The sequence below is a fragment of the Sturnira hondurensis genome, unplaced genomic scaffold (assembly GCF_014824575.4).
Source record: "Sturnira hondurensis isolate 20B ecotype Veracruz unplaced genomic scaffold, ASM1482457v3 Scaffold0020237, whole genome shotgun sequence".
NCBI lineage: Eukaryota > Metazoa > Chordata > Mammalia > Chiroptera > Phyllostomidae > Sturnira > Sturnira hondurensis.
In genome coordinates this window covers 2,916,544-3,029,772 of record NW_028092868.1, presented here as the reverse complement: position 1 = coordinate 3,029,772, position 113,229 = coordinate 2,916,544, and the positions used below count along the sequence as shown (strand labels likewise).

The following is a 113,229-nucleotide window of genomic DNA, read 5'->3' as shown; positions in this document are numbered from 1 at the left end:
GATTTTCTGTCAGTTCTGGCTGTTTTCATGTTTAAGTTTGTTGTTGCCCTTCTTTTGGTTGTGCAAGGAAGCAAAGTGTGTCTACCTATGCCTCCATCTTGGCTGGAAGTAAGATTCTTTATCTTCAACCTTTGGCATTTTAAGTATGATGGGTCTTGGTGTGGTTTGGGACTCTCTGTGCTTCCTGGACTTAGGAAATAGACTTCCATGTCTATTTCCTTCACCAAATTAGGAATGTTTTCTTTCATGATTTTTTCAAATAGATTTCCAATTTTTTGCTCTTTCTCTTCTCCTTCTAGCACCCATATGATGTGAATGTTGGAATGCTTGGAGTTGTCCTAGAGGTTGCTAACACTATTCTCATTTTTTTGGATCCTATTTTCATCTTGTTGTTCTGATAGGGTTTTTTTTTTTTTTTGCTTCCTTATTTTCCAACTCATTTATTTGGTTCTCAGCTTTACCTACTGTATAGTTTTTTCTCTGCAAATTGTTCTTTATTTCAATTAGTGTATCCTTCATTTCTGACTGGATCTTTTTTATGCTTTTGAGGTCTTCACTAAGTTCCTTGAGCATCCTTATAACCAGTGTTTTGAATTTTTCATCAGATAGATTGCTTATCTCTGTTTTGTTCGGTTCTTTTTCTGGAGTTTTGATCTGTTCTTTCATTTGAACCATGTTTCTTCGTCTCCTCATTTTGGCAGCCTCCCTGTGTTTGTTTCTATGTATTAAGTAGAGCTACTTTGACCCCGTGTCTTGGTAGTGTGGCCCACTATAGCAGGTGTCCTGTAGGGTCTAGTGGCACAGCCTCCCCTCTCACCCAAGCCGGGTTCTCAAGGTGGGCCCTTCGCATGGACTGAATATACCTTCCTCTTGTAGTTGAGCTTTGTTTGCTGTTGGCAGGTCAATGGGACAGATTTACCGAGGCCTGTCAGCTGCAAGGACTGGCTGTGACCACTTACCACCAACTTCCACCCGTCATGGAGGATCAGCTGTGTGTGGGCAGGGTGGTGGTGCTCTGACATGGTCTGTGGCTGTCCCCTGGGTATGCATGTTCTGGGGTTTCCCTGGTGGTGCTGGCCAAGGTCATCCCACACCTGCGTTCTGCCCAGGGCCACCCTGCATTAACTATAAATCGATCTGAGATAGCTGCTATTTGTATTGGAGTTGGAGATTCCTAGTTGAAGCCAAGCTGTGAATCTAGGCTGGCTGCTACTAGTGTGGAGCCTGGGGCCACTTAGCAAGAGGCCCAGGGGCTGGAGGCTGGCTGTTGCTTATGTGAGAGGCTTTAGGAAGTTGTGAAGCTGGAGCTGAGACTATTCATTCATATGGAAAAGCAGTTTGGGTGGGAGTTGGGTGGGACAGAGCCTCGGGGATCTCCAGGGCAGGGCAAACAGTGTGAGCCAGGTTTTTGGAGTCTCTGATATTATACCAGCCTGCTGGTTCTGTGGCTCTGTAGAGGGAGGGTTGGGAAAAGGGACAATGGTCTCTACCCTCCTTTCTGTCTGGGAGAAAGCTGTCCCTCAGCTCTCACCCTGATGCCAGACACCTCAGCTTCTCCCTGTGTGCCACTGGTGCCTTTCAAGCTGCTGCCCCAAAGCTGGAGCTTAAAGGGAGTGAGTCTGAGTAAGTTCATGTGTGGGTCCTTTAAGAGGAACTGCTTGGGACCCTGCATGGAGGGTTCCCCTGGAACCCTGGGCTCGGGGGCCTGTTTTGGAGCTGGAACTCCTCACTCCCAAGATATCTGTCCCAAGATATCCCTCCTGAATTTTTATCCACCACTGTGGATGTGGGAGAAGACAGTTTCGTGTCTCTATTCCTCCTACCAGTCTGGTTGGATGTGTTTTTTTTAATTCCATGGTGTCATACTTCCTTTCCACTCTATTTCTCGTGGTTCTGAGGGATGGTTGTTCCATATTTTTGTTGTAATTCTGATGTGGTTGTGCGAAGAGGCAAGCCATGTTTACCTATACTGCCATCTCGACTGGAAGTCTGGTCTGTTTTTAAATCTTGAATAGTTCCTCAGTTTTTCATGATCTTTTGTGAAATTGATATTTTTGGAGTCAACTCACATTTTATACTTAAACTGAAGAAAACCCCAGACTTCTTTTAACCTTATTCAGTTTCTTCAGAGTCACATTTTTTTTCCAAGCAAGCACTAATACATGTAATTGAATTTTTGATCAAAATATTTAAATATTTAGCTGAGTCTAAATAGTTTGGTCAAAATTGTTTTTGAAATAATAAAGTTTAATGCAAGCACAGAAGATAAAGCTGGGTGATCTTACCTTAACTTCAAAAAGGCCTTTTGCTTCAAAAATATCAAATACAAACTTGCAGATATAGACCATTCTGATTGCCTTAACCTGGTCCGGGAGCAAAGAACTCACAGTTTTGTCTATGCATTATTTTAATTTAGCTGCAATCCACTCTAGAACAGTAACAAACAGAGGCAAAATATTTATTGTCAACCAATAGGTACCAACCATCCAAATCTATTTACATTAGCTGCTTCAATAGTTAGAACTCCAATACACCAGTTCAATTTATTGAACATCTGCTATGTACCAGGCACTGTGTTAAGTTCTGGGAATATTCAGATCATTGAGATAACCCCTGCCCTTAAGAGTAAGTAGTACAGTGGAAGCTGTACACATACACATGCACATATATACCCCATATACCATACTTACTCAGAGATAATGAAGATTTTATGTGACATGTGGGAAAAAAGGAAGTATATGAGGGAGCATGAGGAGAGCAGGTCTCATATGATGGGCAGTTGACATGGGGCATCAGGGAAGGCTTTGTGGATGAGGTATGGCCCAACATACATCTTAAAAGGTAAGTGAAACATTTCCCAAGCAGAGGTTTCGGCTGTGTGTGTAGAGCAGGGTGGCAGAGGGCGGCGCAGCTGGACAGAGGACAAGCCGTTCATGACTGAATGCTGTAAAGAACAGGAAGGGCAGAAGATCTCAGGCATCTAAACCGTATCAGAGAGCTCGGTTGATGTCTTGTAGGAGGAGAGCCTTTGATTCATAGGAAATAGCAGAAAAGTCATCAAATTAGTGTTTTAAAATGATGTAGCTGTTTTGTTGGGCATGAATTTTGGTGGGGGACAAGAGTGCCGGCAGGGAAATTATCATAATAGGCCAGGTGAGAGATGAAGAGGGTGTGAGTCAGGGCTGTCATGGAGGTGACAGAATTAAGAATTAACTTGGACATCAAATCAGCAACAACTGGTGATTAACTAGGCAGGGAATGAGGAAGACGTTGATCTTCGTAGTTGGTGGTGCTGGCAAGCAAGATGGCAAATACAGCCTATCTATTAAGGGGAGGTGGGGGTGGGGTGAAATACTCAGTATATGTATTACTGAGGAAAGAGTATGTGTCCAGTTTCGTGTGTGTTGAGTAGAAGCTACCCAGGAAACATTCAAGTGGAGATGCCTAACTGGAAGTTCTGGGAAAGGAGCTGAGCTAAGATTTAGAAGTCATGAGCATATGAGTGGAAAAGAAATAGGCGAACCTGCGAAATTGCCCAGGCAGAGTGCAAAGAAAAGTGAGGTGGTGACGGACCAATGAAAAAAAAACCAATATTTAAGGGAGTAGGTGGAGCAAGTCCAAGGAGACTTTAGTTGGACACTTAGTTCCATGAAATTAACAAGTCTTAGAATCTGTACTTGATGTTTTGTACTTATACAGATCATTTAAGCAATATCCCTTGACCAGAAAAACATATTCTGCCCAGCACTATTAATCTCAAAGATTTATTTTCTGCTCTCTGAAGTCCTATAGATAACCCTTCAAAGTCTGAAGGCAACTAATGTGACTCAAGTCAGGTTTTTCTTCTTGGCTTAAAAATTCTTGGTTCCTTCAACAGTTAGGTCCCCATATGATTTTCAGCCTTCGCCTCTGGAGACCCCCTCTTGGGAACTGCAGTTTGTCGGCTTGTCCACAAGTGGAGCAAGCGGTCTCTGACAGTATTCTAATTTGTGCCCAGTACACCATGGATAGTATCTTTATTGTTTTGGAGACTATACTTCCAGTGATGTAGCCTAAAATTAAACTGTTTATGAGCAGCCATATTACACTGTTGGCTGTTTGAATGTATAGTTAACTTAAGTGCACTGCCTTGCCCACAACATAAACATATAACCAACTCTTCTTCCCCCAGCGTGTTCTACAACTAATTTTTGTTTAGCCTGATTGTAGGTTTCACATTTTTGCTCATTTTTCTTTCACTCATATAAAAAGGTTTCTTCTTGTCCCTTTCATCTTGGGGCAGGAAATGGCCTGGGCACCTCATTTTTAAAAATTGTAGACAAACATGTAGCATGAGACCAGAGTGAAGGAAGGTCAAGAATGGACCCTCATGACCTCCAAAACTATGGTCCATGTTTTGATTCAATTACAGGCTTCTGGATCTCTCTCCAGATTTCAAGTTCAACAAGAAAATGGTCTAAGGGGGGTGGGTGGTTACGTGGGAGCCAGTGTCTTTCTTATTGTTTCTTTTTTTTTCTAGATTTTATTTATTTATCTAGAGGGGATGGGAAGGAGGGAGAGAAATATCAATGCATGGTTGCCTCTTGTGTGTCCCCTGCTGGCAACTTGTCCACAACCCAGGCATGTGCCCTGACTGGGAATAGAACTGCGATTGGTTGGTATGCAGGCCCGTGCTCAATCTACTGAGCTACACCAGCCTGGGCGGTTAATTCTATTTCTTAAAATTTCCTGTTTGTTTAGAACTGTTTTTCCATTTTCTTCTGAAATCTCTAGATGAAAAGTTTATGTTCCTTCAGTGGGAGTAGATAGGGCCTCAATCAGCCCTGATTTTGTCAGGCAAATGTGGAACAAATGGAAAGAAAAAAAATTCTCCAAGCTTAAGGGAGATGTGGCAGAGAAGTCAACTTCAGAAAATCAGGTAGCATTGCTACATAGTACCTCCAGCTGAAGACTGAGGGTGTGGCTCAGAAGGGCCATCTGCTTAGTTCTGGGCTTTCTCGCTAATGTTGTTCTTAACCAGAGCAGAGTGCTCATCCATTCTTTGTCTAAGTTGAGATACTAGGTTGGTTCTCTATAGTTTTCATGTTCTTGAGCATCTTTCCACGTGTGTCCCATTATGCACAGGGACTTCCTGCTTCAGTGAGATTGCTGGAGCCAGACTGCTTGAATTTGGATCCTGGCTCCGCTACTCACTACCAAGATGGAGTGAGTAACAGTACGTATCGAGTTGTGAGGGAAAGATGAGTTACTAAGTAGCAGCCATTTTTGGAGGCATGCCAAGCACATATTATATGTTGTTAGTGTTGGATACTGTTTCTGTAGTGTTCCTTGGCCTACAATCAGTTTTGATACAGGCATGGGTCCTGCTTGCTTAGCTCCCCAGTACAGATTACCCAGAGCTGAGTCAGATAGTTATTAGCATGTAGATGGGTGGTAACTTTAAGTGTTAAGGTTGTAGGAAACCCAGGAGAAGACTTAACTGTTACTGTCCGAAATTTCTATCAATTGGGAAGACGAAGCAATCTCCTCCTGTATATATTTTATTCATACATGCTAAATCTCACCAAACATGACATTGCCAGGAAGATGGCTAGGGCTGTTGGGGTAATCCTTGCTTCTGGCATCATTTTGCACCAAGTAAATAAACAGCCAGGAGCAAGACTGGGTGCGGAGGGGACAAGGAGGTAAGGGGTGAGAATGGGGCAGTGTGTGATAGGCAGCTCACAGTGAGGCAGTTAGGCAGGTAGGCAGTTCTCACCAATCGACACTTTATTTTTGCAGTCAATATCTGCAGAGATGTTACCACCCACTTCCTGACCCTAGCAGGGCCCCACCCATGCCCCCCGAGGAGCAGGTCTCCATATCCCTCCCTGGGATGTAGCAAAGCCCCTCCTCACAAGACAGAGCTCCTGCTCGCTAACACAGTGCCGGTGCATGTGCCGTGGAATCCCTGCTCTGCTCCTGCATGAAAGGCTGGGACGAAGCAGGACAAGGGTGCAGTAGAGGTTCCACGGGCTACAGTGACCTAAGTGCTCAACTACTGGCCTGACCCGCCACCCCAGGTTTAGTCTGTACCTTCCAGACAAGAGCCTCCCAGGGTGGAGGTGCTGGCAGAGAAGGGACTGAGCTGCTGGGGGCGGGACACAGCAAGGAAATGAAGCAGAGGAACACAGGACAGGAAAATGATAAAGTGTCCATACTAAACAACCAAGTGGGACACAGGACAGAGCAGCACAGGTCCCTGAGGAGAAAGAAGGGACAGACCACCAGGGTTTGGGGCAGAGTGGAATGAGAATAGAGAAGGCAGGGAGGCCAGTGCAGGCTGTGGGAAGGACTTCCCTAGCCCTGTTCACATCCACTAACCCAGATGTAAAATTATTTACAAACTTAAAACCAACCCCAGGCACAGCAGCAGGCCTGGGACAGTAGGCAGGCAGAGGGTGGACTAGCTACCATGTGACAGTCAGCTTCCCCACGTCAGTGACACCCCTAGCCAGGTAGCCCTACAGTGCCTGCAATTCCTTCCATGGCTCATGGCTCTGCCACGGCCTGAGCCTCCTGGCCTGACTGTAGCAGAGAAAGGGTGGCGGGCCCTGGGGGTGGAGGGGGTGGAGGGGGCGGAGCATCAGGGGGCTCTGGGGATTTCTCTGGCCTCAATCCCAGCTCTGCATTCATCTGTTCCAGCTCCCCCTGATCCAGCAACTCGAAGTCCTCAGTGGTGAGTGCCTCTTCTTCCTCAGGGACAGGTGGGGGCTGGGGTGAGTCCTGGGGAAGAGGCAGGGGCACTGAGAGGGAAGGGACTGGGTCACTTTGAGCAAGGCAAAGTAGGGGTGGCAGGGTGCTTGAGGGAGTGGTGGGGTCACCACTCACTGCCTCTGGGCTCAGGGTCTCCACTGGTCCTCCAGGGGAGAGCTTCACTTCATCTGTGGGAGAGCCTGCCCCATTGAAGTGCGTGTTCACAAAGTGAAGGGGGGATGAGAGCCGAAGCAAGGTTTCCTTGGCTGCCGCTTCCTCCTCCTCCAAGTCCAGGTCTTGCCTTGAGAGGGCCTGAGGGGGGCCCAGCAGGTCTTCAGGAGGGGCCAGCTCTGTCTCCTCTCCCTCCCCCAGCTCCCGGCTCCCAGCTTCCTCTGGCTCACTTGGCAGGCTTTGCTGGTCCAAATCTGTGCAGGAAACAAAGGGCTGGGAATGGGCCTGCTGTTCTGATGGCCACGATAGGTTAGTATGTTTAAGAATGAACTAAGGACATGAAGGCCAGGCCCTCGGTGTTAAAGTCTTTCAGGAACTTCGAGTAGAATTAGAGGATCAATTCCTCAAAGAAAACATTTATGGGGCAACAATCAGAGAGCGGCAGCCAGTATCTCACAGTAGGGACCAGGAAGATGAGGAGAGGCAAGGGGCTTCCCATACCCTCCGAGACATCAGTTAGTTGTGGAGTTGTGGCCCGGGATACTGAGAAGCCGCCACTTTCCAAGATAGACGCCTCCTCATCTGACAGCTCTGAGTCGGTAATGGCCAAAGCCAGTGCTGTTTTCTTCACATCCACCTGCAGGAGAAGCGGGATGAACAGGACAAGTGGGGGAATACGAGAACTAATTATCCAAGAGCACCCCCTCACCAACTCCCACCTCCTTGAAAGGTGTCTGCCCTAATGCAGAGATTCCTCCCCACCTTCTGCTTGACATCCCAGCTCCCTTGAATCTCACCACTGGGGAGAAGCCAGCCAGTTCTGCCTCGCTTTCACTCTCTGTCTCTGCCAGTGGTTCGTCACTTCCAGAGGGTGTGTTCTTCCCTTGCCGCTCTAGAGAAGCAAGAGGAGCAGGGTACTCACCAAGCAGGGACAGCAGTGGGGGACAACCATGGCCAAGGGACTGGAGAGCATCTAAATTCCAGGGTGTCCCCCGCCCCCAGGTTACAGGAGCCCCTTACTCCTCTTGTCGTGTTTGTGATGCAGGGTGTCAGCTTCTGCTTTCATGCTGTAGTCCAGCTGCATTAGCAGGGGCTCGAGACGAGTGTACATCCTCTGGATCAGCTCATGATAAACCACCAGGGGCCACAGCAGGATACTCAGCACTAGGGAATAGAACATCCACTCAGAGCTCCCTATGCTTATTTCCTAAGGGCCCTTATTCAACTGGTCCTTAAACAGGGCTGAAAAAAAGGGGGGTCCTTTTCTGAGATCATACCAACATCTTCCCTCCATATCTACTGCCCTCCTCCCTTGGGGACCTCTGTAAATGGGGAACCAAACAGAGAGAGAGCAGTCCTCCCTGTAGATCTCCGGGGAAAGAAGACAAGAAGAGGGCTTTGGAAAAGGGAGGGTTAGCCCCTACTCACAGACAATGTAGGAAATCATAATCCCTGGAACATAGTGTCCCAGCACAGCCAACACAGCACAGCCGGAGCAGACTCGAGCACAGAACTGCAAAGACCACAGGGTTTAAGTACTTGGGCTGAAGTATGCACCCACTCATTTGAGTTAGACATTACTGCTCGGCTGGTGAAGGCAGGGGTATGCCCTCTAGGACTGCAGCGATCTGATCTAGTCAAGACGATGCCCAAGACCACCAATACAGGAGTTTGCAACAGACCCCCAAACACCTATAATTCAAACTGTTCTGCCTTAGCAGGGAACAGTGTCAGAACACCAGCTCATTCCAAGGTGAGACTGCCTCCTGAACCAGGCTGTGAAATGGTGCCTCAAGTAGGCGCCAGGTCTCTCTCTTCGGTGTCCAAACACTCCTCCCCACCCCCACCTCTTTTTCCCCACAGTACAGGGAACAGTTTTATGTCATGGAGGTTACCTGAGCTGGATTCTGCCTCTTGTACTGCAGCAGCTCCTGCAGGTGAATCTGGAAGGTGAGCCAGCTCTCAGCCAGGTATCTGCACAACTCGGGCACACTCAGCAGGTGCGGCCGGGCGCCTGACCCCGCACCCTCACTGGAGAGACATGACATGACCCCTGGAGGCCTCAGACACCAGCTTCCTAAGCACTCAAATCCCTCTGAGAATGCCAATGAGCTCTTCAGTCTAAGAAAATGGATAACCCTACTTCCCAAAAGGAGGCTGTCCTGGTCCAAGGAAGCAAAACCCAACCCTGTGCCCCAAAAGGAGCAAGCAAATAACCACCTACGTGGGAACCTAGAACCAAACTACTCATTAGTCCACTCACTATGCTGGGGCCTGTGCTTACAGAAGCTGCACTGCTGCCCTGCACCATGGTGACACAGGCACCAAAGCAAGACAGGATTTGGGCATTTGTCTTCAAGAGGTGGCCTCCACTCACCTGTCAGAGTGTGGCTCCTCTGGGGATGATGCTATAGAAAGAGGAGGGGGAGAAGTTACTGAGTGGTAGGGGCTTTGGGAGACACTCCCCAAGGCAAACATGGTCGCTCCTCTTCTGTAGTCCCAAAGGACTCCCTCCGATGCCAGCTGCAGGGAGCACTATGTTGTGTTGTTTGCACGTGTCTCCTTTTTTAGACTTTGCCCTTTTCAAACAGAGGAACTACATCTTATTCATGCTTACATCCCAAGCAACTTGGACATAGCCTGGTACCTAGTTATTTCAAAATCCTATTAAGTAAATACATAAACAACAACAAAACGATAAGAGCTAATATTTACCTAATTCCTATCACATGTGAAGCCCTACCGTAAACATAAAACATGATCCCCCATGGGATTTCCAGGTGGACTGAGGAAACTGACGCAAACAGATTGAGTGGCTTTTACTACAAGATCACACACATGGTAAATGGCTGAGCAGACAATGGAACCAGGCAATCTGGCTTCAGAGTCCACAATCTTAACTACCACCTTTGCAGAAATGCCAATTTTGAGAAAGGAGCAATTCTCGATTTCCTACCTGGGGCAGTGGTGGTGACTGAGAGGCAGGTGGCCATTGCCCTCCCCTTTCAACCAATCGATCGGAGCCAGCCACAAAGCAAGTGCACAATGGAGACAGCTAAATGAAAGAAGTTAACGCTCACCTGCGATGTCAGGGAGGAGGCGAGGCTGCCAGAGATCCAGCAGAAAATAGGCCAAAAGTGAGATGCTGAGGAGGAAGATGGGCCGGAGAGACGACGAAGACAGCAACCTTCGAGAGAGACAGGCACCTCGGCGGTGAATGGGGGAAGAGTGGCTCCCGCAGCCACCGCAAAGGGTGGAAAAGTGCCCACTGATGCGGGAATGGGCCTAACTAGAGACCCGAAGTCAGAGTAGTGGGGTAACTCAGGCGGAAAACCGTCTTTAAAGACCGGGGGATGGATCATTCCCCACGGCCAGCGTCAACCCAGGAAAGGGGAAGGGTACCCCGACCCCTCCCGCCCCTGCTCCCACCGCGCACCCGGCCCCGCCCCCTTCCTCCGCGGCCGTTACCAGAAGAGGCCGTTGAGCGCGGCCGCAGTGATCAGGCTGTGCAGCGGCTTCTCCCACACCAGCAGCCGCTGCGCGGCTGCCAACATCGCCTCCCAGCCGCGGAGCCGCAGCCACAGCGTCTTCGCCAGGCGTCCCACCGCCTCCGCCGTGGCTGCCTCCTCCTCCGCCTCGCTGGTGGCCTCGCCCGTGGCCTCGCCCATGCCTAGGCTCAGACCCAGGCTGGGGCTCAGGCCCAGCGCCGGGCCCCCACCCGCGCCGGTGTTACCCCCACCACCACCGCTCGCCATAGCCCCGCCGCAGCCGCCGCCCGAGCCCTCGAGGAGCCAGGGCTGCGCGGCCGCCGCTGGGGGCGCGTCAGGCGGAAGGGGGCGCAAGCCAGGGAGAGCGCCGCCGAGGCAACCGCGGGCAACACGTGATGGCGGAGCGACGGGTCGGTCACGTGACGCGCCCTAACCGCCCGGATGGGGAGGTCCAGGCCTGCGCACAAGTACTACTGGAGATTCTGGTTTCTACGCAGGTGTGCTGCGGCCGCTGGAGTCGTGACCGTGACCGCGGCTCGAGGGCCAGGTGGTGTCTGTCTCTTCCGGAGGCGGGGACTGTGTCTCGGTGTTTCCCAGCCCCAGCCCTTTTTCTTCTCCCTGTGTAGGCAGGGCGGTTAGGGCGGTTAGGGAGTCTGGTGCTGGCCTGGTATCCCCGGTATGATACGGAGCTAAGGGCAGGAAGGGGGTTTCTAGATTCCCAGTGTCCTCTGTGGGTTCTGCTTCTGCTCTTGCAGGGCGGTGGCTGTCCCATTTACTCGACTCTCGGCGTACTGGTCATCCCAGTTTCCTCCTTTAGTCGGATAAACAAACCCCAGCGCGTGACCCGACAGACTCAAAAACAGCTTCACCTACTCAGAAAAGTTGTGTCCTGTCTCTTTTTGTAAACTTTCCCGCCCCCACGTATCCGAGGTCTTTATAATCCCTTGCTCAAAGCAGGAAATTGTGGTCAGGGGGTGAATTTAAAAATAAAACCCAGTTCAAGTGCTGTTTACTCTTTGGGGTCATTCTAGCACCATTTATTGAGGTTTAAAACGTACCAGGCGTTTTATAGCCCTTTGAACCACTTAACCTCTGCAATAACCCTACAAAATGCATACTTACTTAGGTTTAAAATTACAAACTACACCGAAAGGTATACAGCAAGTTTCCCTGTTTCCTTGCGCACAGTCCATGCACTGTTAAGTTTCTTGTGTATCCTTTTCGACGCCTTATAAGCATATTGCTCTGTATGTGTATCTCCCCTTTTTAAAACAATCGGGAGCGATTCGCGGTCCTGCGTCTTTGGTTTATTCACATTAAAACCCACATTGGTACGAAAAGTCAGCTGGGCTTGTTCACCTTCAGTGCGGCATGATTCCCTACGAATTGTCCCCACTTCTCAGATGAGGAGAGGGAACGCTGGGGCTCAGCTCTGACTTGCCCGGACCCAGTGTTACCAGGATTTGTAGCCCAGCTCCTTCCCGGCCTTAGGAAGCTGGCGGTTCGGACCAGCGGGCGGCAGGAAATGCCGATCGCTGACTCGCCCGCGACACTCCAGCGGCTCGTAAACGCGAGGCTGACGCGGGACAGCACTGCGTGACACTAGCACTGTACGCGCTCCCTCGCAGCCAGTTCTCTGTACTCCGTGAGGTGAGCACCCCCCACCTGCGCACACGGCGCCGCCAGCCCAGATCCGGGAGTCGGAGCCCCGCCCGGGGCGGAACAGGAAGAGGCGCCCTCCAGCCCGGCCCCGCCTGCTGCGGCTGGCGCGAGGGGAGGGGCGGCGCTGGCAAGGGCGGTGGCTCGCACAGAGGAGGCCTGAGGGCAGGTGGACCTGCGGGCTGGGGCCGCTCGGCAGCCCCTTTACAACTCGTTTTTTTCGCATCCACCTTCGCAGGGCAGCGGCTGGCCTGGCGGCGCGATGAACCTGGCCGGGCTCCTGCTGGACGAAGAAGGCACCTTCTCCCTCACCGGCTTCCAGGACTTTTCGGTGAGCGCGCCGCCCACCCCTGCCCCGGGCTCCCGGCACTCGGAGCCGGGACCCCGGGCTCACCTCTGGGGACCAGCAGGGCCGTGAGCTCTCCTGACTGTCTGCCCCTGAGCTAGGAGGTAGAGGCTCGAACTGTGCCGACCTGAGGCCCCGGCTGTTTGGGCCCCTGGGGAGAGTCGCGGGTACAGGATTGGGGATAGAGGTGGCCAGCCGAGGACCTTTCTAGGAGAACCTCACTTGGGGAGCCCTCCGCGGGGGAGGATTCCTTCCCCTTTGGACAGACTGCCATTGGTAAACAATGCAGAGAACACGGGGCTAGGTGGGGCACCCAACCCACGAGCAGTGAGGCAGGCCTGCTGCCCCGCACCCTCTTCTAGCCCCGAGGCAAGATCTCCATCATACCTTCCCTGCCCTTCATCCTCCTGCCCTGTTTCAGTTCCTCCCAGGACACCAGAAGTTGAGTGCCAGGATCCGGAGAAGACTTTACTATGGCTGGGACTGGGAAACTGACTGTAGCCTGGAGGAGCTCTCCAGCCCCATGGCAGGTCAGACAATGTTGTGCGACTGAGAGAGTGAGAAACGTGAAAATGGGGTTGTCGGCGGGCACCAAAATGACTCTAGGTGTAACCCATGAGCTGCTGTCTCTTCACAGCTGGCTATTTGGTAAGGTGGTGTAAGGACTGGGTTTGTATTTCACTTTTTTTTTTTTTAGCACAAACGAGTAAAAAACGTTGCCATTTTACAAACCCGTGTCACTTCTGATTTGTATACCAGAAACTCTTTAAGATTCCAAGAACACCCAGCATGTTTCCCAAATGAACAATGCATGTTTATTTCTGAAATGAACAAGAGTAGAAGACAAATTTAACTCCAGGAGAATGGAAAATAAGGCTCTTGTTGGAAAGAACTGAAGTTCGGATTTGGGATGGGCTTTTTGTATCATTATGGGAGAATTTGATCTCTATCTTGTTACTGTAGTCCTGCCTCCAAGGCCTCAGATAATAGGATAGGGATCTATCTGGATCTTCTGCTGGTAGCAGTGGGATGAGTGGGGAGGGGCAGAATTGTTTGCTTACTCTGTCTCCTGCCCCTGCAGACATTGCTGTGGAATTGCTCCAGAAGGCAGCCCCCAGCCCTATTCGCCGTCTCCAGAAGAAATATGTAGCCCATGTGTCCCGGTGAGCCTGGAATTGAGGGGGACAGGATGCAAGTGTTTGGATCCTAGAAAAAAGGGAAGGGTTATCCCTAAAGAGAAGATATAGAGACACAGCCTGGGCATTAGAAGAGTTAACAAGAGCTGAAAGGCCCTTGGATTTCATTACCCGTTCTTTCTGCCACGCAGGGAGGCGTGCATCTCCCCGTGTGCTATGATGCTAGCTCTGGTGTATATTGAGCGGCTCCGGCACCGAAACCCGGACTACCTACAGCATGTGTCCTCCTCTGACTTGTTCCTGATCTCTATGGTAAGGCGCCCCCTCCCCTTTGTTTCCCTGGTGACCTAGGAGCCCAGGATGAGTTCTGTTGGCACCATCTTTGGTTCCTCTGCAGATGGTGGCTAGTAAGTACCTCTACGATGAAGGGGAGGAGGAGGAGGTCTTCAACGATGAATGGGGAGCTGCAGGGGGTGTGGCTGTGCCTGCTCTCAATGCCCTGGAGAGGGGCTTCCTGAGCGCCATGGTGAGTAGCTGTGCCTTCTCTTGCTCTGTTCCCCTGGCCCAGCTTTATGTTTCTCTCACCCCTTGCCTTTTCCCTCTCAGCTTTCTGTTTCTTCATTTCTTTCTGCCTGTCCTCCTTGTGTGTTTCCTTTGTGTGTGTGTGTGTGTTTCCTTATTAGTATCTTTCCTCTTTAGTCTGAACTAACTACAGCCCTTAGATGTTCCCAACGTGGTGAGCCCAGAAATGGGGCATTCTGGCTTCCCCATTTCTCCAGGCCCAGCAGGGTGCACTCTGAGTCAGAACTTATCTAACCGGGTTCTGATTATTTGCTTCCAGACTTTCTCTACTCTTAGACTCTGAGCTCCCTCTAAGCCCCGTATGGGCATGAACTGTTGCAGGATTATTCTCTCCCTATGCTGTTAATGGGGGGGAGGGGGTGATGCGAATCCAGATACATGATGATTAAATGAGTTAATATATAAAAGTTCTTGGAAGAGTACTTGGCACATAGTGCCAACTAAGTGGTACCCATAGTGGTGCTTGAAGTGCTGTTGCGGCTCTGGTTATTGAATAACTGTGGCTCACGTCTGAGCCTGGTTTGGTGCCCTTCTCTTCATACCTACAGGATTGGCGTCTCTACACTGACCCTCGGGAGATCTTTGAGGTGCTGAGCTGGTTAGAGAGCTGGTAGGTTCTAGGAGTTGGGGGGAGGGGCTTAAGGGCTGAGACCTAAGCTGGAAGAGCTAGATTGAGATGAGGGTCTGTGTGACTTGGGGGAGGGAGGAGACAGGAAAGAGAATCCCTCAGGGCAGTGCTCCTCACATCTGCCCGCCCTCTTTGTAATCAGTCACTTTTGGGAAGCTCATCAGAAATTCCCTTGGTCTCATCCTCAGTTTCTGGATCAACCTGAAGCCTAGCAATCTGTACTTTTGACATGTTCCCCAGTGTTCCGTAGTGGGTCCTGGGGAGAATGAGGGTGCACTGGGGCCGGCTTCGGGAGAGTTGTGGATGCTCTATTTTTTCTCCCCTCCCAACAGTGTGGCTGAGCATCAGGGACGGCGACGGGGCTGGTACACCTATACGGACCTGTGTGTGCTGCTGGAGCAGCCGGCCTGGCAGCTGGCCCTGGGCTCCCTCTGCCATCAGCTGGCAAAGGTGAAGAGGGGTCAGGAAGCATAGGAGGCTTGAGTGGGCTGGTGTGTGGGTGGTATGATGTAAAGCAAATGCTGAAAGGCTCAGGAGAAGGGTTTGGGAGTAGATGGTAACAGTGAACTCTAACTTGAACTTCTAGAGATAAGGGATGGGTGTGTTTAAAATGGTCAGAAGCACATTTTAAGGGAAGGGTATTTGGCACTGACCTTTCTTATCTTCTCTCCTGCAGCTGTCCTGCCTATTAGCGATAGCATATGTGAGCAGTGTGGCCCTGGCTGTGGCATCAGTGGCTGTAATATACCAGTCCTTGGGACTGTCCTGCAGCCCTCCACCTGGCCCCCCGGACCTTGGACTGGGTTCCAGGTGCCTCTTGGAACCTTGCATACCTTCTCCTGTGCCACGGTGCCTGCCATCTCCTGCCAATGTCTCCAGCTGCCTGGAAAGCGACATAAGGCTACATTCACTCTGGGACAGTCTTCTGGCCTCGTTGACCCCCCCACCATTGCCTCCCCCAGACCCTCCTGCCCCTCCCACTCTTCTCCATAACTGTCCGCTTTGCCAGAAGCTCCAGAAAGACTTGCCAACCTGTCGTGCCTGCCACCATCCCAACCATACGGCGCCCACAGGGCCCCCAAGTCCCTGGTACCATTCCTATGGCCCAGCTCCACCCTGGGCCTGGAGCCCCATGCCCTCCTTGCTCCCACAGCCCCAGGAGTGTTCCCTTCTTGGCATCATGGAGCTGGCCCGCCTTAAGTCTTTCATTTTCCCAGGCTAGGTAGGGTTCTGAGGAATGCCTGGTGAGGACTTGGGAGTCCCCGAGAGCCTGGAGGAAGAATGCCTGAGTTAGAGCCTCTACCTCTCTGGGTCCTTGGCTGGTCCCCTGTTATTCTGGGTGAGGGAGCTTAAGGGCTGATGGGGCAGAAGGCCTAAAGATCACTTGCTCTTTTAGACTTCAGCGGCTGGCTGCTTGGGCAAGCAGTGGTGGTGCCACGGAAAGCCTCAGTTCAGTGACCAGGGGCATGCCGCAGATGGACAGAGAAGCCCTTGTCTCCTTACCGCTAGACTCTTTTGACTGGTTTTTTAGTTCCCTGGGATGGAAGGGTAAAGGTGGGAGATGAGAAGTGGGGGAGGGAGGGAATGCTGACCAGGCTCTGTGTGATGTCTCTGAAGCAAGAGAGCCAGGGACTGATAGGGCCAAGGGGGGAGCTGCTGAGCGAAGGCCCGTGAGGTGGGAACCTGATCCACACCCGCCCCTTGGATATAGTCCAAAGGACTGTCAGGACTGCAAGGACCTTCGACCTTGCCCTTTGGTCTATCCACCTTTTCTTTTTAGTACTCTGCTCCTGGGCTTCCATTTCTCCAGTTCCTCTCCTGCGTGTTCTCACAGGCCTCTCTGGCCACCGCTTTGTATCTGGGTTTTTCCACGCTTTTGTAGAACTGAGGTTTCAATAAACAGTTTTGGTTGCATGGCCTGGACTCCTTCTCTGGCAGCCCTTGGGAGAATTTCCTTCCCCACATCTGCCTTCTGAGCCTTCCTGCTCCCTGACTCTGTCATCCTGCAACTCTCTGCCCCATTTGAGAAGAACCCCCTGCCTCCCTGTTCCCAGCACCCTGGGGTCACTAGCACAGCTCAGCTTGGTTGCTGTGGGGTGTGGGTGGTGACCACTGTGCCTGAGATTGGCCCTATCCATCATAAGTTCTGGGTGAGCGCCGTTCTTACAGATTCTGAAGCACATTTGGGGAGAGGGGCCAAGTACACAGCAGAGCCCTGCCAGTTTGAGGGCGAGCCCCAAGAACACCTTTGAACCCTGAATCCAGCCCTGTCCGGCCCGTGGTGGTAGTCGTGAAGAGCAGTCCAAGGCTGGGTTATTGGAAGAAGGAAAACCTCTCTGAGCTGAACGGGGAGTATTTGAGACTACTTAAGGTTATCCATAGCTGGAGTGTACTGCCTGCCTCCCGGGGGGCGCATTTTTGAGGCAAATATTTGGAGGTATGCTACTTCGGAATGACCAGCTGCACGTCATGCAGAGGGAAACCCTCTATATTTGAGCCTAGAACTGTCTGATTTCACATGTAAACACAAAGTCCTTTCTGTACATTTTGAAAAAGACTCAGTTTTCCAGGAATGCACATCCATGTAAATTAAAACTAACTTTGCTTCAGCACTTGACCATGAACTTGTTCATTATTTTGAAGCATCAGGTCCCTGATGGCAGCGCTGCCTGTGGGAAAGCACCAGTTGGCGTCGGAGCTACTACATCCATGAAAATTCTACACATGGGGGTGGGAACTGGATCACTTTGTTGTCTTCTGGTTTAGCTGGGCCCAAGCTTTCACATAATGAAGCACCTTTTATCATCAATTGCTTGTATTTCGCCTTTATATCATGAGGGCATCATGTACAGTTGTGGTCACTGTGGTCTGCATGCCATCCATTACTTGCGCATTGCCTTTGGAGGTAGTCCGGAGGTTTGACCCTGAAAGGGTAGAGGACCGCAGTGCAGTGATGGTTCCAAATTGCGGTGGTGAGTAGTGGGGGACACAACCTAAAATCTTTCCACCCCTCCTATCCCGCTTTCCAGAGCCTGGAACAGGGGGTTTGGATGGGGAGTTTTGGGGGAGGGCCCCAGAACATGACTCCCGGTTAATGGGTGATGGAATTTGCACAAGAACTGGGCAAAGGTGAATAGGCTGTGTCCTGCCCTGGGTCTCTCATTCCTTCACTCTGCTTCACCCACACCCCCGCTGTCTCCCCACTCTAGGGAGCTAACTTCAGCCAAACTACTTAACTCTGGCCCAGGGCAGTCAGCACAAGATGAAAGACAGGACAGAATGAGCCGATCACAGTCCCGTCCCATCCAACTCCTATCTGTGGGCTCCCAGGAAGCCTTGGCTCCCCTGCGGCCGCAGCCTGCTATCCAAAATCCCTCTTCCCACTCTTGGGCTTCTCTATGTGGGCCTCCTCCCTGGGGCCTCAGCTGTCTTCTGGCTCTGCAGGTAGGAGGCAGCTGTGCAGGAGCTGGTGCTGGCGGATGGGGGTGTTTGAGGGAGTAGACGTGGCATGGGAAACCCTCTAGAAACAGGCATTCCCTCCACTGTCTGAAGACCACCCCTTCCCATACCTCCACTTGCAGCATTTCTTGGTTGTGGCTTCTGTGCTCTGTGCCTCCCATCTGCTCCTGCTTCGGAGTCTCCCCCCAGGAATCCTCTCTTACTCCCCTGCCCACCTGCTGGCCTCCAGCTTCTTTTCATGTGGTGTGTCTACCACCCTGCAAACTTGGATGGGCAGCAGGTAAGGGGGACCCCCTAGAGGGAGAGCAGGGTCCCAGGTGGGATAGGGGCTCGGAGAGTCCTTTTGGCTGCCCCCTGTTTCCAGATCTGCCAGGGCTGCTGTTCCTACAGGCTGCCTCTTGTCCAGGCTCCATCCTTTGAGTTCCTTGCCCCTGCTCTTGCGCTGATTAACCAGAAGCTGCCTCTGGCCATCCAGACACCTGGAAACTGTGAGTACAGAACGCGAACATGGTGTGAGGGTGGGTTGGGTGCTAATCTGAGAATGCAGGTGTAGGTAGGTGCAGGGTCGAGAATGGACAAGGGTAGGAGTGGTAGGCACTCTGGGGTCTTGGAGCTCTGCCAGGCACCAGCTAGGACTGCACAGCAATGGGTCTCCATTCCCTTTACCTCTCTCCTCTCTGTGCCCCCAATTTTCTAGCTTCTGGCGCACTGCACCTGTGTGAGAGGCCTGGCTGCCACAGCCTGGAGCTCTGGAACAATTACCTCCAAGAGGTAAGTGCTTGGGGATTGGGAAGGCTCTGGTTTCTATTATGCAGAGACTGAGCTTCTCTGGGGGGGGGGAGGTGGGGATGGGTCTGGGAGAGGCACCCACTTGACCACCCCTGTGTTAGTTAGGAAGTACAGGCTGAGGTCCACTCGGTCGAGCCAAATGTTTTCTCTCTGCCTTCTCCTCTACTCCATTAGGTGTCTGGGGCAGTGGTGGTGTCTGGGCTGCTGCAGGGCACTCTGGGACTACTGGGGGCTCCTGGCTACTTGTTCCGCCACTGTGGACCTCTGGTGTTGGCCCCCAGCCTGGTTGTGGCAGGGCTGTCTGCTCACAGGGAGGTGGCCTTGTTCTGCTCCAGTCACTGGGGGCTGGCCTTTCTGTACGTAAGTCCTGAGAGACATGGGGTGGTGACCAGTGGGGTGTGCAGGGCTGGGGAGGGCAGAGCTGCTGACTCTACCAGACTGTCTGAGCAGGCACAGCTGGCGGGGTTTGGAATCCAGGGCTTTTGTCGGATTCAGCTGGTCTCTTTGGCTTTCACATTGTCTCCTGCTGACCCCCAAGGTGTTCTCTTTCTCTGTCCACAGGGGCTTTCTTCTCAGGGACCCCCTTTATAGTATTCTGCCTCTTCTACCTCCAGTGCCTGCCTCAGGATGTCTACTTCCTCTTGCTTCTCAATCTCCTTCTCTCTCCTAGGCTTATTTTGCTCATGGTGGTCTGTTCTCAGCACCTGGGCTCCTGCCAGTTACCCCCATTCCCCTGGAGGCCAGCTTCAACCTCTTCAACTTGTACTTGCATGCCTGTCTTCCGGCTCCTCTCGGTATGTGGGGGTCTGGGAGGGGCAGTCAAGATGAGAAGGTCTGGGATGGAACACTTGCTCTTTTCCCTATCCTATCTGTTACTCCACTAAGGCTGGCCTGAAAGAATCTGGGGGAGGGGTTCTTTTCCATCTCCTTCTTGTCCCTCAGGTGCTGGTCCCAGTGGCCTGTGTGTGGGTCATCTCTGCCCTGCTGGGTCTCAGGGCAGACCCAGAGCTGTCTGCCCCCAGTGAGGCACTGTGGTTTTGGCTGCCTCACCCAGGTACGTTTGCTCCTAGTCTTCCATCTCCATACTGAAATAAAGGTGTCTGTTTCATTCAACTCAAGATTTAATGAATTTTATTTCTGAGTTAAACCTGTGTTTTCTCAAAACACACAGGGGAGGGAACTTGTTATTCTCAGATGCAATGCCATCCCCTCACCACAGATGTTTTATTTAGTGTTAGAGAGATCTGCAGACCCTACCATTCCCTGCTGATAGTCCTTACCCAATTTACACCTTACATTTATGCTACCTACCCCACAGGCATTTGAGTTAGTGAGCTCTGTATTAAAAAAAATTGCTTTTGAGCCCTAGCTGGTGTAGCTTAGTGGTTGAGTGCCGGCCTGCAAATCAAAGGGGTCACCGGTTTGATCTCCTGTCAGGCCACATGCCTGGGTTGCAGGCCAGGTCCCCAGTAAGGGGTGCAAGAGAGGCAACCATACACTGATGTTTCTCTCCCTCTCTTTCCCCCTCCCTTCCCCTCTCTCTAAAAATAAATAAATAAATACTTAAAAATTGCTTTTCAAGCATTATACCTGAAATTTGCTCATTCATCAATTTAATAAAGGTCTGTTGAAGGCTGATTAAGTGCTAGGTACTTGATAGGGGACAGTGACAAACATGAAAAGCGAAGCACCTGTGTTCTTGAAACTTATAATCTGTTGGGCAATACAGGTACTAATTAAATAGGCACCCCAAGTAAATGCAAAATTACATGTGGTAAGTGTGACAAAGGATAGGTACATTGTGTGATGAGAGTTTATGAGGAGTCTGACTTTATCAGAGAGGTCAGGAAAGCTTTTTTTATTTTTTGAAGACTTTATTTATTTATTTTTAGAATAAATAAAGGGAAGGGAAGGGAGGGAGAAAAACAGCAATATGCAAGAGGAACATTGATTGTTGTTTCTTGCATGCCCCTAACCAGGGACCTGGCCTACAGTCCAAGCATGTGCCCTGACCAGAATTGAACCAGCAATTTCAGTCTGCTGGATGACACCCAACCAACTGAGCCACACCAGTCAGGGCAGGAATGGTATTCTTGAGGGAGTGATCTTTGAGCTGAGATCTGAGAAATGAGTAGGAATTAACTGGTAAAGGACAAGAGCATTCTAGGTGGAGAGAGCAGCATATGTCCGAGCCCTGTGGTGGCCAGCAGCACAGCAAACGCAAGGGCCTAAACAAGTGTATCTTGGAGTGAAGGAAGTAAGGCAGAGTGTGGGGGGAGATGTGGTTAGAGGGACAGAAGTAAGGATCAGACCAAGGGGGACCTTGTAGACGATGGTAAAGGAATAGTCTTTATCCTAAGAGTTGGATGGTTTTGTCCCAAGACATCTTCAAGGGCAATGCGGCCTCTAGGATTCTTGTAGCATGGGTCTCTGGAGGCAGGGGGATGCTCCGGACGTGAGTCTCACCCCAAAGTGATTCTTCCTCTCTCTTCAGTGGAGTGGGTCTGGCCCTTGCTGACGCCCCGGGCTTGGGCTGCAGGCATCTCCATGGCCTTGGCAGCCTCCATCAGCTCCCTGGGCTGCTATGCCTTGTGTGGCCGGCTGCTGCATTTGCCTTCTCCACCTCCACATGCCTGCAGTCGGGGGCTGAGCCTGGAGGGCCTGGGAAGTGTGCTGGCCGGGCTGTTGGGGAGCCCCATGGGTACTGCATCCAGCTTCCCCAATGTGGGCACAGTGAGTCTTTTCCAGGTATGTGGACAGGACTGGGGATGGGGGTGCTGGGGGTGCAGGAGAGGGGAGGGAACTTGCATTGACTGATGGAGAACTGCGGGATACACCCTGTTAGGCAGGTCACATTCATGATCTCCTTTAGGGAGGTGTCTAGAAGTACGGGGTTAGGGGTTTAAGGAAGACACCCAATCAATATTGAACTCCTTCTGTGCCTCAGGCCCTGTACCAGGGCTGGGGTTCCTGTGAAGAATGAATCAGATAAAGTCCTGCTTTCTGGGGGACTTCAGAGAGGGAAGGGCAGACAATTAAAAAGAAAACATAAATAAGGTAATATCCCAGAGTAATAAAAGCACTATTAAGAAAACAAAGCAGGGTAGTTAGTAGGATAGTGGTTGAGTAAAGGAGGCCCCTGCAGGTAGAGAGTTTGGCGGTGCCTCTTGGAAGGGTAACGTTTGAGTTGGGATCCAGATGGTGAGAAGGGGCCACCAGGCAAACACCTCGAATAGTCAAAGAGATGGCTGTTTTCTAGTGTCTCTTCTTCATGTAGGCTGGATCTCAGCGAGTGGCCTATTTGGTGGGGCTGTTCTGCGTGGGGTTTGGGCTCTCCCCAAAGCTGACCCAGCTCCTCGCCACCATCCCGCTGCCTGTTCTTGGTGAGTGGATGTTCCAGCAGCATTGGCATTGACCCAGTAACCCCAGCATGGCCCACCTTCGGTTGTGGCTGGCACCCTTTCTTTCTGAATAGCACCCCCTTGATACATGGATATGTATGTCAGCAGCCTTTATTTTCTCAGCCCAACCGAAGCCCTTGATGGGGCTTCTGGGCTTCTGGCAGAATTAGAAATGAGCCTTTTGGTCACCTCTCTCCATCCCAACCTGCCCCACTCTGCAACACTCCCTGCTGTGCCAGCTCTCTTAACCCCCTTGATTACTTTCCCATGAGACAGGTGGGGTGCTGGGTGTGACCCAGGCCGTGGTTCTGGCTACTGGATTCTCCAGCTTCTACCTGGCTGACATTGATTCTGGGCGGAACGTTTTCATTGTTGGCTTCTCCATCTTCATGGCCCTGCTGCTGCCAAGGTGGTTTCGGGGAGCTCCTGCCATGCTGAGCACAGGTGGGAGGAGGAGGAGGGAAGAAGGGTTATTCCGGGTCAGAAAACCAAGGGCTTGAGGCTTGAGGCTGTCTGCACTACAGGACCCATACCCTTCTCCGGGGTTTGGTATCAGCAGTTCACCAATTTGTTTAGCCAGTATTTACTGAGCACCATGCAAGTTCCTTGGGATATGAAGGTAAAGGTATTTCCAGGTGTTAGTCCCGTAAAAAAGTAGAAGTGTAGGCACATAGCAAGAGAGGCTCAGATAAAGAGTCGTGGTGCTCAGTGATGAGAGAGACAACCGGCTTACCCAGGTAAGTTTTATGAGGAAAGTAACCTTGAGCTGGTCTTGAAGGATGGTAAGATTTAAATGCATTTGGTGAAAAGGTCATTCAAATAGCTTCGTTTGCTATTTCAGCTTAGCAAGTGACAGTGGTTCTCAATGGAGGATGATTTTGGCAATGTTTGGGAGCATCTTTGGCTGTTACAAACAGGGGAGAAAGGATTGTTACTGGCATGTAGTTGGTAGAGGGATGCTGCTAAATATACTCAATACACGGGACAGCGCACCCCCCCACCCCTGCCTCAAGAATTATCTGGTGTAAATTATTAGTAGTACTGGAATTGAGAAACCCAGGCTGGAGCACAGAAGGTAAGTGGGAAATAAGGTTGGGGATTTTTAATACAAAACTTTCCAGAGACAGGAAGCCTGAAACTATCAGAGTGTATGTGGAGAGCATTTGGGTGCTTAGAAGACAGGGTGTTGAGCAGAGACCCTGTGGGAAGGGCCTAGGTGTGGGAAATGGAGCAGAGAGCCAAAGGACAAAGGGGATAGAATGACGACTCAGAAAGATCTGCTTAGTCCAAGACTTAGATTTAGGTCTGGAAATATAAGACTCCTTGGCCTTGCAATAAGTAAGATCAGGGTTCCCCTCCTGACTGGTCCCAACATCCCATAGGCTGGAGTCCTTTGGATGTGCTACTTCTCTCGCTGCTCACAGAGCCCATCTTCCTGGGGGGATTCTTGGGCTTCCTTCTGGAGAACACCATTCCTGGTAAGTTATGGACAGGCCCTAGCAGACTGGGGAGTGGCCAGGAAGTCATCACTCCCTGGGTTGGGCAATGTCCTGACCAACGTCTGTTTTGCAGGCACACGGCTTGAGCGAGGCCTAGGTCAAGGGCTGCCATCCTCTTTTGCTGCCCATGAGGCTCAGATGCCTCAGAAGTCCAAGCAGAAGGCCACTCAAAAGTATGAGCTTCCTGCCCCGCTCCAAAACTTGTGTTCCTGCATCCCCCAGCCCATCCGTTGCCTCTGCCCACTGCCTGAAGAACCTGGGAATGAAGAAGGAGGGCCTGCTGAGCCAGGAGAGACAGCTGACTTGTTGCCTGGTTTTGGGGAGCAGTGCCCCAGGTCTAGCAGAGAACTTAGGTCTCACTAACTCCATGACTCATAATTCTGCTATGGTTAGACTAGCTCTATCTTTCAGCTTGCTGAAGAGTTGGCTCCCAGGCTCTACTTTTGAGACAGAGAGCAACAAAGGAGAGAGAGAGAGAGAATGGGCTGACATAAGGTTTTGTTTCCCAGTAAGTGTTCCTTCCCGTAATCAGACCTAACTGTTCCAGAACAGGGGCCCTGAATGATTAAATGAGATTTTGCTTCTACACTACCTATACTCGAACTCCAGCATTCACTTAAACATTTATTAAGTGTTGGCTGGTGTGGCTCAGTGGATTGAGCACTGGCCTGTGAACCAAAGGGTTGATGGTTCAATTCCCAGTCAGGGCACATGCCTGGGTTGCAAGCCAGGTTCTTGGTCAGAGGTGTGGGAGAGGCAACCAACTGATGTTTCTCTCAAACATTGGTGTTTCTCTTCCTCTCTTTCTCCCTCCCTCCCCCTTTCTCTGAAAATAAATAAAATATTTAAAAAAATAAATATTTATTGAGCCCTTCCCATGCGCAAGGTCCTGAAACTACAGGTACAGATAAGACAGGGTCCCTGCCCTCTCGAGACACTTGTGGTTTAAACAGACTTACGTAATTACGTAATTACTAACTAAAACCCAAAGCAGAAGGCAGTCTGTAATAAAGACCAGAACAATGCTTTGGGAGCAAAGCGAAAGAAACAATTAGTTCTGACTGGGGACAGTGGGAAAGGCTTTCTGAGAGAAGCAGCACTGAGGCTGGCTTTAGCAAGAGGAAGATTTTTGGATACGGAAACTGCACGGGGAGAATTTTCCAGGCTCAGGTATCCAGCTCAAGAGCACAAAGTCCAAGATGAGGGATTTCAAGCTTCTCAGGGGCGATGAAGCATAATTATGGGAATAGATGCAGACAAGCGAGGAGGTAAAGGATGAGAGAGGGTGGGATTTATGCTTCGGAGACACGACGCTGAAAGAGTTGGAGTGGACTGGAGAGATAATCTAGTGAAGCTCAGCCCTCTCTCTACGTATATCAAAGAGATTGGACAGGTGCGGGAGGGGGGGGAAGTGGCATTTATTGACAAGTCCAAATACTGAGATGCCCTCTCCTGCACCTCACCCTGCATTCTTCCCACTCGGCCAGTCCCGCTACCCCTCCACCTCTCTACCAGTGGGTCACCCTGCCTCTAGCAGTTAAGACCACTGTGGGCCTGCAGCTAAGAGTGCTCATTTAATCCGCTCAGTGGGCCCAGACTTCCCGCCCAAGTCAGACCCTGGCTCCGCCCCTGTGTCCCAAGGCCCCGCCTCCCCGTTGTGGGGAACGGAACGTGCCTACTCAAGGCTTTTCAGTTTGCAAGGGCCCGCAGGCCTGCTGCGGGGAGGGTGGGAGCCTTCGCACCGCTCACGGTAGGTGGGGGTCGGGCTCCAATCAGGCTGGGAGCCGGGCCGGGTGGCGAGGGGCTGCTCGGGCGCTGTGTGCTGGGGAGGCCGCAGGCGCTTTGTCCAGAAGAGACCCACGCGCGCGGCCCACGTTCGGGTCTGAACTTGGGGGAGTAGGCGGGGCCTTGGGAGCTGCGCACGCACAGCCCGCCCCGGAGCAAGGCGGGGTCTGTGAGGCTGCTCCTCTGCGGGCTGTTTGGTTGGGTCGGGCAGCGGTCGGCTTTGTTACCCTCTGAGGGGTCTTGAACCCAGCCTCTGCAGCCGGTGCTGTAGAAATGGCAAGGCTGGCGGCGAAGGTTCTAATAGCGAGGGCGACTGGAAACGGGACGCCAGGCGGGGCTCTTGGGTGGGGTTGTGGTAAAGGTAGTGAGGGCTCGTCCCCTCTCAGAAGGACGAGGCGTGGTCCAGCCGGGAGGGTGGCTGGGGCCTTGCTGCCGCTCTACTGGATGGCGGAGGAACTGCGCGGAGAGAGCGTCTGGCAGCAGGGCAGCGAGGCTTGGTGCACAGCCGGGTTCTCTGGTGACCCCACCTCGCTGTTGGCCCTCGGCGCACCCCAGCTTCATTCAAGAATAATAAACGGCCCTGGCTGGTGTGGCCCAGTGGTTGAGTGCAGGCCTGCGAATCAAAGGATCGCGGGTTGCATATGCCTGGGTTGTGGGCCAGGTCCCCGGTAGGGGGCGCGTGAAAGGCAACCACTCATTGACGTTTCTCTCCCTCTTTCTCCCTTCCCTTCTCTAAAAAATATATAAATAAAATCTTAAAACAAATGTATTTAAAAAAAAGAATAATAAATGTGGAGATTAAAGGCAGTCTTGAAGGAAAAAAGAAAAAGGTGAGATGGAAAAGCCTCAGAACAAGATGTGGGTGGTCGGGGCAGCTGACCTCAGGCCTGGATATCAGACCTTTTTATGTGACCTGTTAACCCTGCCTGCACTTTAAACTCCTACCCCGCCCCCAGTACCACTGACCCCCCCCCACACACACACATGCACATTCATACAGTTTGATGGTCTCGAGTTAACGGGCTTTCTGATGTGATGGGTTAGGATGATCAACCCAGTTTTGGTGACTCGAAGTGCACGCCAAGTAGTGTCTGTAGGGAGAGAGGGTCTTGGCAACTTCACTTGCGTTTGTGACCTTTGACGATGTGAGGAGTAGCCCAACCATTCCAGGATCTCTTCCTGATAGAAAGAGCGTGGTAGGAAACACGACTGGTGTACCATTCTTCAAACATAATGTTTTGAGTCCGCTGCAAATAAGAGTCACAATGTGTATTTATAGTTCACCTGTCTACTGACTATACAAATTAAGTTCTGTTACAAGGCCATGCTTCAAAAACGAGGTGGTGGTTGGAAGACTAATGGCTTAGACTGAGATAGAAGTGACTGGAGGAACAAACCATATTAACTTTGTTAATGAAGTCCAAGGAATTTTCTTTATATTCTGAGATGACCCTCCACTTCACTTTGTTTTTATGTACTGAAATAACGAAAGAAATTGTAACACTTCCCCTCTTTTCTTAAACCCACAGGAAAAATAAAATTTCTTGTCAAGGAGCCGTAGTTACTGAATGTCTACTACGTTAAGACCACACACTGAGTCGTTGAAGTAGAAAAGTTAGTTTCCAGTAGTTTTAGGATGCGCAGCAGGGCAGGTATCATTGATGGCAGCAGTGCCTTGGGGTGGGGATGTGCAGGATGAGTGCAGTGGCCGTTAATTCATCATCTCTACCTCTGTGATGTACTCTGCCTTGTATGCATGAGTTCTTCTTAGTCTTGCAGGTTCTTCTCGAAATGGGCTTTCCTGTTTGCTCAGCACACAGAGTTTATGAGCCCTTTATCTGTGTGTCATTGATCCCTTTGAGAACTGTCAATAGCTGTAGACTTCTCCCCAAACAAGGATAGGTATGTGCATGCAGATTTTGCATGTAATTCCAGAGGATTCACATGCCTACACTCTAGATTAAGAGAATCTGTGTTAGGGCTCTGACTGGTGTGGCTCAGTTGGTTAGGTATCATTCCTCAAAGCAAAGGGTTGCCAGTTCAACTCCTGGTCAGGGCACATTCCTGGGTTGTGGGCGTGCACAAGAGGCAGTTTCTCTCTCACATCAGTGTGAATCTCCCTCCCTTCTTCTTTCTCTTAAAAAAATCTGTTTTAGGAAATATATTTTACATTGTTTTATATTTATTATTATATTTATTATTTTTATATTATATTTGTCATTATATTATATATACTATGGAATATATATGTGTTTAGGGAATATGCATATATATTTGAAATTCTGAGACCTTCCAGAGTTTTGTTTTTAGATAATGATCAAATAACCTGAATTTCCTCTGATGAAACTTATGATTTATGATGTTTTATGAAACAAGAACCACTTCTCTTCTAGAAGTTCTGGGAAAGGATAACATTGACATATTTCTTAGGAATGTGATAAATATGCAACAAGAATGGTTTCCATATTGTTATACTAGAAAGCAGAAATACTAACACCAATATGCTGAGGCTTAAATGCTATAGAAGAAAGAGATATTTTATGCCCCCTAGGAACTTAATATGGAAAAAAATCCCTCAAAATTCTAAACAGATTTTTAGTGGCCAAGAGGTACTAAAATGGGTGCTCAGTTGGGTGTATACTTGGGGTGGGGAGGTGGGGATGACTGAATGGGGTAGAGTGTAAATCCATGCTTCCATGTCCTGGCTGGTGTAGCTCAGTGGATTGAGTGCGGTCTGCGAACCAAAGGGTTGCCAGTTCGATTCCCAGTCAGGGAACATGCCTGGGTTGTGGGCCAGGCCCCAAGTATGGGGTGTGCCAGAGGCAACCACACATTGATGTTTCTCTTCCTTCCTTTCTCCCCTTTCCCCACTCTCTAAAAGTAAATAAATAAAATCTTAAACAAAAAATCCATGCTTCCTGTTTTAGTAGGGAGAAATTTCATTAGATGTATTCAACTGTCTGATGGTCTCTCCCCCACCCCCCAGGCCTCTAGTACCCTTGGACACTTTGCTAAATTAAGACTCTCTTGCGGATGGATGAACTGGAGCAAGGCCTGTTGATGCAGCCATGGGCGTGGCTACAGCTTGCTGAGAACTCCCTCTTGGCTAAAGCTTATATTACTAAGCAGGGCTATGCCTTGCTGATTTCAGATCTTCAAGGGGTGTGGCACGAACAGGTGAATGCCAGTGTCATCAGCCAGCGAGCCAAGGTATGTGCAAAGAGAAGTGATGCTGTGTTGTGGTAATGGATATTATTTCTTTCCTAGTGAAGGTCAGGGGACATTAACATCAAGTAGCTTGCTGGCCTGTCAATTCCAAGGAAAGTTGAATCAGGTTGAGACAATTCCAGTTAGTGTCCTGTACTTCTACCTATAGCCCTGGGATCTTTCCACAAGTGTGTGTGTGTGTGTGTGTGTGTGTGTGTGTGTGTGTGTTAGTTTGTGCACTGCATATGGTACAATGCAGAATTGTGAAGTAGGCCAGTTGATCTCTTTTCTCATGCCCGGTGTCTTCCTGTTAACCCGAGTTTTCCTCTGCTGTTATTTATGGAGGAGTCAGTTTCCTTTTAGCGCCCTCACTCTGTACAACCCCTGCTGTCTTTTCAGGAGCTGAACAAGCGCCTGACTGCCCCCCCTGAAGCTTTTCTCAGTCATTTGGATGATCTGCTCCGCCCACTGTTGAAGAACATTGATTGCCCTGGAAACGCTACCTTCTCCTGTGATCATGTGGCGGAGGCACTGATACTACGGGTGCGGAGTGAGCTCTCTGGGCTCCCCTTCTACTGGAATTTCCACTGCAACCTAGCTGGCCCTTCCCTGGTAAGTAAAATTCAAATTTAGGGTAGGGAAGGGGGCAGTTAGCAGCTTTGAAATGAAGCTTTAGGTGCTCTTATTTTCTGAAACTGCACTTGAAATGCTCTAATTAGAAAGCTCTCCTTGTCCAGACAAAAGGCAAAAAGGATTCTTGAGTGGTACACCCTTTCCTTGCAAAGGGAACAGAGTTGGAGTCTGTGTACTTTACCGGGTGTCTTTATTCATTGCTCTAGTCAACATTTGTTAAGCAGCTACTGTGGGCCAGTTGTTGGGTGTTGAGATCTAAGACAATGTGGCCTGTTCCTGGAGTTTATAATCCAGTGAGGAGACAGACAGGCAACAAGATAGAGGATGGTTAGTTCTTTGACTGAGGTGAGCCCAGGGTGATTTAGGATCCAACAAATCTTGAAGAGAGAGTTTCTGAGCTGAGTTTTGAAGATGAGCAGGAACTAATTGGGAGAAAATAAAGAGGTCATTCTAGGCAGAGTGCACTTTGAGAGGCATGGAGGTGTTTTAGTGTGGGACAAGGCAGGAACTTTGTGGCTGCAGGGGATTGAGAGAAATACAGTAGGCAGTGGCCAGATCGTGAAGGGTCCAGTGAGTCTGAATTTTATCCCAAGGGCAACAGAGGTTCATTGAAAAACTTTAAGCTGGAGCTTAAAACGATGCAATTTGTACTTTATCAGTATCACTCTGGCAACAGGGTAGAGTTTGTACCAGTGTTAGGTTTCTTTCTGAATAGTATTTCATCATTTAAGTCTCACAGTTGTCCTGCAAGATAAGTATTACTTTCCTTGCTTTTCAGCGTAGAAAACTGATATCGAATGTAATTTGTCCCAAGTCATCCAGGTTATAAATGAACGAGCTGGAATTTCACTTGCAGGGAGGTCTGATTTGAGAGCCCGTTTTCAGGGACTAGGGGAGTACTGCCCTTTGCTCACTTGTAGCTTTCTAGGCCCCAAGAGTTTTTTTTAGAAATTTGTTAGTTGAGCCCTGACTGGTGTGGCTCAGTAGGTTGGGTGTTGTCCCAAGCATCAGAAGGTCAGTGGTTGGATTCCTGGTCAGGGCACGTTCCTGGGTTGCGGGCCATGTCCCTGGGTGGGGGTGTGCGAGAGGCAGCCAATCAGTGTTTCCTTCACACATCGATATTTCTGTCCCTCTCTTTCTTCCTCTCTTCCCTTCTCTGTAAAATAAATAAATAAATAAATAAATAAATAAATAAATAAATAAATAAATAAAAACTTTAAAAAAAGAAATTGGTAGCCCTGGTTGGCATAGCTCAGTGGATTGAGCACGGGCCTGCGAACCAACCAACCACAGTTCGATTCCCAGTCAGGGCACATGCCTGGGTTGCAGGCCAGTTCCCAGCAGGGGATGCACGAGAGGCAACCATACATTGATATTTCTCTCCCTCCTTCCCTTCCCCTCTGAAAAGATAAATAAATAAAATCTTAAAAAAAAAAAAGAAATTGGTTAGTTGGGAATGGACATTAGGAATTAGTTTGTAGGCATTACTGCTGCTGGTCTCTTTTACACTTCCATAATAACAGAGCGTATTTCAGTTGCATTAGAGGAGGGACTCTTCTGTGTAAGGGGTTAGGTTTATCAGCAGAGGGATCTGACAAATGGGCATCCTTTCCTATCTCCCTTCTTTAGTCTCCCAGAGGCGATGTGGCACTCTGGCATCAGTAGAGTGGATGGGACAAAGTGCCTTTTGAGAAACTGTTCTCTGGTGTTTATTCTTTTTTTTTTCAAGATTTTTTTATTTTTCTTTAGAGAGGAAGGGAAGGAGAGAAGGAGAGAAATATCAATGTATGGTTGCCTCTTGTGTGTTCCCTGCTGGGAACTGGCCTGCAACCCAGGCATGTGCCCTGACTGGGAATCGAACCGTGATCATGTGGTCCACAGACCGAAGCTCAATCCACTGAGCTACAGGGCCTGGTGTCTATTCTTGATCTGGAACCCAGTGGAGCTAGACTTGAGTGCTTGTAGGACTCCATTTCATTGAACTCTGAATTCCTAAGGCCCATAAACAGTGTTTAGCAGGTAATAGTCACTTGTATTTGTTGATTTTAACTGAATTTCTTGTGAAAATTTCCATCCTGCTTTAGATACAGAACTTACCTATTTTGTTCAAAACCCCTGTAACTTTTTCCAAGTAACACCAGGGGGCACTGTTCCCTCAATAATGCTTGTTCTGAGACCAAAACATTTGGGTCACCTTTGGGAAGCGCAGATAAATGCTGGCTAGTCTCATTTTGCCTCACGCAGCCCTAGAAACTTAGGGAAAAAAACAAAAGAAACTTAGAAGTGACATTGGGGAGGCAGTTCCCCGTGGAGGCTGATGAGCTCTAATAGTTTTTTCTTTTCTTTCAAAAGAATAATGTTATATTAAGCGCTGGCTGGCGTAGCTCAGTGGATTGAGCACAGGCCTGCGAACCAGAGGATCGTGGTTCGATTCCCAGTCAGGGCACATGCCTGGGTTGCAGGCCAGTTCCCTACAGGCCAACTCCCAGCAGGGGATGCACAAAAGGCAACCATACATTGATGTTTCTCTCCCTCTCTCCTTCCCCTCTAAAGATAAATTAGGAAAAAAGAGAATAATATTATATTATAGTTGAAAATCATAGATAAAAAACTGGGGGGGCAGGGCAGGGGAGAGCAATGGGGTAAAGTGTGGGACAACTGTAACTGAACAGCAATAAAAAAGAAAATAAAAAAAGAAAAAATGGAAAACACTCTTCTAGACACGTTTCTGTAACTGGGGAGCCGCAGCCCAAAAAGAGGCAGCAGCGCCCAGAGTGGAGTGAGTCCTGGTCAGCTGTGGGAGGGAGGGAGTGCTGAACAATGGATAATGATTATACTTTCGTGTAAAGTAAAATGATCATTTTTACAAGAAGAATGCCATCCCAGGAAAATCCCTGGACCTGAGGAAGCTTTATAGGGAAAAAGTTCAATCCCGTGGACACCGGCAAGGGTGTAGGCGGTCACTATTTCAAGCTTATGTGTGTGTCTGGGAGGTCACACGATCGTAATTTGTGTGTGTTACTCATTCTCGTGATAGTTTGCATTTAATTGTTTTGAATGAGTAATTCATGCGAAATACAAACAGTTCCAATATTTAAGCGTATACAGTGAAAAAATCTTTCTACCCCCTTTGCCAGTCCTTCATTTTCCTTCTCTAAAGCAACTACTGACATCAACTTCTTGTGAGTTCTTAAAGAAAGCTGTATATAGGTACACATATGTGTATGTTTGTATGTACTCACACAGTCAAATACTATCTGGGTGTATGTATGTGTTTTCACAAATGGCAGCACATGAGTCACACTTCATTACCTTGCTTTTTTTCACTTACTTCCAGAACTTAGAAACCATTCATCCCAATACATTTAGAAGACCCGCCTTAATATTTTTAATGACACCATAGTATTTTGTTTAGTGAAGATATCAACATGTATTTAATCCATATGCTCCTAGTGGACACCTACATTGTTCCCCTTCTTTTGCTGTTGTATGTAGTGAATATCCTTGTATTTACTTTTCAGTGTGCACCTGTGTGGTTAGATCACTAGAAGAGAAATAGCTGCGTCTTTAATATTGCTAACATAGTGCCAGATAATCTCGCAGAGAGACTATGCAGTTTAACTCCTGCTAGTCATACAGGAGAGTGGGAGAGTAGCTGTTTCCCTACACCCCCTGCAGCGTAAGGTGTTCACATTCATAACTTAATAGCTCTTGAGTCTCTGTGAAGTGTTATGGGATATATATTTTAAAGCTTCGGGTCTGTGCTTTCCAACACCCAGCCCATTTCCAGTCTGGCCAGCTTCTCTTTTCTTCTTCTTTCCACTGTGTATTCTGTCCAGTACATAATGGAATCCTTTTTGTTGTTGTTTACACATTTTTTCTAATGTAATTCTTTTTATTTTTTTGATTTCCAAAGTTTATTAAAAATCGAAGGATAGGAAGACTTTACATAAAAATACGTCAGTTTTAGCTTCTACACTGTTGTCCACACACACGACAAATTGGAACATGGTGTCTTTTCATTAGACCTGTGGGGAGTGACCTCGGTGGTAGCCAGGCCAGTTCATCAGGTTCCCACGATGAGGGTGGGGCACCGTGCCTGCGCCTTTGAATCGAGCTTTAAAATGGGCACCCACAGGACACTGGCCACTGTGCCGGTCTAATGTAATTCTTGATATTCCATATTTTGACTTTCAAATTTCTTGCCTCTTTGGCCATTTCATAATTCCTAGGACTCACATGCAAAGGTTTTTTTGTTTGTTTGTTTTTGAGAAAGAGCAGAGATCACAGGCTTTGGAACCAGCAGGCCTGAATTTATAGCTCAGCTTCACCACTTGGACTATTTGTATTACCAGGGATAAGTGACTGAATTTTTATGAGTCTCGATTTCTTTATCTGTAAAGCAGAAATACCAATCACAACCTTACTGTGGAGTTACGAGGATTAAATGAAAGGGCATATGTAATATTTTTTACCCTTAGCATTGTAGTGGACCTGTGAGAGCAAATGTTCCGACTTCATGATTTTTCTTTTTAGAAAAGATTGGGACCATGAGAACACTAGGGATTAAGTCAGTCTTACGTCTGGGCCCTCTCAGAGCCAGAACTAGAATCTAGGTCTCTGAGTTCCCAGTCTGTTACCCTTTTCGCTATATCTAGACCTGATACGATTCATCTTGGGATTGATAACTGCCATTCTGCTCTCCTGCCTGTGACCTGCGAACATTCCTATGAGCAATCTGGAGACATCGTGGGAAACTACAAATAGCTTTTCCCTTAGAGATTGCCAACTCCTGCTTCTGTGTCCACCACACTTCCTGCCCTCCTTAACTCTTGAGTTCTTTGAGGGCATAGGCCTCAGAGGGTCTAAGCGTGTGTTAAGCACACAGTAGGTACTTGTTGAACTGACTTGTTGAACTGCATCTCTTCATGTATTGCCGTCTGTAAGGGAAGGGGGCGGGTGGGTGTGTCTGTACCCTCCAAAAGCATTTCAAGATTTTCCCTTGTAGTGTCTGTGGATTTGCTTTGAAATGTGTTCCTTCAGCCGCAATGCCTTGTTCTAATTAACTGATCTAAGTTAGCGTTCATCTAACTTTGAAGTGAGTCAGTGATTCAGAGTGATGTAACCCAATCCTATGAAATATTTTAGACGTTAAAATATTTACCGATAATTTTTTTTTGCTATGGGGACCCCGGCATTCAATAGATAATTTCAGGTGCCTGGTGTAGCATCAGCGTGTTTAATGAGACATGGCATTGATTAAAGACTGTTTCCCATCATGTCTCATGTTGTTATGTTTACCACCACTCAAAGAAATTGCTGTTAAGGTGGCCTCTTAGAGAGACGCTGGTTCCTTGGCTCGAGGAATTTCTGTTGTTTGAGGGCTGTCCCCATATGGATGGTGACACTGCTTGGTCAGCCGTACGACTACTTCCATTCAACCCACCAGATGTCCACTTGCTTTCATACAAGTTCTCACTTGTGTTTCTTCCTGACTTACCTCGAACAGGGCCAATGTTACCACAAATGGTTCCTAGGACACAGGGCTGGATCTGGAGCAGATAAATTTTCCCAAAGCAGAACTTCTGCCACATACTGAATATCACACATCACTGGATGTTTGAGTTTATACTAAGGACTGAGCTGGCAGACAGCACAGGTTGGGATGCGCTGTGTGACGAAAAGGGGCCGGAGTCTCGAGCTGGACCCGCTTTCTGGTCTTCCACTTTGTGCAGTCACCCTGCGTCTCATGGGCCCCGGTGCTGGGACAAAAGGTCCTGCCACGAACCTCTCACCTCCCCCCTGCCATTAGAGAGAGAAATGTGGGAAAAAAGTCTTTCCTCTCAGTTGGGGCCACAATACAATGGAAGTTTTTAATAGTGAGTTTTACTAGAAAGTTAATGGAAAACAATAACACAAAAGTCTGAAGAGTTCAGACTGCTGATCCTGTTTGAGGGGAGTCTGGCTTGCCCATCTTATAGGGCACTCCGCTACTCTTTCCTCACTTCAAGCCTATGGGGGCTGATCTTGTTTAAAAATTCTCCATGTAGATCAGGGCCTGGGGTTGGTGTACTACGGTCAGCAGGCCAACCCTGGCTTGCCGCCTATTTTTGTAAAGGTTTATTGGAACCCAGCCACCCTCATTTATTACATGTTGTCTATGGCTGCTTTCATGCTGCAAAAGCAGAGCTGAGTATTGCGACAGGGACTGTATGGGCCACAGAATCAAAAATATTGACTCTCTGTCCCTTACAGAAAAAGTTTGCTGACCTCTGGTCTGGGGTATTTCTTCTTACTGCCTCCTCAGCTCATCTCCTTCAGGGAAGGGAAGGAAACTCTGGTCACATCCCTGAGCCACAAATAGCTTATTGATTTTGGTTATTTTCTTTGGCTAAGGCTTTTATCTTTCCAAGGCTAATAGAGACCTTGCATGGGTGAATTAAATGGTAATTTTGTATAGCTGCACATTATCATATGAGAACAGCATCCTAGCTGCGCTGCAGTACGGCTGTGCTTGTGACCTTCTTACCTCTTGTTAAGGGCAAGGTGTGTGTGTGTTGGTAGTTTGTTCCCTCCCAGGCTGGCCTCTCGGTGACTGGCTTGCTTCTGTTACAGCAATGACCTTAGACTTTGCTGCATTGGTAGAAACAGACCAAAATGGCTCTTCTGTAGCGTGTGGGTCAAATTCGACTTCAGAATCTCTCTACTTTCTGTGGACTTTTGTCTCCTGTTATACTGCAGCTAGCACGTTCTATTGTAGCCACACCTCACTTTCTGGAAGGTTACTTGGATCCTCTGCTTTCGTCTCTCTTTCTCTGCTGAGAGTTGAGTTAGTACTTTCCTCTTATAAGCTGATTACATCCTTCTCTTTACAGCTCTAGGTATCTGTTCATGAGTATGCTTTATTCTTCTCATCTTTTTGCCTGTGACACAGAGAAAATCTTTGAACTGCTTTAATAATGAACTTCTTTAATCATTGCATTTGTATTTACATTCATGTAAATGGATTGCTTGCCTATGAAACAGTAAGTTCCTATGAAAACATTTACTCCAGTATTTTTCTGGTTCCTGATACAGTGTTAGGGAATGTTTTGTAAGTACCTGTTGGCTCATTGCTATCTCTTCCATGAAAGGTGTCCCAACATTTGATTCGTCCTCTGATGGGCGTGAGCCTGGCCCTGCAGTGCCAGGTCAGGGAGCTGGCCACACTGCTTCGTATGAAAGATCTGGAGATCCAGGACTACCAGGAGAGTGGGGCTGCGCTGAGCCGAGGTGAGAGGACATTCTTGGGGATGTCGGGTGGGGAATGGTACAGGTAATCAAAGGTGCCTTAGCAGAGGGAGACTTTATTTACATTAGAGAGGTGCTTCTTGGAGGGTGGGTGCTGCGGACTGACCAACATGGAGCCTTGCTGCTTCTCTCTGCCTCGAGTACCTGGCTGGTACCCAACTGGCCGGTAGAGGCTGTCACCGAGTTCAGACATGCCCTAGGCAGTGGCAAAGAAAGACTTGGAGAGCAGCCAACAGCTATGCAAAATCGTGCGAGGGCAACATGAACTTGGGACTTCAGGAAGCTGCATAGCTCCAACTTCAGAATAAAAATTCAGTTTGACCTTTGTCTTCGTGCTGGGAAAACCTCCAAGAGCACGTGCCGCCCCGGACCCTGTCATTTGTTGCTAATCACCCTCTCCCCCTCCTCCTGTGTGCCACACACTCTCATCCCTTCTCCCGGGGGACTAGGCGCCTCTGGGAGTAGCATCTTCGTGCTCTTTCCCAAGAAGTTTTGGGCTCTGTTTCTTTTCTGCCACACAGGTAAGGAGCTTGTCCTGAGACTCACATTTCTTTTCTGTATCCCTTCTTATCACAGATCGGTTGAAGACAGAGCCATTTGAAGAAACGTCTTTCTTGGAACAATTTATGGTAGAGGTAGAGTGTTTGTTACTTCCTTCCTCCTGCGCGTCTTGGCTTTACTTCCTTCTTTTCCAGGTGCTCCAGTGATGACTTGTGTTTGGGTATTAGGTTGCTCGCATGGTTGGAAAGCTCTTTCTCTGAAAAAGTTGCCTATAAAAAGTCCGGTGAAGCTTGAGATGTACGTGGGAAGTTGGGGGAAAGAAAGTAAAAGGCAAAGGCAGGCTGATTAAATTCATAAAACATCTCTGTTAAAGTACCTAGGTATTTAATTTGGAATTCTCTGACCTTGGAAAGCTTGGTTGCCCAGTTGCTACATTCTTGCTTGTTGAGGTCTGATCACAGGTCTGGATTATGGAGCGGGGTTGGGGCTGGGGGGGCACTAGTTATTATTACTTGTCCAGGCCCCTCAACATCCCACAGTAGAGGAAGGGGGAAAGCACAGGGCTACCATTTGGGGACTGTCTTGTGGGCACAGTAGGCTGTGGAAAATCACAGTGTTTATACAAGGGGACTGGCAAAGGAATGAATGGGGAGTAGATAATTGTGGCCTGTCAGAAGCTCCTGCCTGGGTTTCCCTTCTAAGGATTGAGCTTGGCCAAAAGAAACAACTGTTAGATGCCAAACAGGGGGAGTATTATTAATAGTGACCTTTGATAATACCAGTCAATATTGATCTTCTCCTTCTCTAACTCTTCTGGGACTTGTTGGTTGTACAGTTAGTACCTTAATATTATTGCCCTATTTCCTAATTGTACATGTTACCCAAATTGGTACTTTATTATGTAAGTAAATAATGTTACTATAGTATTAGGTTATATGTAAGTTATTCATGTTTCTATCTTCTAGGCTAATTTGTAAACTCCTTATGGATAGAGGCTGTAACTCTTACTGCTTTTGAACCTAAAATTAGTACTTTTCACAGAGTTAGGCACACAGCAGGTGTTCTGGAGTTGGAACTTTCTGTTCCGCCTCTGTGTGTCGGTTGAGCAGTGACTCCAGGATGTGGGGGTCTTCCATTAGGGGCAAAACAATGCGAGCTGAGGACAGAGTCCATCTATTGCAGCAACTGTAACTCTGGAGAAGGAAGTCATGTATTTGCAAAGTCCTGAGCAGGATCGGTTTCTAGTCTTTATGGGGAAAGAGACACCATTAAACGTAGATTTCCTCGGCCCTTTTTCTGTCAGCTTCCCCTGTCTATGAGTTTGGTGCAAGGTTAACAGAGGCTGGAGGTGACACACTAGTCCGTGCCTCAGCCCCTTCGTTAAACAACGCAGGGCTTATTCTTAGCTCCGCAGAGGGGCCCCTTCCTGATCTAGGGCCTGCATTCCTCTCCGGCTTGGTTTCTTGACATTTTTCTTTATGTGCTTGATGCTTTGGCCCTACAGAATGACTTCTAGTTACCAAAAATGCTTTTTCTCTGACCTTTATGTCTTTGTACACATTGTTCCCTCTATCTAGAATGCTCAGTGTGCTGGGCTTATACCTTGTAAACTTCTGTGCTCGACTTCTTTAGGAGACCTTTCAGGACTCCTGTAAAGATAATACTTCATCCTTGCTGCTGTAGCACCTTGGTTTGTACCTTTATTTTACCACTTAGTGCTTCGTAACATTACCGTCTGTGTGTCTGCAAGACTTGCTCCTCCGCCGATTTACGGATTCCTTGAGGGCAAGGCCTGCGTTGGATGTATACCCATGTCCCCAGCACTGAACATAGTACCTAGAACTGGCAGGTTTTCCAAAAGAGTGTGGATGAATATGTTGATAAATATATGCCGGGGGGATTTTATGAAAATTGTGGCCTGTCGATAACAGTGGTGCTCGCTAGACCTATATGTGGGGTCTTCGATTATTCTCCTGGTTTATTTTACAGCTTTCGATACATCCCTTCTCTCAGCACCCCTGTTTTCTCGTTGATAAAGTTGGAGGCTCATCTGTTCCGTGTTCTGGGGGCCGGGGGGAGCCCCACAGAACTGAATGTGAAAGCACACAGAGTCCAGGAAGGCTACTAGTGTTTGGAACCAACTGCTTCAAGAAAACCGGTCCTTCAGACTTCGGGTGGGTCACATCCAAGCCACATAGACTTTGTAGAATTTTATTAGATCCACCAAGGATCTGAGACACAGGTGGCTGTAGCTTTCCTTTTCACAGGCTAAGAAATTGGGCCTCTGGGAAGTTCAGTGACTTGTCTAAGGTCATTAAGCTGTAGCTGTATGTTCGGGACCTCCTATACTTCTTGTCCAGGATTATCCCTGTTTCATTTTGCTACGTGGGCTGTACACACCATTGAGGTGAGGGTTCAGGGCTAGGGTAATGTGAGATTCTTGTGACCTCTGGGATCACTGCACTGTCCTCTGGGATCATCGAAGGTCCCATGTCGCTGTGAGAACTGAGGGTTTCCTAGCGGGACTGCAGAATTTCTTATGGCCGCTGCGTCTTTGCAGTTATGCTGCTGCCCTGCGGGCCTACAGACAGGACACAGAAGGGTCATGGGGTCATTCAGAACTGAGCTGAAAGGATGTGCCATCAAAATAAGCAACATAGGAAGATAAACAAACCAGGGACAGGGAGCTTGGGTTGAAGGTGCAGGGGGGCCGGGACTGAAGTCGGAGGGCCATACGGTCAGCACCTGGGGGCTGTTTTTTCTAGTTCTCATTGGGACGATTGCTGGGCAAAAGGCCATAGAGATAGGGCAGGGGCCAGTAGGACGGGGAAGTTTCTAGGATACTATGGCCAGGAAAAGTATTTAAGGATTGAACAGAGGTTGCTGCTTCTCCATATTTAGCTCTTCCTCCCCACTCTCCCCCAAGAGCCTCTGATTTCTCATTTCCAGGGAGCCCAAGGGAGCCAGCTGACGGTGGCCCTACTAGAGGGGGAATACTGGCAATGTTGATACAAGTCAGGTGGGCAAAGTAGCTGCTGGCATGATCCTCCCAGAGGGCGAGAGCCCCAGGTAGAGCATTTCCTAGGACCAGGGGCTGAAAGTCACCTTTAGGAGTAGACGATGAGTCAAAAAACTGGGGACTGATACTGCATGGCAGTAGGAACTGTGTTAAAGGGGAACTTTAAAATGCCTGGGCTGGCAGAGCCCACTCTCAGTCTAGTCCACTGGAGGGAGTTCCTTCCCCTGGCCCTGCCCGTGCCTTCCTCTCTCCATCTGGTTGCCATCAGGCTGTGCGGCTGCTGGCGGGGCTCTTTATTTATTTATCCCAGTGTAATGGGGTGAGGAGGGAGCTGGCCTAAGGCTGGCATTCCGAGGCCAGGCCACTGAGCCACAGGCGGTTTGCATGGGTGTGTGAGTCACTGGGGCTGCATGCTGCTCAAACCAGACGCGGCCAGGCTCGGGGACAGGCAGCCCAAAATAGAGCCCCGCCCTCTGCAGCTGGCAGCCCCTGGCGAGGAATCAGCCCTTGACACCAAAACCTGGGCAGTTGTGTGAAGTTGGCTCTCTTAGGGAGGGGAGCTTTCACAGAGGTAGAGATTTTGCAATTCTCTTCTCCTCTATCTTCAGAGGAGAGTATTCAGCAGAGCAGTCACTTCTGTTACTGCATTCTGAATGCCTTGTAAGACTTAATCTGTTCAGCATAAATTCTTTAACCAATTTCTGTTATACAGTTTTCGTTATATAACTACGGTTAACGTTGATTTGACTCAGCGTCCTAAATGCAGCCCTGGCCTTTGTGTACCGTCTAGTTTTAGTTACTATCTTCATCTGCTGTCTGGCTGCAGCCTGATTCCAGAGTAGACCCATCAAGCAATACAGTTATTCATTGCTGCTCTTAGGAAGCTAGAGGTTGCGTCAAAGACACCGGGGAAGATGGAGGGTCCTTTAACCTGGAACTTGTGGTCCTTTAACCTGGAACTTGTTGTCCTGTTAGGTTTGTTCACAGACAGCTGCTACTTGGTTTCCTTGGCTGGCTTTCCATTCTTTACCCGCCCCTTAAATGTTAGTGTTACTCAAATAGTGTCCTTGACCCTCTCACCCTTCACCCTCGTTCTTTCTCATCTGAACTCCAGCATCAGCTGTCATCGAGTGCCGCTGAGTACCGAGTGTGAATCTGCACCGTTTTAGGCCCTTATTTTTTCCTGCACGTTTGTCGTGTCCACCTGGATGTCTCCCATGCAACATGTCCAGAATTAATCTACTCCCCCTAACCTATTTCTCCTCTTATGTGCCTTGTCTTGGGGAATTATACCATTATCCATTCAGTTTTCTCAGCTGGAAACTTAGAAAAAGGAGGAGTTACCCACTTTTCTCTTTGTCTTTACTTCCAAAGCTGAACTGGTTAACTGTGCTTTGAAGCTGCTGTTTTTCTGTGTTCCAGCTTCCATGTCTAAGACTCGCCCCACCCTGCTCCATTTTTGGTTTGACTATGCGACAGCCTCCTCACTTTTCTCCTGGTCGGTACTCACTCCCCTCCCATTGAATCTGTGGTGATGTCAGAGTGATCCCTTTGAAACAGAAACCTGATTATGTCACTCTCTTGCTTAAAGTCCTTTAATGGTTCTCAATAGCCTATAGAATAAAGTCCAAAATTCCTTGCACGTCACCCAAGGTTATTCATGATTTGGTCCTGCTGAGCTCTTCGGCCTGACCCTCCGCCACTGGCCCATATACCCACAATCTCATCACACTGAAGTATTGACAGCTTCCCGCCCGTACACCTCTGGGCCCATTTGCTTTGTGTTCTCTTCCCTCTTGTCCTCATGACAAACTCCTGTTCAACTTTCCTAACTGTATTTGGGCATCATCTCTTTTTTGAGCTTTCCCGTGACAATTTTTTCTTTCCTCAGCCTTCTGTCCTTCTCCCAAGTGTAGGTTTACTTTCCAGCTATTCCCATTGTGCCTGTACCTGCCTCTGCCACTCAGGTCTGAGCCATTGTTCTCTTTTTCTTGCATTCTTGCAAGAGCTTCCCACCGGTATCCCTGCTGCTAACCCCATGCGCATCTTTGGCCAACGAGGGGATGTTACTAAAATATAAATCATATCATGCTACTCTACTGCTCAAAGCCCTTCACTAGCTTCACATTTCTCTTACAAGGTAAAACCAGGCCCTTAGGATGGCCTGCGCAACCCTACATGGTCTGGACCTCATTACCTTTCTGACCTCATCTCCTACTACTCTCTCCCTCACTAACTCACTGCAGCCACGCTGGCTTCTTGCAGTTTTCCTAACACTCTAAGCATCACCTGCCTTTAGACCTTTATGCTGCCTGTTCCATCTGTCTGGAACACTAGGTCTTCAGATATTTTGGTGGCCAACTCCCTCTTGCTCTATGACAAATTACTCCAGAACTAGGGGCTTAAAGCATTTAATAGAGGCTTGGAGGGTCAGAATCTGGAAGCAGCTTGGCTGGGTGATTCTGATCTCTCATGACATTGTAGTCGGGATTTGGGATGGGAATGCAGTCGTCAGAGTAGATTGGTGCTGGAGAATCCGAGTCCCAGCTCGCTCACAGGGCTGTCGATGGGAGGGGCTGTTTCCTTGCCACATGGGCTCCCCATGGGGCTGCCCGCGTGAACATCCCTGGCATCCTCCAGAGCCAGTAGTCCCTGAGAGACCAAGACTAAGACCTAGAGTGAGACCAAAATGGAAGCTGTAATCTTTTTATAACCTAATCTCAGAAGTGACATCTCATCTCTATCTTGCTGTATTCTCTTCATTAGAAGTGGGTCACTAAGTCCAGTCCGTATTCAAGGGGAGGGTAATTAAGCTCCACCCCTTAAGGCAAGGCATGTTAAAAACATCTGTGGACAGTCCTGACCCGGATGGCTTGTTTGGTTGGGTGTAGTCCTGCAAAGTGAAAGGTCATTCATTGGTCAGGGCACATGCCTGGGTTGATGTTCCATCCCCAGGTGGCATGTGTAGGAGAGGCAACTGATTGATGTTCCTCTCCCTCTTTTTTCCCTCCTTTCCCCTCTCTCTAAAAAAAAAATTATGGACATATCTACAGAGAGTACAGTAATGTCTTTGTTCAAATGTCACTTCTCCTGGAATTTACCTTGACTATCCTTTTAAAATTGTAAGCCACATCCCCGCCCCTCTGCACCTGGCACTCCCATTTTGCTTTACCACGTTCTACTTTCTATTTTTTCCATGGCCTATATTTTCTAACATATTACCATAATATTCACTTATTTTACTGTGCTTACCATTCATGGCCTGTCTCCCCGCTGCCATGCACCTGTTTCTCAACACGTGGAGGAAGACACAGGACTCAGAGTGTGTTTCGTCAGCATCCTCATGGGCATTGTACAGAAGGATAAGTCCAGATGCATCCGCATGGTCTCCATACCACCGTGTGTGTCACTGCTCTGAACCAGAGAAGCTCACAGTGAGTCCATTCCTCTGGAATTCAGAATTGTGCGTGCGCACTAGGCCAGGTTGTGTGAGCATATATGGTATGATAGTATTGTCATCAAAGAGCTCACTGTGCACAATGGATATTAATAGGGCCACAGGAGTGGGGGGGGTGAAAAAAACTTCCTGTAAAAGTGAGGTCTTGAACTGGACTGTAGAATATGTTTTGGGGCTTTTTGGTTTCTTTTTTTCAGTCTTGCTAGGGAACTATTCGGCAGGTAATTTATGTGGATAGCACATGGACAAAGGATATACATTAAGAACGAGGGCCTGGCTGGGGTAGCTCAGTGGATTGAGCACAGGCCTGCGAACTCAAGGGTTGCTGGTTTGATTCCCTGTCAGGACACATGCCTGGGTTGTGGGCCAGGTCCCCATAGGGGACATGTGAGAGGCAACCCTACATTGACATTTCTCTCCGTCTTTCTTCTTCCCTTCCCCTCTATCTAAAAAAGAAGAAGAAGAAGGAGAATGAGAGTGGGTAAGGATTAATAGGGAATAAGGTTTGCAAGATAGTAACCCAAGGTCAGGCTATAGAGGGCCCTACATGCTGGTCTGGAAGACCGGTACTTTATTCTGAAGGTAAATGTTTTTCAGCTTTTTTTCTGCCTAGAATCCATTCATTCGTCCATGTCAGTCCCTTCGTTAGCATTCCATGCAGTGGTTCTCAAACAGAGGCGCATCTCCTAGGTAGGAGACGGGGCACTTCCTTCTTCCAGTTATTAATTACCGTTGTAGATAGCGGGGAAGCGTTGGGAGTTTTGACTGGAGCACTGACACATGAAAGCAATCTTTCAGGAAGATCAGGCCGTCAGGGGTGTGCCCGTGCGATCTGCAGAATAGTGGTGCTGTTGACAGACTGGGAAAATCCTGGGTGGGGCTCGATTAAATCTAATCTTGGATGTATAAAGCGATGGTTTTCCTTATTTAAAACACAAATCCACCAGTATTTGAGCTCTGCACTGAAACTCTCCAGGGAGGAAGGGATGGCTGCACATGTTTCTCGGCTGTATTTCTTCTGAATTTTGCCTTCTCTTTGGGGTTTTCTCACTGTGACTCCTGTAGTCGCCACTGAGCCCTGCTTCCAGGGGTCACCACTTCTTTTCTTCTGGTCCAAGAATGTATAAAAAGGCCTCTTTCTTTACTGTCCTTTTACAACGCTTTGTAAGGGTCCATGCTTTCAAAACAATATTTATTAAAAATCGGAGGATAAACTAAAAGGGAGTCAATGCAGAATATACAAATGAGATAACATGACTCCGTTCTAAAAGATAGGTTTCTGATTCTTGGAATCCCAGTAGTGAAGGACTTACCATGTTCTAAAACTCTCTGATCTGAAAACACTCAAAACCAAATGTTCTAAACTCAGATGCCTACATGGGATAGGCATACAACATAAATAGGTGTATCGGGCCAGAGAAAAGACGATAAAGGTTTGTGAGAGCCTGTGGGAAACTAAATTGTATGTACCCCTGTGTCCAGACCCAGACAGGCTAGTGCGATTTAACAGACACTGCTCCAGGAAGCTGTGTATCTTAATTTAAAGGGAGTTACCAACTCTCCTAAAATAAAAACTATTTTGTTTTGTTTAGCTCTACCAAATCTACTATTAATCTCTCATGTGATTTTATATTTTTTTAAGATTTTATTTATTTATTTTCAGAGAGAGGAGGAGGAAGGGAAAAAGAGAGGGAGAAAGAGAAACATCAATGTATGAGAGATACACACCTCTCACACACCCCCAACTGGGGACCTGGCCCACAACCCAGGCATGTGCCCTCACAGGGAATTGAACCAGTGACCTTTTGGTTTGCAGGCCAGTGCTCAGTCCACTGAGCCACATCAGGCAGGGCTCTCATGTGGTTTCAATTTCCAGACTGAGAAATCTACTTAGTTCTGAACTGAGTTTGAGGCAGTGTTGATTGATGCCTTATTTCTGGCAAATATCTAGCCCCTTTAGGCGTAACCTATAAGCTTTACATACCTCTGGAGCATTTTGCTCTGATATTATCCTTATTTGAGTCTTCCCCCCTTTTCCCCCTTGTGGAGGAAGGGTGTCACGAAACTCCATTGATTGCAGTATGTCCATTTAACAATATCATTGCTCATACAAACATTGATGGCTTATATGTAATTAGAGTTCATTTGAAAACATAACATGAAGATCTTTTTATCTTATTCTTTAAAAATATTTTTAGTCCTCACTTGAAGGTATATTTATTGATTTTAGATAGAAAGGAAGGGAGCGAGAGAAAAATATCGATGGGAGAGAGAAACATCAATTGGTTGCCTCCTGCATGTGCCCCAACTGGGGATCAAACCAGCAACCTAGGTGTGTTCCCTGACTGGGAATTGACCCTGCAACCTTCTGGTGTATGGGACGTTGCTCCAACCAAGTGAGCCACCTGGCCAGGGCAAGATCTTTTTCAATACATCTGGACTTAAATGGATCATAGGACATACAAGTTTGAATGCTCAGGAATGAGTTTTAAAGGTTGAAATGAGTTTGAAACTCAAATGAGGTTGAAATGAGTTTGAAACTTAGGTTGAAACAAGGACCTATAGAAGTAGATTTGGGAATCATACTCAGAGGAGCAATATTTGGGATTGGATGCATGTTCTCCTGGGAAGAGCATGGAGAAAAGAACAAAAGTCCAATGATGAGATTTGGGGAACAGTCATACCTGGAAGGAGTAGTAGGAGCCAGTGAAGGAAAGGTGAGTGGGACAGAATGAGGACAGAGGAGTAAGTTAGTCAAGAAAGGGAGAACTAACCGTCATCAAATACATACTGTATTTGTGCGAGACACAGTGCTAGGCGCTTTATCTAAATTATAACTTTAATCCTTACAACAAACCCAAGAGGTCAGTAATACTATCCACATTTTAAAGATAAAGAAGCAGAAGCTTAAGGGCTAAGTAATTTGCTTCAAATCACTCAACCAATTTACTCATATTTGTCTTTATCAAATCCCATGCTCTTCCTGTCACCAAGGAGAGTGATTCACAGAGCCACAGGCAGGAGAGAGACCAAAGAGGAAAGGTGACTGCCTGCCCCACGCAGTTCCCGGTCGCAGGCAATACAAGCAGATAACAGGCTCAAGGGGCCAGACAGTGGAGGCGATGAATGCAGAGCTCTCATCAGAGAAGTTTCCCAGTGAAAGGAAATGAGAGCTAGCTGGAGAGCCAGAAGGTGCTTAAACAAAACATTTTTTTTAAGATGAGGAGACACAAATGTTTGAAAGCAGAGGAGAAACCAGTGGAAAAGGAGAGTATGAAAACAGAGACCTACAGAGCTGAGGGAAATGAAAGAATTAGACCTTCCCTTAGGGTTTGTGGATAGCTGAAGGCACGGGAGATATTTTGAAGATTGATGACTTGATTTCTGGCTGTTTCTATCCTCTTTCCCTAAGAGATGGAGCCCTTTCATCCCAAAATGATATAGCCCTTTCTGAGGGCATTGAATCTGCCTTACTTAAAAAGTGGATCAGCCCTGGCTGATGTGGCTCAGTGGGCTGAGCGCTGGACTGTGAATCAAAGGGTTGCTAGTTCAATTCCCAGTCAGGGCACATATGTGGGTTGTGGGCCAGGTCTCTTGTAGGGGCCCTGAAGAGGCGACCACACATTGATGTTTCTCTCTCTGTCTTTCTTCTTTCCTTCCCCTCTGTCTAAAAATAAATAAATAAAATCTTTGAAAAAAAAAGTGGGCCAGAGGGTTACATGATTTCTGTTATGACAGAAATTATGAAAGGGACAGAAGTAAAAGTATAAGCTATCTTCTTTTCTTCTTCTGAACTCTCATAGCACTGCGCATCTTCCCTGGGTGGCTTATCACTCTGGCCTTGTAGTGCGAGAATGTCTGCGCTTGTCTCCCCTGCTACATGCTCCACTGCTGGAGCGCAGCACTGGCTTGCCCATGTCGTTTCCCTCCTGAACCTGTGCAGTGCCTCGTAGATGCGAGGTGACGAATGGCTGTAGCTTAAAGGCATTGGCATTTGAGGAGTCTCTCCCATTGGTAAAGGTTTCTCTGGTTATAGAAATGAAGAGAGAAACCCAATTATCGAGCGATTTGTACCTTTAAGCTTTATCTGCTCTATTGGCTTCATCACCTTAGCCTTTTATCTAGAGTGTTCTCGTGTAACCATCACTTGTGGGTGATGTATTTTTGGAGAGTGAGCCACGTTGAAAAGTGGGAGTTCTGCAGAGACTGAGCCATCCAATGTGTAAGAGTCCTGGGTATCCTTGTTATCTGCCGTCGGGAATAGTCAAGGTGAACATTTTCACAGAGTCTCAGGAAGAATTGCATTCATTCTGTGCGGGAGACCTTTGGTCTATTTGTTCTTCTATTTGGAAGTTTAAACACACGTGGACAGTGCTTACTAACTACCAGTGAAAATATTAAACTTCGTGATATTTAATATTTTGTGACACTAAAAATTTACAGCATGGTTTCTGCCTTTGAAAGATGGACTTTTAAGAGCGATCAGGCCACTGGAATTCACATATATGCAACAAATATTCTAAATACATAAAATGTATGTTACCCAAGAGGAGGAAGAAATAGATTCATTTGGATGGGATCTAGAGGTCATACCAGGCTAGCCGGGCTAAGGTATTTCTGGAAGAGATGAATCTTGAGCTAAGAGTTCAGAGGGATTTTGTGTAGTAAATGGCTGCCCAAAGGGAAGACACACTGGGTGTTTTATTCGGTTATGCAACCTGAGAGGCTCCCCGAGGCATGGTGGTTTGAGGGAATCCTGTAAGAGCTCTTGGGCATCTGTTCCTCTTGTGCTTGAAGCCTGAGCCGTTCTGATGCTGTGCATTTTCCCCTTAGAATCTTACTCCAAAGAACCCATTCCGATTTGATGTGAGTAAAGCGAGGAATAAGAGGGAGCTTTGAAACAACAGTATGACAGCACTTCTTGGTTTAAAGAAGGAATAGTCGATGATCATCTTGGCATTTAGTTTTTGGCAGCCCCCAGCAGCTAGGGATGAGCAGAGCAAAAGTGCTGAACTTAGTAGGTACCTAAGCAGATGCAAGTCTCAAGCAGAGTATTTCCCCAAATTGGGGCTAACCTCTGATAGTGAGAGAAGTAAGAATCAGTATACAATGGATGAGATTAGCTGTCTACAGAAGTAACACACCCAGCTGTTTGTAAATGTAGTATTGCTATGACGCTGGGTTACACACTCATCAGGGGCCTAGGCTAGTACCTTAACAAAGGGAAGCGTGGCATCTCAGATATCTTATACAAAGACTGGAGCGGTTGAATTTTATAAGCTTTAGGGGAGTTTATCAATCTAAGAATATATCAAGCCTCTTTGTTTTACTTCTGAGGAAATTAGGGTGCACAAAGATAAAAGAATCCCTGTGCAGACAAACTGTGGTAGATTTGGCATCAGACGCAATTTAGCACCAGGGTGCTCTGGACTTCCGGGCCAGTATTCTTCCCTCGTGTCCCATTGCCCTGCCACTTGTTACACAGCTGTGCTTGGAACTTGATGTGGACAGTAGGCAAGACCGAGACCCCCTGTGAGCAGGGTAGAGACCTCACTTAATCACAGGTAGGAAGTGGTGCCTGGCTGGAGAGCTCCGCCCCAAGCACTGCCTCTCTTCTCACTCCACATTCCTTTCTTCCAACTCTTAGTGTGCGCACCTCTGGGCTCTTACATGCAGTTTGAGAAAAGCTGTTAAACAATTAATTCATGAGGCCTGAGGAGACATACTAACAGAGGGGCAGAGTTGTATAGAACTCAAAAAAAAAAGAAAAGAAAAAGAAAAACTGAGGAATAACACTTTATTAATTTGTCTAGTCCAGTGCCAAAGCAGTGCTCTGGTAGAATGTGGATGAATGTCTGGCTTGTTCCACAATGTATATGAACTATCCCATAAAGTCATTGCTAGTTTTTTGTTTTGCCTTTTTCTGTGTTTAACAGGTAGTACTCTCGATGTTTAGTCAGCTTCCTAGGAAAAATCAGCTGAAGATACATCAGTCCCTGGAATGGTATAGCCCCCACCTTGTACACTAATAAATTGGCACTTTAACTTGTAAATTAGTCTCTTATGATTTTAGTTAGCATCGGTCAATCCCCTAGAGTCTGATTATCCCTAAATTAACTGATGAACACCAAGTTAGAGACTCTGGACCTTTGGTGACCCCTGCAGACCCCCTATGAACTCCCCACCGGAAGCTGCTTGAGCAGCCTCTCAGGGTCCCTCAGTCCGGGTATCGACTGCCCTTCCCCCAACGTTTCTTATTGAAAATACTGAGTGCCGGGCCTCCTCTAACTCTGTTTTAGAGGAGCTAGCTAGTTCAAAAGCATCACGGGTAAGTACCAGAGAGTATTTATTTATTGGATGCTGTGCCTTTTGTTCAGTGCAGTAAGTGAACTTGACCGTACAGCTCCTTTCATTGAACCTACCACATGCAGTAAGAAATCCTCCCATCAGCTTTTGGGCTTTGCTCAGCCGGGGAGGCCTTTTGGACAGGGAGTGTGAGGTGTGGAAGTCCTAACGTGGAGGGTGTCTCTCAGCACTCTCTCCACTCGTAGCCTTCCTTTCTTTGACTTCATCCACCCGTGAAGGAAGTGCCCCCTTTTCTTTTCTCACACCCATTTTAGAGAATTCAGTGTCAGAGGACTTCACAGAGTTTTGCTGCCCTGATCTACAGAGCCCGAGTACCTTAGAGTCCGAAGACTGCCTCTAGCTGTACCGATGTGGCCAGAATCTCTCGCATCAACCAGCAGTGATGTACAGACAATAGCTCCTCTCTCCTGAAACTGCTTCTGAGGCCTAAAAGCCCGAATCAAATAACCATTGTGCTAAGCTCATATCAGGGCTGAGAATGTCAGTTTTCAGTGTGTCCTTGCATATAAATATAGGTCTCTCTAGATATAAAAAGTGAGAGAGTGTGTAAGTTGCCTTTTTTTTCTATACCCCCTTTCATGGGACAAGCTAATGAGATGCATATCATTAAAGACTCGATGTGTTGTGGGACGGAGCCTTTTAAACTGGATGTGCTTGGCTTAGTCATGGCAAATATTTACCAAAAAAAAAAGGGACATACCATATAAAATTAGAGTTCTGAAAATAGTACTGAGAGAGGGAGAAAGAAAGAAAGAAAGAAAAAAAAAAGCCCAGGGCAGAAAATACAGGCCAGTCTGTTTGGGGAAAAGGGAAAAAGAGATAAAATGAGAGAAACCTCGGCAGTAAAAACAGCATCTTGGTAAACAGACTATAAAAAAATTGTGACCTGCTTTCTGGCAGCCCTGGCGGCTGTCGAGCGGGTGACGGTGGCGGAGCTGGCGTCTGTGTGGACACACGGTGCCCCGGGCGCACGGCTCGCCTGGCCGTGCGGGGCGTTAAATTTAGCCACATAATGATGGGCCTGAGGACAGCCTCTTGTTGACCACACCATAATTACTGCTTCACTTTATGAATTTTATTTTGCTTATTCTGTTTCCTCCTTCTTTGGCACGAAGGAAGCCTGGAGTGGGGGGAGTCCCGCCCCCACAGCCCTCCCTTACTGGACAAATGAGTCTTCATAGAAACTTGGGCTCTTGGGCCATCAGGGGTACAGAGTAAGCTCCCTTGATTAATCAGAAAGAGAGAGAGATTTGCTGGTCCCAAGGCTCTTGATTTATCATAGTAAAGTCATAAGGGGGACTTACCAGCCCTACCTCTCAGAACTCTTGGAGAAAATGTCCTGAAGTCTTTGGTATTAGAAGGCACTTCCATGTGAGTCTGTAGAGGTTGATACCCTTACTCTGTTTGCACCCCCACAGCTAGTCTCCCAGGTTTATTCGATTTTTTGGTCTTTGGTCCTGAAGTTCTTAGCGAGCTACTCAGAGGTTTAGTTTTGCCAACCTCTGCATCACGAAGAGGTTCATTGTTTTATATATGCTCTTCTTGGTGATGACTGGGTTCTCAAAGCTGAGAATCTAATGTAATCAAGTGACTCTGATCAAGTAACATAAAAATACTTGATCAAAATATTTTTTTGAAACTTCAAATATTGTTCTTGGGCAATTGAATGATGCAGAGCTTCTTGGTTTTAGAGTTAGAAGAACATGGTTTGCTAGAGCACCCGTGGCGTTTGTCAGAGTGGTACTCGGACACTTAGCCTCACCTGCCACCCTATGGAAGGAGGCCCTTGGTCTCGGACCAAAAGTACCATCTCGGAGAGAGAAAGTAGGCTGTATAAAGGTCATGGAAGAGTTGTATGGAATAGGGAATGGGTCACTGGGGGTGAAGTTCTTGAACGGTGACCAAGGCTGGCGGCCACCTATGGCCCCACCGTGGCCCTCCGACTAAGGAAATTGTGGAAGAGGAAAAGCAAACAGGAGTTGTGGTCAGGGTACCAGCTGGTCTATCACTGGCCAGGACTGTCCTGTTTGTGTGTCGGGGGGGTTGGGCTTCTCCTGAAGCCAGGCAAGAATGGGTCAAGGCGAGGCTTCTTGCAGCTCTTGTTTTCCCCAAACAAAGGAAACTCCTTGCATTGCTGGAAGTCAAGTGCTTGGATGCTGAGTTTGTTATTGCCTGATAACCTGGCCACCAACTCCTGCCCTCCTCGTCACCCCACACAGCCAGTGGCTTATTGGGAGCAGCTTCCTGTCCCTCATTCTACACAGCAGATTCACTCTCTGTTGTACCCAGAAGGGAAAAAGAGAGGAGAGCTAACCTCCTATCCTCTGTGCTTCCCATACCTATCCTTTGTGCTTCCCATAGAGCCTTCTAGAACAGTGCTTTTCAAAGTCACCTGATATGTGTCTCACCACACATGGCTAACATGCAATGCATGCCACATGTGACAAATTGAATGATACTCAAACCATCGTATGCCTTGCTCATTGAGATGAGTCCTGTGAATATGTGAGGTCCTGTGTGTGGATGTCATGGCAATGTCAGATTGCTATAAAAGTTTTAAAATGCTCACACTCAGTTTCTGTGATTCCCTTATCGTGGGCTAGCAAGGAAGCGCTCGTGATGGGCAGCAGCATGCTGACCATGCTGAGTAGCATTGTTCTAGAACCTTGGGGCCTAGTGAGTTTGAGCCTTTTCCTATTGGATATGAGGTCCTACCCTAAACCTGTTTAGTAGGGGATGAACAAAAAAAGAAGTTACTAAGGAAACTATTGGCAGTAAGAAATAATCTGACCTCAATGACCAATGCCATGCCAAAGAACTCTGATCCTGAGGTGGAAGGTTGGACTAGATGGTTCAAGTCTTCTTTCCTAGTGCTAAGGTTCTGTGATTCTAAGGTTAAAGGGTGAGGCCAAGAGAAAAAGTTAATGGCCGGGAAGATTTTCCCCTAGGGCAGTAATTTCTAACCGGTGCTCCGCAAGGATATTTAAAACATGCAACACCGCATGAGAGGCAACCATACATTGATACTTCTCTCCTTCTCTCCTTCCCTTCCCCTCTAAAAGATAAATAAATAAAATCTTTTTAAAAAATCTTAAAAAAAAAAAAAAGCAACACCTGACCGTTCCGTCAGGGGCTCTGATCTCGTTTCCCTGATTGTCAAGTAAAAAAATGACAACAGCCGGCACATCAATAGCCGCCTGGTGTGAATGAATCAAAAGTATACCCTTTTTTAGCCAAATTGGCAGAAATATATTTTTGGTGTGCTACAGAATTTTAGTTATTAGTGTATTTGTGCCATGAGGTGAAAAAGCTTGAAAAGTGCTGCCTTGTGGTATTTTTTCTACCCTTCAACGGCAGCGTGAGGTGATGTAATGAGGTAAAGAAAGGAGGGGACGTACTTCGTATAGTTTATTTCCTTGGGTGTCATTACCATCTGGACCGTGAGGTCTTTCTTCTACACGCTGATCGTACGTTGGGTTAGCATTATCTTAATCTCCTGTTAGGAGGCCACCAAATTGTCTCTAGAAGTTGAGAGATCTAGGGTGGAGGGGAAAGTAAATATTGGCAGAGTTGGCGAATTCAAGTAAGAGATAAGAAACGGGGCTTTGATTAGAAATGTGGATTACTGGCGGGGTTACCTGGCAGCGCTAGGTGGGGGTGGAGGGGAGAGGGCCGGGATACTTAAGAAAGGAGGCTAATACCTCAGGTCCATAGGACAGCTAGTTGGAAAGGACTTGCCGAGCGGTCAAAAGTCCCTCTTTGCCGGAGAGAGAAGACTAAGCAGACTGAGAGGGAAGACTGGAAAGTAAGCCAAGAATGTAAAGGACTAGAGAGTTCCATGAGGAAGGGAATGTGCACCTTCTGGGTTCCACCCTTGCTAAAGGACAGAAGGAAAAGAAACAGGCCAGGTCTCGCTTCCACTTCTTTTTTTTTCTTTGTATTACCTCACTGACCTCAGGGATCTGCAATCCGGAAAAGAAACCAGATGGAAGCTCCTGATTAAAGTAATTCTGGCCACGTGTTCCTCTTAAAACAGAGGGATGACTTGCTATTCACCTTAGGATAAAGTCCAAACTCCTTAATAAAACCATTAAGACCCTTTATGATCTGGTCTCTACTTGCCTGTCCAGCTTTATCTCTTCTGCTGGGCTACACTCACCCCCCATCAGTACTCCCCGCCTTCCATCCCAAATCTACACTCAGTCACAGTGAACTGCTGTCAGTTCCTAGAGCCCATTATTCTCTCTCTTGTCTCTAGTCCCTGGCACACGCTCTGGAAGCCCCCTGGTACCACCAGCAGACCTTCTCACCTGGACACCTCCTGTTCATGGTTGAGACTTCAGTGAGGGTGTCATTTCCTCTAGGGAATTCTCCCTGGCTCTCTGCTGTATCCTAGGCCCTGTCCACCCTGCATTGTAGTGACTGGTTTTCTGGCTCCCCCCACTAGATAATAAGTTCTGCAAGGGCAGGGATATTATCTGTCTACATTAACTTGTTTGATTCATTGTAAGAACTCTGTAAACTCACCCCGGCTGGTGTGGCTCAGTGGATTGAGCACTGGCCTTTGAACCAAAGGGTCATTGGTTTGGCTCCCAGTCAGGGTACATGCCTGGGTTGCAGGCCAGTTCCCCAGTTAGGGGGCGTGTGAGAGGCCACCACTCATTGATGTTTCTTTCCCTCTTTGTCTGCTTCCCCTTCCCTCTGTCTAAAGTAAATAAATTTAAAAAATTAAAAATATATATAAATTAAAAAATAAAAATATGTAAATTTAAATAACTCAGTAAATTTTGCAGTGCTGTATTCTGCGGAGAACTTTTGTCTTTATTATTTAATTCGATTCTGGTGCAATGAAATGGCTTCACTTAGTAAAATTCAACACAAACATACTGATCATCTCTTCTGATAAAAAGAGAACTAACCAGGAAGAACAAATTTACGTACTTTTTTTTTATACCTCATAGGGCCACTTCAGGTGGAGGAGAGATAATGGACTGGCTCAGAGAAATTAAGCGATCCCAAATCCCACAAATAATTGCGGATGAAAGCAGAACCTCATCCTTTGACTTTCTAGTACACAGCTTTTTTCCACTATCTCACACTGTCTTAGAGGCGCTGTTCTAATGAAATATATTTGAGAAGGGAGGATGCTCAGAGACGAAAAAGTGTTCCTGTAACCCTTCTTAAATCTGCCCATTGAAACCCAGGCCTGAAATTATAGAAAAATGGCTCAGCACCAAACCAGAGTATCATTCCATAGAAGGTCAAGAAAAAAGTGTGAGGACCATGAGACATGGAATGAGCTGAGACGTAGCTGGAGGGGAATCCTCTATCTTGGAGAAGGATCTGAGAATTTCCACTGACATTTTCCACTGCCAAAATGTTTTCCTTGGGGCCGCCCTGAGAACAGGAGAGCCAAGTGGAATGAGAAAAGAAATGGGGGGGGGGTGCTTGCTGACCCTCTTCCAGCTCCAGCAATTCCTCAGCCCCGGAACAAATAAGGAAGATAAGCTAGAACCTTTAAGGCTGCCTCTCAGCCCTTTTCGTCCTTTCATTCTTGGGAGCTGGAGGAAATTGGTGTGTCACCCAAATCAGCATGAACCTAGTCTGTAGCAGAACTGGCTCCAGGCCAGGTTCAAAATGATTCCTGCGCCTTGGCCTTGGGCAGGGAGAGTGTGGCCCAGGTTCTCGCTCGCACCAGCCGGGATCAGTCACTTCTACCCACATAGGACCCAGACACTCTTTATCCAGCAGTGTTTTCCCAGTGTCTCCTGGGGAGTGATTCAGGGCCAAGGTGACAGTGGGTTTGGAGCCCAGATGAAAGGATCGCAGGGACCACAAGACAAGATCCCTTGTGTGGTGGCCGACTGGAAAGAGGAGGGAGTGAGTATGTGTGGAGGTCAGTGACGCAATTCTCCTGGCTCGCAGGGATGGAGGAGGAGAAGGCTCGCGGTGTGTCTTCTTATAAAGAGGCCCTTACCACATGAAGCAGGGGGTGAAGGTGATCCCACTGTGAGTCACCCAGGAAGGGACGCCGTGTGCCCAGAGCCCAGAAGAGAGGACTTGTGGATTTCCCACTCTTTCCTTCTATGATGTTTTGCGTAATCTGGTTGCTTTAGTCACTCAGGCTACGCTGCTTCTCTGTCTTCCAGTCTGTTCTTGCACCTCACTCAATACGATCCCTGATGTGTATGTGTTTTCGATCTATCGATTTGTTCTTGATTTCAATAGTCATTCTTTTAAAATCTAAAGCATGATATCCGTTAATTGTGAGAGACCCAAACCATATTAGTTGTGTTTGCCTTTGAGAAGATGGCCCGGTGGCTCTTGGCCAAGCCAGGTTGTTCTTAGACCGTGTTTGCTTCCTTTCTTATCTTCAACCAAGGCAGGTATCATTCACTGGACTGGAATCCCAAGGGATTCTAGGGGCCCCCTGGATCCAATTGCCCTTCAGTTGAAAGCAGCTCTAGTCTGGCCTTTATTGAGGTCTGGGATTGCAGAGAGCTCTGGGGAGTGTCCCTGTAATCAGCCAGCCGCCAACCCCACACTGCCTTGTAATAAAGCAACTCTATATTTGTTCTGTTTATAGTCTCCTCTGTAATAATGCCACAACCCTCACTGTTCTCTCTCTTTGGGGAGATTTTCTGGGTAATAGAAAATTTTGAAATGTTAAAGAGGATTGGAGGCTCAAAAAATGTTTTTTATCTAGGATGTGTCTGAAGTTGGGGAGATGCCTAGGAAACCCAGGCAGCCAGCGCCCTCGGGGAGGAGCGTGTTATGGCGAGCTTGTTGTGTGCAGGGCACTGTGGCTGCGACAACCAGGAGTGGGGAGGGGAGGTTTGGGAGAAGCTGCGGGTGCATGCTGTGCGGTCGCAATAGGTGTGGAGCACGCTGCTCTTGGGGTGGCGCGTGGTGAGTGTGAGCAGTGATGGAAAGCCCTATTGTGGCAAATTTCAAAACTGTCAGGTATGTGGGAAGGTGAGACCTAGAAGTTAAGCCTCAGAATAGAACCTTTTTTTTTCTTTTCAATCCTCATCCAAGGCTATATTTATTGATTTTAGAGAGAGAGGAAGGGAGAGAGGGAGAGAAAGACAAATGTCGATGTCAGAGAGAAACATTGGACAGTTGTCTCCTATATGCGTCCCGACTGGGGATTGATCCCACAACCTTTTGGTCTATGGGATGACACGCCAGCCAACTGAGCTACCTGGCCAGGGCAGAATGGAAGTTTGAAAACTCACATTCCATTCATTCTTTCACCTGACAACCCCTTTGCTCTGGTCCCCATGCTTTTCAGGCCTCAGCTCCACACAATCCCCAGTTCTGCTGACATTCCTCCTTCCTGTTCCTTACAGTTTCTCCTGTCTTTTCTTTGTAACCCAGGAAGAAGTCAGAGACTGTTGTGTTGAGGAGGTGAGCAGCCAGCCACCTTGATCTAGGCTAGCGAGAGCGAGACTGGTGTCCCAGGCTGACGGCTCTGCAGTTTACCAATGGGATGCACAGTGGGCATTGTTGCTGCCGGGGTTCTTGCGAACAATTCTGGTTCCCTCTTTCTCCCTCCCTGCTTTACCTTTGCCCACTCCCACCCCACCCCCCGGATTCTATAAATACTTTATTATATGGCACTAATAAAACTTCAAGTATTTCTTTTTATTAGAGCTACATAATATGGTAATTGTGTGACAGAACACAGCTCCCGTGAGCAGCCCCCACCCTCTTCCTAGGTGTGGCCTCTCACCACCTCGGCTTGGGCGAAGCGCACAGGCCTCTCTGTTCCTCCTGAGTGTGTGTGACGGGGGCAGGGTCAGCTTTTCAGACAGAGTTAAGGGGTCAAGGCCTTTGCGTAGGATTAGGAGACCGGAGTACAGAGTACTTTTCTACTTTTAAGCACAGTCTGTCCTGGTGTGTGAGTCCAGCAGGAATCTTATTCGCATTATTTCTAACCACTGCAAAAGGCCTCTTATCCTGCCTTTCTTTTTAATAGTGTCGTCATGGGCCATTGATTAGGTTTTGAACTTAGATCCAGGGCTGGGGTACACAGGTTTCTCTGGTTGACTCTGATTCACAGTGCTTCTCCGTTATTTATTTCTAATAACAGTCATCGTTCTTTCTGGCGTCTCCAGGTTCGGACTCTGTCAGTGCTGAAAGAACCTGGTCCCTTGCGTCTCTTGCTGCTTTAGCCCTTGAACCTCTTTCCTCTTAACACCCGTGTTGGCTGTCTCTGTGCCTGTTCGTTTCATGGAAGGTACGGAGCTAGAAACCCCACACTCTGCTGTAGGTCTTTCGTTACTGTTCATGTGCGACCCGCTAACTGTGTATCTTGTTGCCTAATTGAACCTTATTATTTGATTCAGGTTTTTGTCCAGTGAAATCTGGCTTTGCACCTTCCCTACCCCTGGACTGTACCCCTGGACTGTACCCCTGGACTGTAGCAGGTCACTGTGGCCCTACCCCTTCTTCTCTGAGTGGAGGAGGATTTCGTTTCTGCATCCTTCCTGCTGCAAAGCTTGAGAATTGGGGGTTTCTGCCTGTGGTGCAGCTCACAGAACCCTCTGTGCCAGGGACGTGGGGTACAATGTCGAGTCCCGTCTTAACTGCCCTTGTGTCCAGTGTTTGCAGAGGAGGCAGCCCCCTACCTGGACCCTGCCATGCGCACCTTACTCCCCATGGAAACATGGACATATGCTCTTTCCACCTTTCGGGCCTAGCCAAGGTTAATATTAGACCTTCTTGCTGGGCTGCTGTTCCCGAAAGCCACAGGGTGATGTTAATATTCATGTGACCACAGAGGCTCATCAATATTCATGAGGTATCTGCAGTCTTCCTTTAGGCCCTTAGCTTGGAGAAAACAGGAATGATTAGGGTTTCTAGGACTTAAAACTAACCCTATTTCCTGGAGTCTCTTGAGGAAGAGGCAAACCTTAAGAGTAAATGTCTGGGCCAAGGGAAAAAGGAGTTTACATGCCAATACCCTAAACTGGTCTGACAGCTGAGCGCAGGGGTGCTGGGTGGCTGCTGCTAATGTTATCATCCTTAGCCAGCGTTTATTGACTCCCACTGGGTGCAGGTTCTTGTAGGAGGTTCCTTGGAAGCTGTTAAATGCTCAGTGAATGCTGGGCGTGCAGAGTAACTGGCATGATTCCTGCCCCGAGAAGCCTGTGGAGGAGAACGGGAGACAGGTGTACACAAACCTGTAATCCAAGGTGAGAGTGCTATGCTAGCGCTATACACAAAGTCAGTGCTGAGCAGGGACAGATGAGGAAGTCATTTTCTGCGGGGAAATTAGTGAAGGATTCCCAGGGAGCTGTTGAAAGGACGGTGGACCTAATAAAGTAAAGCAGAATCTTCTGATTCCTTTAACAGCTCTCAGGAAGGCAACCCCCCCACCCCCCACCACACACTCACACAAATGCTTCTCCTGGGCTCCCTGCACACCAACCTTGCCTGCCACTCCTTCTGCCAGGTGCTTCAGCTATTCCATTATCTTATTTAAGAGAATGTCTTTCCCATAAAGTACCTTCTATTTCCTAGGTGGGAAATTTTCCCTGAAGTGTTTAACTAGTGAGAGCTCCCGATTATGACATAGTCTTTGGCATAGTTTGGGTGTGTGAAAATGTGAGCATCATTCCAAACCGTATAGTTGAAATGAGGACAAGAGGTCCTGAGGCCACCTTCCCGTTGTATTTAGCAACAGTTGGGACTCTTAGGGTTTTGGTGTCATGTTTGAATGGTGCCTGGGGCCCAAGTCCCATAGGAAAATTAGGACAATAACGAGAGAGATGGAAACAATTTTTTTTAAGTATCCAAGGAAAAGGAGATTATTTAATTCATAGAGTAGATTGAATAGGAGTAGTAGCTCACTCTTTTACATGTGAACACTTAGCATACACAGGGTGATAGATGGCTTTTTTGCATTTCGTTCAAGGTAACACAAGAAAGGTGGAACCTGAATTATAGAAACAAGCATGTAGCTGCAGTAGGGAGAGGAATTTTTTGTCTGACTAGAATGTTACTGGAGAAGATTTGGAAACTCCCTCCCTGGAATTCTTTGTGATTCTCTTCCTAGCGACAGGTGTAGTATGTGTAGTGCTGCTTGGGAACGATTCGGGGGCAAGAGTGGGGGGGGGGTGGGCATGGCTAGCCCCGAGGTTCAGTGATTGGCTCCATCCCCCTCAATTTCCTGGGTCACGCAAGAAGACTGCTCCCTCTTTTCCCAGATGACAATGCTTTTTATGGAGCCCTACATGTTTCCTGTGGTGACATTTGGGAAAATACTTGCATATAATTTAAGCTGTCAATCCCAGGCATCTCTCCATAATTTCTACTAAGGACTTGTAAATCTTGAGGTCTGAGGAAGCTGACCTTGGAAGCTGCATGCAGTTCCTAGACTTAGGTCCAGGAATGGGTTGTAGGGGGGAAAGCAACTTATCTCCAAGGAATATGAGGAAAGAATAATACTAACATTCTTTCTCTGTACACACTCACTGTCCCATTCTGTATATCCTTCCTTTTATAGCGGCTTATATTTCTTTATTCTGTCTCTGCACCAAGTCTATTTATGTTTTGCTCTTGCTCTTTGCTGTTCGCACAGGTATCCTTTAAGACAGTGAGAAATTGCCCGACTACCTTAAATACATCAGATAAACGATGCTAGCATGAGGGTTCCATGCGAGTGGGAACTTCACGTGTCTTACTCAGCACTGTGCCTCTGGTTGTGCCTGGTTCATATTAGGTGCCTCAGAAATATTTGTTAAATGGATGAACCAGTGTTTATATTTGTGAGATGAACTGCCTTCTCGGTGAGCTTATCGCTTACTAGAATGTTTTCCCGGACCGTACTGAGGGCCACAGGAACCGGAGAGCAGAATAAAACATCCCCATCATTGCCCATTGGGTGACACTGCTTCCATTCTACTGTTTGGTGACAAAGGAGCGGGTTGTCTCCATGCAAAATTAGAATTTCTACCTAAAACCACAAACCCCAAAAACTATGATATAGAAATATATATGTGGAATCCACTAAATAGAGAAAGGGCTTGTTGAGCATTAACAGCTCTCACATCAGAAAGACTCTTGGAGAAGGAACTTCACAGACTAATGGCCATTAAGACTAGACCTAAAAACCCCGGGGGAAGAGGTTCTGGTTAGTTGGCGTTTCTAAGACATCTGTCCCAGAAAACAGAAGGGTGGACCTCTGGGTTTGTCCATTGAATGCCATAGGACTACTCCTTTTGGTAGAAGTTGGGTTTCTTTTCCTTGGATTCCATTGCTTTTGGGCTTATGATGAATTAAGGTGAATTTGAGGTCCATCCAATATTAGGATGTATTCTACACAGCTGCCAGAAAAGGACAGTAGGTGGCGCCAAAACATTGTCATACTTCTCACCCTGGCTTTGGGAAAGATTGGAGGTGGCGAGAGGGAAGAATTCTCTTTTGAACTGGGGACACAGGGGGACCCTGGCTGTTGTTTAGGTAGGAAATCCTTCTAGAATCATTGTCTGCTGGCTTCCATCACCTGGTATCTGTGGCTCCAACGGTCTACTTTGGGAGAGGACTGGGGGTTGAGGGGCAGCTGGCAAATCCAAGAGTGGAAGAAGAACCTGTTCACTTTTCATCCCTGACATGACAGTGTCTCCTTTAGGGCCTGATTCTTTTGGATGCCGCGGTTTCTCTTAAGGCTCTTGCCTTAATCTGGCCAGCCTCCTTTTTCCTTATTTCCATCTCTGGGCATATGCTCATCTTAGGATATTTTTCTTGTTTCAGGACACTTTCCTTAACGGATAGATTTCTTTTTTTTCTCTTCACCTGCCTCCCATCCCAGTTTCTCTGTGAGGCTGGGAGTGCGGTTAAGGGCGTGGGGATGGGGATGCTGAGTCTTGGGCAAAGTTAAAGTGGAGGTGCTGGTCTGGAGAGCGGAGGAGGACAGGGAAAGCTGGTTCACTAGCTCTGGGTCGGCAGGGGGGCACCATTCAGGCAGCAGGACACTGAAGCAAAGTGTTAAAAGCCACCTTCTATCTGCCAAAGCCCAGAGTCTGGCTCTTTAGTGTCCACGCGCGGAGCCCCGATTGATTCCCACAGCCTGGTTAGCTCTCTCCGAGCATTGTCCCTGACGCCCCTCATTTCCCCACTCCCTTCCTAAACCCGCCGGGCTGTCTCCAACCTTCATTCCTTGAGCTTGTTCCTTGGGCCTCCCCCCTTCCCTGGGGCGGGTTTAAGGGCTGGGCGGAGCTGTCCGCCCGAATCCCTTGGGGCCCCTTTGGTTCCTGGTTCTATATATATCCCTGTCCTTCTCTGAACAGGGTTTGATAGGGCTTTATGGGCATTTCCATCCGCTCCACAGGCACAGCCGTCACAGAGACGTGTTTCACCCGAGAAACCTCAGCGGAGCCTGGCCTGTGGCGGACTCAGTCTGGCCCCTGAATCAAGGCTCTCTTCTCTTCCTGCCCTCCCCTGGCCCTCCCCCTCCGGCTCCCGACTACCTACCCCCAAGTGAATAACAGAGCTCTGGGGAGCACTCAGCCTCCCTGGCACGGCACTCTGGAACTCCGGAGACTCCCGGAGAATGCTTTAGTGTCAGTTTCTCCACGAAACTGGCTGGGGAAGATGCGAACCCTGACTTCTGGCTTAGACTCTGCCGTAACAGGGCCGCTGGGCATTTCTTGAAAAGAATGGACCCACCCAGTGGGTGCCGGCAGGTTCTCCTGGACATATGAAGAGAAGGAAGAAGAACCTTTATGAACTGAGGCTGGGGGAGCCAATGGAAACCTAGGGAGGAGGGTCAGGGGTGGAACTGGGTCCTATGCGTTCAAAGGGATGAAGGAACAGGGGTGTTTAAGACAGGGGGTAGGAAAGAACACTCCCCTTCTTTCTCCTTCTAGGACCCCCTCCTTCTCCTTCTCTGACTAGGAGATGGGCTGAGGGAGTCTTCTTTACTAAGGGAAAGTCTGCGCAGAATAAAGGGAGAAACCTGTTAAGCAGGCTAAGAATTACATGGAAAAGCAATAGGACTCCCCCCGCCCACCCCCGCCCTCACATTTTAGGCTGTCCAACATCCCAAATAATCATATTAGCTACCATTTTTTTGCACCCATTGAGGCCCTCTGGCTGTAAATCTTCTTACTCTTCACAACCTTTTTATGAGTTGATATTTTCCCATGGTACAGAGAGTGAAACAGATTTAGAGAATAAAAGTTGACCAAAGTGACATAGCTCATAAATAAGTGATGAAGCCAGCTTTCAAAGCCGGTCGGCTAAAACCAAAGCCCACGCTCTTTCCACCACACTATACTGCCTCCCTAAGGAACCCATAAGAAGGTGACAGAGCTGATGCCGACTTAGTCTGTGGTCTGAATAATGTTTAGTCTCTTTCCGTTATTTAAAACTTCACATTTCCACATGGTTCTCTGAACCTGACACCTGTGTTTACTTGTGAGTTTCCCTGACATTCTGGCTGATTCCTTGAGCTTGGGAATTCCCAGGGCACCAGAGTGCTTGGCTGAGCCCCATAAAGGATTGGTCCATCTGTGTGCATCTCTCTGCTATTATCCGGCTGAATTCAGGCAAGAACGCAGCTCACCGTTGTTGCCTAAAGGCCTTCATCCCCGGCTGAGAGACATCAGTCCATTTGTGACTTTGCTGTGTCCAGAGTGGCCTGCCTAGGTATTTTCTTTTCCCTGCTATGTTTACTGTACTTTCGTGGGATTTCAGATTTCCATGATGGCGGAAGGCTTGTAAAATGCTGGGGTGGGGAAGGGTTACCGTGGCAGGAGCCCCGGCCAGGCCAGGTTGAGCCAGCACTACAGACAGCTTTTATAATGGTGTGCAAGGCTAGGAGGCTTGTAAAGGCAATGTAGGCAGATAGGGGGATAAATCATGCAAGCAGTGGGCAGGGTGGTGAGCCGAGGTTAGGAATTAACTTTGTGTTGGATGGAGCCCAGATTGTGGGATGGGAAGAGAGGCCTCTCCTCTTTTCCTCTCCTCTCAGCTCTGTTCTTCGCCTCTCCTTTCTGTTGGCCCTGTTCACTGCAGGCTGTGACATGTTTGCCCTGGCCCTTCCTGTCCCTCCTCCAAGTTGCCTGAACTAAATCAACAAGGGAGAGGGTACCCCAGAGCAAGGGAAGAAAGTACTTCATGCCTCTACCAGTCAGATTGCTTTGTTTTACTACAAATATGGAATGGAACTTCCTTCCTACAGCCAGAGATGAAGGTGTCCAGTCCTAGCTCCTTTCTGCTTTTCTCATATATTATGGCCTTTACCTAGGAAATGGACCCAAATCCTTCAGGATCGTAAAGAAAGCAGAAAATGGCCTCAGCTATTTCGAGGTTCCCCATCTTGATGTAGAGGCTCAGCCTGCCTGAGCCAGGGCGCCGACTTTGGCTTCTCTTGCGGGCTAAAGCACATCCTGGTAGCTTCATTCAGGAATTATATTTGATGATGGTGCCTTTTTCAGTGCGGGGGGTGGGTGGGTAGGGGTGCCCTGTGTGTCGTGTATGGAAATGAGGAGGGAGCTGGGAGGAATGTAGAGAGGCCACATGAGCGGTCAGAGTGGACTTCATGTATGAAAAGAAGTCGAGCTTAAATTTTCTCTGAAGACTTGTGTGTGCGCACTCAGTGGCTGTGTTACGAGGTGGGTACTTATTGCCAGGACAGTGTCTGTAGGCCTCCTCAGGTCTGAGTTACGTCTGTTCCGATCTTTATTTCTCCTCACAGCCCTTTGTGTAATGCTTTGAAAATTGTGGGTAATCAATAAGTGTTTTTGACTATCTTTTTTTTTTTGGCTCTTGATTGACACGATCAGCCAGCCGCCAGGCCCTTTTCTTCCACGCCCGCCTTCCCTCCAGCATCTCCCACCATCCGCTGCCCCTCTAATCATCACAGCTTTCAAGTGGATGGCTCAGCCCAGACTCACGTCGTTGACTGCGTTTCTTCCTCCCCAGATCTGTAATAACAGCACTGCCACTTTTCTTTCTAATTAGGCCCTAATTGAAAACTGGTTGCATTTGGACTTTTCTTCTGTTCTGCTTTTTAGTTCCAGTGGTGGAAAAACATTCAGCTGAGGTTTGGGTTTTTCCTTTCTTTCCCCCACCCCTTTTTTTCTTTTCCTCCTCCTCCTTCTTCTTCTTTTTTTTTAATATGGTGGGATTCTTTTGGGAAAGCTGTCCCCAGCCTGCTGGAGCCCCACTCACAAACCCCGGCCTTCTGCTGGAAGACCGGGTCTTTTCAAGTGGTTTGCGTTGAACACGTCGCAGGCCCCCAATGCCTGTGACAGTTTCTGTTAATTATAGAGGCTCTTTCCCCCTCTCACATTAGTCAAAGGAGTTTTGTGTGTTTTAACAGCGTTTTCCCTTGGCTTGAATAAGACTCTGTTCAGACATTTCCTAGCACTGGTGAGTCGGCAGCACACACTGGTACCCGGTAGCAGTGTTTCCTTATTTGCTTCTCTAGGGGCTTCGGAGGTTGCCGTAGAGGGATGCTTCCTAATGTGCCTGCAAGTTAGCTGTTTCTGGGCTACAGACACAATTCTTACACCATCAAAAGCTTCTGCAGTGTCCAGGCTCAGATACAAAATAGTCGTGTCCTTGTGTGTGCAGATGTCCTCCAGGCATCTGGGTCTCTTCTTTGTGCTGTCAGTCTGCCCCCAGCCTTGTCCAGTCCCGTGTGAGAGTCCCCTACTAGCCCTTACTGTCTTTGTTGTTGGGTTACATCAGAGTATTTCCAGGACCCTGGCAACTTTCATTTTCTGTTTCTTAGGTCTTATTACCATTACCTGTAACAGGCCTTTGGAAAACCTATGCTGCTGTTGTTTTTAATTGCAAAGTGCCCTGCCCCTCTGTCTTCAGACCCCCAAGAATGACATTTTGCTTGTTATTAGGCCAAGGCATTCTAAGTAGGAATCAGCCCGGGCACATGGTCTGCTTAGGGGCATCTCTGACAGGTCTGTCTACCAGTTCAAGTCAGAGAGAGCAGATCCCTGAAACATACAGCATTCAACCGGAAACCCTATAGGGGGCTGCATTTTGCTGAGTTTTGTTGAAAGTAGACAGCCTGAATTTAGTCTGGGAGGGGATCAGCACACAGGGTCTCACAGAGGCAGCCATGGGTGAGGGTCAGGAGACCCCTCCTGGTCATGGCATCCTTGGACACACCACCTCTAATTGTTCATTGCTTCTCCCATTGCGCATTGTGGGCTTTATTGTTTTTTCTTTTTTCTTTTTCCAGAGATTTACTGAGCTGTGAATTTCTCCGTAGGAATATTTTGCTTTTGAAGATGCTTGTTTTTGGCCCCTGCACCAACCATTTTCCCAGCCCCTCTGTCTGAGGCATTGATCTTATTTGGAACATTGTGGAGGAGGATCATAAAGAGCGATAGATGGATGGGTGCTGCTCAGGGTGTCTCCTGTGGGCTTTGGTGCTTAGAGTGAGAAGGATGAACTTTTGCGGTATGACATAGGTGACAGTTTTAATTATGCTAACTCTCATTTCCCTTTTTCTAAAAGTGTGGTGTGTTTGAAACTAATACCAGTTCTGGCTGTAGCTTAGTAGGTTTGGCAGGGAATCTCAGGCTGTACGGGGAAGGTTGCTAGTCCAACTTCTCCACAATTTATAGAAATGGAACTAAGACTTGTGGAAGTCATTGCTTATGGAAAAGATGGGCATGGAACGAGGCCTCTTCTTTCTCTTCTTTTTAATCCTCACCCAAGAACATGTTTTCACTGCTTTTAGAGAGAGAGGAAGGGGGAGAGAGAAACATGGATTGGTTACCTTTTTATATGTGACCCGATGCGGGGATGAACCCGCAACCCAGGCACGTGCCCTGACTGGGAATCGAACATGCAACCTTTCGGCCTATGGCACAACGCTCCAACCAACTGAGCCACACTGGCCAGGGCGAGAGGAATCTTTCCTACATTAGAAAAACAAAAGCTTTGGAGGCTGTGGACCGCTGAACCTGGAGCCATATCACTTCTCTGGAGACCCTGAAGAAGGACAAAGCCGTAGGAAGAGGGTCATGAAAATTCATAATGATTACATTTCTTTTTTAAAGTTCTTGGATCCAAATTCAAGGAAAGTGATTCCCCACATGGAGTATAATTTCCCCATTCTCTTCCCCTTTTCTTTCCTGTCCATCTCCCCCTCCCCCATTTTTTGGGAGTCTGATCTCCAGCACGTATTCGGTGCACTGAACGCAAAACATCTTCCTGCCCTGTGACCACAGAGACTGCAGCATTGGAAATTCTTTCTGAATTGCTGACATGGTTGTGCTGTACATTGTGTTTACATTTTATGACACACGTTTAACAATATAAACTGTAATATATTAAGGTAAAACATTGAACAAGGAAAGCAGAGTCAAAAGATACTAGTGATGTATTTGGTTAGCCTCGAGGAGGTCAAGGACTTTAACTTCATCACTGCATTTTTCATGTGCCTCGAAGTGATAGACGCCTGTCTACCCCATGCTTTGAAGGTGCAGAGTGTAAACAGTGGGCCACATAAAGGCACAGGAGCTTTCTGTACAACTGGGCAACTTATTTCATGCATTTTGCAAAGTATATTTATTTGAAATACTTTCAGATTGTGATTCTTGGTGGCACAAGTGTTGAGGGGAGGGCGCTGTCGTGCCCTACTATGTGGTGATTAGATTAGACTTGTCTGCATATTAATGATTATGAAAGTCATGAGAGTAAGGAAACTGTAAAAGGGGGTGAAGGCAGCAGAGATTCGGGACAGAACCAAGTAGCCCGGCAGCTGTGATGTCTGTTCCTGTAAAACCGTGGGTTGCCAGAGATCAGCTTTCAGGGAAATAGTGTTTATGAGTCCTTTCTCCCCCTTCAAATAGGGACCTCTGCAACTGGGGATATGGCTTCGGGGGCATATTTCAGCAAGCTGGCCTTCCGTTATGCTGCATCGAGGGAAGGATTTAGGTGTATACCTTTAGGAGGCTTCTAACAAGTTCTGGGTAAGCTCTAGTTCCCCCTTCTGACCTCTGGCTTTGCTTTTGGAGAGATTGTAGTTAGCTGGCCAGGTTGAAGTATAAACATGCACAGTTAGCTGGGACAGAACTAATAAAGTAATGATTTATATCTGTGTGGTGTTTACGGTTGGCAGTGCTTTCACTGACACTGCCTTCTTTTGGTTCTGTCTTTGTGAATTAGGATGAAGGTTTTGTATTATTACCCCTATTGTATAGGTGGGGAACTGGAGTCCTTCAGTTTCCCTAGGTTACTTAGCACATAAGCAGCTGAGCCAGGACTCAAACCAGGTTAGTTGAGATGGTTCCATTAGGTGAAGTTGGTCACCTGGTCTTCTCCCTCGTGACTCCTGGTTTGACCAAGGGCCAGGGTTCAAAAGGATAAGCTCTCCAGTGTTCTCTCCCTTCAGCTCCAGTCTCTGTTATATTTTTCACTATTTTTAGCAAATTATTTTCTTTCTGACACTTTCTCTTTCCTCTCTATTACTACTTTTCTGACCCCCACTTTCAGAGACTGCCTTATTTGCTTTCCTAGAAATTCCTCTTTTAAGCCTTTTGGGAACTTTGACCTACCAGTAGTAACTACGTTTAAGAGAGTGTTTAAAATCTCTCCTGCCCCTCTCATTCATCCCCCACCCCCAAAGCACAGCCTCGCCCCATCCTGCCATCGTGCTGGCCAAGCGCGTGGGGCAGCTGTGGTCAGTCCCATTTATAAAACTGGTAAATATGGGACCGGTTTCTGTCCCCTCCAAAGGTCAATATTTGTGCAGAGTTTAATTTTAACTTAACAAGCAGTTGTTTTCTGCAGCTGCCCTAGTGTGTTGTGTTGTGTGTGCTTTCCTTTCCCTCCTTCCCCCTGACTGTGCGTCTGTGTGTGTGCATCTATGTTCACACTGTACACTTAGTTCTGGTCTTCAGAACCTTCAGCCCACGGGCTTGCCTGCCTTGTATCACAAAGGACATTTGGGCTGAAGGGAACTAGGTAAGGAGCAGTGGGCCTAGCACGTGGGGAATAACAGTTCTTTGTTCTAGGGGTTAGGGGACAGAGAACACTGTTTAGTCTTTGGTAATCCTAAGGTCATCACCACATTTTGCAGGAGAGATTCTAGAATGCAGGATTTGAGAGAAATGGTCCCCTCTCAAAATCAGCACTGTCCCCCTACATTGCTTTTTTTTTTAGTTTTATTTTACTTATTTATCTTTAGATGGGAAGGGAAGGAGAGAGGGAGAGAGAAATATCAATGTATGTTTGCCCCTCATGTGTCCCCTGCTGGGAACTGGCAACCCAGGCATGTGCCCTGACTGGGAATTGAACCGCGATTCTTTGGTTCACAGGCCTGCACTCAATTCACTGAGCTATACCAGCCAGTGCTGCCTGCATTGCTTTCTAAGGAGTGTCATTAACCCCTTATCCAAGAGTCCTGGGTTCTAAATGTCAGCAGCTGCTTCTTAAGTAAGATGAGTAAAATGTATAAGTCATCTCTTAAGGCCTCTTCCAGCTTTGAAAATTCTACGATTTTATAAATATTAGGGCATTGGACTGGGTATCAAGGGTAAATTCTATTCCAGTTCTGAGCTTTAACATCATTTAAAAAAAACTTTTCCCTCTGGTCCTTGTTAAGGGGATATGACCTTGGCTCCTTACAAGGCTTTTGTTTGAATATATGAGATTTTATTTAAAAGAACTCCGAGCTGTTTAAATAAAGAGAAGTACTTTCATACTAAGCTTACCTTACCTACCTGTGTCCCCTTTCATCAAGCTACTTAAGTTTTCCCTGCTGGTGGGCACGTGCCCAGTGTAGACAGTTTTGCCCGACAGGTGATCAGCCCAACTCCTCAGAGCCGTAGTGTGCAAACTGGAGGAGGAGCCATCTCGAACGATGGTACGTGGGCTCTAGGCACAGGGGCCGCCTTATTGCTCTTCCTTTAACGTACTGCACACGTGCCCTACCGCAGGACCTTTTCACTTGCTGGCCCCTCTGCTAAGAACGCCCTTTCCCCTGGTATCTGCATGGCTCCCTTCTTCTCTTCCTTTGGGTCTTTTTTCATGCACTGCCTTCACGTTGAGGTCTTCCCCGTCACCCTATCTAAAATCCTCACCCCTGCCAGCACTTTCTGTTCCCTTTTCCTGCTCTGTTTTTCTCTTAGCACTTATCACCCAACGTACTGCAGATTTTCATTACTGCTTTTCTCCCCTGCGAAGGCATGGATTCTCCGCGAGGGCAGGGGTTTTTGTCTGTGTGTTCAGTGCTGTCTTCCCAGTGTCCCCAGAACAATACCTGGCATATAGGAGCTCTGAAAATGTGTTTGTCTAACACATGGAAGGAGGGAGGAAGGAAGGAAAGGAAAGTTCTCTCATAGGCTCCCTGAACTGACGATTCTTCATAGGGGGTATGTAACCCACAGGGAAGGTGGGCAGAATAATTTGGAGGCCTTTTCAAACTATTCATACCCTTGCCGAAAATTCTAATATGTGCTCGCTTTACCCCAGCATGGTTGGGGATCATTGCATGTGACCTCTAGTTACTGACGAAAATAGATGGTATACCTCATGTTGGGTGGAAAGCCGGGAACCACTGTCCTAGGCAGCCTGGCGGGCCTGTCCCCTCCTGGCCTGTGAACTGCAAGCAGCCATCATGGCTAGGAGGAGACTTGTTGTTTTTCTCCCCTTTCCCAGCTTCCCCTACCTCCTATATGCCCCCACCCATGCCTCCTCACCCCTCCCCTTTCCTTTATTCTCAGCCAGACACCCGCCCCCTCCAGCACACAGAGGCTGCCTACATTGTGAATGGTTGTAGTTGGGACACAGAGAGCCCTTGATGGCAGCAAGCGCTTCTTGTGACATCAGCTCTGTGGCTTTAGGGGGAAGGCTGTGGCTCCGGGTCCCCAAGGGAGGGGGCTGTTTTTCTCTTCTTGATCGTTCACGTTGGTGCCGTCTGACTTATAAACTTTAATGGCCAGTTTTAAAGGTTACTGCCATGGGGCACCTTTGTTGCCAGTTTTAGTTTTTTAATTTGGAAACTTTTTTTCCCCTTGTGGTCTTGGGAGGAAAGATTTGGGGCCATTTGGGGCTGGGAATTGGCATTTGTGGGTGATGATGAGATAGCACAGCAGCATTCTGGTTCTGGCTCCAATAACCAGAATCTCTGGCATGTTATCCAATGGTCCAAATGAACCCAATGAGAAGGGGAAGACTGACATTGAGATGTATAGTCTTGGGCAGTACTGGTCAAGGATATAGCGGATTGGGAACTTGTTGGGCTGTATGAGAAGAATGGTAACCATAACACTGAGGTACTGGGAAAGGAAGCAGACTTCTCATTCTTTTTTTTTTTTTTTTAGATTTTTATTTATTTATCTTTAGAGGGGAAGGGAAGGAGAGAGGGAGAGAAACATCAATGTATGGCTGCCTTTCGTACTTCCTCTGCTGGGAGTTGGCCTGCAGGGAACTGGCCTGCAACCCAGGCATGTGCCCTGACTGGGAATCGAACCATGATCGTCTGATTCCCAGGCCCGCGCTCAATCCACTGAGCTACACCAGCCAGGGCAGACTTCTTATTCTTATTCTAAGACTTTAACTCTTCCTTCACCTGCGCCCCAGTCCTTTGCTCTGAGTGTGAACACCACCGACAATGGTCAGGTTTCATAGGGATGGACTCAAGGCTTCAGACATAGAATTCATAGTCGGGAATGTGGCCTGTTGGTTATTGCCCAGAGTAGCACGAGTACAGGACAGAGAAAGCTTCCCTGAGTCTTTGTGCCAAGAGGAACCTGCTACAGAAGGAGGGGATGGCTCAGATCTCTAAGATACGCAGTACCAGGGCAGGTCCCTCTGGACGTAATACAGGGTCTTGGATTCAGATCTCACTCCTGGCTGTTCTTTCCTGGGCTGGACAGAGCTGGATTTGCTTCTTGTTCCCTGTGATGCAGGGCGGGGGAGGAGGTGTGGGGGTTGGCTCTGGGCTGGGCCACAATTAGTGACCTGGAAGCTGGGCTGGGCACCCAGAGGCTATAAATAGCAGACATGGAGCAGTCGCTGAGCGGACTCGAAGCCCAGCCAGACTAGCCGCGTTTCAAGTGGTCTGGGTGGGATTTTTTTTCCTCTGTTAACCATTTGTACATCTGGTTTCCTCAGTGTTGGTGGGGGCAAAGGAGGAGGGTGGGGTTGAGAGCAGAACCAGAAGTTCGTATGCGGAATAGCTCCTTGATTAATTATGTTATATGTGTATCTTGGAGCTTCTAGGGTCCTTACCAGGCATCTGGGAATAAGAATCGCAGCTGCCAGATCAGGTCCCAGAGCAGGCCGCGTGGTGCGGGGAGTGCAGACGTCCTGCAGGGCCCATGGCACTAAGGTGCGGCGTGTGTTCCCAAAGAGGGAGAGAGTGGAGTCTCAGATGGAGCCACTCAGATCTCTGGGGAGCAGGCCGGGGCGTCTTGCTTCTTAGTGCCCTGTGACATTCGGTACCACAGGCCCTCTGTCCTGGCCGGGCAGATGGATCGGCTCACCTGCTTCCTTACAGGCCGTGCTCATCTCGCCTCTCTGCGTTTGTCCCTGTCATCTACCCTGGGCTCAGAGTAGGATACTTTGGGGCGAATTCCAGTGCTTCCACTTATTTGTCACTTGGCCACGTTATTTAAGCTCCCTGGGCTTCTGTTTAGTTCATCTGTCAATGAGCAACTTTCATAAAATACATCCTAAGATCCTTTCTAGCTTTTATAAGCCCGTAAATGGATTCCAGTCAGCCCATTGCTGTTTCTCTTCTTCAAGAAGAAAATTCACCTCTGCCAGGAAGCCTTCCCTGAGTTAGCAGTTTAATTCTTCCCAGAACATTAGCAGTTACATAAGTAGTTTATCCTGTTTTCTCTTGCATTTATCATCTCTTTCTTTGCAGTTATTTTCTTGCTATTTTCACATATTTATATTTTGTCTCTTCAAGATTACAAGTCCTTTGAAGCAGGCAACCATATCTTCTCTGGCTCTACCTCTCACAGCACTTAATGTTGCAGGCACTGCTGAAGCCCACTAAAACTGCCCGAGAGTCAGGCGGCGGGCAGACTTGAGTGGAATGGGAAATGGGAAGAAATGAATATGGTTTCAGCAAACTCCACTTTGATAGGTATCGTTGTTGGAATAAAATGGCAAATGGAAACACAGATGGGAGATTCCATGAGCTGTACCCAACCATGGGATTCCAGTCCCACTGCTTTGCCAATTCTTCTTCTTGCTCTTTTTCCGTCTCTCATCAGCAGGTGCTTTTATCTACGAGAGCAGCCTGAACCAGCAGGTTTTCTGGGCACTGCTTTAATAACTCTTGAGTGTGGGGCTGTATCTTGCATAATGGCAAAAGGACGTTCTGTTCCAAGCGTAGGCCCTTTGTATTGAGTTTCAGTTCTAGTTTCAATAATCCACCTGTTTGCAACTTCCTTTATGCCTGAAGATAAGGATAATAACACTTGTTGATAGCTGTGAAAATGTATATGACATTGTTTTCTCTGAGTCCAGGGAGAACTGTGTCTCTCCTAGTTGGCTTTTCTGTCACGGGGCTTTGATCTTCTATCCATTGTTTCATTTTTTTTCTCCTACTTTTAGCTCTTTGGACCAGGCTAAACAATCCCTCCCCTCTTGAGTGTTTGCACTCTCCCAGTGTTAGCAGAAGGTCATCGTGTCTGGTCTCAGACGTCACTTAGACCATCTGCCTGGTTGAAGCCCCTAATCGCTCCTTTTTCATTCTTCCCTTCCCCGCCCCAGGCCAGTTACGTTACTCCTGGAATTCCTCTCTACACTTTTGGTGCCAGGGTGCCCGATAGTGGGCATGTGAACCAGGCAAGGTCTCCTTAAATCAAGGGAAAGACAGCATTTCTCTATCTTCAAGATGTGATACCTTTCAGCCCAGGTTTTGAAGCAAAGAACTTGGTTTTGTTAGTATTACCTTTCTTTCAGTTAGTTCATGTCAAAAACATTTATTGAGCACCTGTAATATGCTGGCTTCTTATTAGATACGAAGAATACAATTCTATTTTATTAAACTTAGCAGGCATCTCAGTAATTACTATTTTCAAGATATTATATCAGAAGATGGGGATTCAAAAATAACTGAATCCAGAATTTGTCTTCGAGGCGCTTATAACTCCGAAGAAGTACGTGTCAGACATGTAAATACTGAACTACAGTGCGGTGCAGAACAAAATGAGAATAAATATAGGCCTAAGTAATGTGCTTTGTAAGAAAAGAATAATGTAAGGTTTAGCTCTGGCTGATGTGGCTCTCTGGATTGAACACTGGCCTGTGATCCGAAAGGTTGCTGGTTTGATTCCTAGTCAGGGCACAAGCCTGGGTTGTGGGCCAGGTCCCCGGGGTGAGGGGGAGTGCGTGCAAGCGACAGCCAGTGTGTCTCTCACACATTGATGTTTCTCTCCCTCTCTCCCCTCTCTCCAAAAACAAGTAAATAAAATGTTTTTCAAAAAGGATAATAAAGAAGGTTTAACTTTGGCTTTTTGAAGGTCAGTTTGTGAGGTGATGAGGGAAGACTTTAAGAGGAGAGATCTGAGCTGGAGCCTAAAGGATAAGAATTTCTCTAAGTAGAGAAGGTGGAAAAGGATACTAAAGTAAACAGCTTTCCTTCTTTGTAGACATAGTTTTTGAGAGAATAGGAAAAGGGCATATTCAAAGAATGGCCCTATTTCTTCTTGAAGTATTTTTTAGTGCCTCCTCTGCGCTGCACCGATAGAGCAAGAACCAAAACAAGTGTTGACTGGCTCAGAGCTTACCGTCCAGTGCGCTGTCAAAGTAAACGTGGCATTGTTTTTCTGTCCCGTTGCTGCCATCATTCGCCATACCTCTTGCTGTAGTAAGTTCTTTGAACTGAAAAGAAATAATGGCTCGTAACCCTCTGGGCATTGGCATCTCCTTATTTGGTGCCATCTACATATTTCTTGATTGTTTCTTTTTAGCCAGGTTTTTGACAGGTCAGTAACTGAGACCAGATTCTGTCACTTCCCTAGACAGCAGTGATGACTGATATTTTTGGTAAATATCCCACATCATTGGAAGATTACGAGGTGTCTTTTATGTCTTATATTTACAACACACTTTCAGATTTTGGGGAAATTGATCATCTGTGTGAGTAACAACTGGTAAATATTAAACTAGAAAATGTGATTAACCAGAATTCCTCAAGCAAGCAAGTGATTGTCACTCCCTGGTATTGTGTTTACCTTGGCTGAATCTTCTCCCCTTCTCTCGGTGACTGTGCTGATTCTCAGGACCCATCTTTTGCTCAGCTGATGTGTGTTTCTGTTTTACCCATGGTCTCTTTATGGCTTTAGGCCATTTTCATTTGGTCAAGTTAAGCCTTTCTTCCCAAGTCTGCAATTGCCTTTGCCTCAATTCTAAGAGAGGCTGACAGTAGGAATGAATCCAAAATTCCATTCATTTTATATTCACCACATCTGGGTTTCTTTTAGCATCATTTTTCCCCTTGAGAACATTTTCAAGGTTCTCCTAATTTTCTAGTGTTGTTTTTTTTTTGGTAGTGGACGGGTGCCTTTTGGAAGATTACTAAGACATTTCCAGGCCTGATTATCTAGTCTTGAGTCTATTTATGTGCATCCCCCCTTCTCTACCACCTTCTCTCCTATTGTAAAATTGTTTCCTTTCCTCTCTCCATTTACTTTGTAGGCATCTTATTCTTAAGCCCTGAGTTGTTGGTGATGCTTACCCTCTGTTCCTCTTTGTTTCCTGGGGAACCATTGGTTCTCCAACGAGGAGTCTTCATATATCTTGCATTCTCTTGTAAGGGAACACTCTAGGTGGAGAGTTTGACTTCAGCAACTACCCTAGTCCGTCAGTTCTGGAGTTCTCTCTAGCTGGACCTTTGCAGTCGTCAGCACTACTAGGGGACACTCTGTTGGCCCAGTTGTGGGGCGAAATCTCCCTTTCCCATTAGTCAGTCTGCGCCTGGCCCTGGGGCCACCACACTCAGCCTCCCTGTCGGTGTGCTGCACGGCTCCTGTGAGTTCCGTTCACATGAGTGTGGTGCCCCCAGAGTCTTGCAGTTTAGCTTAACCTGCCTTTAGCTCAACCAAGGCAATGTCAGTATTTTGTTTTTCAAACCTTAGGCAAAACAGAACCAAAAACAAGAACCTTCCTACCCCTCCCCCAAACAGACCTTTAGATAGGAATAAATTCTTCCTCATGCTATCATAATGTAATGCATAAACAATGCAAGTTCTATTAAACAAACAAACAAACAAACAAACACTTTACATATGTGTGCTCTGGAGTTAGGCAGACCTGGGTTTAAATCCTGACTGTAACACTTACTGGCTATGTGACTCTGTGAGCAAGTTACTAAACTTGTCTAAATGGGAATCTGGAGTCAGGTAGTCTGGGTTCAAAACCTGGTTCTACCAGTTATTAGCTGTGTGACTTTGAGAAAGTTACCTAACCCATCTGGCTTAGTTTCTTTTTGTATAAAATGGGCATATTAGTGCCCTCTATAGCGTGGTGAGAGCTCAAGAAGATAATATAATTTAGTTAGGTCCTCTTCATAGTGTCTGGCACATAATAAGTATTGGAAAGTATTGGTCATGTATATAATTATTATTCTCCTGTTGTTTTACCTGTAGCAATCACTATACTTAATGAAGACAGTATCCTCTTGGTTCAGTGTTTACTATACAAACAAATTCGAAGACAGTTTTTATTATTCTTAAACTAATATATTCTTCCCACCAAAATAAACAAAAAGACTTTCACCTTAAAAAATGAATGAGTGGTGTAGCTCAGTGGATTGAGCACAGGCCTGCGAACCAGACAATCATGGTTCGATTCCCAGTCAGGGCACATGCCTGGGTTGCAGGCCAGTTTCCGACAGGGGCCAGTTCCCTGTAGGGGATGCACGAGAAGCAACCATACATTGATGTTTCTTTCCTCTCTCCTTCCCTTCCCCTCTAAAAAGATAAATAAATTTAAAATATATTAAAAAATGAATGAGATTCTCTATCAGCAAAAATTAAGATTTCTTTGACAAGAATATGGGGTATTGGGTATTCTTTATACAATTTTGGTGAGAAGTTAAACTGATACATTATTTGGGGAGTGCAATTTTTTGGCAGTGTCAGATACATCCTTTCATTCAGGAGGTAGGAATGTAATCTGTAGAATTATTAACATGCGAAGACATGTGTACAAGTATTTTCAAAGCCACATTGTTTGTAATAGGGAAAACTGGAAACACTTAAATGCCCACTGTTATGTAAATCTGAGAAATTATGGTTTATCCATACATGGTAGTACAGTGAAACCATTAGAAAGAATGAGGTCGATTTGGATATACCTTGGAAAGGTGTCCACGATATACTATTAAGTGAAAGAAACAAAATGCGTAAGAATATATTTAGTGTAGTCCCATTTAAGGGGGGAAAAATCCCTGTGTATGGGAGTTCACATAACAATAGAAAAATTCCGGAAGGATACACATCAAGTGATCGTCTCTGAGGAGTGGGTCAGTAGTGAGAGAGGGGGTCTTTTGCTTATATTCTTTTGTAGTGTTTAAAGTTAATGTAAAGCATAAACTTAAGTGTTAAGTCAGTATGGTTTTTTGTAACTTTTTAATATTTATTTATTTATATCCTCACCTGAAGATAGGGTTATTAATTTTACAGAGGGGGAAGAGAGAGAGAAAGGGAGGGAGAGAAACATCAGTTAGGTTGCCTTTCACACGTACCTGATGGGGACCAAGCGTGCAACCTAGGCATGTGACCTGGCTGGGATTTGAACCTGCGATCTTTCCATCTGTGGGATGACACCCAGCCGACTGAGCCACACCAGCCAAGGTTTTTGTAACTTCTTTTAAAGGAAGAAAATAAATGGATGAGTTTACCCAGCATGGCTCCTTATCCTGGTTTCTTAGCTTCCTGGCCTCATTAGTCCAGGCTCCTTGCCTCATCCCTGTCTGAGCTGGCAGGGAATTCTCAGTCCCTCTGGGAATTTACATTCTAATTCTCTTCCAGAGTGTAAGCACTAGATGAGGTCCTCTGGATTCTTGGCCATATTTCATTGCCTCTTTACTACTCTGCCCTTTTTAGAACACCCTAATTTCTAATCTAACAAGGAAGGTCCTTCCCTGACTGGCCCCAGGAATTCTACTTAGGACTTTAGGCATACCTGTACTAACCTTTCACAAGCTTTTCCTTTCTTGGAAATTTCTTTAGCTCCTGGATCCTTGAAAACCTTGTTCTCAACTCTTGACAGAGGTGTGTCTGTTTGTTTGACTTCCCGATATTAAAGCTGGTGCTGTTCCTTGGTGATGCTTAGAAAATTATCCTTTTGTTCTAGACTAGTTCTATAGTAGACTGGTAAATACAGCGTGACTTCTCCTGGCATTGCCACATTCCTGGCTGATTCTACCTTGCAAAAATAACAGAGGGCTTCCTTCTTCTCCCCACCACTCCCTTTAGTGGACCTCCTCCTGGAGTCCACCTTTTAGTTTGAGGAACATCTTCTGCTTCCTCATTCTGTCCTCTTCTCCTACCCGTCCCCAAGTCCTGGACCCTTCCACTGTGCCTTCCGGAATTAATAGTGCACCTTCAGCAAAATCTTATCTCCAGCCTCTGAGCATTTCTTTCTCCTTCTTGCTCAGAAACCTGGCTTTGCCCTGAGGACACTTCTCAGGAATTAGAAGTGGAGGACTCTTCTTTCTCTTCAGCCCTCCACATGGTGGCTATTTTTTCTCCCATCATCCTCTAACCACTGAGCATTGGGGATGGGGTATGTGTCCTCCTTGCTTCTAATTGCTGCTTTCTCACCTTTCTCTTTCCTCTTCCCTGAAAACCCACATTTTGAATCTCCTATCATCAGATTTTATATCATCCAGTGCTCTTCACTGTTGCAATGCCCTGACACTGAGTCATTCCCACTCATTTCTTGAGCACTTCAGCTCCTGACTCACTGCCCCTTTCTCCAGTTTTCTCTAATTACCGTGACTTCTGCTCTGTCTCATTCACTGATTTCTGTGGGCATGCTCTAGAGCAGCAACTTTCAACAAGGGGAGAGCTTGCCCTCGGGAACCATTGGCGATGTCTGGGGACAGTTTGGGTAGTTTTCACTCCAGAGATACTACTGGCATGTAGTGTAGTGGGTCGCGTCCAGGGGTGTTGCTCAACATCCTGTAGTGCACAGCGTGGCCCCCCATGACAAAGGACTGTCCAGCCCAATGTGTCAGTAGTGCTGCTGTTTAGAAACTCTTCTGGAGTCTACGCTGGATTGTCATCACCGGGAACTGCAACACCACCCCGCCCCGAAGGTTAATTTTATACATTCTACTTTCCAACCACTTCCTCCTCTTATTGTTCCTGCTCTCTTTCTCTACCTCTATTCAACAGTCCTTTAATCCCACGACACCTCCAGTTCATTGATCTTACCCTCCTTTCCTTGTCCTGACTCCTTTGATGTCCTGCTTCCCTTCCTTACCCAGCTTCTATGGTCGGTCAGTCATTGTAATCACTGTGCTGCCCACACTCCGGATTCTGTTACCTATCTCTTCTGCTGTATACAGTTAAATCCTGATTTTTTATTTCTTTCATAGCTGCAAACATGGGCAAACGTAGTCGGGAAAAGAGACCTAGCAACCACGCCCATCAGTTTTAATTGAAATTCTTGAACATGAACCTCAAATGCACTCCTAATACTGCCAGACAGTCATATTATATTTCCCTTTTCCATCATTCTAGACAACTTTCATACCTCCTCCTCTTTCCTTAAGTCCCTATCACCTTAACCTTGCTTCCAGTTTTGCTGGGGGAAAAAAGAAAAGTCAGTCAGAAGTGAACTTTATCAGACTTACACCACCACTTATATTTGCTGCTAACACCTTCAGACACTGCTTTTATACCTGTCTGCATAGGTAAATTAGCTGTCTGCCTGTCTAGAGGCAATCCTTCCATTTGTTCCATTTGTGCATTAGATTTCAAGTCACCTATCCATTTATCCGGTAATTCTTCTCTGTTTCCTTTCTATAGATTTATCATATCAATATACAAATGTCCTATTATTTTTTCCATTTTAAAAATCCTCTTCTTGCCCTGATAGTTGTGGCTCATTTGGTTGGGCATCATTCCCCGAGGTTTGCCAGTTCGATTCCTAGTCAGGGCACATGCCTAGGTTTCAGGTTTGGTCCCCAGTTGGGGCATGTGTTGGGAGGCAAGTAATCTTTATGGCCTAAAGCCATAAAGAGACCATGTTTCTCTCACATTGATGTTTCTCTCTTTTCTCTTATCTATCTATCTATCTATCTATCTATCTATATATATATATTTAGAAAATTTAAAAAATAAATAAAAATTTCCCTCTTGATACCCTGATCGCCCACCAGTAACTACCCTACTTTTTTGCGCCTTTTGCTGTAAAACTTCCTATAGGAGTTGTCTATTTTTTGTGTGCGTTCTCCTCTCCCAGCTCTTTCTTAAAATTATATCAGTGGGGTTGTGACTCCCATCACTCCACGGAAGCTGTTTTTGAAAAGGTAACTAATGACTTTCTCTCTGTTGCAAAATCCAATGGTTAGTTCTTGGTTCTCATCTTATTTGGTCTATAAGCAGCCTTTGATATAGTGATCACCCAGTTCTTATGTGTGTGTCTTCTAAAACTGTATTTGGAACTGAGAAAATATTTGGAACTGAACAAAAATCTTCCTAGAGACAAGGCCCTGAGCACAGAGTCTGTCCTCAACCATAAAGTTTTACATCAACTGTACAGAACAAAATTAGCAACAAGTGATCTTTGGCACTGGGATGGGTAATTCCTTAGCTAGTCATACAATATTCAAACTCATACCACATGACATTAGATTGCTGGTTAACAGTTGGATTTTACATTCAAGTTACCTTCAAAAGTTGGAAGTCCTAGCTTAGTTTTTCAGTATCAATATACCAACCATAGCTAACACTTAGTGCCTGCAGTAGAGACTTCTATGAGAGATTTGTTAAAGCAAATGCAACTGAGTGTACAGTGAAGAAAAAGATTTCCAATCATTGAAGCTTATAGCCAGTTGTCTTTGTTGGTTCTACCAGCCAACCCTGAAATTCGGAATTCTTACTTCTCTGATTTCTGTAGATACTTTGCACAGGAGTAGAACTTCCTTCTGTTTGGACTCCTGGGTTTTGGAACACTCAGTAGCAGTGCTGAATGGAGTCGTGCTCATTCTGTGTTAATGATCACCCAGTTCATCCTGACACACCTTCTTCACTTGGTTTTCAGAGCTGTGCACACTTTCCTGGCTTTATTTTCCACCTCTTGTCTCCTTCTGTACAACCGCCTTTGCTGATTCCTTCTTTTCTGCACTACCTCCAGGGCCCAGGCCTGTTCCTCTGCTGTGCTCTACGTGCATTCCCTCTGTTGATGATTGCATTCAATCTCATGGCTTTAAATACCAGCCTCCCCAACCCCAGATTTCTGTTTCCAACTGCTTGTTCCACATTGCCACTTGAAAGTCTAAGAGATATATCAAACTCAAACATTCAACATGAACTCCTGATTTTTCTCCCCCCTCTATACCACACATGTGCCAAGCATGCTTCCCCTATGATATTCTCCTCCCCAGTTGACGGCAACTCCATTCTTCCACTTGCAGGGGTTAAAAATTTTGGAGTCGTGTTTGACTCTGTCTTTCTCTCATACTCCACATCTAGCCCATCAAGGAATTCTGTGGGTTCTTTAAAAATAGATACAGGCTCTGCTGCTGCTTTTACAACCTCGATCCGAGCCACCATCATTTCTTGCTCAGACAACTGTAGTAGCCTCCGAACTTGTTCCTGGGCTTCCTCCTTTGTTCTCCTTAAGTATTTTCTTAACTTGGAAGCTGAAGTGAGCCTTTCAAGTTCTTGCAAAAGCCACCTCGGTAGTTAGACTTAATGGAACTGAGTAAGGAAGAAAGCTGATTGGACCAAGTGTTTCCTTAGTCCTTCTCTGGTATCCACCACCCACCTTCCCTTTCTAGGAAGGGGCCGATAAGTCTTTCACATCCCTGATCAGCCTTTTCTTTAGACACTCCCTTAGGTGCCCTTCTACTCTGACTAGTGGCCTTTGAGGTGGGGATGGGGTGGTATTATTCCCTGGGATGGGAATCACAAGGAATAAAATTTCTTTCCCACTCTCCTTTTTTGGTAGGTTGGAGGGCCGAAGGCTTGACAGATAGTGTTTTATTATCAACAGGTGTTCAAGATGCCCTGTAACCAGAGCCTAGATTTGGTCCTTCCTTCATCCTCTCACCTGGAGATGAACCCTGGAGTGGCTGCTCTGTTCCCCAGGGTCAGCCCGGTGTCAGGGCTGCCTGTTCTTGCCTCCTAAGTGAGCCTGAGGATAGGGGGGTTACCAAACTCAGTGGGAATCCTAAACCCACCACACTGTGGCTTCCTGTATCAGTTAGGAAATGCTAAATTAGGTTAATCGAGGCATTTGCTCCTCCTCAGTGAAACCTAGGTCCAAAACAGTGCATGATGCGCTGTACCTACAGATGGTCCTGATATTTTAGGGCACCGGGTCTGTAGCCAGGAGAGAGGACAAGGAATGCCGTGAGTCCTGGACTGAGGGACCAGAAGTCTCAGGAGGCAGCTTTTAGTCTCAAGCCCACTCATATCCATAGGGGAGAATTTCCTTCCAATCAGGCCCGTCTTGACTCCTCCGCAGATTCACACTTCTCTCCTTCTCCAGCCCCCAAGTCCCGTCACCCACCCTCACTGCCCCGACGGTGCCACCACACTCCTGTTCTGAGCTGAGGTCTGACTTGAAGTACATCTTTTAAACCTCCACTTTTTCTCCCCATATTCCATCTTTTCTCTGGTATCTCTTGAATGCCTGGTTGGGCCTGCTACTGTCCCCTTGGCACCACACTTTAGAGTCACCGTTGGACAGTGTTGGGTCACATCCCTCTGTTGCTGCCTCAGCCATGGGTTAGGCAGGTGCCCTGCTGTGAATGAGCATTTTGAGTAAAACGCTGGCCAATAACTAGCAGTCGACCTTCTAGCACTTCAGCTTCCTAAACCTACAACCTGCTGCTCTTCTTGACGTGCGATCCAGAGTGGTTTTTCCCCTAGAACCTCAACCCCTTGGAATCCTTGTGCTTCTTTAAACCCGGAGTCCCTGGGGCCGGGCACTGGTACAGGTCAGGAGAGGGTGCCCCTCACAGGCTCACGGGGCTTGGGCTTCCGGAGTCACTGCGGATGCTGTGTTAAATAATTTCCACTTTTTCACTTGGATGTTTGATTTGGATTTCACGGTTTTTAAAAATATTTTCACTCTAAAGTACTTAATACATGCAAAAATATATGACATATTTAAGGTATAAAGGATCATTAAATAAGAACTATGTCCCACCACTCACTGCATTTCTAAACACTCCATTAACGATATTCAACCCCTTGTCCGCTGACTTCTCTCCTGCCTGCCCTCAGCGGGATTGCAAACAGTGGGAGGAGTGGCTGGAGAAGACTCGAGGGTCATTCTGCTCCCTCTCTAGAGAAGTGTCCCGGGCCGGCGTCTGTCTGGGGGTGGGGGCTAGGCATCCACAGGAAAGCTGTTCGGGACAGTCCGTCTTCCTCAGTTTCTCCCCCTCAATGACACAGCATATCTATTTACGGTGCATTTTCCAAGAGGACCTCTGACAGTTTTGGCTTCATTTTCTGGATATTTATGTCTCCCTTTTGCCCTTCCCTCCATAAATCTGAAGATCCATAGTGATTCAGGTGGTGCTGAGACTTCTTCATTGATTTTTCATCCTGCTCCGTTTTGTCTGGCTCAACCTCCAGCAGCAAAGCGCTCAGACTGCCAGCCAGGTGTGGCCACAAGGCAGAGGAAAGGTAGCTTTCCCTCTTCCCCTGAGACGTTTGATATTATTAGGATCTCCTCCAGCAGATTCATGCCAGTCAGCAGCTATGGGCTTTACAGGGTTGAGAGTGTCCATATTCTGAGATTTTAAGAATTTACTATCTAGTAGAATGTTAGTACATACCAATAACAGAATACATTATCAACACATTTCAATAAGCTCATTTGTTTAAGGTATTATCTCAGTAATTAACTGTAAGGAAGAAGATCCCCTGGATGAGCTTAAGTAAAATGGCTAAAAGAAAACTGACCGAAAAGGCCCAGCGAGACCTCTCAGGCCCAAATTTGCGGACAGTGAGCCCTGCCTCACGGCGACCCAAGCGGCAGCTTCTTTCCCTGGGCTCTCGGGAGCGCACATCTCTGCCCCTCACAGCCAACCCACTGACCAGCTGGGCTCTGCTCCTACAGGCTATTGACCAGCCCATGGCTTTGGCTCGTCTTATTGAGAATCTGTGCTTGGAATTCAAGGTTTCATGATTTGGAGAGGGGAACAAATTGCATCCTTAATTTCATTGACCTGTAACAGAAACTTAGCATTTCCCAAATATAAGCAAAAACCATGGTGGCGCTAGCAGTATCTGTGATTTTTGTCTCCAGTAGAAATCACAGGTATTTCTCTGTCTTTTTATAGGTGCAGCAGGTGCCATGAAATGTAGTTTATTCTCATCACTACTTGAAATTATGCTAGTTATTAGACCCACTACTAGATCTTGTAACTTAGTGTGTCAGTAAAGAAACCATATGTTAGCCCTGGCTGGTGTAGCTCAGTGGACTGAGCGTGGGCCTGCGAACCACACAATCGCGGTTTGATTCCCAGTCAGGGCACACGCCTGGGTTGCAGGCCAGTGCCCAGCAGGGGACTCACAAGAGGCAACCATACATTGATATTTCTGTCCTTCTCTCCTTCCTTTCCTCTCTAAAAATCAATAAATAAAATCTTTTAAAAAAAGAAGCCATATGTTATTATACTGCAAATGTTTAAAATATTGGAATAATGGCATTGTAATGAATTGGTTTATTTCATAATTCTATCTATTTTATTGTATGATTTAAAGAAGAAGCTCCACAGCCTTCACCAGGTTGCCAGAGGAGTCCCTAGCATTAAAAAAAAACCCAAACCAAACTAAGAATCCATGACCTTGGACTTTTGGGTCAAAGAACTGATGGAGAGACTCTGCCTGGTCCAGGGGTTGAGTTCTGTTAGGTCAACTGCCCACCCTTCATCTGATTAGCTGGAGCCAGGGGACTAGGCTCCCACAGTACAGATCTGACCCCCTCCCTCATCTTGCGCTTTCAAGGAGAGCTGTGGGTGGGTCGGGCATACTTCCAAAGAAGGGAGCTTAATTCAGCTGGCCACTTTAGTTTACTCTGTAGTCATTACTCTGTAGAACAGTTTTCTTCCATAGTCATATTGTACCATCTATCTAGAAAGCATGTGCTATTGGTCACCAAAGGAATGAGGAAGTAGAGTGTAGATATATTGATGTGAATTCAGAAAGAGCCATACTGACGGCCCTAAGTAGCATTTTAGTATGGTAAAAAAACCCATAGTGATTGGGATAGTAGCAAGGATTTGATGTTGAATGAAAAAAAATGAATCCCCCTCCCCCACTCAGGATCGTGGATCCTGGGAGAGCTACTCTCCCACCCTTGTTTTCCCCAAAGTGTAATTTCCCCCATGTTGATTATGGAAGGGCCTGGTGCCATCTAAGATTTGCGAAGTCCTTACACCAGGAGAACAACATGATGCCCCCCCGTTCAAAGACGGGCAAAGGAGGTTTGTGCTGGGGACGTGCGTTCTTCTCACCCTGGGCTGAGTTAGGAGTCCGAGCCGAGATTTTCAGAGAATAGCATTTTCCTGGGACACTCTCACACAGATTTAATTGCAAAACGTCACTTCCCACATAACACTGTTTCCCCTTGCCAGCCTTCCTACTGTCCCGTCATTAATTCGGCTAGACCTGGCAGCAGTGATTTGGGCTGGGGCTGTTAGTTGGCTGGTTCCCGTGGATTCGCCTCCTGTCTGCGTCTCCACATGCTGTTCTGCTTTAACGGACTTACCTTGACCCAGTCCCAACCTCCAGATCTACTCCCCTGTGGTCTTGCTTCTCTTTGCCTCTAGGGCAGGTGAAAAGCAGGGAGTTTGGGGGTGGGGCCGGGAAATCGCTGACGAGGATGAAAAGCCCTGCCTGCTTTCTGCCCTTCTCTCACAGTGGACTGTGCACAGGGCAGTGTCATCGAGCTGGACCTGTTTTACCAAGTGCACAACCATTCATGTATTTTTTTCGGACCTAGAACAATCTGGCTCAGAGAAGGTGTCTAGTAAGTGATTCTTCAATGAATAAATTTATTTGTTTTTGTAGCTTGAGACTTTCTCTCTAATTCTGCTTTCAGGACATAATCTCCTGCTATTAAGCAAAGACTTATTTTGTACCCGTGTGACACAGAGATACACATACATACACACTTTTGTTCATTTAATACAGACTTGGAAGCAGCTTTTTTCAATAATCCTTTGAATGTTATTTTCTACCAGTCCTGGAAAAAAGTGTCCCTATGGCCTATCCTGAGATTTTGTGGTGAAGTATTCTTACGGGGACTAACGCAGCATCCCCAGACCTCCGGCTGGCTTCAGCAGGAGGCACCCTCTGGGACAAAGTCAGGCTCAATGGTAGAGAAGCTCAGACTATGGGGAGCAGCTGTCTGAGGCTCCAGGGCACTGACTGTGAAAGGTGAAGTGAGCTAGGCATTACCAGGTCCAGCTACTCCTTCTCTGAGGGTCTTTGGGAGACACACCTCCCTACCCCCTCCTCCTATCCCACCCCCACCGGAGCCAGTGCATCTCTTGCCTGACACCGACAATTCTTGCTCTTAGAATGCTGAACTGGGGAGCTTCATAAGGACAGAACTTGCAGAAATGGCTTTGAGGTTGGGCTGCTGGCTGTAGCGTAAACTCACGGGGCTGTGAGCATGGGAGTGTAGGCGTGCCCAAGGAAGAGCCAAGAAGTCTCCAGAGTTTCAGCTTTTTGTTTTTGGGGCTCAGTGAGAGATTGGCAACCAAGGGCTCATATCCACTCCAGCTGGTCCGAGCAGGGGCCTAGCCAGGATTAGGGGAGACTTCCATCCCAAAGCGCTGCCGTAAATATGTACTATAACCTCCGGGAGGGCGGTGGTCGTGTCTGTACCCCCAGATGGAACCCCCAGCACCTACTTCAGGACCGGCACATAGTATGTAAATACTGGTTTACAAACTGGAGCTCTAGGAGCTCACAGCCTCGTGGGGGATACAGGAAACAAGTATACAATAAATAATCGAAAATGATTGCAGTCATTTTGAGGGACAAGAATAGAGTGCTATGAGAGCAAGTACTTAAGATGGCATGGTCAGCGGGCCAGAAGAAGTGACGTTTGAACTGAGATCTGAGAGATGAGAAAGAACTAACACTTGAAAAGCAGGGAGATAGAATTATAGGAGATGCCCTTGAGCCCCTATAAGGCCAGTTCACAGCAGTGCTGAGGAGGCAGTCTGCATGCCTATTTATCTAGATTCTTGTAGGCTATTTATAGGAAGAAAGAAGGGTCTACTGTTGATTCATGGTTAGTCTGTTCACCGCTGCCCCCACCCCACACCGTTCCTTACATATCCAGCTTTGTTTTATAATGCCTTAGACCTAGTGTTATTGACTGGGAATCAAAGGCTCCAGTGTGTGCCTGGCCATGAAGAACAATTATTTGTTTATGTGTCTGACTCCCCAGCCCAGACTATGAGCTCCTTGAAGGCAGTGAACTCCATCTTATCCTTAGGACACAGCATGCTATCTGGCATGCTCAACAGTTTTGTTTAATGATTGAATTAATAATAAGTTAATATTTATTGAGTGCTTCCTATGTGCCAGGCAGTGTGGTGAGCACTTTACACGCATTATCTCACTTAATCCTCATCCCAGCTCTGTAATGCAGATAGTATTATTCCCATTATGCAACTGGTGAAACTAAGGTTTAGGAAGGTGAACTAATGGACTTGGGATTTGAACCGTTCAGCTCCAGAGCCTACGCAGTTTTGCCGAAGTAAAGTGTGTTTTCTGGTTGCCTTTAAGTTGCTAAGATTGCTTGGAACTTTCAAGGGAAAGGAATTGATAGATTGCATACATCATCTCATTTAACAGTCTTCTCAACAACCCTTATTGATGGGGGTCATTTTACTCATTTACAGAGAAAATTGAGGCTCAGAGAGATTAAGTTACTTGGCCAAGATCATAAAAACAAATACGTAAGTGGCGAACTTTTTTTTTTCTTCAGAACTAAGCCTGTGTGACTTAAGATCACGTGCTCTATGCCCATCTTCTGCTGGCTCCAGTCACTCAGTCACTGGGCAGTAGTCTGCTCCCCTGACTGTGCTGAAGTCATGGAAGGTTGTCCCGGCCTGCTGGGAGCCCGAGAGTCTATTTCTAAAAGAGGGAACAGAGTAGAGAAAGGCAGAGGAGAGGGGAAGAGTAGAGACTTTATCTTTTTAAAGTCCTTTTTAAAAAACGAGATATAACGTTGACCAAACCATGTAGAGCAGAAGTATACGCTTCGGGGGTTTAGAGTATTCACGAGGTCCTGCGGCTCTAACTCCTTTCTCTTTCCAGAGCCGTGTCTTCACCCCAAACAGAAACTCTGTGCCCACACATGTGCAGTCATTCTCCACCCCCTTCCCCTGGGAGTTGGGAGTTACTAATCTGCTTCTGTCTCTGTGTGGATTTGCCTATTCTGAATATTTCATGCAAACGCAATCATATAATATATGGTTTTCTGTGTCTGAATTCTTCTACTTAGCATTCTGTTTTCAAGGTTCGTCCATTAAAGCAGTGCCTGATTCCTTTTTATGACAGAATGACATGCCATTAGATGGCTACATCACACTTTTTTAGTTCATTCGACAGCTGATGGACAGTTGCGTTGTTTTCACCTCGGGGTTATTATGAATAATGCTGCTATGAACATTTGTTTGTGAGTTTTTGTATGAACATATGTTTTCTGTTCTTTGGGGTATATACTTAGGAGTGCAATTGCTGGGTCATATAGTAACACCCATACAACTCCTTGAAGACCTGCCAAATTGTCTTTTTATCATGGTTTATCTTTTAAGAGATTTAAGAAATTGAAATATAAGGTGTGTACAGAAAGGTGCCCATATCACAAGCACACAACTGGGACAGTTGCTCCAAGATGAACAGAGCTGTGTAAGCAGCACTCAAATTGAGATCTGGAGAGTTGCCAGCACTCAGCACCTGCCACCTCCAAATGGTATCCACTCTCCGGAAACTCCAATGCGATAGATTAATTTGCCTGTTCAGACTTCACATAAATGGTATCGTATGGTGCACACTCTTTTGTGTCTGATTTCTTGCACACAACAAAATCTGTATGAAATTCACCTGTGTAGTGGTAGCAGTACTTCGTTCGTTTTCATTCCTGTGTAATACGCCAGTGTAAGACTGTACCACTATTCATCCATTTGTGTTGGGCATCGGAACGGGATACAAGTAGATTTACAGTTGTGAGTAGATAAAATGGCTGATTGTGACATTATTATTTATTAATTATTGTACTATTTTCCATACAAACAACTGTAAACCTCCTTTTGCCCCACCCTGTGTACATAAAAGTGGAACGGTTATTCCATAGTTGTGCACGTGCTTAGGTTTAGTACAATAGGTTCTGCCAAACAGTTTTCCAAAGTGACTATATCAATTTATACTCACACAGGCAGTATTGTGGTTCTGTACCATATCCTTGTCAACACTTGTGTTATCTGCCTTTTCCCTTTTAGCCATTATAGCAAATATGTAGGGACATCCTATTGTGGATTTGAGTTCCCTAATGACTAATGAGGTCCTGTGCATTTTCATGTAAATATTGGTCATTTGCCCTTTGCCAGTTCTCTGTTGGGTTGTTTTTTTCTTGTTGTTTTTTAGGCATCCTTCATATACTCTAGAAATAAGTCCTTTGTTGTTGGTTATATGTATTGCAGATATTTTCTCCTGCTCTACTGTTTTACCTTTTTTGCTCTTTTAGTTGTGTCTTTTGATGAACAGAGTTTCCTGTTTTATTTTTTCTAACTTTTTTAACTAGAATTTTTCTTTTTCTTGTTTTTCAATTATAGTTTATGTTCAGTATTACTTTGTATTAGTTTCAGGTGCACAGCACAGTGATTAGACAATCATACACTTTACAAAGTGTCCCCCTGATGTTATCAGTACTTAGCTGGTACCACACGTAGTTACTACATTATTATTAACCATATTCCCTATGCTATACTTTATATCCCTGTAACTATTTCGTACCAATTTGTGCTTCCTTTTTAAATTTTTGTCCTTACTCACAGACATTTTTTCTTTGCTTTTAGAGAGAGAGAGAAAGGAGGGGAGAGAGAGAAACATCGATGTGAGAAAGAAGCATCAATTGGTTGCTTTCCATACATGCCTGGACTAGGGATCGTATGTGCCTGGGCCAGGGATCGCGCCTGCAACCTAGACATGCACCCCTACTGGGAATCAAACCTGCAATCTTTTGGTTATGGGACGATGCTTCAACTGAGTCATATCACCCAGGGCCCAATTTGTACTTCTTAATCTCTTCCTCTTTCTTACCCACTCTCCCAGTTCCCCACCTCTAGCAATGTCAGTCTATTCTCTGTATCTTTGAGTCTGTTTCAATTTTGTGTGTTAGTTTATTTTGTTTATTTTCTTTAGATTCCACATGTAAATGAAATCAAATGGTATTTCTCCTATTTCTCTGACTTATTTCACTTAGCATAATACCCTCTAGATCCATTTATGCTGTTATAAATGATAATATTTATTTTTTATGTCCAAGTAATATTCCATTGTGTGTATGTATCACAACTTTTTTATCCATTCACGTATTGATGGGCACTTGGGCTGCTTTCATACCTTGGCTATTATAAATAACACTGCAGTGAGTAGAGGGGTGGATAAATTCTTTTGAATTGGTGTTTGGGGTTTCTTCAGATATATGCCCAGAAGTGGAATCTCTGGGTCATAAGTCAGTTCCACGTTCAATTTTTTAAGGATCCTCCATATTGATTTTCAGCGTGGTTGTACCAGTCTTCAACCCCATCATCAGTGCATGAGGGTTCCCTTTTCCCCACATCCTTACCAACGCAAGTTGTTTGTTGATTTACTGATGATAACCATTCTGATAGGTTCGAGGTGATACCTCACTGTGGTTTTAATTTGCATTTCTCTGATGATTAGTGACATTGAGCATTGTTGCATATGTCTACTGGCCATCTGTATGTCTCTCTGGAGATGTGTCTATTCAGGTAGAGATTCCTAATTTTAATGTCGTCCAATCGATCAGTTTTTTCCTGTATGGTCCGTGCCCTCTTGAGAAACCTATACCTACCTAACGTTGTAGAGATCAGGCCTTGATCATGAGTGTGAGTGCTCTGTCGCATCACCCTGTAGACTGAGAGTTTGCTGGGCGGAGAGGACACTGCGTCACCCTGCAGGGAGGGCACAGGCAGGGTGGGGGCAGGTAGCCAGGAGACCACAGCCACCATGGGCTGTGTTCCCAGCTGTCAAGCATGTAATCTGGAGTGAAAGAGAATCCCTTTGGTGGTAGCTGTCCTACAAAGGACACTGCTGGGTCCTCTAAATCACCTCTGTGCCCTGCAGACCCAGGTGACTGTCCTCTTTTCTCCCTAAAACAGGGAAAAAAAGAAATATGCACTCACGCGCTATGCTCATAGCACAGGGAAGGGTCTGAGCTTCTGGGGCCAGATGCCGGCTGTGATTTTTCTTTGTTCCTAAACCTGAGTCTTTTGCTTTCTCATTTGCACCACATTGTTTCATTTGTGTTTGGGAACAGGATGGTGGGCTGGCTGAATCTGAGAGAGGTTCTAAGCTGTCACTTTGGACTTTTCCCCCTGATAGGCTGGCTGCCCCCCACCCCCGCCCCTGCCCTGAGCCAGATCTGACAGGAACTGCTTGTTCTTGGAGAAGGAGTCAGAGTAGAGAAAAGAGAAATGAGAAATTGCCACTGAGAGCCTCGGAGGGTTCTTCCGCCCCAGGAAACCCCTTTTGTCCACCCAGCCCCTTCGCTTTGTCAGTCACTCTCCAGACTAGAAAGCCACGGTTTGTGCTTTGCCTGGGTGGGGCTGCAGGGACACTGTGGGCTCTGGCCCTCCAAAGGGGAGGCGGTGGTTAAGGGGTGGGCAAAGGTCACAGCTTAGGCTGTACCATTCGCTTGTCACCTTGAGAAGTTCCACCTTGTCTAGCAAAACCTCCTTTCAGAGGCAGCCACCACAAAGGGCTCTTATGAGAGCGGCGGCCCCTGCCCCCACCTTCACTTCCACTCCCTTCGCCATTATTTTTCTTTTGGGGCAGAGCGGAGGGGCCTTCCTGCTAGGACTTTGAGGGGCTGTACTTATTTTAAAAGGCAGTTTAGAGTCTAGAGCCTCCCCACACCAGAGATTCATTTTTCTGATTCTCTGGTACCGCTGGAGTGAACTCAGGGGTTAAGTCAGGGTTCCCTTCTCTGGGGGGCATTTTGTCTTCTCTCTCTGTCAGCCTCTTGAGCTACTTGGAGATTTAAGAAAAGAGGTGAGAGCTAGCATCTAATACAACCGGACCTCAGCCAGGGACCAGCTTCTTCGGGGCCTGGTGGGAGGGAGACAGGGATGTCTCTGAGGGATCCTGAAAGGCGTGGCAGTGGTTCAGCGTATGTTCTGGAGTTCAGTTCCCAGGTCTTCTGCCTCCCGTTCCGCTGCTTTCTGGCTGTGGTCTGGGCCGAGTTATTTCACCTCTCTGAGCCTGTGTTTACTCACAGACAAAATGAGAGTGATTTTGGTGTTTAGCTGATAGGGTTACTCTGCAGATCGAGATAATGCATTAATACTTAGTGTAGTACCTAGTGCTCTGAGTACATTCCAGAATGTTAATCTTAACCAGTGTTATTCAAGTTTTCTCTCTGGGCCTCTCTGTATTGTTTTTCTTACTCCCTCCCGCCCTCTCTTCTGACTGTGTAGCTCAGGGAACTAGGTCGGCCCCAGGCAGAACTACAAAAATATGAGCAATGTAAGACTGGACTTTATCTCAAACTGTTTCGAACTCTGCACCTAGCTTATCTCCAGTGTACTTCCACCACCACGAGAGAGAGTGAGGCAGCAAAATTATCCCATTTTCTTAGGCAGGCACAAAGGAAGGGAATTAAGGATTTGATTAGATTTCATCCATGCCTGCTCGAATGTAGGTATATATGCGTGCCTGTATTCCCCACCTTGCTTTTAAAGGGCGGGAGGGTGAAGTGGACTGTAATTAATTTGTGAGTCCCAGACCCAAGATTAAGTTCGGGCCTCTCTGTTTTTTCCCCAGTGCTGAGTGGGTGGGGGCTCAGGAGTCTGGGGCTGCCGGGAGGACAGGGAGAGGTCAGCAAGGGCAGGGCGGAATGGTCAGGTAGCCTTGTGCCGCACGCACCCAAACAAAGCTGAGCCAGACCAAACACAGGGCAGTGTCGGCCATCTCGCCGACTTCACATATGATCTTCAAGGGCACATGCCTTGTGTACTTAGGGTGCTGTGTTTTCTCTCCCCAGTCACCCAGGCTGGTGCTCAGTGAACTGAGAGAACAGAGGGGTGTTCTGTGGGGGATAAAACACAGGGGGCCCTCGGAGCTAGATCTTCCCTAGGCTGCGAAACAGCTCATCCAAGTGAGATGTGGAGAAACCTGAGGTGGGAAGGGAGAGTGGGACGGCGGTCTTCTAAGACTCTGGACGTCACCACCATCTCTCTCTCTCTCTCTCTCCTTTTGTCCTGTTATTTGTTTCCCCTCAGACTCTTAAGAACTGTGGGATTTGTCCTATCAGAAGCCATTTGGCTGTTCACTATTTGGGTGATAAATCTGCAGGTCATGTTTTTCTACTTTCCAATCGTCCTTATTTAACATGGAAATGCCAGCGCAGAGCCTCTGGCACAAGTCACGTCAGGGAGTGGGCACGGTGGCTAGGAAAGGGGAGGTAAGGAGGCATAATATACGGAGACTGAGTAGGCAACCTTTGCAGATACTAACTAGAATAATCCTTCTGCCTGTCTCATAGAGGTGGGTAGGGGTCTCCTCATTTTTCTGGTGAGGGGACAGAAGCTAAAAGAGATTAGTAACATAACTACTGACTGGAAAAAAAACAGGATTTCAAACGAGGACCTTCTCCAGAGGGTCTGTGCCTTCTCCAGATTGTGCCTTCTTCCCCGGGGTGGTGGTGTTATCCTGGACTCCTCTCGTGTCCAACACCCGATTATCAGCAAATTCTGTTGGCTGTACCTTCAAGTAGATCCAGCACCTGTCACTTCCCACCTCCTCCGCTGCTGCCACCGTGACTCCTGCCGCCATCGTCTCTTGCCTGGTTACTGCAGCAGCCTCGCAGCAGATCTGCCCACTTCTCTTGTCTTGCTCCACTCAAAGTGATCCTTGTACAATGTCAACCAGATCATTTCATTCTTACAGGGGAAAAAGCCAATGTACTTCATTATCTCACGATTTCAAACAGACATCCATGTGGACGCCTGTATCTGAGATGGGGCGACCAACTAATTCATTGTCCAAAGTGGACACTTAGAAGAGAGAAAGGGGGCTCAGTTAGCAAACGACAAGCACAAACCGGGCCTGGACCCAGGCCGCTGGGAGTCAGGTCGTTTGACCCGGGGCATGGCTTGTTCTCTCTTTGTTCTCGTTCAGGTCTTTTAAAAACGTCACCTGTACACCTGAAGCTAATACAAAATAAGATTAAACGCAAACTGTTATTGGAAAACGGAGTGTAAAAAAGGCCGCCTTCTCCGTGAGGCTTCTCTGGCCCCTGTTTAAGCGTTTGCACATCCCTGCCCCTGCGCCGGAGGGCCTGCGCCCGCCCATTCTCCTCCACGGCTTCAACGCCACCTTGTCCTCCCCTCGCTAGAATGGAAACTTCAGGAGGGCAGGGGTTTTCTCTCTTCCTTTCCGTGTCCTACAGCCCCAGCATCTAAATCATCCTGAGCACATTAGGTGGTCAGTAAGCATTTGGTGAGTAGATGGATTGGGGTGGAGGGTGAGCAAGAGTTCTATTTCTTGAAGAACCTTTCTCTTTAGAGTTCTCTTCCTAAGCCACTTTTCTTGTTCCCTTCGATTTATCCTGGTAACCCTTTGGTAACCTGAGACCTTGGAAGAGTTTTCCACTGTGCTCTTAACCCTAGTGGGAGCTGATGATGACTTCCTGAGGCCGGGGCTCCCTAGGGCGGAAGCTCGTATCCAATACCAGCACAGTTCAGCAGGTTGCAAGAGGTAGGAGAGGAGTTCTTACCCTAGGAAGTCACTGTGGGGGGCCCTGACCTACGGTTGTGACTGTCAGAGGCTTGGGGGCTGTGCCAGCCTCCGGGGCAGGTACCAGCACCAAAGACCTGCTTAGGGCTGATGCTGGGGAGCTCCAGTTTGCTCATTTCCCACTTTTCTTCTTTTAAATCTGCATCCTCAGCCCGCGGGCCCATATTGAGTAGAGTGAGCCGTGTATCAGGGTCCAGCCTTTCCTTCCCCAGGCTCCTGAAGGTCTCTTTTCTGAAACAGCCCCAGAGGAAAGGAGAGATGAGATAGGGGTGGGGGTGGGATCTCTGAAACAGACCCTGTGGGGGTCAGAGTAGGACAGAGTCTTAGGAGCCTCCACCACGGGAGTGAATTTCAGACCTGACGGAGATGACAGTTACTGCCGAGAGTGGAGCGTGAGCCCTCGAACCCAGACAGGCTGCAACAGGGACAAGAGGGGAACTAAAATGCCCTGTGAGATTTCTGTAACTTTGGTCTTCTTAGAGCTCCCTACGTGGCCGTGTAGCAGGAGCTAACGTCCTAGCGGATTGGAGAGGGGAGAGTGAAACAGCCCCTGGAGGCAGGAGAGGACTGTGTAGCTCCTGTGACTATTGAAACGTGACAGTGCTAGCGGTAAGTAGCGCCGTTCACGCAGATGTAGCAGAAAGACTAAAGGGGAAGCCTAGAGGAAGTTCCTGATTCCTCATCTTTGTATCAATATTAGTTTGGAGCCAAGGAAGCCTTGGCAAGCAGTGGTACCGTGGAGAAGGCCACTTGGTGAAACAAAAGGAAATCCCCACAGGCATACCCTTGATGCGGGATACAACGTCCTTTGCAGTCAGGTGGATATGAATTAGGCTTCCAGTCTCGTTTCCCATGAGACACGCCTGTATGTCCTCTCTTTTCACACCTGCATGCCTCAGAAACTCCCAACGCGTTCAAAGTCCGACCTTGCAAGGCTTTACTGGATGTCACCACCTCCAAAGCTTTTTTGAGGACTCTCAGTCAAAATTCGTCCCTTTCTTCTCCAAGTTCCTCTTGCCCTTTGTTTGTCATTCTGTTGCCCCATAGCATAACGCTTGAAAACGTATGTGTTTGTACATATCTTCCTATCGCCCTTTGAGGCAGGGACTCTGACTTACTCCTGTTCTGGGCAGGGAAGGACTGCCGCATCCATCTTCCCGCCCCCACGCCTGTAGGGCTTGGCACGTGGTAGAATCGCAGCCGCTTTGCTGAATAGAATTGATTCTGGGTTAATCAGATGAACACATTATACAGGAGAACACATTACACAGTATTCTTCCCCTCCCCACTCTGGGCAGTGACCCGCTTTGTGGCTGGTACACCTTGCTCCTGGCTCAAACATCCTTGTAGCAGGGGGCCCTTCTATTTGCTTTTCTTAGTCCTGACTCCAGCATTCTCCCTTTGATCTCCGCCACCCGCCCCAGCTGGCCCCTGCCATTGTCCTGGGCAGGGAGCTAAAAAGTCTCTCCTTCCCAGGCTCAGGCCTCTCCACCTCTCTTCCCCAGCTTGTCCTGCAGATGATGCCCAGGGAAGCAGTGACAACAGGGAGCAGCTAGAATAAGATTAGGGGTATGGCCTTTCGGCCCCTGAGACTTCCAGGAAGGGCCAGCTGCCTCTCTTTTATCTGTTCGCTTCTTTCTTGTCACCCAAGGGAACTTGTTCCTGGGCTGGACAGGAACACACACAGAAGATCTGTGATGTGAGGGACCGAGGGTTGCGATCCTGGGAAAGGCTGTGTTGCCCTTCTGACTAGAATCCTGCTGTTCAGAGAAGTAAATAGGGCAGTCATAATATTTGTGGGCCCTGAAGCCAGACTGTTTGGATTCTAATCCTGTTCCACCACTTACTAGCTGTGACTTCCTCAGGGAAATGGGGTCGCACTCTTGCCACCATGTTCATCCATTCACAAACAGTTACTGCCCCTTCTGTGAGCCAGATTGTTCTAGGTGCCAAGGAAATACCAGGGAGTAAGACAGAAATAGGTCAATAAGTAAACACTTAGAACAGCGTCTAGCACATGGTAAATAGCAGCAGCCGGACCGATATTCTTTTCCTAGTACTTTTCTGAGAATGTATACTCAGGTGGAAAAGCTTTGGCAGCAACTGTGCGACCAGCTCTCTCTGAGAAGGGGAAAGATAGAGGGGGGGCTGACATGTAGGCTCTAGATTTGGACTCAGGTCCCCGATGACACTGGCTTTAGTGGCCTTTCCATTCTGGCACTTCATTTTGAGACTACATACATGACCCAGCTAAGGATCACCCTGGAAATCTGATGAGTCTGTTCCATTCTCTAGAAAGGGCAGGAGGCAAGGACCCAGACTGCCTCGATTTGGCCTGGACATTTGTGCACACAGTGCGGTGACAGCCGAGCTGTGTGTGGGTGACGCAAGGGGAGGCCACATCTCTTGAGCAAAATGAAGGGCGGTCTTAGACACTTGAGATAGAAGGAAGAGGAACAGCTGTTGGCCTCCCCACTGCCAGGGCTCCCCAGCTGTGGAGTAGAGGACCTTCTAAGGGAGGAGGTGGCTTAGGAATCAGAGAGCCGAGGCTGGAAGGGAAGTGAGGTCAGTGGAGGTGTGGGCCTCATAGTTGACCTTCCCGGCCTCGGTGTCTTCCTCAGGTCATGCTGCCGAAAAGAGCTGTTTCATTCCTGGTGTGATTCGTGGCTAGAAGCAAGGTTTGTGCTCAGGGCTTCTGATCCATTGTCTGTGGTTTCCAGTGGAAGTCCAACAGTGGTGTGGTCTTTATGGTGGGGATCAGGCTAGAGTAGAAATGGAAGTCGCATGTCCTGGGGTGAACAGGTTTTTTCAGCCACCCAGTGCTCAGGGAAAGGTACCTGCACGATCTCGACTGGGGTTCAGCAGCCGCTTCACTGCTTCTCCCTCGCTGGGTTTTCCGAAGTGAGCGTCCTCATAGCCCAGAGGAAGCGCCCTTGACGAGGGATGTGGACCGATGCACGATTCTTGGGTCGGTTCCCACAGGAGCTGCCGGTATGACTTCCTTGGAGGCCTCCTGGCTTGGCTGGGAACCACGCGATTGGCACGCATAGGGACAGATGAAGCAGTTCTGGGCCCTGGCCAAGAGTCGGAAGGGCAGCCGAGTTTGGGAACACGGGCTGTCGTACTCTTTCATCTCATTTTTATTGCAGTTTCTTCAGTCTTCAGCATTATTTCACCTCACTTCAGCCGGTACAGGAAAGTGGAACTAGGCAAAGCATTTCGCTATGAATAAAAACCCACACAGTTCATTCTGTATTGAGGGAAACATAAATATAATGTGATTATAACAGTGCTTCTCAACTTTTTTTTATTATTATTTCCCTAAGAAACCTTTTAAGACATTTTTTTCTAATCACCAACCCCCGCCCTCAGGAAATTTTAATATAAAAAATATACCAAAATTCTGATGTGTGTGTGTGTGTGTGTGTATAATTTCTGTGTTTTATACTTTAGAAGAGCCAGAGTTTTTCCACCCGTCAGGAACCCACTTCCACCCCCCTGAGGGGAGGTACTGTCCATCGTGAGTCCATGGATTATAGCAAAGCACAGTGGGGTTGTGGTAGGGACGGTAAGATGCCGGTGAGCCCCCAAAGTTCTGGAAGCTTTATTTCTCCCACCTCCTCTGACTGAGCATCGCAACCCCGTAACTTTTTCTAGTCATCCCCACAGTCTGTCATCCCCACACCGCACCCATTCCCCTCTCCTGGACCTCATCATTCATCATTTCTTCTCTCTAGTATGGAGTTTTAGGAGTGAACTCAATTAAAATAGTAATCTCTACAGCTCAGGGGTAATGATTTCCTGGTATCATCCCTTTAGAAGAAAGAGCCTGGGGACCTATGGGGTATTCATGGGAAAACAGAATAGACCTAAGTATTGGGGAAAATAATGATACACATTTGGAAATTGCCTCTCAGAGGAGATTTACCAAGAGATGTTTATGTTGGTCCCGACAGGCGTGTGTATGGGTGCCCTCTATGGGATCTGACTTCTTTGTGTAAGTTCATTTGGGGTTGACGCCACTTCTGCAGTGTAACCAACAGGAGCATCTCCTCTCCCCCATAGAAACTACCACAGGCATGCAGTGTTGGTGACGGAAGAGCCTTTGTCACGAATCTACAAAATCTGTACACGGCAGTCACCAGACAAGAGGTCCAAGTGAGGCAGAAGCTTGAAGACACTGGTGAGGAGCTCCAGGGGACTTGGTCTCCCTGGGGTTCAAGTTGGGGTCTAGCTTTGTGGTAGCTCTAAGCTACTTGTGACTACTTAAGTTTAAATTAATAAAAATTAAATAAAATGAAATGTTTATTTCCTCATGTGCTCCAGCCACATTTCAAGTGCTCAACAGCCGCTAGAGGCTACAGAGATGGACGGAGGAGCTACAGAACATTCTCACCATTGTGGGAGGTTCTGTTAAACTGACCTAGGTGCTTAGGAGAACCAGGAGAAAGATGGCTGTCCTGCCCGAGACATGTCAGGAAGTGTGGAGAAGAGCAGTTGGCTTTTTTGAGTCAGGGAAGTTCTTTTCCTACTTGGTCAAAGTGGACCTGGGCAATCTTCATCATAGAAACAGGACTTTTTAAAAGTCAGCTGGAAGTTGGATTTGTGGCGACTCCTGTCTGTTCGTGTATTAGTGCCTACCCTGGCCTTGGCGTCAGAATGCTTGGCAAATGCTGATGTCTTCCTGGTAAGAAGAAGGCATTTGTCACTATCTTCCCTTGATCTTTCTGATTTCAGGAGGTCCTGAGGCCTCAGGTAGTGCCTCCCCACACGGAACCAAAAGCCAACCTCTGAACCAGCCAGAAGAGCCAGTCTCCTCGGCCCCATCCCACCAAGAGCCTGAGAAGAAGCCCACAGTGAGTCGTGAGCAGCTTCCTGGATAGTGTCCTCCACATTGGAGGAGTCCACGCCGATAGCCCCCAAGTCTGCAGACCCTGGAATAGCTACCTGGTTGACGCTGTCTTAATAACATTGGCAGATATTTGTCACCAGGCTTCCAAACTGTGGCTTTCTGGATGGAGAGTCATAGTTTCTACAGCTCCTTGTAGTTCTTATACTGATTGGTGGACCTCAACTTCGTTTCTACCTTATCCCACGTCCATGGTCTGCGGGGTTGTTCCCAGGGGGAGAAGGGATGCATTCGCCTGTTGCAGAGTCTTATATCACAGTCACCGCCTGGCACAGACTCCAAAACACTGTGCTGGCCACTTCCAGAAGGTCTCACCCAAGCCAGGGCCATGGGAGGAAGAAGGTTCCTTTCCTAAATGAAGTGGACATGCTCAAAACCCCTATTAATTTGGGTTTCTTTTTTCCTAGGGTACCTCAGGCCCTGTGCAGAGACCTCAGCTGTCCAAGGTCAAGAGGAAGAAGCTAAAGGGGCTCTTTAGTTAAACTGCCTGCTCTCAGCCGCTGAGAATGGACTTGGAGAGGAGTTTCCTGGAGCCGCCTTGAAAGGAGCGCCTGCGGCAGCAGTGTCTCTGACACAGTGTTACAGTCCAAGGCAGGGTCACTGAAGTCCATCCGGGTCACTGGAGGCCGCCTGAGCTGGTACTGTTGTTCAGTGATGGAATCTTGGCTCCAACCCCCGGGCACTGGCATTGCCTATCCAAGTGGAAGCCAGTCTAGGAATCCCATACTCTCCTCTCTTTTGGTGGAGGTTCCCTAGACCCAGGACCCTACTGTGGACGTTAGGGATACAGGACACGTCAGCAAAAAGGCACAACGTGTTTAGGAAGCCTCGCCTACCTTTCTCAAGTGTCTCCCTAGCCAGTTCCAGGTGCTCCTCAGAGACCTACTTCTGTCTTTAGCATGAAATAAAAACCCTCACACTCCCCTGCTTACTTATTCTGTGGAACCCACTATGCACTTCACTTTACTGGATCCCACCCAACTATCGTCTCAGGTTCAAGTCTAGGCCCCCAGTCCAATCCTTCAGGTTCTTCTTATGCTTCTCCGCTGTGGATGTGCTAAGCCCCTACATAGGAACTTTAATCTTGAGAACTCTCTCCATGGTGGGCACCAGGCAGAGCAGATGGCTTGTGCTCTCCTTTGCCCAATTGATGTGGGTTTTTTAGGGGGGTGGAGAGGGTGGGGGGGTCTGATTCAAGGCATAGACAACAGGGTAAACCACAACACGGGAGTAATGTTACAAAGAGCTTTGAATAGTTGGGACAAGGTAGTTTCCCACTGGAGTGGGAGAAAAGGGAGTTTCACCTTCCCACCCGTCACTCCACCTCACATAACATAGTGACTAGAGGAACTAGGAAAGATAGGATGACAGGGAACGGGAGATGGCCACAGGAGTTCTCTGGGACAACGCAACTGACCACAGAATGAATAGTGTGTAGCAAGAAAAAAATGTAAAGGCTCTACGAGATAGGCAGAATCTTAGGCATTTAGGAAGTCAGCTCTTTGGGCAGATCTGGCAAGACTTGGCAGACCAGGCTTCGCAAAGTCCCTCGGCCTTCTCTGCTAGAAGTTAACTGGGAGCTGTTAGGTAGAGGGAGGAGGAGTCAGGGGCAGAGCCCACGGAGGTCTTCTCCGGTTTATTTACATAGGACCCATAGGACCGTCAGATGCCTCCTCACCCTCAGATCCTCTCCAGCTGGAGCCAGTATTTCCATCCATATGCCAAATTATGGGAGAGCGGACGGTCCAAGCAATAATAAAATAATAATGATTATAAAGAGAACAACAGCGATACTTATTGAGCTGTTAATGTATACCAGGTTAATAAGCACCTGGCACTGAAGCCTCACATCATGTGAGGAAGATACTGTCAAGCCACCAGGAGACGGAGTGCTGGAGAGACTAAGTGGCCTGTCAAAGGTCACACAGCTGATTAGTGCAGCCGGCGTTTGAACCCAGACCGCTGAGTTCATCATTCTGTGCATCGCTGAAAACATTTTCCAGGAAGGTTGTCAGGTCCTCCTTTCCTGTCTTTTGCTGTAACATCCTTCTAGGTCCCCGCCTACTTTCAATAGGATGTTCTGCTCCTCACTGCTCTTCAAGGCAGGAAACTTTAAGGACTCTGGGGCTTACCCGCTGGTCTTTACCTGCAGGTAGAGTCTGAGAGCTGCACCAGGGCTCACCCCAGTTGCTGCTGCTGACTGGCTCTCCCGCCAGTCCCCAGTGTCCCAGGGTGCACGCACCCCGCGGCCGCGACTGTCATTGAAGTGAATCGGGAACCAGGAAAGGCAATCTATAGGTGGCTCATTCTGCTATTTCGTTTCTTTGTGGCACACTTTAGATAGCCAGATTTCAGGATCTACAAGATATGAGACCACATGGGAAATGGAATGACTTCCCCAGCAAGCTGAGAGAAAATACGGGTTCTTTCCCTGGATTATCCCTCTACCTGAAGAACAGTCTCCAGAGCAAGCATTTGTGATCCCAGGGGGACCAGCAGGGTGTGAATCCACCTCAGTTATGAGTAAAATCATAAGAGCATACCTTTTTCATGTTCCCAAAAGAATGTGTACTTTTTAAAAAGGTTAAATAAGAATATGCCTAATGACCGCTCCATCCACTGCCCGCTCTGTCCCCAGAGGTGGCTTGTCTCCACGGGGACATTGCCCAAACACACCCTTCGGCAAACATTGCTTCCAGAGGCCCTGCCTCAGGCCTTCTTGCCCTGAAGCTCTTACCCCCCAAACCTAGGGGTGGTGGTTGAGAATCTGGCTTCCCAGGGCAACTCCAGGGAAATCCCTGCCTTGGCGAATTGGCCAAACCAGGCTGTATTCCAGCCCTGCCCCCTGGCTTGGGCCCCTCCCCGAGGCCCCCAGCCGGACCCAACCCCCACTCCGCATGCACATAAAAGGGTCGAATTCTCGTGGCTGCTCCATAAATTTTATTCCGTAAATATTAGTTTTCCCTGTGTTTAATAAAGCAGCGGCCCACCTCCCCGCCTCCCCGCCCGCTCCCCGGGGCCGGGGTTGGGGCCGGGGCTGGCTGGTGGGAGAAGGGACTCTTTCAATTGCTTTGGAGTATTTTTAGAAAAAAAAATAATATAAGGTGGTTTACACGAGCAAGCCAGCAAACCAGGAGCAGGACTAGAGACCTCGAGGAAGTTCCTGCAGGAACTTGACCTAAAAAGTAGAGAAATAGCGCCACCTAGGCTGCAAGGCCTACTTGGCCTGGCCGGCTGGCTCTCCCCTCCCCCACGGCCAGCTAGGAAGGCCAGCTAGGACGGCCAGCTCTTGCTGGAAGGGAAATCTGCATCCCTTAGCACTCCAGCTGGGCAGCACCTCCTTGCCTCCAGCCTCACCGAGGGCTTTCCCAGCAGTCCTTGAGGGCAGAGCTCAGGCCGGGTCCTGGAAAATCCCACTAGGGTCATTCTCTTTTCTCCTGTCGCTGTCAGCCAGCCTCCCAGATCAAGGAGTGTTTCCAAAGGATAGTCAAGTCGCTGAGAAAAGAGGAAGGAGCTTCTAGTCTCTGTCCTCACGCTGAATCCTGAGGAGCTCGTCCTGGAATTCCCAGGCTGTCAGGTGGCAAAGCGTGAAGTCGGTGCTCTTGCGCTCTGTCAGCAGGGGAGCCTCTGTCCCTGTCAGATCTAGGACCCTTCTCAGGTCTGACGCGGGTCCCCTGCAGTGGGACCTGGAGTCTGCTGCACACTCAGGCCTCCTGCTTCCTAGTTTTACCTTGCAAATACATCCAAATTCCCTTTTGTCTCCTTCCTCTTCATTTAAACCGCCGGTTTCCAAAGCCCCTCCTCCTTCACGCTGGTCCTCTGGAGATGAGCAGTGGCCCCATGTTATTCTTGTACGGAGATGGTGGAAGGGGCGAGAATGGAAAAGGTGCCTCTTCCCCAGATCCTGACTTCATCTCATCCTTGACCAGGACATTTTCTTCTCTCCAGTGACGATGTGCCTCACTTTCTCCTATTGCCAGAACTAGGAAGGTTCGCTCTGAGGAGTGTGGAGGAAACCTAATATCCACTTCCTAACCTCTCCTCCTGCTGTGGGAAGCTCCCTTCATCTGTTCTGCTTGCCCCTCACCGTCTGTGCTGTTAACGTAATCTGGGTTTATGTACACATTTGTATGTGCTTTTTGTTTCCACTCTTCCTCTAGATTATACTGCTGGGCAGCAGGGCTGGTTTCTGACCCTGACTCAGAAACTGCCCCGGGGTGGGGGGGATGTTACACTCCCGAAGGTGCAGCTGTCGTCAACTGGGTTTTCATTCGGTCAGGAGCTTTTCTAAGCTGCTCTGATGTTTGTCTGTCTTCCGAGTTCCCGAGGAAGAAACCGTTCAAAAGAAGTCAGTGACATATGACAAGGGAGCCACCACACTCAGATCTCATGGCCCGTGTTTCCTCATCCCCGTCATTGACATCAGTAAACCTGTGGGCTCACAGAATTGATTATGCCAGGCACTTAGATACAGAGGTTAATGCTGGAGGGGAATGGGGCCCACTTGGGAGGGCTTGGGAGGGAGGGCTTCTTGGAGATGCTATGACCTCCTGGAAGCTGCTGCTGGGAGTTCCTGGTGAAGGTTCCTGTTGCTGTGTTTTTCTTTCCTGTTCTCTTGGACAGGACCTCCGGAGATGCCTCCTAAGAGGGAGGGGATCTACGGTGCCTGTGCGTGAGGGAAAGGGACCTGAGGGAATCCCTCTCTGCTTCAGGAACTACAAGCCCATTTGTCTTCCACCTCCCATCCCAGACCATTCAAGGACTACTTTCTCATCTCCTAAGACTTTGCTTTGGGGCTCTTCCCCTCAGTGCTGGGGTCTCACATCTCTACCCTGGCACATGGGAAGTCATTAGGTAGCACCAAAGCATTCTAGCAAAGGCTCAATTGTTCTTACCAGCTGTTAAGTCCCCCCTGCACTCAGTTCCTCTATCCTGGAGCCCAACAGGTGTTGCTCTGCTTTCCACACTCCTGGACCCTTTGAATGAGTGCTTGCCTCTCCTCACCTAACTCTCCTGGGCTCCTGAAGACCTGGGCTAGCCTAGGGGAACCCGGAAGAGACTGGAAGAACTCCAGGGTGTGGGGAGCACACAGCCATTGACTCACCTGGGAAGACTGTGCCTGGATTACTTGTCCTGCTGGGCCCAGGGCCAGGAGTTAAAGGAGCGTGCAGTACCACACTCTTCCTCCCCCCAGTCTGGGGTCAAAAACATTAGCAGGGTTAGAATTGGGGACTAGGACTCTGAGGCTGCTTGATGTCCCTTCTGAAATCTGGGTGTTGTATTTACTTTTTCATATTGGCAGCTGGAAGGGGAAGCCCATCCCAGCTCGGCATTGTTGTCTAACATGGTTAATCAGATCCTATAATCCTGCTGTGGAAATATTGGGCCTCACTCAAAACAATAGAGACCAAGAATATTGTGGTTAAATTTCAACCAAGTGCCTCCCTGGCTTGTTTGCCTAACCCCTACCCCCCTCTCCCCGGCCAGAGTCCTCCTCGCTTTATGGACCCCTGATAGGATCGACAGCGGTCAGAAATCGGTGACAGGAGAAGGGAGGACGGAGTAGGGGAAGGGTAATCCTCCTGACTGGCGCTCTATCCTGCCTTTCCCCTCCCACCCTGGGCCTTGAAGGAGTTGGAGTTGGTGGGGACAGCCCTTGGCGCCAGAATCTGTGTTCAGGGGTCAAGAGCAGGACTTCTGGGAATCCTGGGTGGTAGAGAGACCCCTTCTTCAAGACAGAAAGAGCCTGCTGCCAGATCAGACAGAGAGACGCCCAGTGTTGTTTATGATGGCTGCCTGGCACTTCCAGGGCGCAAAGCAATGCCAGTTTTTGTCCTGTGTCACACCTGGAATTCACAGGACAGCACCAGTTGGGGAAGGGGAGCTGGCAAAAAAAATTCCTGTTTGATTAGTAATCTGGTACAACAGCAGTATAAATAATACTAATACTCTGAGGACGTTTGAAGCTGGCACTGACACCCTCGCTGGAGGGGCTCTCTGGTAGGGGCAATGACCATGGTGTTGCTCCTGGCTGTGAGTCCAAATTAAATGTGGCGGGATAGTCCACATAATAGAACAGTGGCACAGAAGGAATAGATGCGTTGCTCAGTGACATTGTGAACCAAAAAAGATGCGGTGTCTGGATGCTAAAGGGGATAATTCACATGGTGATATGTTCGGCAAAGGGCAGAGGCCATCCCTCTGGCAGACAGTTGGCCATCTGGCTTGTGAAGTGGCCGACTTCAGGTTTGTACTGGGCAGTCATGCATCCCGGATGCCCAGGGCACAGGCTGCAGCCACACTGTGTCACCAGTCAATGAGGTGAAGGACAGCGAGGCTCCAGTCCAGCACTGTAGACGACTGAGTGGTCAAAGTGTGCGCACATTTCTAGGACCTGAACAATGACACAGCAAGACTGTGCCAAATGGAAGTGCGTTTACTCAGTCTGTTCATACAGCGTGGAGATGGAGGAACAATAAGGAGCAGTCAGTGTTTCTCACCTAGGGTGCTACGTGATCATTCAGGGCCTGACGTGGTTCCTGTGGTCATTCATCAAAGCCGTTTTAAAGTCGGGACTGGTGGGTGGGAGCTGAGCTTCCCACCGGAAACGCATCTGGAGTCTGGGTCCTGGAATGGAGACTCTCAGGGGGGTGTGTGTGCTTCTGGGTTGGAATCTCAAAACCAAACTAAAAGCAGTCACCAAACAGAGTCATGGCAAGTATGCAGCTGACGTCAAAGTGATCTGAAGGTGATGAAAACATTTCAACAGTTAAGCAACTTGTATAACTAGGGGAAGATTCCTTGAGAACAGTGATCGCCAGGAGATACTTGGAGAATGGGCCACATTCCTGGCCTAAAGGGTAGACAGAGGGGCTGAACTGGTTGGTTAAAGCTTGTGCTGTACATAGACTGGACGGCAAGTAGGAACGTTCAACGGGAAAACCCCTGGTCATACAAAGGAATTCAGAAGAATGGCCCAGGTTTGTAGGAAATATGTTGAGAATGAGATTGAAAAATCCATTTCAGGAAGAAACAGGGCACGTTCATTTACTCGTCATTAAACATATAAAATGTCCTGCATCCCACTAACAGGCATTCTGCTGCCTACATCTGTACGAGGCCCTTGCTTTCAAGAAACCTACAACCCAATGACGATGTTAAAAAAGATTTTTTCCTAAAAAATTTTCAAGTGTGTGAAGTACAAAGTGTGAGCCATGACTATGTATCTCTTTTAAAGTTGAAAGAATCATGTAGAAATGCTATTTGGTTATCTGGTTTTACTGCTGCTTAACTATATTGTGTCCGCATTTACACGTCAATACATAAATTTCTCCAAAGGGTGCCTTATCTTCACTCTGAGCTTTATAGTTTGAAAAATACCCTCATCATCAGAAAGCAGGAAGTCAAGCGAACTCCTGCTGTTCTACTGCCCCCCCCCCCCCAGCCTCATCTTTGACGCTAACCTGCAAGCCCTTGGGGGCCTTTGCTCCATGCAGTTCTCCCTGCTACAATGTGCTTCCCCTAGTTCTCCACTGAGCTGAAGCCCTCACCTCTTCAGGTCTTTGCTTAAGTCACACCTCCGCACTGAGGCCTCCACTGACTGCCCCGCGTAGCATAACCGCCTGCCTCCTGACCTTGCACGCTCTTCCCACGAGCTGGCCGCACGCCCAGTCCTTTTATTCCATTTTATGTTTTGTGCTCAGAGTCCTTATTCCCTTCTAACACATTATATATTTTACTTATTTTTATACTTATGTTTCATTGTCTGTCTCCCCAATACCTCCCCACTAGAATAAAGCTCCCCCAAAGCAGGAACCTCGGGTCTTGTGTTTGCTGTTCTCTCACATCCCAAGCACCTAACACAGTGCCTGGCACTTAGTAGGTGCTCAAAAATAGTTGTTGACTGAATAAATGAAGAGAGATTCTCTCACACACACACACATGAATACACACACCTGCTCACACCAGCAATGTCTTGAAGTTGGTTGAGAAATGTGTGGGTATACATGAATGCAATCCTTGTTGTCTGCAGCAACCAGTTGTAAGGTGAGAATGGGACTTAAGTATCATTTTGGTAGCTGTAACCACAAGAGAATGGGTTTATCATTTCGCCGAAATTAAGAGGTTATTAAAGACCGAGTGACTATATACCTTCTTTACTTGGCTATAGCTCCCCAGCCCCCTGTGGGGACTGTCTCTACCAAGAGAGACTGGTGAGGCAGTGCAAACGCAGCTACAGAACACCGACAGCCACGTCGGGAGCATCCCTTGAGTATTAAAAGAGCAGTACTCCTCTACCCCTTCACTGGGCTGGTATTTTCCAAGATTCTCTTTAAGCGACAATTTCTCCCCAAATGGAGACACTGGGGTGGAAACGAAGCCCATTATTTAGTAGGCATGTTGTTGTCCACATACAGACATACATTTATATGTGTATCTTCCTGTCTATAAGAGTTTCCCACAATCTTTAGTCTCTGCCATGAGGGGGAAACACACATCCTCTTTGTCACTAATTCTGCTGCCTTTTCCTCCCCTTTCAAAGTCATCAAAGCGAGGTCTTCAATGCTTGGATCTCTCTGAAGTGCCTTGTAATGAGCTTACTGTTTGGGCAAAGGTAACTTGACATTCCCATTTCCAATCAATAGCTAACTTTCAAAGCATTGTTAGTTTTGAGTGGCTCTAATTGGCTGTCCAAAGGCATTCCGGACTGATCTGAGGCTTGAAAGGCAGACATGATCCCATTTCTGAGTGTGGGAGATTTGGTGGGGTTGCTAACCTCTTCTAAAAATCCACAGCAGAAGTTAGAGTGCTCCCAACTAGTTGGGGAAGTGGTCAGGCAAACAGAGCTTGAGGTCTTAAAAGCCCACGATCAAGATAACAGAAGAGTCCCCTCGATTTAGAGAGAAAATGAGTGGGTGGAACAAAGGTCAACAACCCAGCATGCTGGTCCTCACTGAGGCTCATTCACCAAGAACCTGGGCTATTAAGGAGTCAGAGAAGCTGGAGTCCAGCTCCAGCTTCCCCACCTACCAGCTCTGAACGTCAGTTTCTCATTCATGAGGTGAAGGTAATGGCGTCAACTTCATAAGGTTTTTGTGAAGGTTACACCGGCTCATGTTAGGGATCCTCACCTTTGCCAGATCGTGCAGCTCACCTCTTCCTTGTTACAAGTGCCATGATCTTTGCTGGGACCACTGCCCTTTTCTGAGGATCTCCTTCATTCTTGTCATCATTCCTGTCCCTCCTTCAAGACTGATTTTTTCCAAGAGATCTCACCCCGGACTCTTAGTTTCTTATCTATTTATTTATTTATTTTTAGAGAGAGGGAAAGGGAAGGAGAAAGAGAGGGAGAGAAACATCAATGTGTGTTTGCCTCTCATGCACCCCCTACTGGGGGCCCAACCTGGCCTGAAACCCAGGCATGTTCCCTGACTGGGATTTGAACCGGCGACCGTTTGGTTTGCAGTCCGGCACTCAATGCACTGAGCCACACCAGCCAGGGCTCTTTTTGCTTTTTAATTAAATTTTTTTCAGTTACAGTTGACAATCAATATTATATTAGTTCTGGGTATACGTGTTTCTTAACTCCATAATCTTCTAGACCAAATTCATCTTATCTATTAACTGGTTTATGATACATTATTCTGTGGGCATTCATGAGTGGCATTCATGGCTTTGTAACTGCCTTTTATTTTCATGATGTGTCTGTAGGTTTAAATAGTAGATTCCCAGAGGACAACAACCATGTCTTCTACTCTTCTGTTTGCATTTTCTATCCTCATGTGCCTATTATACTGGTGTACACCAGGCAGATGCTCCTAGGAGAAAGAAGTAGGGCCTCCCAATCCCCACTACTGTCTTGGGGCACACATATATGAGCATCCTGACATATTTCCCTACATGGGCAATGGGAATCGGTGAACTGAGACTACCGCTAGTGAGCCAGGCAGAGAATAACAATGAATTTTACATAAGATTTGTACTTACAGCGTGTACTTTAACCCTCTCATCAACCGAATAGGGTAGGTGGTGTTTTCACTTTATAGACGAGAAAACGAAAATGTAGAGAAGTCCAGTGACTTGCCCAAGGCCGTGCAGGTTGAAGGTATCCAAGGCAGTGTTCAGGCACAGATCTGCCACGTTCAGGCCTAGTGCTTTCTCTACTGGTCACAGCTGCAGGCACTGCACCGAGCTACTGGGGGGTATGTGACTAACTGCATTCCTGACACTTGTTTGCTTGTGGCTCTGCACCATGGCTTTAGAGCAGGGTTGGTCTGGTCAAGTGGCAGGATGAGGAGAGAAAGACTAGTTCAATACAGAAGTATGGACCTACACAGTGTGAGTGTGTGTGTGTGTGTGTGTGTGTGTGTGTGTGTGTGTGTGAATATATATACATTCACACACACATATGAACATATCACTATACACTATATTTGCACTATAACATTACATTCAAGATCAGCTGCAAACACTAACACAGTAGTCTGCTAAACAAATGTTAAATTATCAGGTTCTGGGTGTGTTTTTCTCCCCCCCCCTTACCTTCCAGCCTATTTTTCCAACTTTCACTCTTGTGAGCAAAATATATATATATATATTCATCTGGTTATCCAGAGAGACAGCTTTTACTTGTTCTCTTCAATTTAGAGATGACCATGAGGTGTCAAGCTCTACAAGTGAGACAAGGAAAATGACCTGACCCACTGGCCCAGGACTCAGATGTGAGGTGCCCCATCAGGTTCTGTCCCTGCTGCTCAGACCCCAGGCCTTTGGTGGCTCCACTGTGGACACTTCAGTTCTCCAGTTTCCCTGCTGATGAGACCCTGACAGTGACCAGAAAAAGAGCCAGCCTTTTTTCTGAGGGATCTAATGGATCAGCCCAACTCAAAAGCTACCGTTCATCTACTGAGCAGCTAAGAGCACAGGCAGCCAAGAAATGATCCGTTTCCTTAGGCCCCAGTCGGATAAAAACTGCTCCAAGGTCGCTACTGTAGAAATCCTGACGCTCCTGATTTCTCCCCTCCCCTCCCCCTTCCTCTGCTGAAGGAGATTGGACTGGTGCTGACCTAAATTTGAGCTTCAGCTCTTGAACCACCACTGGGTCCTAGAAAAGACTATATATAGCTTTGGAGTAAAAGATCTCCAGGTTCAAATCTTAGCTGTGGGATTACAAGCAAGTTACTTTATTTCTGAAGCTCTGGAGCCGTAGATCTGTAGAGTCAGGACAATGGCGACTGCATGCAAGGGTGACTGTGAGGATTTGCTAGGTGTTTAAAGCACCTGTCATAGAGAAAATATTTGGTTAATGCCAGCCCCATCTGCTTCTCCCAGTACACACCTTAGAAGAAACGCAATGTTAATAAATCGTTGTGGATAAGAGCCTCTGAGAGGATCTCAAAGAAGTCTTTCACGTGGAGAAAAGGACATTGGAAGTGAATCTAACCACTCTTCAGGAACAGGCATACGAGATAATAAGGACAATGGCCCTAGTCGCTAAGGCCAGAAAAAGAGGAAAGGAGATGAATTTTCATTAGAGAGGTAGGAAGGAAGAAAAATTAAACTTGAGGCAAAACTTGTATAGATAATGATGATAAAAGGCTGGGACAGGTGGCCATGGAACCCTATAGGATTTTTCTCCTTTGGAACTCCATAAAAACAGAGCTCCCGTTTGTGTGGATTGGGAGAGGTATTGATCTGACTGCGTGGTCTGCCCCAGAAATCGGCGGAGTGGCGGTGGAGTGGGGGGCAGCAATATTGCAGGGGTAATTCTGGAACCCCGGAAAACACAAGTTACGCCGCTCTGAAAGCTTTCCAGGAAAAGAAGCAACGTCAGAGTGATCGACGACTCTGGGGACCTAGAATCGAGTGTTAATGTGAGAATGAGTGAGGAGTGGAGAGGAAGTGTGAGCCAAGGGGGAGAAAAGGAAACAATGCATTTTGTTTGCAAGTGACACGCGTGCCACTCCACTAGTGTCAGAGCCACCCTGAGCTCCCTGCTGTGGGCCTCAGTTTCTTGTCACACGAAGTGCTTGGGTTAAGCACTCTCCTGAGTCCCTCCCAGTTCTGAGCTTCTGTTCACAAAAGTGCTCTAGAGAAAATGTGATGCATCTATGCAAAGCCACCCCAGCCCCACACACAGGTTGTGCCGGATGAGGGGTGCTGCCCGGAGAGGGCCAATGCACCAGCCCTGGGGGCAGAGCCCTGGGGGGCTTGAGTCTTCCCTGCTCCTCAGCCAGGACCCAGTTGCTCATCCTCTCTGAAATTCAACTCTCCATTTGTGACCTGGGGATAATGCAGCTCATTTGAGGTTGTGAGTTTGTGTTTATTGGAGGCGGTGTTGTGAGTTTAAATTAAATAATGCAAGTACGATACTTGCTATAATAATATGGTTTCCGTGTTCTAGGCACATAAGTAGCAATAAAACTGTACCTGTTGTATTAATATTCTTGTAATGAGAATTTTTAAACCTTCTAATTTCCCAATTTTTATTCCTATTGCTAATGACTTTGTAGAGTACATCTCAACCAAGTCAAATGTGCGATTTGTTGTTTTGTTCTTAACTCAGTTGCATATTAAAATACACACACAACCCACGTTCGCTTGTCCAGCTGCCTCTCCATAGCCTATGTTTGCCTCTCCATAGCTAGTTTGTAAAGCAGATCTAAAACAGCAATTATTTAGCAACTCCTGGATGCCACTGGCTTTGAATCTTTTTTCCCCCCCTTTCATGTTTGGCAAGCCCCGCCGCTGAGACCTGCATTGCCCCTCTTGAAAGTGGCGGGCCGCGGAGCCCCGCACCCTGTTGACGTCTCCATCCCGGCTGCACTGCTCTGCACCTTGGCCTGTCCCTTTGCGATTCCATCTTGCTCCTTTTAACAGTGTTTCCAGCCCCCCAAGCCCCTACTGGTTCTTTCAAGGATGGACGCCCCGCTCCCGGCTTCACACCCGGCGGGCCGAGGG

General features: G+C 47.5%; 4 protein-coding genes across 11 annotated transcripts; 3 read left to right on the top strand and 1 right to left on the bottom strand.

The window, feature by feature from the left end:
- Nucleotides 1-3,454: 3,454 nt before the first annotated feature.
- RETREG2 (reticulophagy regulator family member 2) lies at nucleotides 3,455-11,230 on the bottom strand. Of its 2 annotated transcripts, XR_005064040.1 has the most exons (10): nucleotides 10,375-11,205; nucleotides 9,987-10,093; nucleotides 9,284-9,314; nucleotides 8,802-8,937; nucleotides 8,335-8,419; nucleotides 7,927-8,070; nucleotides 7,704-7,798; nucleotides 7,408-7,543; nucleotides 6,477-7,160; nucleotides 3,455-3,469 (listed from the first exon to the last, which is right to left on the bottom strand). XR_005064040.1 is itself a non-coding variant. In XM_037029305.1 (9 exons), exons 1-9 carry the CDS (start codon nucleotides 10,659-10,661, stop codon nucleotides 6,532-6,534), a joined length of 1,650 nt encoding a protein of 549 aa, XP_036885200.1. In that variant the 5' UTR covers nucleotides 10,662-11,230; the 3' UTR covers nucleotides 5,747-6,531. The 2 variants fall into 2 exon arrangements, 1 of the variants encoding a protein (XP_036885200.1); XM_037029305.1 differs by lacking the exon at nucleotides 3,455-3,469 and having other exon boundaries at nucleotides 5,747-7,160; nucleotides 10,375-11,230.
- A 923-nt stretch (nucleotides 11,231-12,153) lies between these two features.
- On the top strand, nucleotides 12,154-17,354 carry CNPPD1 (cyclin Pas1/PHO80 domain containing 1). The gene is made up of 8 exons (XM_037029306.1): nucleotides 12,154-12,384; nucleotides 12,821-12,929; nucleotides 13,481-13,562; nucleotides 13,727-13,847; nucleotides 13,933-14,061; nucleotides 14,666-14,727; nucleotides 15,078-15,195; nucleotides 15,422-17,354. The coding sequence occupies exons 1-8, from the start codon at nucleotides 12,316-12,318 to the stop codon at nucleotides 15,965-15,967; spliced, it is 1,236 nt and encodes a 411-aa protein (XP_036885201.1). The 5' UTR covers nucleotides 12,154-12,315; the 3' UTR covers nucleotides 15,968-17,354.
- Nucleotides 17,355-17,803: 449 nt separating this feature from the next.
- SLC23A3 (solute carrier family 23 member 3) lies at nucleotides 17,804-24,486 on the top strand. Of its 5 annotated transcripts, none has more exons than XM_037029301.1 (12): nucleotides 17,808-18,189; nucleotides 18,327-18,484; nucleotides 18,595-18,692; nucleotides 18,902-18,975; nucleotides 19,168-19,353; nucleotides 19,695-19,787; nucleotides 19,936-20,047; nucleotides 21,488-21,741; nucleotides 22,271-22,376; nucleotides 22,671-22,838; nucleotides 23,777-23,872; nucleotides 23,967-24,486. In XM_037029301.1, exons 1-12 carry the CDS (start codon nucleotides 18,025-18,027, stop codon nucleotides 24,254-24,256), a joined length of 1,800 nt encoding a protein of 599 aa, XP_036885196.1. In that variant the 5' UTR covers nucleotides 17,808-18,024; the 3' UTR covers nucleotides 24,257-24,486. The 5 variants fall into 5 exon arrangements, with proteins under 5 accessions (XP_036885199.1, XP_036885196.1, XP_036885197.1 ...); XM_037029302.1 differs by having other exon boundaries at nucleotides 17,809-18,189; nucleotides 19,168-19,349; nucleotides 19,664-19,787; nucleotides 21,533-21,741; XM_037029300.1 differs by having other exon boundaries at nucleotides 17,810-18,189; nucleotides 19,168-19,349; nucleotides 19,664-19,787.
- A 576-nt stretch (nucleotides 24,487-25,062) lies between these two features.
- On the top strand, nucleotides 25,063-101,196 carry NHEJ1 (non-homologous end joining factor 1). Of its 3 annotated transcripts, none has more exons than XM_037029309.1 (8): nucleotides 25,063-25,161; nucleotides 28,665-28,888; nucleotides 29,285-29,497; nucleotides 36,652-36,790; nucleotides 37,385-37,443; nucleotides 99,426-99,543; nucleotides 100,098-100,216; nucleotides 100,677-101,196. In XM_037029309.1, exons 2-8 carry the CDS (start codon nucleotides 28,712-28,714, stop codon nucleotides 100,749-100,751), a joined length of 900 nt encoding a protein of 299 aa, XP_036885204.1. In that variant the 5' UTR covers nucleotides 25,063-25,161; nucleotides 28,665-28,711; the 3' UTR covers nucleotides 100,752-101,196. The 3 variants fall into 3 exon arrangements, with proteins under 3 accessions (XP_036885204.1, XP_036885205.1, XP_036885203.1); XM_037029308.1 differs by lacking the exon at nucleotides 25,063-25,161 and adding an exon at nucleotides 25,471-25,643; XM_037029310.1 differs by lacking the exons at nucleotides 25,063-25,161; nucleotides 99,426-99,543; nucleotides 100,098-100,216; nucleotides 100,677-101,196 and adding exons at nucleotides 25,460-25,643; nucleotides 54,410-54,703.
- Nucleotides 101,197-113,229: the final 12,033 nt, after the last annotated feature.

What these genes read in the sequence shown, in the direction of transcription:
- SLC23A3 (XM_037029300.1), top strand. Translation starts at nt 18,025, where the DNA reads ATGAGCCGATCACAGTCCCGTCCCATCCAACTCCTATCTGTGGGCTCC. An exon ending in CATCCAGACACCTGGAAACT is followed by an intron (nt 18,693 to 18,901) that starts GTGAGTACAGAA and finishes CCAATTTTCTAG; the next exon opens with CTTCTGGCGCACTGCACCTG. An exon ending in CATCCCGCTGCCTGTTCTTG is followed by an intron (nt 22,377 to 22,670) that starts GTGAGTGGATGT and finishes CCCATGAGACAG; the next exon opens with GTGGGGTGCTGGGTGTGACC.
- CNPPD1 (XM_037029306.1), top strand. Translation starts at nt 12,316, where the DNA reads ATGAACCTGGCCGGGCTCCTGCTGGACGAAGAAGGCACCTTCTCCCTC. An exon ending in GCTCTCCAGCCCCATGGCAG is followed by an intron (nt 12,930 to 13,480) that starts GTCAGACAATGT and finishes CTGCCCCTGCAG; the next exon opens with ACATTGCTGTGGAATTGCTC. An exon ending in TATGTAGCCCATGTGTCCCG is followed by an intron (nt 13,563 to 13,726) that starts GTGAGCCTGGAA and finishes TCTGCCACGCAG; the next exon opens with GGAGGCGTGCATCTCCCCGT.
- RETREG2 (XM_037029305.1), bottom strand. Translation starts at nt 10,661, where the DNA reads ATGGCGAGCGGTGGTGGTGGGGGTAACACCGGCGCGGGTGGGGGCCCG. An exon ending in GCGCTCAACGGCCTCTTCTG is followed by an intron (nt 10,094 to 10,374) that starts GTAACGGCCGCG and finishes TCTCTCTCGAAG; the next exon opens with GTTGCTGTCTTCGTCGTCTC. An exon ending in CCTCCTCCCTGACATCGCAG is followed by an intron (nt 9,315 to 9,986) that starts GTGAGCGTTAAC and finishes CTCTTTCTATAG; the next exon opens with CATCATCCCCAGAGGAGCCA.
- NHEJ1 (XM_037029309.1), top strand. Translation starts at nt 28,712, where the DNA reads ATGGATGAACTGGAGCAAGGCCTGTTGATGCAGCCATGGGCGTGGCTA. An exon ending in TCATCAGCCAGCGAGCCAAG is followed by an intron (nt 28,889 to 29,284) that starts GTATGTGCAAAG and finishes CTGTCTTTTCAG; the next exon opens with GAGCTGAACAAGCGCCTGAC. An exon ending in AGCCTGAGAAGAAGCCCACA is followed by an intron (nt 100,217 to 100,676) that starts GTGAGTCGTGAG and finishes CTTTTTTCCTAG; the next exon opens with GGTACCTCAGGCCCTGTGCA.